This window comes from Bidens hawaiensis, unplaced genomic scaffold (genome assembly GCF_021521415.1).
Source record: "Bidens hawaiensis isolate Kalapana, Puna unplaced genomic scaffold, B.hawaiensis_p1.1 tig00013629_1, whole genome shotgun sequence".
Taxonomy (NCBI): Eukaryota; Viridiplantae; Streptophyta; class Magnoliopsida; order Asterales; family Asteraceae; genus Bidens; species Bidens hawaiensis.
The window spans coordinates 228,357-372,535 of record NW_027492158.1 but is presented as its reverse complement, the minus strand read 5'-3'; the positions used below and the strand labels follow the sequence as shown (position 1 = coordinate 372,535).

Genomic DNA, 144,179 nt, shown 5'->3' with positions numbered 1-144,179 from the left:
CAAAATCGATGTTACATCGATGGTGGCATCTTCATTTGAGTGATCATCTTCTTGAGACACAAAAACCTATCCCATCTTTTGGTTTTCAGAAATGACGAAACTTAAATCAAGGAACGACAAGTTTGACCCATTTGACCTCTCTAAAAACATAACTATCTATGCTATATATAATATAGGAGTCATGGGCAAATTAAGACAATGAATTTTAAAGGATTTACAAGTGTTTAAACATATTGTACAACTTAAAATAAGGGTAAAGGGGTTATTCGTGTTTTCATTTTTCTTTAAAATAATTACAAACTTTCCCCCTCAACTTTAACCAACTTTTTTAAATTTAAAGAATAATTATAATTTTGGTCATTCATCTTTTCATCGTTTATTCTTTATAATTTCATTTTAACCCAAATACCCCACAATTTTTAAACGAACATAACCTTTTCGTACGTTAATATATTTTTTAAAAAAATGAACCATACAAACGAGCATTTAATTATCTTTAATTTGAGTATGATATTGTCATAGTTTTTTTCAGTTAAAAAAATAAAATTTTACGTATAGGCGTTTGCCGTCCGGTTTTGATGGTTTTAAATTAAATCACGAGCTAAACCATTAATAACAGTTTTTGGTCACCGAAAACTGAAACTAGATCTTTGAAAATTGAAACCCAACAAACCAAACCATTAACAATGGTTAGGTTCTGTTTTCGTTTTTACTTCGATATTAAATTGTGTTTAAAATAAGAACTGTGAATCTACTTATCCCAATAAATAGTTTTACGGTTACAAACGAAACAAGAAGCATCCATAAATCTATAATGTTATTACCAAGGTTCGTTTCCGCTGCATCGCGCGGGCACCCGTCTAGTATGAAAAGAAAGAACACATATTATATAACTACTAAAATGCAACCGGCCGTTGTCTCACATTTCAGCTGTAGATAAATGGTACATATCTTTTTGCTGTTAGTACAAGTCCTTTGTGGTCTAATTTGTTGCCACGTAGCAGCAACATAACTAACCTAACGCCTACGTTTACATGTGTTGGCCTGCTATCTTCCATTAATATTGGCTAGCAATTTACCAACTCCTCACCACAGAAACCCTGTTTTTTGTGTCTCCAATATTCGGTTTTCGGTAGACCAACAGATGGCTATCTCGAGGGTGATCGATGGTGCCGTTAGATGACTCTTCAAGATAATATATAAATATTTACTATTAATATGCACGAACATAAAGTAACATGAAGAAACAAACATAAACGAATGTTTACGAACATAAATTAATGAACGAAACATGTGTTCGTGTTCGGTCGTTTAATTAAATGAACACAATTTTTTTGTTCATGTTCGTTCATTTTATTAAATAAACAAACATAAACGAACTTCCCGTCGAACGATTCACCAAGCGTTCAGTTTGTTATAACCTCATTTTGGAAGAAAGATGAAGACAGTTGAGACTTGAGACACGTGGACCCGAACACAACCCGCATATTTGCGAGTTCACCTAAACAAGACCTTTTTAACCCGTTGTGTTTCTGTTAGATGTGCTAATTTCTACGTCATATTTTAAGTAAATATCGAAAGCGAAATTTGAAACCTGTCGACCTATTTATATAGGCAGGGATTAATGACCCATTGTTAAATTTAAAATTTTATAAATAGTTAGGTTGGCCTTAAGCCCATTTGTTTCTGATTATACCGACAAATAGGTACTTATGGCATCAAAAACGTTTTTTGTAGGTGTGAAGATATACACATTCGTTAGCAATATTCTGGACTTCATCTTTGTTAATGGATTTACGGTGTCTTTATGGATAACTATGCCACAGTGTTTTAAAAATCGGTATGAACCGGCCAGTTCAACTGGTATTACCGGATTTTGTATGGATGCCCGGTATTTTATGCCCGGTTTTATTGGGCGGTTTACTAGATCTTTGAACCGCCGGTTTTTTCCAAAATACCGGTTTGAACCATCAAACCGGTTTTAGCCCAATATTTTTTAGCTGCTGTGTTGCGGGCTTGCGGCCCATTTTTTTTTTAACTGTTAACCTAGCCAACATAAGGATTATAGTCAGAAAAGTAAACAACGATTCCATCTCCCATTACAATCAACTGATAGAGCAAAATCCAAGGTAAAATTCTAAATCCTTGTTTAATAATTATATTTGTATGCTTGATCGATCAATTATAGAGCATTACAATTGAGATTCCATCATTTCCATTATAATAATTTTGTATGCTTGATCGTTGATCAATAACAAGAAAAACTGATTTATTAATAGTCTATAATTAAGATACTCATGCTCAATAAAGATATTTATTAATGGTTTATTCATGATTTATTATGAACATATGATGCTCTTGTGATGATGCTACTCTTCTAGATGGAAAAAACATCATTTAGAGTCTAAGTATTTTGAGTTATTTAACATATATGCATACAACATTTTGATGCCATAAATCTATTGCGTACCTTTATTTTAAAAGAACTTTGTTTCAAAAACAAGTATTTTTGTATTATTTTAGAATATGGATTAATTCTTGGATTATATTTTTATAATGAAATCGTATATTTTTGGGTTATATTTGAGTTAAAGTTGCATTTATATAAAATTATAGGGTAAACTATACAACCCGGTTGAACCTTCCGGTACAACCCGGTTCAATCGGTTGTATCATTTTTTAGTCAAATCCGGTACGCATAAAATACCGGTTTTTAAAACATTACTATGCCATGTAAAACTGTCTAACCATTTAAACTGTACTGTGTTAAATTTGATCTAGCTCAATGAGCATTAGTACTGTTCTATGAATACCCGCCGCAAAGCACGGGTAATAATACTAGTTATTCCACAGAAAAGAGATTAACAACATATTAAGCCCAATAACATCAGCCCGTTTAGGCCTAATTCCTAAATGTCCGAACCATTTGATTTCCCACAGCTGATCAATCAACTGTAAATTAATGGAGGTAATCCGGCGGCTATCGCACCGTTTGTCTTCAATGCCACTCGCCGTCAAGCTTCCATTTCTTCAATCCAAAACCCTAATTACCCGATCCCAACATAAACCCATCTTAACCCCTCTATTCATTCCCGCCATTATTATTAATAAAGGCTTCAGTTCTTCTACCGCTCCAACTCCGGCGAGCTGGTTATCCGGGTTGGGTAAAAAGAAGAAGATAATGCATTTGCCGAGTATTGTGCAAGCCGGTGACCCGGTTCTTCACGAACCCGCTAAGGAAGTCCCGGTTCAAGAAATCGGGTCGGATCGGATCCAGAAGATTATTGATGATATGGTGCAGGTTATGAGACGACGACCCGGTGTCGGATTGGCTGCTCCCCAAATTGGAATTCCTTTAAAAGTAAAGTTTTTTAATTTTTTAATTAATCACAAATTAATGAAGATTATTGATTTAATTGGGTCATTGTGTTATTGAGTTGCAGATTATTGTGTTGGAGGATACTAAAGAATATATATCACATGCACCAGAGGAAGAGAATAAAGAACAAGACAGAAGACCTTTTGATCTTTTGGTATGCAAAATTATTGATGTCAGTTTGTGATTTTGAAGCTTTCTAATTGGATTCTTGAAATTGCAGGTTATTTTGAACCCGAAACTCAAAAAGAAGGGCAATAAATCAGCATTCTTTTTCGAAGGCTGCTTAAGGTGTGTTCACCGGCCTTCAGTCTAATTAATAAATTTAAACATATTGATAATATATTTTGACTGCAAGTCTGCAACTTGTATATAGTCTGAATGTTTGATTACGCGCTCCATTTATTGAGGAAAACTCAAATGGGTCGAGAAAGTAAAGATTTGAGAATTGAGTTAACTCGTTGTGACAATTTCAGCCCATTTACTAAGGAATGAGAAGGAATAGGGTTGTGCTATAGGTCAAACGCTTTAAACGTTAAGTGCGCCGAAAGTGTATGTTTAAGTTATGATCCATGCAGTTTTCAAAATCTTTTAATTCAAGATTTAAATTATTAATTTATTATTGTTGTAATATAGTTTTTGTATTCGTATAGTACGTTATTTCTACTTCATTGGCTCATTTAGTACCAATTTAGATCAATTTTAAGTGAGGAAGTTATGTAAGCCTGACCTGCTTTGACCCGTTGTATAGTTTGGGTTGACCCGAATGAAACCATATGCAAATCAACCTATTGCTTGAGGGATGGGTTATTATTTCCACCCCTAGTACATAAGTTACTTTGGATTTAAGGGTAAAACGGGAATTGGATTTTGATAATTGTTGAGATAGTTATTGACTTGCCAATTATGTATTTATCGAATATTGATTACATGTACTTTAGTCACAACAATATCGTCTTAACATTGTTTTCACACATGGATTGAGACGGTAATGGTCTAATGATTCTTTGTTGGTGTGATTTCTGCAGTGTTGATGGATATAGAGCATTGGTGGAAAGGTCCCTAGAGGTTGAGGTTAACGGGCTGGGCCGAGACGGGAAGCCCATAAAGGTGGATGCCTGTGGGTGGCAGGCTCGTATTTTACAGCACGAGTGTGATCATTTAGATGGAACTTTGTATGTTGATAAGATGGTGAAACGGACATTTAGAACCATTGACAACGTGGACTTACCACTTGCTAATGGGTGTCCTAAGCAGGGCGTTCGGTGACAATAAAGTTTAAAGATGATTTCAAACCAGTTACGATTTTTTGGTCCCTCAAATGTCAGAGCTTGAATATTAAAGAAAATAAGAGTCGTCCAAAAATTAGATCATCAGAGTTGTAACCCGTTTGATTAAGGCTTTGGTTGTCTGTTAATTGATGACTCATGGGTGATGCAACCCATTGATATGAAATTTTGAATGAAAGGTGTGTTTGGTTTGAGGGTTTTTGGAATGGTGGAATTGGTATGAAAGTAATTCAAGGCACACACTCTTAAAATGGTCTACAAGTTCTAATTGAAAATGCTGCTCTTTGATTTAGCTGTATGTAAACTTGGTGAAAATGTGTTTGATAAGTTGGAATGATGGGTGCATTTAATGTAGTAATATTTTTGGATGCGCTATGTTAGATATTTTAATGTAATTTGATTGACTTGGACCAATGTAAATTATAATATACGCTAAATAGGTTAAGAGATGCCGGGTGCACAATTATTCAAGTTTATTATGATGTTGTCCCTAACCTAATGAATGGGGTTTCAAAATTTCTCCGTTAGTTTTTAGTTTTGTTTTTGCGTGCGTGACATGTTTTTGCTGATGTGGAAAAAACAATAAGTTAAAGCAAGTAGGTTAAAGTAGAGGGGCTGAGACGTAAGTTTAATGTTTATACCTACCTGATTCTCATTCCGGTCGGTCTGTAGATCTCTCCGGTCAAATTACATACAGTGTACGTGTCTCTGCCGTTACCTGTATATAACCTTGATTATTGCACCTAAAATCATCATCATCATTATTATTATTATTAGGGCACACGTTCTAGTTTGTTTTGTTATCCTCTAATGATCTGATCGATGCTCTTCTTCTTTGCCTCGTTGGTATTAGTTAGGTTTTTTTATTTATTTATGAAATTAAGATGTAGGTAAGGTATCCCTGGACCTTAGATTAGACTGTAACACTAGATTTTGTCATTTCACTTTGTTAAGCTTTGATTTAATTATTAGGTGCTGAAGTTTGCATTTGATTTGAGAGATAAAATCTAGATAACTTCCTGAATGAATGAATATGATTGCTTTGATTTCAAAATGTCTTTCATCATAGGCAAATATCTCCCCAAAATTGGTTCTCTATTGAATATTTGAATTGAATGTATATATGTAACACTTGGTCCGCCATCTTATCATCTTGTTGCAGATATGCATAAAATCACTCACTTGTTTAGTGGACCAAAATGGCTAGCACAGCATGCTTTATGATCGTTAGCAGAAATGATATTCCTATATATGAGGCCGAAGTTGGGACTGCTCCTAAAGTATGACTATGGTTTTCTTTTATTAACTCACTTGTCAATTTTACCAGTCAGTTACTATATGTTAGATTATATAAAACTAGTTTTCTTTTTTCATAAATCTTAACCTATTCAACCATGTTTGAAGTTTTGAACTTGTAAATTCACATGTTTTGCTAAAATAACAGATATAAAGATTTTTTAAGTACCCTTATTATTTAAAATATATTGCAATGACATTGCAGAAAGAAGAAGCTGCACACCAGCATCAGTTTATCCTTCATGCAGCTTTGGATGTTGTACAGGATCTTGCATGGACAACAAGTGCTATGTAACACTCATAATTATCTCGTTCTAACAATCATAATGATAATAAAATATTTATTTCAACTTATTGTGTTTCCAGGTTTTTAAAATCGATTGACAGGTTCAATGATTTGGTGGTGTCGGTTTACGTGACAGCTGGCCATATCCTTCTTGCTTATTTAATTTTTTTTGTTTTGTTTTTCGAAAGTATTAGTTGTGATTTTTTTTCTATGTAAATATTTTTCTTGACTCGAGCTTTACATACGCGATTGATGCTGCTTCATGACTCCCGTAATGATGATGGAATTAAGAGCTTCTTTCAAGAGGTCCATGAGCTTTATATAAAGGCAAGTTTACCTTATCAAGTGTTCAAAGATTTTATTAGTTTAAATTTGGATTAAATTTGATGACATGGCAGTGCCCCGACTCCCGTATCCCCATTTTACTTGCTACAGAAGGCTACCTGTATCACCGAATGCAATAGCAACACAAATTTTTCTTAGAATGGCAAAAAAGTGAAACATAGTTACATTTTGGTTATAAACTTTTAATAAACATATAAGTTAACGATATTCTTTAATTTAGTCACTTTTAACGTCTTGCAGACTCTTCTGAATCCTCTCTACCTACCAGGATCTCGTGTTACATCTTCACATTTTGATACAAAGGTCCGAGCCCTTGCAAGAAGATACCTATGAGGGCAAAAAGGGTAATAAAATAACTTCACATTTTCTGCTTTTTTCGGTTTTTAAAAGTTATTGATATCCATTGGGTTATATAGAAGTGTGCTGTTTTTGTATTCTGATAGATTATGCAATGTTTAAGTTTGAATTTGTTGTAAAATTTGTATTGATTAGCATCAAATGCCAGGACTTCATGATGAAAGCTATCTCTATATTAAGCATGTTTTGTTCAAGTTGACTGTTTAACATGTTCACATTTCATGTTTAGGTTGACATTTTTAACTTGTTTAATTAAGTATGTTGGGTGCAGACCTCTTAATCCATTATCCACTTCCACTTAATTAAGTATACTGGCCCATCACATGTTTAATTAAGCATGCCAACCGACAACCCATTTGCGCCCCCAGTGCACCCGTTTGACTCATTTAGATTGATGAATTAAGTTGTCGTATTTGGATTAGTAGATTTTAAAAGCACTCACGGTTAAGGTTGCCTTCTGGCACAGTTAATCTAAATATACGGCAGCTAACATGAAATTTTAGTGAATTCGTGCTTGTCAATACTCAAACTAACTACAAATTTTATCTAGAGATTGATTTTGATCCATTTAGCGGTTAAACTAAGAAAAGTTCCCTGGAAAAGAAACTGTCAGCCTGGTGTGAAGTGGTACTGGTACTATACCTTTTAATTTATCAAACATTCTAATTATTTTATGCAAAAACTACATTATTATCAAAATCAAAATATATTTCGGTAAAATTATCTTATGATATTTTAAGTATTTGACTCGACATTTGTTTTGATCGGTACAATTGCTCAACTCGCATTGTCACCTTTATTCATACAAATGATTATTAATTTGAGATACGAGTGAAGAAAAAACTCCTTTGATCGGGTAATTTCGACCTTTCTAACTACTTACCCGATTAGAACCTTCAATCAAATCTCATACCCGTTCATTTTCATAATCTTCATCGCTTCTCCACAGCATCATGCCCAGACCATTTTCCTTGTAAATCTGTTTCAGTCCACTTGCCACCCTCTCCTAGATCCCAGACCGCCACATCTCCACCATGAGTCCAGCCAACAATCACTAACTTTCCTTCATGTCTGGCTAGGGGCGGTGAACACAACTATTCTTAGTCCATTATATTGTATACACGGACTGAGGTCATCCAGTATAGGACCCCATATTTGAGTACACACTCTCATTTGGAGTCCATACCGTAAGCCTCACGACAAACTCAACTGGCTGGACCCTATGACCCTAGTTGAAAACATGTGTTAAAGACGCATTGAACTCATTCTTACATCAGATGATGTAAGAACACTTTTTGCATGATTACATGATGATCCTTGGTTGAAAAATGTGTCAACCCATCGGATTCATTAGCTAGGTTAATGGTCAAACTTGCTCAATCTGGCATTAGAGGCTCTTAATAATCACATGCAGAACAGAACAGAGAAATTAGTGCATTAGCATTTCATGTACTACTTATACTAGAAATGTTGATACTACTCATGAAGTCATCATTATAGAGATAAACTCTTCTACTTAAACTACTGCCTACGTGGAACTATATGGTATGCGACACAAGTGGCATGTCATCAATCCAATCAGCATAAACTCCACTAATCTTCTCATTGTTTTGCCACTTGACTTTCAACTGTTTCCTCTCCATTTTCTTATCAACCAATTTGCACAGTCCACCTCCTGCATAATTGAGTCCTTGATTTTGCAATTCTGTGAATGCCAAAACCAAGAATTAGTAAGCCAAGTAACGGATTTGGTGCCATTTTCATGGCAGAATTTGGGCATTAGAACAGTTATCAGCATATGGAAATACAGAGACATCTTTATACATCAAGAACATAATCAAACTTTAAAAACTTAAGCTATAATAATCAACATGAAGAAACAGTTATGGGTTCCATATGCAGATGGAAATGATTTACATTATGGAATTATCCAGAAAAGGTCGATCACATGTTATGAGTAATCACAGTTTATGATCATCAGTTTTGAGTGTTTGACGAATATGATTGTTACTTTTTAACAATTTTGTTCATGTCAAATCATATGGGCCGCATGATTTTATACGACCCATTTCAATTTTTGCAGACCATAGATCCGTCACATCATACGCACTGTATTAGTATAACTTTTGACACAACACAACATTGTCACATCAGTCAGCTTCAGTAAAGTTACACATGCTCGTATTAACAGATTTTCTTTGTTATACGGACCCAAAAATCACATCATGCACCTGTATAAGCCAACAATCACATCACACATACCGTATAACTTTTGAAACAACACACCACTGTCATGTAAGTTAATTTCAATAAAAGTTACACGGATCCATATGACAACTCACATAACACCTTTTCTTTTTCATTTTCATACAAGCCTATATAACCTTTGCATACAAGCGTACAAGTTGTATAAGTGGCATGAGTCGTACAACTTTTGACACAACATACCACTGTCACATCAGTCAGTTTCAGTAAAGTTATACGAGCGCGCACAACTGCTCGCTTAACACCTTTTTCTTATATTCAAAATAATCACAAAATGTAGAGTAAGTTGCGTTAAACCTAATCGTCAATTGAATTTAGGGAAATCAGAATCTAAGCACCTAATTAATTATCCAATTCCTATTCTCAATAACCATCACTAAATCCTTACCTGATACTCCATGAGCATAGCAACAATTGCGGCCAAACTTACAAACACCAGTGGCTATCCACCTGATACACAGCTTCTTCCTCCACGGAAGCTGCTTCCGCTGGTGCTCACCAACTTGGTGAATATTCACATGAATGAAATGACACTTGTCCCCATACTGACACTCATCCCCGTTCATGTACCTCCAGCAAAACCGAGTTTTCAGATCTTGCGGCCGTGTCTCCACAGCGGAATGAGCGAAGCAACAACCGCAACTACCTCTTTGGAACTTCAAGCATGGTTCGTTCCTCTGTTGAGTTCTCCGATTCGGTGAGGGTTCGTATAATCTCGGGCGTTTGGGGAAGTGGTTTTCCATCAGGTTTTGATGAATGCTGGTTTCTAGGGTTTATCTGTGAGTATCGTTTTCGATCATGATGAAGGGAGGTTTAGCCTTTTATGAATTTATTTGATGCAGCACCAATTACCATTATCATTTCGTGGTGTACGGCTTTTAGTTGGGGAAAATTACCAAAATGTCCTTGTGAGATTTTAAATTTTTTCAACTAAATAAAAGAATGCATATTTCACAACATGTTTAATCTCAACGCGTCTTGCACGACTTGTTTAGCCACCAAACATCTTTTTCACGACCTGCTAGCCACCAACGTATCTTTCACAATATGTTTGGCCTTTTGATTGTTTTTCTTGTGTTTTTAATATTGTATTATTATAATTAATTTTACTAGTATTTTTTTTAAATAATTTTTAATGTATAAAGTTTTATAAAGTTCCAAATATATAGTTGAGAATTGTTTATTTTTATCTACGTGTTGGCATAAACTTTACTTAAAACTAAGCTTGGTCAAATTTTGTTAATCATTTATTGAACATTTCGATATAAATTTGGCGCGGCTCGGTTTTGAGCATAATTTTTGACATGTAGATAAAAATAAACACGAATCAACATCATATTTGAAATTATTATATATAGCTTTATATTAAAAGTTATAAAAGAAAAACCAAATGTGAGTAAAATTTGTTATAATAATGTAATATTAAAAAAAATAAAAACAAAATAGGTCAAATACATCGTGAAAGACGCGTTGAGACCAAACATGTCGTCAAAGATATGTTTACAGGGGACATTTATGGAAAAAAATATTTAAGAGAACAAAAATGAATATCTTTCCATTAATAAGACACTTTGAGAATTTTCCCCGTTAGAATTAATAGACACCTTACACGTCTTATAAGGTGACTCTCAATACTGTTTGTTTTAAAAGAATAAAGAAACACAACCATAGGAGTGTTGGGTGACATCAAGAGCCGTCTTGTTTACATTGCAACCTTAGGAATGTTGTGTTTATTAATTTAGACTATAATGGCTTGAGCCTCAAATGAAGATTGTTTAGTTATTGAGCACGAGCTCAAGTATTATATGGAAAGGTTTATTGAGCAGTAAACTTTAAAGGTCTTTGGGGATTTTCTAAAGTGCCATTCCTTAAGCCACTATAGTTCTATAAATACAACATTTACATTGTAAACAAGGTCTGAAGGGACATTCAACTACTATGACTAAACCGATATCTTCTCTTCAGACATTCTAATCATAAACACATACTTATTCTCACGTCTGAGCTTGTCAGAAACATCTCTCATGTGACGAGGCTGATCATGAGTTCGTTAAGTGTTTGGTTCGGCGGAGATCTTGCGATTGAGTTGAAGTGCCACAAAATAAGAGCCCCTCACACCCTGAACACCAGCATGCTTCAACAACACCTTTAAGGCTTTAACTAAACTTATTTAAATGCTCAATCAAATGCACATACATACACTGAAATCTCTATAAAATAATCTCATGTCAATAGCTTATCAAGAGATTCAAATGTGTAGGAAAACATAAATATACAACCTTTGACATAACATTATATTTTTCATACAATCAAGTAATGATATTTTCATATAATATTAAAATGTTTTACTTATTCTTGTTAGCTTATAATTAAAAATAAAATATAATTTAGATAACAACTTCGTAACATATATATTTTGGAAGGTGCGTCAAGCTTTCGTATCAAATCAAGCAACTTGAGTTACTATTCTATGAGTTTTAGTTACTCCCAGTAACGTTCTTCACGGCGCCAGTCGCACCTTCGGCTACGCTGCCTATGCCTGATGCCGCTCCTTGTGCCGTGCTCTTAACGGCTCCAGCTACACCTTCAGCTACGTTGGCCACACCCGATGCCGCACCTTGTGCTACACTCGCCACACCATTTGCCGCCCCGCTAGCTATGTTCGCCGCACCCTGTGTCACCTGCAAACACCAAATATTCAATCTACTACTTTTCATTATTAAAAACTTCCAAATCGATGATTGGTTTTGAAGCAACTCGTAACAATTTGTTCTGTTGGTGATTAAAGTGTCATCTAGCTATTCGTGTGTAGTTGAGTGCACACTTGTTTGAGAATATTATGACTTCAAACACTTTAAGACACCTTGGTAGTTTAAGGGGATGAACCCACAGAACAACAGGGGTCCTAGATAGCGTCCCGATAGCGGGGTCCATGGGGTATCAACCCCTTGTTTTGTTATATATGAAAAGTTGCTTTTGAAGATAAAGGTTGCATAAAATTGATCTTCGGTAGTAACTGAAGTAGTAAAATTGGCATTCGGTAGTTAAAATGAAGGCCAATATAAACTTTGATGTTCGGTAGTAATTGGTGCATTAGTAGTAATTTGACTTCAATAGTAACTTTTTTACCATTGTTGACGGTCTATAGGTCGTTAGGAACTCTGTTTCTGCTGATGGAATTACTACTCATGTAACTACTAACATTATACAGTTATGGCAGTCATAACCGCTAACTTTCATGCCTTTTTAAGAAGGATTGCAATGATTAATTCCATTCGTTCACCCCATAAAATTAGAAATTTATTTGGTCAGATTTGGGTAAGATGAGATTTCATATTCGTTCGTGATTTATCTCTTACAATTATCCATTGAATATTCGCGAGTGCCAACGTAATTATTCAATCTGAAAGTGTTCACACACGATTTTCTTTTCAGAGATATTTCAGTTATCACGAATAACAAAACCGGCACATTATTGTTGCGATTAAAATTGCCATAAACATAAAAATATGAAGAAATTCGGCATTTACATTTACATGTATACCGGCATACACATATGTTTCCGAATACAATTTAGAACACAATTCACAACATTGAATCTTAGACTGATTTTGAAAAGACTTGGAGGCTATAAGCCAATACTCAATTTGATTGTTGAGATTAAGATCCCGATAAATATACGCATTTAAGAAATTATGCATGGAGATATACATACATATCCGTTTGCAAACATAATTAAGATCACAACATTGAATCTCTGATAAATTACAATACCTGATTTACAACACCAGTATTATTTTGGGTCGCCATGTTTATCTTTCTCGTTGGTTTGCTTTCTCTTGAAGGGTTCGTTACGGAAAGAAAATAAATTTATATAAATTTATGAAGAAAATATTGTTGCTAGAGTTGCGAATTCGGAAGCCAAAAAATATGGCTTCGTTTACACGTGGGTGACATTTCATGAGATTAGCCACTCGTTACTTGTTCTTCAAATTACAAATAAACCTATTTTAGTAACTTATTATTAATTAATTAAAGCGTAAATGTAACTCACTTGGATAATACAACATAAAGGGGTCGTTCATTTGCTAATATAAATTTACAAGCAATTTCTTAGATTTGTTATTTTCATTTCTTATATATTTCTTATATATATATGTATGGTTAATCCTAATGGTTAACAGGTGAAAAGGCTAAATGATTAAACCGAGAAAGAAGAGAGCTAAAGACTAAAAGTTGATGATAAAAAGAGAATAGATAATTGATGGAGTTTAAGTATAAAAAGATGGTTTAGGGCCATTATTTTGGTGTGGTTTTGATCTTAATATAAAAGAGTCTTGTCCCGAGTTGGGTCACAAATCCTGGTTTTTAATATTATTAACAACAAGCATTTGTGACCCAGCTCTGGACAAGACTATTTTATATTCTATTATATTTCTAACAATAGATTGGCAGTTTAATATTGTGTATTTGATAGTTGTATAATTATATATTGTTACTAGTTTGTTGTTTGAGATGATAATAACATCGAAAATCTTCAAACCTTAAAAGAAAAAAGAGACAACTCACAAAAAAAAATAGCTAACTGCAGTTGAACACGAGATATGTTGACTTGAGCCGGCTTAGCTCGTATCATTATTGGCTCAAGCGCAAGTTAATAGTAGTTAACATGTGCTCATTCGTAAACCTAGGATATACATTTAAACATATTTGTTTTAACTTCTAGCTATTTTTTTACCGGCAAGCACACACGCTCTCTACTCTACGCTCCTGAAATCACCACACCTGCCTACCACTTTATGACCACGATGTCCCCCCAGGGGATTTTAACTTCTAGTTATTACAATGTTTGTTTGTTTTATGTTTTATTAGTACTAATATACTAAATATATTTGTTTCAGTTTAGTGACACTTGTATGCTTCTTCTATCTTTATGGGTTGCAAGTTTTCTTTGTGTAGCTTCATTCATAAATATTGCATCATTATATGCTCCTTTATAAACAACAAAAGGTAATTTCATAACTCCATAACATTACAACAATAATATCCCAAATTCCCAATACTCAAATAGTCAAACAACAAATTGTCATCTATGAATCAATGCTCCCGACACCCGAAAATCCTTATTTTATAACAAACAAACATATAAAACAACATTTATATATGTATACCATCCGATCTCCACCAAAATGCCTCTATAATCCGTGTAAGTTTCCTCTCATTCTTATTTTTTTTTACCCAAACACGAGTTAATTTAATTAAGCCATTAATTTGTCAAGCTCCAAGCCTTGTGTTTAGCCATTGACATACTTCTTCCATCTCTTGAGGAACCGTGTAATGACCAAGCCTGAAAGATGAAAGATCACAACAAGAATCTTGATTATATTTAATTTCTTTTAGGGCCGGTTTTGATCCAAATGAAGTTATGATATTGATTTCATACCCTTGATAGCCTTTGAATGTAACATAACGAAAACCAGCTGAACTCATCATCTGAGAAGACCTCTCTCCATATTTATATGGTACTACTTCGTCACCTGTAACGTATGGCATGCATCGGTTACAAGAATCAGTATTAGATGTGACAATTGTAACTTTATTTCTAGTATGTCACATAGGCACCAAAAAAAAAATTAGTTAAAAACGGGTATAAAGACTCCCGAAGTGTATACTTAGAGGGGTTGGCTAAACATATACCACCCGCTAAATTCATATTAATAGTTTTTTTTCTTCTTCTGTTTAGTCAGTATTACACAAGTGAAGGGGGGGGGGGGGGGGGGGGCAATAAAGACCCTAGACTTTCATTTAATCTACAACTAAATCCCTGGGCTTTACTTTTTCATCATTAATTCCTTTTAAATTTTAGAACTTAACAATGAAGTCCCTAGGCCTTGATTTTTATTAAAAGAGAAGTTTGTTGAACAACTGAATCTTTTAACTTTTAACAACTATACAAAAAGGCCCTTATATTTTAATCTAGTCATTAAAGTTTACAAAAGGACCTTTATTCAGCATAAAAAGTCAAGGATTTAATCATGTAGAAATAAAATCCAAGTAAATAATGTAAGAACTATTACAAAAACATTAGCCTTTGCAGGTTGATACTTGACACTAACTACTTACAGTAAAAAAAATGTAACAAAAAATTTTCGGGTCAACCCAATTCTGACCAACCTATTTTTACCCGAATCCATTTTGACCCAACCGTTTTTTACCTCTTATCAGTATAATCAGTTACTATTTTACTGGTAATATAGGAATCTGCGTCATATTTGAAATACTTACACTGTCCATGACATAACAAAATGGGCAATGAAGCAGCGCGTCTTGCAGCATCATTTGATCCTATTTTGTTCCTTAAATTCCTGTATGTGAATTCAACCACATCAAACTATTATTCCTAATAAAAAATTTGAGAAATAAAAATTTTTATTAGTGAAATTTACCGTGCACCCGGAAGCCATCCGCTTAATCCGACTACAGCTTTCAGGTTAATCGGGTACGGGTTTCCATTTCCATATTTTCCTTGAGCAAAACAAGCTGCAGAGTATAGTGCACATGCAGCACCCATACTGAAGCCACCAATACCAAGTTGTACTGTTTATAGAAACAAATTTGCATGTTTTATAACAAATAAATAAATAACTAAGTAAGTTAATATAAAAAAACGTCAAATACCATCAGAGGGCTCGGTTGATAACAAGTTTGCTATGTGAGCTACCGAGGCATCTAAACCTTCAACATCATTTGGACCGTCTTCTGAAAGCTCGCCTTCATCAAACCCTATAACAAACCCGAAAATGTTACTAATTATTTATCATAACTTTATTAGAATTAAAGAATATTTTAAGCTTTTTAATGTATCATATATTATTACATGCAGTACAAGGGAATCCGCCTAGCGCGGTCACGGGGCGTGTAGGAGCAGTGGGGCATATCCATTTAACCTGCAACATGTAACATGTAACATGTTAATGTGTCATTAAATGCCATTATGTAATTTTAATGAAAACTGAATAACCAAAAGAAATATGCTTACATTTGGAAGAGGAAGGTTGTCCAGAACTTGTGACCAGCTGCAATAGTAAAAAGGTTATAATAAAATAAATAAAATAAACAATGTAACAACTTATAATATTATCCGTTACCTTGAACCGTTATCGCCTAGACCATGCAACCAGACTATGGTGGCTTGGTGCTTAGCTTTAGGCCTCACAACATATGTCCTCCCGAATTCAACGGTTCGCCTAGCGGTTCTGCTACCAGAGCTCATTGAAGCACTTGGATAACTCATCTTAGACATGTGAAATATTTATATTTGTTTGTATGAGTGGCAATATGAATATGAGGAAACAGGTGTTTTGTGGAGGTGTGAATTTATAAAGGAAATGAGGGAATAGAATAAAAGAAGTGAATATTCAGAGACTATGTGAACCAGCTGCACATTGCATCTAAAAGCAATAAATCTTTTTCAGGAATGAGATTAAGGGCTCAAAAACATCTGAGATGGAGGGAATTTATGCTTGATGGAGCAGTGGACATATAATAATAATAATAATAATAATAATAATAATAATAATAATAATAATAATAATCCAATTGGGTTGGTTTATTTCTTTCAATTCATCAATCATTTGTTTATACACGGTTTGATAGATGATTGATGGACACACATTAGCGTCTGATTTATCATGATTACCATCTGTGACTTAAAAAGGTTTATGTTTCATTAAGCGCCTCAAATTCAGGGTAAAACAGAGACATAATAAAATAAAATGAGACATCTTCAACCTGTTTGTTTAGCTTTTTAAGTTTTAAATTTCAGAATCTCGTTGATATTATTATTACTGCACTGCACGACTGTCATATCCTTTCTGCCTGTTTTCGGGTACATTCCCCGTGCCCATGTTTTGGACCTACTCCAAAATGAGTCATTATATTTTCCTTTTATTTAGTTTTAATTAATACTTTTAATAAGGTATTTCTTCTTATTCATTTAAACCCCTAAGGTATTTTTTCCGAATGCATCTTTCTGAGACAGAATATCAACCGTTCACACTTATTTTGGCGTTTTTGGCCCGACTCATTCAGGAACACCATCAAGGAGGAAACCATCATTATGGTAAAACTCTCTTGATTCAGATTTCGAACTTGAAACTATAAGATCTGAAGTGTTAACCATCACTCATAGTCACATGTTATTAAACATTAATTGGCCATCGCCACCACCGCCACCAATCCACCATTGTCATTCCTCTATATTGGTAAATTTTCTTTGTTATGAGGCAGCGGTATTTTCGTCATTTGTATTTCATTTCTTCGTCTTTTTTACAAACCAAACAATACAAATTAGTTATTCATTTCATTAACATAAGCTAACCAAACAAGGCAATGAAATAACTTGAGTTAACGCTAAAAGCTAGCAGTCAATAGTCTAAAGGACAGCATCTATTACAAAAATTAAAGATAAAAGGATGGTCAGCGTGCTTTTTGAACATTGAGAAAGAAATCTGAAAGTTCTTTTAAACGTAAAAGACGTTTATGTAGTTTTGCCTTTGATATGTAAGTAATAAAAAATAGTAAATGTTTTAATCTATATAAGCGATATGTACATGGATAATTAAATCAATAACCAATATGTTGTTACGTTTTACGTTAGTTTAATTCATTAATGAGAAAATGTATAATACACGGGTATATCAAAGAAGTCGACAAAAGTTTTATTACCTATTAAAAGAAGAAAATAAATAAAGTAAACCGAGCTCAAAGTCAAAGTTTTGGGCTATGGATGAAAAAGTGGACCTTTGATTTGAAACACGGTTAATCTTTCTAAGGTTGCATGATAATTAGTTGATAATCTTTGTAGATTACCTCGGATTAGTAGTGGATTCATGTTTTTGGTTAGATAATGTTTTGACTTTATCATATTAGTAATGATAAATTTGTACCTTTTTAATATTTTAGCATTATATGATATTACAATGAAGATTTTATGATATGCATGTTCACATTTAGTGGGAGGGAGAGGTCCACCGTTGCTCAAGAGCCATGAAGACATCTATATTAATGGAAGGAAGGTTTGGAAAGAAGTAGGGTGTTTATGAGTTCGGTGTGTCTATTCAAGATTCCTGAATTTGAATTCGGTTTGGATAGGAACTCAGTTCAAATAACCCAAATTTTAATTTAAACTCGTTATTCGAATTCAGTTCAATTAGAATTTCAGGAGTTTCTAATCCAAAATCGAATGATATACGCATTTAGAAGCAAGTTAGTAGTATCGATTTGTTATGGCTCATATCTACTAATGTAGAATGAGTTTTATAACTAGAATCACATATACGATTTACTACAAATCATAATTCTCTTGTATTTTAACAAGAGCATGTAATTATTAGTTTATGATATCACTTTACGTGTTATACTTCTGATTTAGAAATGATGGGTTGAGGGATGCTTTTATGAGTTCAGAATGTGTCCTGTTTTTCCAAAATAAATTAAAGTTATACGGTTCACTTCGAGCGTCACAAACCATCTTTTGTGTTCAACTTCTATTGGGCTATTACATTTAGCATTTTTTAAATCCAATACTCTTTAAAACCATTTTCCTGGATTTTCTATTGGAATATGAATATATACGAAAGCTGTTTTTTAAGCATATAGCTGTTTGTAATTGTGATACGTAAGATGGTTACGTCATCACTTAATTCACTCTTTTTCTAACTTTCATTATATATATCAATCACTACCTAGAGACTACAACGCATCATGTGATTATCATATTTTTAACTTGGAAACGGTTATGTATTAAATGCCACCATATTGATATATTTATGTTTAGTTCTCACTAGGAAATTAATTTCAGTTTAAAAGTATTAATTTTGAATTGTAATAGTTATATATTTTTATTTATTTAGATATATTAGCCATAAAAAATAGTGTGTGCATCAAACATAAGACAAATAGGCAACAAGCTGCGTCACAAATTTTTTTTTTAATTAGTGTTTCTCACTTAATTTTAACTAATCCACATTAACTTAACATCTAAATCATTTTTCATTAATATTATAAATATTAATTGACTAATAAATAATATTTTTTGTTAATTTATGTCAACCAATGGTATTGTTTTGACTTCATAGAATCATTTGCGGATTTTACTTTCAATAAACAACTATTATCAGCAACAAGCTGCGTCACAAGTTTTTTTTTAAATTAGTGTTTCTCACTTAATTTTAACTAATCCACATTAACTTAACATCTAAATCATTTTTCATTAATATTATAAATATTATTTGACTAATAAATAATATTTTTGTTAATTTATGTAAAATCAACCAATGGTATTGTTTTGACTTCATAGAATCATTTGCGGATTTTACTTTCAATAAACAACTATTATCAATGTTAATGCTTGTTCCATTATGCATAAATTATAGTTACTTTTTACACTTGATAAACTAACTAAATTTAAATACCGTTTTCAAAATATTAGTTTTTCTAAACCCGTAGTCAGAAAAGAACTATAGTGTGAGTTAGGGTGTATGTTGGCGGGTTAACATGTTTGACGTGTTAAATTGATGAACTTAAATATGTTATTCATGTTAGTGATGTTAACTTTAATCCACTAGCTTAAACTAGCTACCTTAAACACATCTTGTATAATTTGTTTATCTAAACAACGAGTCAAACGGATTGCAATCAACATGTTAATGAGTTGTATTTTGATAAACTTATAAAGTATATTTATAACGTTTATTTCTTAACCCTCCTCAAATTTCAAATATGACCCACTTAATATGTTTGTGAACTAAACCCGATTACACCCCATTTTAAAACCCGATTATTTATTAATTTCTTATCATATATGAAATTTCTATGAAGTTAATGAGCATGTAGAGAATTCAGTTTGTATCAAAACAAAAGCTTGGCTTTTTCTTTTTTTTTTTAATTGTTATTTAATTTAATATTCCTTATTATTTATATGTATTTATGTATTTAGTTTGTAATAAAATAAAATTTTTGACGGTGCTACTTTTCCCTCATTTGGGGTGGACTTTATTTGAAAGTAAAGATTAGAGCCTTTAAATGTTCGTTGTTAGGTTTATTCTTTTTTAAACAAAAGACAACATATGCTGTTGCCACTAACTTTATCAACTACAATTATAGTAATTAGTTTCCATACTAAAAAAAGCCCCAAATATAGCATCTTTGTTGTAGCAAGTGAAAATTATGGGCTATTTTGTTCATGTCAATATGCTAAGGGATGAGAAATGTAACTTAGTTTTTTTCTTGGAACGGCAAATGTAACTTAGTTATCTCATGTAAGAACAACCTAGTAAAATAGTTTCCGATTCTTCTCTCGGCGCATGGTAAAACCGTTTAGTAACTTGGAAGGCTCATAACCTGGTCATAGGATCAAGCCCTGTCTTAGCAATAGCGATCTAGCTTTTCAAGTGCGATTTTTATGTTATATATGGTCATGCCTAGGAACACATCGGTTGTAGAATTTCAAATGGTCTCTTGCCCTAGCGGCGTTGGTGTTTTTACCACCACCAATGTCATGTAGCCATGTAGGTTTAAGTCTTATACTAGGGGGATTTTAAGAGTAGAATTTAAGATTGTCTGTTTGTCATTAAAAAAATGTAGAAATATGTGTACCCGTGTGAATTTATTATAGTGCGCGAATTTCACGGGTTTATGCTTAGACTCAATAAATTTAGATCAGTTTCCGGCCGAACATGCAAACCCTATTATCGATGAACAGTGTAACAAACAATTCTAGAGTAAGCTGTGCTAAATTGTAGCATTCGCGCCTTATTTTACACTAATAAATATTCATCTACTCGTGTTATTTTCTAGAATTAAAAAAAACATATATTCGATATAAATTCGAAATTTAATGTTTGAAAAAAGAAAAAATAAATGGCCAACGATCGAGACGTAATAATATCAATTTGTACGCTACTTTCTTCCAATAACCTAATAAAAATAATATAAAATGGGAGTTTAGCTTTACTTTAAAAAGATTATTTTTAACTTTTTCTTATTCGCCATTTTCGTACTATAATACTCATTTAAATACACATTAATTAGTTGTTGAAATAAATATAAATTAATTAACAATGAGTTACAAAGTATTAAATGAAGCGGGAAACAAGCTGCGCCGCTACCCCATTTTGAATTACAGAACCCAATGTTTTAAAAACTACATTTGCAAAAACTCGGGCATGTGACAAAATTATGAGCTCAACTTTTGTTATGGATCCGAATGTATAGGTGCCACTCAAGGTGAATTTTTTCGGGTGGAAGTAGAAATCGGTAAATTTTTATGGAGCTACATAAAAGAGGAGTCATATAGGGAATCAACATATGCCCTTTATGTGAAGATGCAACGGAGTCGGTGCAACACATTTTTGATATCATGCTACGTAGCCTCGGTTACCAGGCGATTCGCAAGCAGCTGGTGTGGTATACCTCCAGTCTATGCCTTTACGATTGGAGATCTTCTAAAGGTTCATACAAATGTACGGGCCAAGATGGGAAAAGAAAACAATTCAATCAATTATTTTCATGGCTTGTTGGTATTTGTGAAAGATGAGAGATGATAATTTGTTCAACAAAACACGAGTGTCAGACTAAAAGAGACATCAAGAGATTCTCGTACTTATAGGTGAAGAAACTGAGGGTCTCGAATAGGTAAACTGGTGTAGTTTTTCATTTTGTTAAATTTGGTGTATGCAACTATGTGGGAACTAGTTACTTGCTAGTCTCCCTTTTGAATAAAATTATCGGTCGTTTAAAAAAAAGTGACGGTCTTTTTATACGCGGAACAGGGGATTATTGACATGCAACATCAGTAACATAACGTGTAATATTATATTATACCCTAATCTGTATAATATAAAATACATATGATCGATAACTTTATTATTTATCTTAAATAAAAAGTTTATGAGAATGTCGCCTTGGCAAGCCATATCTTACATGTCGTCTGATTCATGTAAAAATGTTATTATGTTTTATGTATCATTTTACGGGTTTTGTTAGCATATAATTAGACCATCTACATGATGTTTTATTCACCTAAGAATGTGTCATTTCAACACATAAGCAACATTCTTGACCTCTCATCCTTCACCTAAGAATTTTTCTTTCAGACTATTCTTATTATCATTTAGCCTTTCACCTTCTAAATGTATTTACAAAATTATTTATTAATAAGACTATTTTGTTTTTCAGAGGTTTAAATATTACATAAAAAAGACATACAATAAAATATGTTTTAAGTATTATATGCAAATTGCTTATACTTTACAAAATCTTAAAACTTTAGTAAACATTTAAAAGTTCACAAACTTTTACAAGTACATAAAATTTACAAATTTTTTAAAAGTTTAAACATAATTATAATTATAAGAAAAACAAAAGGAGCCACGCATTTCCATACGTGGGTCCGTCCCATCGTCCCCACTGTTGGCACAATTATTGTTTGGCCCAAGTATAAATCCTAGTCCAAGGGTTATTAGGGTTTTATATATTTTGTAATGTTTTGGCTAGCAAGTTTGGTTAGTCTATATAAGTCGAGTTATGGTTAGACATTAGAAAAGGGAAGTTGGTGTAACCGAGTTAGGGTTCATCAAGAGTTAAACCAAGTTAGGGTTTGAGAGTTTGTAATCAGTTTTTTGAGTGAGAGTTTCTGATTATTATAAACGAGAGTTATTCGTTTACTTGGTGTTTGATTATCGATCTGGGACTTGAATTGGTATCAGAGTCAAGTTCAAGAAATCGATAATCGACTCCGCCGCCGCCGTCGAGACTAAGCCACCGTGACCGATAATCAACTTCATAAAGTCAGCATCACCGAGGTTCTCGTCATCAGTCGATTGAACAAGGAGCTTGGTTCGGTCGTAATATAGTTGTTGGTAATTTGGGCGGTTCCGAAAATTGTTTGTGGTTTTTGTGTGCGCACCGGAGAAAAGGACTTCTCGTGGTTTGGTTACAAAAGTCAAAGGTGTTAGATATTTCTACTGCATAGGGGACGAAGAAAAAAAAAAGAAGGAATAAACAAGGTGTTTCAAATCTTTTTGTTTTTCCTGATTCAAACAAGGCTGAGTTTTTTTTATTGTTGGAATAATTTGGTTTTCAACCATTATTGTTAGTTTTATTTGGGTTGAATAAGACGGTTTAATTCAGAGTTCGTATTTATTGGGTTAAACGAGTTAGGTTTTAACCAGGATTTGATACGAGCAAGTTGGCTTGGTTTCGAAAAGTTGTTCAGGACTGAGCTGTTTGTATTTGTTTCAATGAAGTGGAGAAAAAGGGTTCTACGTCAATGGCAGGTGATGAAGAAAGACCGGTAATCCAACCCAAAGCAAGTGGGGGGATTTCGTTACAGGTTACAAAGTTGAATAAAACAAGAGTTATGGGATGTTGTTCAACCTGAAGAGGATGCGATTATTGATGCGAAGAAGAATAAAACGGCAAGATCGTTTTTGTTTCAAGTAGTGGATGGTGATATTTTTCTTCAGATTTCTCAATACGAGAATGCCCGAGATATATGGACGGTTTTGAAGGAACGGTATGTTGGGGCCGAGCGAGTTCAAAAGGCTCGACTGCTAACGTTGAAAAGTGAATTTGAGAAACTCAAGATGGCGGAAAACGAGACTGTTGACGAATTTGCGGGAAAAATGACGAGTATGGTTTCAAAGGCAGCGAGTCTAGGTCACGTGTTCGAGCAAGATGTCTTGGTGAAGAAGTTGCTGGATGCGGTTCCAGATAAGTACTTTCAACTCGTAGCCTCAATCGAGCAAAGTGTTGATCTTGATAGTTTGATGTTTGAAGACGCTATTGGAAGACTTAAGGCGTTTGAGGAACATCTACGAGGGAGAGAGCGTGCTTCAAATTCGCAAGGTCAGTTACTTTTCAATCGATCGAAATTAGTTACAAAGGCAAGTCAAATGATCAGTCCGGTAGCCGAGGTAAGGTGTAACACCCCGACCAAAGGCGGATTATACATCGGGGCGCCATGTCACACCCCGACCAAAGGCGGATTATACATCGGGGCGTCACATATTGTTTCATTACCCGTGACACTATTGGTGTCAATATTTATTAATACACATTTTATCGCGCACGCGCAGCGAGGAAAACAAAGAACATAAATCATTATATTATAAAGCAAAGTATTCGATCAACATAAACTTGTCTTGATACATTTTAATCTAGGTCCAAAATAAAAGAAAACTTCCTACGTGTCCACAAGCTCCAAAACAGCTACTGCAAACCTGAACATGTGTTAAAATAAACGTCAAACACTTGCGTGTTGGTGAGAAATCAAGTTTAATGCAATACAGTAAATCTGCGCGCAACACGTGTATGTCTAGAGTTTAACAAGGGTGTAATCAGATTGTGATCAAGCCTAAGATAGATCATAGCTCATAGTTCAATCCGTGCTCCCAATTGAGCACAAAAACGAGAAAACATACAGTGCAAGTGTAAACAAAGAAAACCGTAAACGATAGGTCTCCCGTGTTCATCCAATGGATCCATGAAAACTTCGGAATAGGCCGAACAAAGCGGTTAATGATACACACATACAAATAACAGCCAAGTAAACATCCTCAACACATGGGACACTGCGCGACTAAAGTTCATAAACAGTTTAAGACTCTAAGTATGTATAAACACATGAACATCCCAAAACATTAAAAATAAAAAGGGATTAGATACGAGATAACTCACTTGATAAACGGTGCGATGAAGATAAATAAAGCAAGAACCAAACAAGCAAGTTAACCTATAAGTAAAGATTATCGGTTTAACGATTGGTTTTAGTGTCTAGATTATAACTAACCATAGGTAATATGCATCGAGTTACTTAAACAAATTATAAACATTTACTAACCGAGATCTGGGCAGAAAAGAAAAGAAAGAAAAACAGAGGCAAGGAGAGCTGGAGTTATGTTGACGGCTACGCTGCGAAGGTCTTCAGCAGGGAGAAGGAGAAGAGATTAAGTGTCTGTATGTGAAATGTTAAAGAAAAGGCTGGGTATAAATAGGCAAACCCTAGGGAACACAATCCTGGAAAAAGGGGAAAAATATCACACCAAATCTAAGCAAAAGATATGGCAGCAGGAAAAAGGGGGAAAAAGCTGTCAGGTTACTGTTCACAGCACATGGGATATGTCAGGCAAACACTGTTCAAGGTAAGGAAAAGAAGATCTCAAAAGATATTGTCAGTCACCTTTTTCTGTCAACCAATAGGATTGATGCGCATGCTGCGCCGAAAGCAACTTTTCAGACAAAGCAAGTTAGGTCAACAGCACAAAAGATACGATATCACCAAAGGTAAACGGCTGGATAAATCAAGATAAGACACAAGACTTAGCGCGAGAAAGCTGAGTGCGTGAGCGCGAAGGCACACACAGAAGGCTGTCACAGACAAACCTTAGCGTGCTGCGGGAAGAACCACAAATCCTTAGCGCGTCGCGGAACGAACTGAAATCCTTAGCGCGTCGCGGGAAGAACATAAATCCTTAGCGCGTCGCGGGAAGAATTACAATTCTTAGCGCGCTGCGAGAACTACAAATTTACAGCGTGTCGCGGGAAGAATTACAATTCTTAGCGCGCTGCGAGAACTACAAATTTACAGCGTGTCGCGGGAGGATCTACAATTCCTAGCGCGTCGCGCGGAGAAGTATCATTCTTAGCGCGCCGCGGGAAGAACTATAGTTCCTAGCGCGTAGCGCCGGAACAGTCAATCTTCACGCAGGCTTCCTTTTAGCGCGTGGAGCTGCGCAGACATCCTTAGGCGGGAAGAGCCAAAAGACAAGCAAGGAGTTAAGAGAAAAAGGGGTTCATGGCTCAAGGGTTAAACAAAAAAAGGGGGGGGGGAAGGCAAGAGAAAAGGAGGCGGGACGGCGGAAAGAAAAGAGAAGAAGAGGAAGGAGAGGCGGAAGAAACATTTTAAATATATATATACATAAAGATTTATTAAAGGTTAGATTTATAAAGATTATAATTAATTTTTAAATCATAAAAAGAATCGGATCAGAAAACGGGTATCTGGGTCGGGTCGGATTCGGGCAGATGTTACAGTCTCCCCTACTTTAAGAAATTTCGTCCCGAAATTTATCTCTAAGTAGGATGCGCAAAGAAAAGGTACGGGGATAAGGTCGATCAAAATCGTTTTCATTAAGATTAAGCGTGCAGTTCATGATTATAAAGTTTATTAAAATAGTTTCGCCATTAGCCAATTCAACAAGTTTTCCTTAAGCAAAGTGCGCGGTCGCGCGAGCTTCTGCTCAAACGCGCGAGAAATAAAACTATCGGCACCAGTAACAAAAAGTATAGATGCATAAAAAAAAAAAAAAAAAAAAATGTACCATTAACTACGTCAATAAATCGCTTGCGCTCGGTGCGCGGTTATAAGTTTGTTAGCGCGTCACTTGGTTCAAAATTTGGTTCACCGGATTCGCTTGAGTAATCTGGACTTGTAGCCTCGGGCACGCGTTCCGGAAATGACTGGGATCACCGCAGTTAAAGCACGATCTTGGTTGGGGATTCTGGTATGTTGGTTGTGGGTTCTGCGGGTAGGTTGGTGGTGTTTGCACAATTGGGTTGGCGGGAGGGACTCTACAGTACTCAGCAGAGTGACCAGCGCGGCCACATTGGTTACATTGCCTACACGGGGCTTGAGTTGGGTGATGAAATTTACAGGTTGGGCAGAAGGGCTGATTTCCTGTGTAAGGTTTCTTAGTTGGCGGGGTAGGGAGTGCAGGATTAGTTAGGGCATAGTTATGGACTACAGGGGGAGTTGGGTAGGTAGACAGTGGGTTAGGCGCATAAACTGGAGGTTGGTAAAGGGGTTGCTGGACGAGTGGGTTAGCAAGCGCGTAAGCTTGATGATTGGTTTTGCGCCTTCGTTTATGGTTTGAGGGTTCTGGCTTGGTTTCTGTTGGTTCTGGGTCAGTCTTGGTGGGTTTGGTCTCTTCAGTTCCCCGCAGGAACAGGGTTCCTGCTCTGACATGGTTGTCGCTGAGCACAGCGGCCAACTCGATGGCGTCAGAGAGGGTTACTGGGTTTCTCGCCCATACCGAATCTTGAATTTCCATGGGAAGACCCCCAAGAAATTTTTCGATGGCTCGGCGGGAAGGGGTAACAAGGTGAGGGACAAGCAAACTTAGTTCGTGGAAGCGCGTCGCGTACTCGCGCGCTTCGCCACTGTACTGCTTCAAGTTCCAGAATTCCTCTTCGAGGCGCTTGACTTCGTTGGGAGGGCAGAATTCTCGCGTCAGAAGTTCCTTGAATTCCTCCCAGAGCATGCTAGAAGCAACCTCTGCGCCACGCGCATGAGCTACTCCGTTCCACCAAGTAAGCGCTCTAGATTCCAGGACACTTGAGGCGTATAAGGTTCGCTGGTTTGGAGGGCAATGGGTATGGAGAAAAGTGTTTTCAATTTTCTCGAGCCACTGGAGCATTATGGTGGCTCCTTCAAGTCCTGTGAACTTTGGAGGTTTACCCGCATGAAAGGATTTAATATTGTAACCAGAGCGGTTGATATTGTTTTGGTTTAAGGCTTGTGCTATCGCGGCGGCCATTTCCTGGGAACGTTGCTGCCTACGTCTGCGCGCGGCTTCTCTCCTCTGATGACGAGCTGATAGTGGAGGCATTCTATAAAAGTTCTAGTTTTAGTTTATCATGTTGAGAAACCGTTTTAGCGCAAAGTATAACCTTGTTAAAGCTTGTTTCGCGAAGCTAGTTGCTAACAAAAGTTAAGGTAAAGTAAATGACTTTATATGCAGACTTAATAAAGGTAATAAATTCGAATCGAGAATCGACCATTCATGTATCACCATGACCTTCCGAATTCTCAATTTAAACAAAATATACGAGCAAACGGGTATTGGAGATTGACGATTCATGTATCACCATGACTTTTCAATCCTCAATATAAAATATAAGTAAATAAGCATTGGAGATTGACAATTCATGTATCACCATGACCTTTCAATCTTCAACTTAAAAATATAAAGTAAATGGGAATTGAAAGTCAACTATTCATGTATCACCATGACTTCTCGGATTTTCAATTCCAACAAACGAACATAAACAAAAATCGAAAGATCGCGGAATAAAACATAAAATCATATACTGCGCAGGCGCGAGCATATTTATAAATAACGAGTAATTAACAATAAGCGCGCAAACACGAGATTTCTCTCATGCGCGAGAGGGGACTTAAGTTTTCTAGGTCGTTACGTCTAACCACCTATCCTAAAGTCAACCTGGCTCTGATACCAATCTGTCACACCCCGACCAAAGGCGGATTATACATCGGGGCGTCACATATTGTTTCATTACCCGTGACACTATTGGTGTCAATATTTATTAATACACATTTTATCGCGCACGCGCAGCGAGGAAAACAAAGAACATAAATCATTATATTATAAAGCAAAGTATTCGATCAACATAAACTTGTCTTGATACATTTTAATCTAGGTCCAAAATAAAAGAAAACTTCCTACGTGTCCACAAGCTCCAAAACAGCTACTGCAAACCTGAACATGTGTTAAAATAAACGTCAAACACTTGCGTGTTGGTGAGAAATCAAGTTTAATGCAATACAGTAAATCTGCGCGCAACACGTGTATGTCTAGAGTTTAACAAGGGTGTAATCAGATTGTGATCAAGCCTAAGATAGATCATAGCTCATAGTTCAATCCGTGCTCCCAATTGAGCACAAAAACGAGAAAACATACAGTGCAAGTGTAAACAAAGAAAACCGTAAACGATAGGTCTCCCGTGTTCATCCAATGGATCCATGAAAACTTCGGAATAGGCCGAACAAAGCGGTTAATGATACACACATACAAATAACAGCCAAGTAAACATCCTCAACACATGGGACACTGCGCGACTAAAGTTCATAAACAGTTTAAGACTCTAAGTATGTATAAACACATGAACATCCCAAAACATTAAAAATAAAAAGGGATTAGATACGAGATAACTCACTTGATAAACGGTGCGATGAAGATAAATAAAGCAAGAACCAAACAAGCAAGTTAACCTATAAGTAAAGATTATCGGTTTAACGATTGGTTTTAGTGTCTAGATTATAACTAACCATAGGTAATATGCATCGAGTTACTTAAACAAATTATAAACATTTACTAACCGAGATCTGGGCAGAAAAGAAAAGAAAGAAAAACAGAGGCAAGGAGAGCTGGAGTTATGTTGACGGCTACGCTGCGAAGGTCTTCAGCAGGGAGAAGGAGAAGAGATTAAGTGTCTGTATGTGAAATGTTAAAGAAAAGGCTGGGTATAAATAGGCAAACCCTAGGGAACACAATCCTGGAAAAAGGGGAAAAATATCACACCAAATCTAAGCAAAAGATATGGCAGCAGGAAAAAGGGGGAAAAAGCTGTCAGGTTACTGTTCACAGCACATGGGATATGTCAGGCAAACACTGTTCAAGGTAAGGAAAAGAAGATCTCAAAAGATATTGTCAGTCACCTTTTTCTGTCAACCAATAGGATTGATGCGCATGCTGCGCCGAAAGCAACTTTTCAGACAAAGCAAGTTAGGTCAACAGCACAAAAGATACGATATCACCAAAGGTAAACGGCTGGATAAATCAAGATAAGACACAAGACTTAGCGCGAGAAAGCTGAGTGCGTGAGCGCGAAGGCACACACAGAAGGCTGTCACAGACAAACCTTAGCGTGCTGCGGGAAGAACCACAAATCCTTAGCGCGTCGCGGAACGAACTGAAATCCTTAGCGCGTCGCGGGAAGAACATAAATCCTTAGCGCGTCGCGGGAAGAATTACAATTCTTAGCGCGCTGCGAGAACTACAAATTTACAGCGTGTCGCGGGAAGAATTACAATTCTTAGCGCGCTGCGAGAACTACAAATTTACAGCGTGTCGCGGGAGGATCTACAATTCCTAGCGCGTCGCGCGGAGAAGTATCATTCTTAGCGCGCCGCGGGAAGAACTATAGTTCCTAGCGCGTAGCGCCGGAACAGTCAATCTTCACGCAGGCTTCCTTTTAGCGCGTGGAGCTGCGCAGACATCCTTAGGCGGGAAGAGCCAAAAGACAAGCAAGGAGTTAAGAGAAAAAGGGGTTCATGGCTCAAGGGTTAAACAAAAAAAGGGGGGGGGAAGGCAAGAGAAAAGGAGGCGGGACGGCGGAAAGAAAAGAGAAGAAGAGGAAGGAGAGGCGGAAGAAACATTTTAAATATATATATACATAAAGATTTATTAAAGGTTAGATTTATAAAGATTATAATTAATTTTTAAATCATAAAAAGAATCGGATCAGAAAACGGGTATCTGGGTCGGGTCGGATTCGGGCAGATGTTACACGCCACATATTGTTTCATTACTCGTGACACTATTGGGTGTCAATATTTAATAAATATATTCATTCGCGCACGCGCAAAGTAAACACAAGATAACATAAATCATCATAAATCAATATATTATAATCATAATATTCGAACAGCAATAACTTGTCTTGATACATTTTAATCTAGGTCCGAAATAAAGAACTTCCTACGTGTCCTCAAGCTCCAAAACAGCTACTGCAAACCTGAACATGTGTTAAAATAAACGTCAAACACTTGCGTGTTGGTGAGAAATCAAGTTTAATACAATACATAGATAACAATAAATCTGCGCGCAACATGTGTATGTCTGGTTTTCAACAAGGGTGTAATCCGATCGGGACCAACTCTAAGATTCATACTCATAGACTGCCAGTGCTCACAATTGAGCTCACAAACAAGAAAGACTGTGCAAGTGTAAACAAAAGAGAAAATCATAAACGATAGTTCTCCCGTGTTCATCTAATGGTACCATGAGAACTGCGGAATAGACCGACAAGACGGTTAATGATCCACACATACAAATAAACAGCCAAGTCTACGTCCTCAACACATGGGATACTGCGCGACTAAAGCTCATAAACAGTTATGACTCTAAGTTTGTATGAACACATGAACATCCCAAAACATTAAAAGCAAAAAGGAATTAGGTACGAGATTACTCACTTGATAATCGGTGTGAAGAAAGACAAAGCAAGAACCAAACTCTTAGCAAGCAAGGTTAACCTATATTTAAAGATTATCGTTTTAATGATTGGTTTTTAGTCTTGATTACAAGTTAGCATAATTAGTAAGTAAATTATTATATATAATATATATTACCGGAAAAGCAGGGCAGAACAGGGAGGAAGACGGAGGCAGAGAGGAAGACGGCAGAGAGAGCAAGGAGGAGGTTAAATTAAGTGTTTGTGTGTGATGTGTTAGGAAAAATAACATTATTACTTATAGAGAAACCCTAGGGAACACAATCCCTAGAAAAGAGGAAAAGATCTCCAAAAAGTAAAAGATTCCAAAAGCAAAAGATATCAAAAGATATGGCAGATGCAGGGGACAAAGGAAAGCTGACAGGTAACAGAGTAAAGTATGGGAGGGTCAGATAAAGGTACCGAAAAGCAGATCTCAAAAGATAATGTCAGTCACTTTTTCTGCCAACCAATGGGGTGGGTGCGCATGCTGCGCCGAAAGTAACTCTTCAGACATAAAGCAGATTAGGTCAACGGCTCAAAAGATAAGATATCGCAAAAAGGTAAACGGCAGGATAAAACAGGAGAAAGATATAAGGCTAGCGCGAGAAAGCTGCGCGCGCGAGAGGCTGCGCACTCGGGAAGGTTGAGCGCGCGAGGGCGAAGGCAGACAGGATAACCTTAGCGCGCGCCGCGGGAAGAACTACAAATTCTTAGCGCGCCGCGGGAAGAACTACAGTCCCTAGCGCGTAACGCAGGAACAGTCAATCTTCACGCAGGCTTCCACGCAAGGAGTCTGGCGCGTGGGGTTGCGCAGACATCCTTAGGCGGGAAGAACCAAAGGACAAGCAAAGAGTTAGGAGAAAAAGAGGGAAACAAGGCTGAGGGGTTAAACAGGAGGGCGGGACGGCGACAAGAGAAAAGGAAGGCGGAAAGAAAAGAGGAAGAAGGAAGAGGGACGGGACGGCGGGAAGGAAAATTTATTATTATTAAGTAAATTATATATAAATAAATATAAAGTCATAACAGAAAGAGATCGGGTCAGAGAAACGGGTACCTGGGTCGGGTCGGATCGGGGCAGATGTCACATAAGGGTTGGCCGAGTTCACAGGGGCGTGGAAAAGGCCGTGAAACCGGAGGTCAAGACAGAGATGATGAGGACCAAGATGGTTGCGAAAACCGAGGTGGTCAAGATGGTGGGTCAAGTCATAAGGGACAATGAAGAACCAATGATTGTCAAAGGGGAAGAAAGGATAGATCACATGTTCAGTGTTACCGTTGTGATGAGTTTGGTCACTTTGCGACTATGTGCCCGGAACGTATGAAGAAAAAGGAAGAATCTAATTTGAACAAAGTTGATGATTTTGATCTATCTTTATTTATGATTAAAGGTGATCAAAAGACAGTTTTACTGAATGAAGACGGTGTGATTCCAAAGCGTTTCGAAACCGAGCCGATGGAGAAAGATGTTTGGTATCTTGACAACAGAGTATCGAATCACATGACGGGTAATAAAGCGTACTTTTATGAATTGAATGAGCAAGAAACGGGAACGGTAAAGTTCGGAGATGAATCTTGTATTGATATTCGGGGAAAAGGATCGGTCTTAATTGATTCAAGACCAAAGGAAGGTGTCTAATGATCAAACGAGGCAAGTGTTACTTCAAGCTAAGTTGAGCCCAAAGAACATTGCAAGAGATCAAGAAAAACCTTGAGAGAATCAAGAGAATGATGACAAGCGTGAAGTTGAAGACCCGTCTAGTTCAAGTCGAAAATTAGGGGGTGAGTTGGGTGAGTCGGATACAACAATTGGAAGGGGGGGGGGGAGGGGATTGTTGGCACAATTGTTGTTTGGCCCAAGTGTAAAGCCCAGCCCAAGAGTTATTAGGGTTTTATATATTTGGTAATGTCTTGGCTAGCAAGTTTAGTTAGTTTATATAAGCCGAGTTATGGTTAGACATTAGAAAAGAGAAGTTGGTGTAACCGAGTTAGGGTTCATCAAGAGTTAAACCAAGTTAGTGTTTGAGAGTTTGTAATCAGTTTTTTGAGTGAGAGTTTCTGATTATTATAAACGAGAGTTATTCGTTTACTTGGTGTTTGATTATCGATCAGGGACTTGACCCACAAACATCCACCGCGTAGCTTGACAATACAATGCCAGCGGACCTTCCACTCGTGGTTTACTAATGTAGTGTTCGATCATGACTGTACATCCGACCCGCAATGTACGAGCTCTAAAGGAGACATGTTGGAGTCACTTATTGAAAGCTATGGTAGTGTTATATATTAAGAGACAATAATGCCAAGAAAAATTGAAGACATGAATGCGATGCCACTTGCAACTTGAATACAGGTGTGCTTAGTTTTGAAAAGAAGGGTCATATTCTTTCTTCATGGAATAAGTTTTGGTTGGCAATATGTCCAAACTATATATGCACCATGCTACTGTAACTATCAAGAATATTTTGCGCGCGTTTACGTATTTGCGACGGCGTGTGTGATTATGGCTGCATGCTCGTGTTTTCGTGTGTTTAGCACCTAAGAAAGATATGACAAAAGTTGTGAATTTGTTCCAGAATTTGAATGATCTAAACTCACATCAATTAAGTTGATATGCTTAGAATATGCATGGCAAATCAAGGATGTGAGCCAACAGATCTCTTAGAAGGTATTATTAGAAGATCATCAATTCCTAATGAAATGGATACGGTGAGAATTAATGGTATTTACTGAGAGAAGTAATACGAGGAGCTAGAATGTTGTCGTCTGATACGTGTTTAAATTTAAATTTAGCCTCCACTATTTTTCTGTATTAACCCTTTTGAAGGCATCTTATCTCAGCCAACCGAGTATTTTCAGGGTCTCATGATTTTTCTGGCATTAGGTTCTCACGCTTATAAAAGAAAAATCAAGGAACTCAAATAAAATTCTTAGGTGGAATATATTCTTTTAATTTATGAAATAGTATGATTGGATGGAGATGAGGAGATACGTTAACATGTCATACAATCATAGTCCCTTTCATACAACGTATACATCATATCAAAATTAATCCTTAGACTAACAATGTTATAACGCAACTTATCATACTTGTACACATCATCATCATCATCGTACTCAGTAAATCCCACCAATAGCAAAGCTATGGTAGAGTCTGAGGAGGGTAAGATGTAGACAACATTACCTCTACTTCATAGGAATAGAGAGGCTGCTTCCAATGAGACCCCCGGCTCGATAGTGACTTTGCATCAAACCATGGACATAAGGCACGTAACACTCAACCATCAAGACCCCAGTCAATTGGTGCATGTACCATTGTCTATAATTCACTAATTCAACTCAAGCAAAATTAGGGTTGCTCTAGATATTACAATTCTACATGGGATCATACGATCCTATTCAAGGTCGATTTATTTTCGCTAATCAAAATGATACGATTTTAAGATCAAGTTTGAAATCTTAGCGATGATAATTCACATGCTTGAAGTTGACAAGATATGCTTCAAATTAATAGGGCCAAAATGCTTGTGGGGTAACCAAAACAAAACACGACAAAACCTATTGAATCCTGAGGCTGCAGAATATACTGTACGTGTCATGTAATGTCACCAGATTCTTATTCTGTAGTTAATGATGATGTTCACCTTCATCACCATGGCCATATTGAGGTCCACCTAGGCCCACCACTCCCAACAGTGCAATTGTGCAAATACATCAACGTGACACTATCACCTGCTCATATTATCAACATGGAACCTTTGCCTATGGTGTTAGTACTTTATTATCGGGAAATCACGAAAACATTTAGAAAAATAGCCTTTGAAATTATTTTTTTAACGATTCCATCTAATGAAAACTTGACACGCGGTCCAATTATAATCGAATTGTATCATGTTTGAGACAATTATCATCGTACTAATGAATTTTGTTTATATATGTATATTTCTATATTAAGGGTCTTTTTATTGTCGAACACGACCTCCAAAATCTAGACAAATCCTGAAGCCATCTAATCCTATGAAAAGTGAAAACTTGTCATGTCATCACCTTTAGTCTTCAGCGTGGATCATCAAAACTTTTACGCAATAGAGTGCAAACCAATGAGAGTTAGACACGTGTCTAGCTATCATCGGTTTTCATTCAAATAAATTTTAAAAATAGATTTTAAAATTGGATAATTTTATTAATGAGAAGTTGATAGCTATTTTCTCAATTTTTTGGTCAACGAGATTGTTATCATGATTTTTCCTTTGTTTTGCTAACCTGTACAAAACGAAAGATAGAGCATAAGCCGGAAGCTGATGCAGCTACCATTCACCAGCATTTTTCAGATTTTATTTTGTTTCCCATGTTTTTCGTATCGTTTAAAACTCGTTGACCAAAATTTTCAGATCAACCCGACCGACCCATTTTGACCCAATATCTAAAGTCCTAAACTACCCAATTTAACCATTATCCAACCCTCCCATTACCCATATCATCCAACCCTCCTATGATGGTGGAATGAAAATTAGGCAGTTGAACTAGATAAAATATAGCCACATAAAACACAAAGTTTTAGAAATGCATGATTTAACAGAAAAGATTAGGTACATTAACTACAAAATGTTGTGAGCACACTGGGCACTCATGCGGTGCACCTTTAGAACCAAACAACATCATGTTCATCCTCTTTTTCGAAAAGATTGAAATGACCAGATGATCACATTATTAATGGCAGTTATATGTAAAAAAAAAAATCCTTTTAAAAGGCACAGCCATACTTTGAAATAGAAATCAAAGTTGAAACCTAAAGGCCGAATAAAATGTAATCCTACAAACAAAATACCAAATTAGCAAGCACCTGATTTGAAAAATGTTTATACAAAATTTTCTTTTAATTAACAAACGCAATGATGTCCAAAAGAAAACCATAAAGTTAGGTATAGTTTAGCATGATCCGATATCACCAAACAAGTTAAAAGTTCGACAAAAAAAAAACCAAGTCATAATAACCATTTACTTCACTATAAGATTCACCGCCATAAAAGTACATAAATGATGGCATTTGCATGTGTTGTCTTCTTTCTTTAATCAATTATCATTTTTGTTTTGTTTTACTAATAATGTTTTAGTCTTACTGTCTGTTACTATATACCGAGATGTTTTTAGGCAACCAGGGGTAGACGGCCCTATGGGCCGTTGGCCCAATGGATCCGGTAGCACTTACCTGTGAAAAAAAGTGTGTACTGTGTACATCCGGTTAGAGGTGCATAAATCTGGTTTTCTAATACCCGGTTTCAGGCACGGAATCGGGTTCGAGTATGAGCGGATATTAGAAAATCGGGTATTGAAAATACCCGGATCAGGTTCTGTTCCGGGTACTGTCTATAAAAACTATATCCTATGCATCGGGTTCGGGTCGGGTAGAGAATCGGGTATTCTAAAACTGGGTATTTGAATACCCTATTTTCGGGTATTTAAATAAACCTATTTTCGAATTTTTATTTGAATACCATATTTTCGGGTATTAAAAAAAACTCTATTTTCGGTTTTTTTTAGCTTTTCTCGGGGTATTTTTTGGGTATAGGTTGGGTTTTTAAGGGGTTGCACTTTTTAAGATCGGGTATTTGAAATACCTGGTTTCGGGTGTTGGAGAATGCGGTTTTGGGTATTGGAAAGCCCGGTCCCGGGTGGGTAGGAAACCGGTTCAGGTTTTCGGGTATCATAAGGTACAAATCGGGTTTGGTTTTGGAACTAAAATGCATACCATATCCGTATCCTACTGGTAGGGTTGGGTAGACCGGTTTAGGTTTTCGGGTATCATAAGGTACAAATCGGGTACGAGTTTTAATACTAAAATGCATATCGTATTCGTACCCTACTGGTAGGTTGGGTACGGGTTCGGGTATAAAAAACCTGGGTTTAAAAAAGCCCGGTTGTGGATTCGGGTTTTTTACCTCTACATGCAGTTTTGTATGCAAGCCCACTAGGCCACTAGTCCAAAAATTTTGAGTCCATTTCAAGTTGAAATTCACCCTGAACCAGAATTATAAGGCCCGACCTACATTCAGCCCTCCCAAATACCATTATATATATATATATATATTTATTTATAGATGGTACTTTACTCACAACAAACAACTATTCAACAGAAAATCCAATCAGATTACGATTCAATTTGACCAAATTAACAGTACGTGCCATCATTTTGGAGTTCCTGTGAACAACCACAAGTCCTCTCTACTTCACCATCTCCCTCTCGCTCCACCCCAAGATTATCACGGTCGCTAACTTAGACGCCGCCAGTTACCACCGCCTGAACAAACGAAACCCTAGATCTGATTCTTTTACTGCCACCGCCGTGATACGTTTGGTGGCTGTGGTTGTGTGAAACGACGGAGTTAAAGCAGGTATCACATCCTTTGTCTTTGAATTTCAAATCCACTAACAAATGAAACTACCGCCTAAGCTAAGCTATTCAGTTATCTCCATCTGTAAACAGATAGAAATTAACACCTACTTTTACCTTATTTAGTTGGTGAATTTCTTTGATTGCAGTGTCCATGAGGTTTCTGGGTGTGCATACTTTTATGAAAAATTGATATAACAACTATTGCTATGATTTTATACATTCCTGCAGTTTAAGTGTTGTTGTTATTGAGTCCATATGGATACTTTTAGTTGTAAGTTATAACAGTTCACTGAAATTTCTCCATAATCGAGTCATTGCCTATCAAATTTGAATCTTAACTTTTTTTATTTGACACTTCAAACTTAAATGCAAGTTACTTAGGTTTAACTTTTCTGATATTATGGCATGTTTTCAATTTGTTTGCGTGCGTAGAACTGAAATATTGAATCAGTCATAAAATCGACTTGCTTTTCAATTCAGGGTTTTGGAGTTGTTTCTGAACTAATCACCCCAATTTCAACAGAACGTATTAACATCATTAATCTTAAATTCCTTTGTTGATCAATTCACTCCACTCAAAGAAGACGCCGCTGTCAGGTGAGTAAATTGACCCGTTCTGGAATGCAGCCTAGGTGTTTGCTAAAATGTTTCAATGAATTTAGCCATTTCATTTTTTAAAACAAATGTTATTTTGGATATGAGTAAGTGAATAAAGCATATTCTTACATTAGTCAAAACAACAGCTCTCCGTCAGGTGTTATTTGGATGTTGTAAGCTATAAAAATTAAGGGAACCGGGGATTCTTGAACACGTTGTACTTGGTTTTGCTATTTTTTGAGGATTTACATCGCTGAGTACGTTAATTCTTCTTTTTCTCATATTTGGTACTTTAGCCCTTGGGTTGCAATGATCATTTACCGGCTTTGCGTTGTTGTTTGGTTGTATTGATATAAAAAAACAAATGTTTAATTACCCGTGTATATTTTTAGGTAGGCATTTGTTTTGAAGAGTCTTAGAGCTAGCATTGTGGCAAGAGCAATAGATGATAGTTAAATTAATATTGATATAACATAACAGTTTTGAAGGATTTTTCAAACTTTTCTAATTCTAGAAATGTTTTTCTAAAAGTTTTGATTTATCAACAAAAGAGACAATTTTGCAGTTCAACTTGATCAAAGAAATAGCCTTTTTGAATAAAGTTGATACAACACTATCTGTGCAAGCAAAATTTGATGTAGGTATGGTGATCGAAATGCTTGGTCTGATTTAAAAGTGCATATTCACAATTTGGCTTACAGTTAGTCAAAGCCTGCAGTTTAAGTTTGATTTGCTGATATGGATGTACCAAACACTTGGTTGTAGGTTTGGTGTTTTAGAAGGGATCGGATTTGATTTTGGGTTCAATTATTCTTATGGAACAACGAGCATACGGGTTGAAAGGACTGCAAGTTGCAAGCACGTAGAAAATTTCATTCGGTTGTGTCAAAATTTTATCTTAGGAATTTACATTAGGAGGGTGTTTTTGATACGGTTTCATTTCATATATAAAGTTTCAAATGTTTTGGACGTTAGTTTCTTTTTTCCCCATTTCATTCGGTGTAAAGAATCTCGATTTTGTATTGTATTCTATTGCTAGCAGCTCGGATTCCAACTTGCAACTAATATTCTATTGGTAACGGTCGGATTACGACTTACTTTTCGTTGGTAATAAATGTAATGCATTTAACGTGCCCCGCCGCAACGCACGGGTACGAATACTAGTTTCCTTTTCAAATGCATTAGCCATTAACTTGATGGCCTGTTGAATTATAAAAGAGGCTGCTCTACAGCTGAGTTACCGAGGTCGAGGAGAGGCACAAGACAGGAAATCTCAATCAACACACACTTTTTTCATTTATTAGTTGTAAGTCTGTAACCAGCTAGAGATGTTCAACGAAACCGGTTCCTGGAACCGAACCGGTGGACCCGAACCGGTTCCTACCCGTTTTTTGTAGGAACCGGACCCTATCTGATTCAACCCGATGATCCGTGACCGGTTCTTGCATTTCTGAGTGGGGGCGGGTAGGAACCAGAACCGAACCGGAACCGGTTCTGGAACCGAACCATCCGGAACCGGTTCCTAACCGGTTCTAGCCGTTGGATCGAATATAGCCGTTGGAAATCGTTTTTTTTTGCCGTTTTTTGACCGTTGGGGTCAAAAATAGCCGTTTTTGGCTCCCCCAAGCACCCCACTACTAGTATAAATAGGTATTTGGTGTCATGGGTTCATCACAACACTCAAAACGCAAACCCGAACGCAAAAAAATACAAAAAAACGCTATTACAACGTTTTGAGTTCTCTAATCTCTTGTTTTCTCTTCTTCTATATTCATATTTGTTGTTATGGCTGCCTCACAATCATCAGTTGGTCAAGGTTCCAACGCCGAACCAAGTTTCGTTCGTATTGTACCTCATAATCGTAATCAAGAGATTTGGTGCAATTGGGATTTGGTTGAATTGAGTGATGACCATTCATTGAAGGCTCGGTGCAAGTTTTGTGGGATTTATTTTTCATGTTATACAAATACGAATCGTAGTTTAGAATCCAAATCGCAAACGAAAAACGAAAAAAAAAATAAATTTTACACTGTAACCGGTTGGAACCGGTTACGGTACAGGAACCGGGTTAGGAACCGGTTAGATAGGTTAGGGGTCCGAGGGTGGGAGAATCGGTTCGGTTCCCTAACCGGTTCGAGCCTGGAACCGGTTTAAAAGGGGGTTTTGAATATAGGAACCGGTTAGGAACCGGTTCCGGTTCCTAGTCCCAAACCGTTTTGAACATGCCTATAACCAGCTGTTACCTGGACTGGTGCCTCTCCCAAATAGTCATAACACATACCTGTCTTTCCTTACTCAAGCTTAATCCTTGTAATAGTTGGGGGTTCTCCCCCTTTTAAAAACATACACTTGTTGAATTCGAATCTGGGAGGCAAAACCCTGACCACCCGGATGAATTTGGGAGGCAAAACACTGAACAACCAGTATTACTAGGCCTGTTAAAAAAATGGTTGATATGTATTATTATTATTATTATTATTATTGTTATTAGCATCTTTATCTATATATAGTAAAAGTGAAACTTGGTGTTACAACTTGGTTTTTGTTGGATTTCTATTTTGGAACTTTTTTTTTGATAAATGCATACATAAAGGCATGGTGGTGAGTTGGTTGGTGTGCTTTTGTTAAGCTTCCAAGTCCTCCAATGCAGGTTTGAATCCCCTGCTTCCATTGATATTTTGCCTTTCAATGTGTTTTTGTTGTTTTAATTTATTCTAGTATCATATCAAATGTAGCGGAGACCGACCGATTTCGCGTGAGGTCAGTGCCTCAATGCTCGGGCTTTACCAATACCCGACTTTTACTGACCGACACCACTCCGTTGGCCTACCTCAATTTTTATATATTTTTTGTTTTAGTTCTGATAACGTAACAAACATTACCGATACTGACCGAATTTGTGTCGACTCGTCGTCGTACTGCTTATGTTTTACCAATGCAAAGGTTTTACCAACACCTGAGTTTCGACGCTCAGGTTTTGCCAATGTGCGGGCTTTACCGACCGAATAAACATCATGACGTATACTTTGTTGTTTATTTTTTTATTATTAGTATATTTATTTTCAGGTTTATGGTCGGTGCCCGTAACAAACGTAACGAATACCGACCAAATTTGCGACAACTCGCCACTGCAATGCCCGAGTTTGACTGACTGAATTAACCGCGCAAGGTGCGGGTAAATAACTAGTTATTATTACGTGGTCTATCTTTCAACGAGGGTGACCTAAAACAGAGATAATTTCCAAAATAATTCATTTAATGAGAGGGATTCTCAAAATAGTTCCTTTATAATCCTCATTTGTTGAATAGTCCCAAAAAGTTCATGCGAAATACGTCTAAAGCGAAGCCTTTGTAAACGAGGTGACATATTTCAACAACCAATGAAAATATGCCAACTAAATTTAATAATGGGGTCCCAAACCATTTTGAACCAAAATTTGGGGTTGTCAATGAAACTTCTACAAACTAACTTATTTGTGTTTTTAATATTTTATTATTATAATTAATTTTGCTCATATTTTGTGTTTCTTTTACAACTTTTAAAAAATAAAGTTTTATAAAATTTTGAATATACCATTGAGATGTACTTATTTTTATCTATGTACCAACATAAATTTTATTCAAAACCGAGTCGGGTCAATTTTTTATTGAATGTTTCGACATAAATTTGACTCGACTCGGTTTTAAGTAAAATTTATATCTGCACGTAGATAAAAACAAGCTCCTCTCAACGGTGTATTCAAAATTTTATAAAACTTTATGTTTTAAAAGTTATAAAAGAAAAATAAATATGAGTAAAATTAATTATAATTATAAAATATTAAAAGAAAAACAAATTTTCAAGGTTGTCGAATTTCAAGAAAACACGTTTTTCAAAAACCATGTATTTGTTTCAAAATTATTGAAGCATGTGGATTTGATCAAAAAGTTATCTGAGTGGATGGGTATGGTTTAAAAGTTGTTTGAAGACACATTTGGTTCAAAATTCGTCGGCTAAGATGGATTTGGTTTAAAAATTGTCTCCGTCAATGGTTTTGAGTGGACGTTTTTGAATCTACAAAAAAGCATGACTATTTTTAGAATATCATTTATCAAATAGACTATTTTAAAAATCTCTATAGAGGTAGGGTAGTGAAAGCTACCCACGGATCCATAATCCATTTCGCGGATCCCCACTTAACCCGCAGATCGTCAATAAACATACGCGAAGGGAGCGCATGGACAAGTACTTGCAGTCAATATGAGACTAGTCAAGGATCCATAGTTCCAGAAACATGCTTCGCGGGTATCCATCACAACCCGCGGATTACCAATGAGCATCCGTAGAAGGAACCAGCAAGCAACGCAAGGGACTCACCACACACGTGATCCCCACGTGATATGGAAGAGCAGTTGCAACAAACTATTTCTAGAAGATTCCTCCATAACAACTTGATATCGACATCGACCAATGGAAAGATGACATCTGGACACGTAGTGGACGTCCCATATCATGCTCAGATAGTGGACAGATCCATGCTGTCCATCCAATAGTGGCTCGACACGTGTCCATTCAGTTGAGAAAGGAATATTCCGATAGTGACAACTTCACCAATCACCTTCCCCCACCTCCGGCTATAAATACCAATACACCGCTTATAGGTATTCATTCACTTACACACTCTCAAGCCTTACGCAATACACTTGTACTCTCTTTGATTATTCCGATAAGGACTGTACTTATTCTCACGCCGGATAGTGGTTACGGGAAGAACCCCCATCTTGTCCTTTCCGTAACGAGACTCACGGTGGTCTGTTTTGCAGGCTGGAAGATTGGATCTGACGTCATTGTTGCTCAGTAGACTCACATCTGGGGTAAACTCAAGTTCGGACTATCCAGTTCGGACACGTGTTTCTTCAATCTCTCTCGTTAAATGGAGAGATATTTGATATGACGGAAAGAAGGAAGAGGTTATAAACGACGCCACGTTGGTGGTCTGCTTCCGTAAAATCCAAAAAAAAATGTAAACCAATCTATATTTGACTCACAAGTGGCCCAATAAAATAAAAAATGACCCCATCACAAGGATGGTTCAATAATATTATCAGCCTCTTCCAACTCCATGTCACTGGTCGTGTAACTCCTAGCAGCTTACCGGTCCATAATCATGACTTGTAATCAATTACATATGAATTATTACGTCAAGTACTTTCACTTCCGAATGATTGTTATGTAGCATAATTTTAACTTAAATTCCACTGTTTTGGTGTTTGATTTTACTGGTTTGGGGAAGAAGGTTAACGTAGGGATTGACGGTAATGAATTCACATATCAATTATCGTCTCCGTTGTAGCCGACTCACCTGTGTTTTCCTTGTAATTACTGATCAGGTTTTAGACGTTTTGTATCTGGATTCACTCGTCAGAGACGAGTTCCGAATGCTCCGCCAGAGGTCATTTTCATCTATTTCTATCATCATGATTGCTTTATAGACAAAAACTGTATATGAACATTTTAGCTGGTAGCTTAAAATCCTTTTGTTGATTTCATTTGAGATGCATGTGTGTATTGAATTTTGTGTTTCAACCAATATGGAAAGACATTTGGCCCTAGTATTAAGCAGGTTTGAATGTTAAAAGTTTTATTATTAATTAGTATATTAATTAATATGCAGACAGGTAATTCTTGTAATTATGCATGCTTTTTTCTAGCTCTAATGATCTGAACTTGAGGATCATGTTTTGAAAGACTAATAATAGAGAAATTGATGAATGATATTTTCTTTACAACCAAATAGTTATGAAAGTAAATGTAGAAACATAATAGTAATGCAATCATATCCAAATGGACCAAATATATTTCTAATATATGCTTATTTTATCTTTGTTGTTTCTTGACGCGTTATTTATTTATAATTTTATATCAGTAATTTTGCTTAATAATTCTTTTTCTTTGACATACAGGATCATCAGCCGTCTACATACTTTGTTTCCAAACAAGGTCAAGATGGATCCGGATCCGGTGCATTAAGAATGTTTGCCCTTTTGGGTGCAGGAATTTCGGGATTTTTAGGATTTTCAACAGTAACGTACGCTGCTGACGAGGCAGAGCACGGCTTAGAGTGTGCTAGCTACCCTTGGCCCCACCAAGGCATTCTCAGTTCATACGATCATGCCTCGTAAGTAAATAACAAGTAAATAATTGAATAAAAATAGCCAACAATGGCCTAATGTGAACGTTTGTGTGCAGGATCCGAAGAGGGCACCAGGTGTACCAACAAGTTTGTGCATCATGTCACTCAATGTCTCTAATATCTTATGGAGATCTTGTTGGTGTTGCATACACTGAGGAAGAAACGAAAGCTATGGCTGCAGAAATCGAAGTAGTTGATGGGCCTAATGATGAGGGTGAGATGTTTACAAGGCCCGGTAAGCTAAGTGATCGCTTTCCTCAACCATATGAAAATGAACAAGCGGCTAGGCTTGCTAATGGCGGGGCCTCCCCACCCGATCTTAGTCTCATTACTAAAGTAAGTTACTATTTTACCTTCAAATCTAAACTGCGAAACCAAGAACCTCGTTAATAATGTACACATTGGCCACCAGGATATTCAAAAGTTCTGATTAAGCTCGTTCAACTATTAAAACAAGTTTAGAGATCATTCAAGTATCATTTTCGTTCGTTTTTGTTGATTTCAAAAACGCTTTTCTCGCTTTTAGTATTAAAATAATACAAATATTCCCATGTATCTTAATCAAGTATACAAGTGGAATAAAGGGTATTTTTGTCATTTTAAAACTTAGGGTGTGCAAGTTTTTCATTGAAGGGCATTTTATCGTTAACAGTTTTGTGGGAAGTTTTCTTTTGGCGGATTTTTCTTAAAATATACGTGGATTCAAGGGTGCTTTTGTCATTTTACGACTTGCTTTTTTTATTCCTATCAGCATTATTTGTATTCTTTTAGGCCCGTCATAATGGTCAAAACTATGTATTTGCCCTTGTTACCGGCTATCGTGACCCTCCTGCTGGTGTTACAGTAATTTCTTTGGACCTATTTCTACCAAATTAATAAAAAAATTAATTTCTCACCTTGCTTTTTAATAATATTTTTCTTATTTGTGTTAGATAAGAGAGGGACTGCATTATAATCCTTGCTTTCCTGGTGAAGCAATTGCTATGCCAAAAATGCTTAATGATGGAGCTGTTGAATATGAAGATGGAACACCTGCAACAGAGGCACAAGTAAAGAACCCTCTTTTAACACATAGTTTCCTGATGCAATTACTAATGGCTCAGATGGGAAAAGACGTTGTGAGCTTTTTGGCATGGGCCGCTGAGCCCGAAATGGAAGAAAGAAAATTGGTAACTTCTGCATCTCATCACTTCTAATCCAAATATTAAACCATTGATTTGATCCGAATACCTTTTTTTTGGTTTTGTTCTTTTCGTTATGATATAAGTTATAAATTCTGACATTTGAGCCAAAACAAGGTACACCTTAGTACGTATTTACCGATTAAGCAAATAAACGCCTTTTGCGTAACAAGCGAACGATTAACCGAACGGGTCGGGTTATGACCCAGATATCTCGGGGGGCCATCTATAAGTGATATACGATCTATACAAGCTAAAATATTAGAAATATGGTCTTAGTTTGATAGCAAACAAGTTAAACGAAAATATGCTCGTTTAACTACCCGCTATAGATTTAAACGCGAAAGATAGTTACAAACCAAGCATTGTATCATCCGTTAAGCCGAAAAAGACTTACCAAACACTTACTTGAAATGTTTTAAGCGATCCGTGAAAATATTTTTGATTTTTACAAACATATAGTATGTTTTTATAATTTTACACAAAACTAGCCGAAAAACACTCGTTTTCGCGCTGTTTAACGCACCCGATAAGTTTTTCGCGCCAAAAACCGAACCCGAAATAAATTTGGACTTGGGTTTTCATGTTTGGGCTGTAAATTCCGAAAATTGAGCCAAAATGGGCCCAAAATGGGCCCAAGAAAATGGTCCGGTCGCTAAAAGGGCGTGCCCACCTCAAATTTGGTATAACTTCTTGAATAAGCAATTTATATATGTCATTTTCACACACCTCCAGCTTCCAAGCAGCAGAAAACCCAGTTCTACTAATTCCTTTCAAAACACTAGGTAAAGTTTGATTTTAATCATGTTTTTCAAGTTATTAATCATAGTTAATATCATATAAACATAGTTTAATTGCCAAAAATCATTCTTAACCGTGTAAAAATCCTAAAAATGGTCCATAAACATGTTTTGATCATAAACACGGTAAGGAACTTGTTTTGATAGTTTTTTTGGCCATAAACACGTATTAAAGGGTTGAAACGACGTTTTTACGGTTCAAAAGTTCGTTTTTGTACACTAGCCGAAACCCTAAGTTAAGGGCTGTTATGTTGATGAAAAATTTCTTGGTTTGTGATATAGGACTTGTATACCTAGCTTGCTTAGAAGCACAAGAACCTGAAAACTTGATTAAAAAGTCGGAAACAAGTCAAACCCGCTAAGGTAATGCCGAAACACTCGCTTACGGGCTATTTAGGTTAAAGTTGTGATGTGCATATTGTTAGGCCTTGAAATTTTTCAGGGACATCAGGGACCATGTCAATGAGTCCCTGTTCAAATTTGGTAATTTTTCGACCATCCGAGAATATTTGGCGAATTTATTACCGAATTGGGACGTTTATTTGGGAAAAATAGCTAAAATACTTCAAAAATTATGAAAATTTTCTGGGAACTCAGATTTGATGTATTTTGATCACATATGAATTTTGGGATCATTTGGAGAAGTTTAAAGGTGTTTTTTTTTATTTGCGTTCGTGTGAATTTTTATAGCCGAATTTGGGCCGAAAAGAATATCGCACGAACTTTTTACATTTTGAAATTGATACAGGTTGATTTGGGACATGATTTGAGCATTCAGGAATTTTTGTGGAGTTTTTGGAAATTGTTTGGGGTAAACGAACGATTTTCAGGCGAAATATAGCTGATAAAATGAATTTTTATAAATTAATAAATCAGTAAATAAATTCCAGAAATATTTTTATAAAAATATACATATTTTAATTGATAAGTGGTTAAATTTTCATAATTTAATGATTAACGGTTAATTAATTATGCTAATCTGAATATTAGACAAATTCAATTTTTATAAAAACCGGCAAGTTTGCGACTAACGAACCTGCGGGAATATCAAAACACCAAGAGTGATCAAAAATCATATTTTTGGACTAATTAAGTGAAAATGAACTTTTCTATGAGAAACCTGGACAATCCGGGTGGATTGTGCGCGTTTCTTCTTAAATCAAACTAAATAAACGGAAACGGGCCCCGTGGCTAATCCGGGACCCTAATAGGTGATCATTCTTTATAACTTAATCATTTTATTAATCAATACATTTACCCAAGCTTATTTTCCCATAACTATTTTCTGAACGCGTAAACGAACAACTTGGCCCAGCTGGGAAAACGGGAATCTGAGCCAAGTTCAGTTTTAAGTATTAGACATTGAACATCACAACCTAAGCCTATTGTCACTTTCTGGGCGTTCCAGCTACACCCAGATTAGTTATACAGCCCAGTTTAGTATTGAGATTATAATAATATTAAAATATTAATATTATTATAATATTGATTATTGGAACTACTGATAAGCGGACTGAACAAACCACGAGCGGATACAGTACTGAATATCTACTAAACCGTGAGTTTCATGACCCCACTTTTAAACTGTTTTACGAACTTTTGGGGGTGAAAAGCATGTTTGCTTATATCTATATACATACCTAAAACATGTACTGATGTGAATTATCTAAGTGCTAACACACGAAAAGTCCCCACGATCACAGTGATTAACTTCGAGCCGGTGGCTTGTGAATAGTACTATTGGTTTGACAAACCCAAGCGGGGCCAGCACGGTTGCTGAGACATTATCCCGTTTGCACATGTCCATAAATTTTATGAACCAGCTATGTAGTGTTAGACATAGCTACCGGGGCATGTTGTGGGCTGAAAGGGACCACAGTGGTTGATTGAGCGTGGGAAATGGAGGCACGCAGCACGAACAGTCCAGGCTTCACTGTAGCTTAGCATAATTACATCACATACATCATTTACATACATACATACTTATTTCATGATTACAAGTGTTGACTTGTGAATACTCATTACTGATCTCTTGAAACTCGTGAAACTCACCAACTCTAGTAGTTGACCGTTTTAAACTGCTTTTCAGGTATACCTAAATCGGAATGATTTGGTGATCTGTTATTTGTACAAGGTGTGCGGTTGATGCTATGTGAATAGAGGCAAGGATGTTAGTAGTAAGAACGTATAGTTAACGAACCAGTTTTGTTTGTAACGCCTAGATTGTAAAACAATGATAGAACAAAGAAAGTAATATATTGTAAATTAGTTTGTAATGTTTCTTTATACACAATGTGTTGATACCAGAGGTGTCTGTTACATTCCCGTTTTACGCTTCCGCATCGTGCTAGTCGGGGTGTGACATAAATAATTAATATACTACTTATGATCATAAAAACCATCTTACAGTTAAAGGTTATGGTTGTTTGGTGATTGTAGATGGGATTCAAATGGATATTTGTATTGTCACTTGCACTTTTACAAGTTGGTTACTATAGACGCTTGAAATGGTCGATTTTCTAGTCTCGTAAGCTTGTGCTTGATGTGGTCAACTGATCTACATGTTGACTTTTGTGTATGCATATCACTATATCAGAGGGAGGTAAATGTCAAATCAACTTTGTAATGGTCAAATGCTCTATTTGGTTGTTACATATGTTAAAGTTGGCTACATGTTTGTTAAAATGGCATACGGAAATGGAAACTATATGTGGGTAGACTTCTTGTGTATATAGTAGTATACCTGTTATTTAAAAATAATGACTTGGTTGGACTCTCATGTTGAACCGAACGAATCATCTTTATCGCTCAGACAAATATTTGTCTGTTAGGTAGCAAGTTACAAATTATATGTATCGTCATTGCTATCAAGTATTATGACATATTGACATATGATCTTTTTTTTTTTTTTGAAAATATGGATTAAATTACCCGGTTGAAGCATAATGATCTCATATATGTAATCCATTGATTATTCCCTTGAATGGGTGACTTGAAAGTGGTAGCGCGCAGCACCCCCTACACACGACTTTCATAGATTATGTATTTCTGCATAATTCTATATGTATCTATGAGTTCGAGTAGGAATTCAGCTTACTTAATTAAGCATTTGTTTCCCTCCTATTACCTATAGGGTTAAGACTGAAAATTCGGAATTTCACATACCAAAGGAATTGGCTTATTCGAAAAACCGTATTCTTTGTAAGATCTATCTCGTATAACGTATCTACTGAAGCATGGCCCAAATTGGACATTTAACCTCGTTTGTACTGGTGCTATCACTCTCCTCTTAACAGTGAATCGAACTTGAATGCTTCTAGTAATATTACATCTGGATCATATTTTAACATTTGAAGTTGATCTTATGAAGTTAAAAGGAAAAATATATAGCGTTTCCGTTTTTAGATTTTTATAATTGATCTGTTTGTAATACAAACAATTTTGTTACCTCAACGTCAGTTAATTCCGTTAACCATTAGCTTTTAGCATTGCTAGATTCAAGTTAATTCGGTTAACCAATAGCTCTTTAATTTGTAAAGTAAGAGTGCTTAGAAATGTAAATGTTATTTGTACAAAATCATAATGTTAATCAACTACGATTAGATTAATGACACATAATCAAAACGTACAAAAACCAAAGAATTGACATATTTGTAATCTTGTCTAAAGATCAAACCGGGTAGATCCGGTCAAAGCAGATCTAAGTTTCCAACGGTATGCCCACACAAGATTCAAAAGCTGTGTGCTTGAGCATCAAACCGAATACAATAATAATAAAACAAACGCTCCGATGTCCTATTACAAATAAATTTTGGCCGGATAATTTATCGACATGATCTCCAATTTTATTAGTAGTATAATAATATTATGAGTTGCTTCAAACTCCTGGATCTAAATATAAACCATCAGCATACTGTAACATTTATCGATAATAACAATAGCATTACGAGATCTGTTAAAATTAGATCTATGATGAACTATTGCACTGAACATAATATAAATCATCGTGCAAAGCTTCACTATTGCAAATCAACTCACTAAAACAGATTTATTCAACAATTTAGAGACTAAAATCAAACGTGTAACTAGTAGATCCAGGCAGCAGTAACCGTCAACGATCATAACCGCCGGAGATATCGGACGCAAGGCGTGACGCGATGGCGGAGTGGTACATGACGTCATGGAAGTTAGCCGTTTCAACGGTCTTCATCCGCAGCTGTTTCGCTTTCTCCTCCGTGAAGCATCCTGGAGCGAATCGCGGTTTGCCGGTATCCGGATCCAGGTTTCCGGTTGCCGGATTGTGAATGTAGTCCGGATCTGGTGACAGGCCGAAGAGTGGGGTCCACCACTTGGAATTGGAAGTGGCTGCCGGTGGCTTGATACGGTTGGTGGAATGAGATGGTGATTGGGTGGAAATAAGGAGAGAGTGAAGTCGCCATTGATCAATGATGATGTTGATGCCAAAAGGTAGATGATGAAGTGAAAACAATGAGCGAATATATATATGGATGACTTGTGTGGATAAGGATGTCTACGTGGCGCCACGCGCTTAAAAAAGAAAAGGTAAAAACCAGAATTACGGCCGTCTTAAGGTACTGTACCCTTAGGCTTCTATTTTTCACTTAATACATTCATGTTAAGTTTATATATTACTAGAAAACCTGCCTAAAAAATAAGTGTTCGTGTAACTGTAAGAAAAACAAATGTGCTATGGCCTATGTGTATTCCCTCTCCATTTGTTTTCTAGGAAAACTGAATAAAATCTGAACCTGAATTTATTCGTAACTAGAAATAGCCTAAGTAAATTATGAATTTGATTTTTGATTTTCACAGATCTAGCTTATTTGGATATCCGGACCACATTCAATCACACGAACTGAATAATAATTGGGTTAATCGGATAAGCAAACCAAATAAACTGGTTGTACTCGTTTTGGTTATACATATTTCTAGTTTGATCAGTTTGGTTTTCAGTTAGGCCAAAAAGGCTCAAAAGCGAACGAACCAATAAACAAGCCTAACACTCTACCATTCCTTTTACATGTTTGAAAATTAGAAAATAATAATAATAATAATAATAATAATAATAATAATGACCATTGTGTAATGGTTATTAAATCAGAGGTTCTCTATTTAATAGCATCTATGAGTGGTTTTCTCTTGCACTAGATTAAAGTTTCTGCGTAGGAACTTGGCTTTGAAGAGGATGAACATGGCACGGCCACTGACACTAACTTTCAGGATCCAAGGTTTTTTTGTGAGAATGGAGTATGCATTTTTGTCATAAGATACAAATAGAGTATGATGTGATGTGGAAACTGGATTGCCATCGTTGTGTTTGCTGCTCTTATAGTCACATTCTTGTCAAACTGTGATTTTGTTTGGAGAAAACATCGTGCTTTCTTCTCAAAAACGATCTTAAAACCTAAACAATGTATGGTATTGCAGAAGCAACAACATGTTTGTTGTCTCTGTCACCAAGTATTCGACCATCAATGGTCCAAGTTACAAATGCTAATAATTTCAACTAAAAATACATGTTTAATCCAAGAAGATTATTTCTAGTAACTTATATCATAAAACAATTGAATAAATCTTAATTAATCCAAAACTAGAAATAAAATTACTAGAAATATTTGTTCTAGCCGTATATGAAAACAATAAATTTTATCTCCTACTTTATGTATGTGATTATAAGATGGTTTGATAACTTACTGATGCATTTTCATCACTTCAAGTGGTTAAAAAAGGGTAACAAATGAATGTAAAAAAGAAAAGATCTAACAAGCAACACAAGTAGCATCTATTTATTTTAAAGGATATGGTGACAACATTAGACTTCAAAATTAGGTAGAACAAACACATATGTATGCATGTATGTTTCTAGTTAACAACCAACCCCTAATTAAACTTTCAAATCTTCCACTTTTGTGCCAATTTCGTCACTTGCCACAGGCCCATTTGGAACAGAGCTTTCTTTCTCCATTGGATTCAAAGACCCTGTTTGCCATATTCTTATGGTTCCGTCTTCCGACCCTGATGCATATGATTCACCTCCAGGTGAAAACCGCACACAATGGACCGGACCGTGGTGACCCTTGTTGCACCCTACAGCAATATCCACTTTATTATTATTATCAGATAAGATTGAACACATGGTCCTTGTGGTTTGTCCATTTTGCAAGTCTGGTTTCCATATTTTATAAATTGCAAACTTAGTCCAAACACTTGTGAGAGGGTTGCACATTTGCTCCCCAACTTTAACCCCAGTTAGTTTTTTCTAACAATAAAGTGATGGCATGTGCCTGTGAAGTTGTGTTTTTCTAAATTTGAAACCCAAATAAAATATTCTTTCAACTCCGGAACTACTAATGTCAGACTTCATCACCTTCACTTTTTAAACCGAACCTTCAATTTTATTAGGGTTTCAAATAAAATGACATTAACCTACATGAAAGACTATATTGTTCAATTTTATCTTATCATTATTATTATTATTATTATTTGCAAAATCCATACCAATTTCTTCACCAGTGTTGAAATCAAATAAGCGAATCCACATATCTTCCCCTCCAGCAATAAACTTATCACCAAATTTCGGTTCCAATGATGCTGATTCCACATTGCAGGGCATATCATAACTTTTCACCAATCCAAAACTATAAAACATAAAAATAAATAAAAGAGATTAGAATATATGCAGCATAAACTTATAAAGTGGATAATAACAGTTAAAAGCATACTGATTTGCATCCCAGAATTTAACAGACGATCCATCTGCAGTGGTTATATAACGACCATCCTTGCTGACCTCGGCACTAGTCACTGGTGATTTAGTTTCAAGGGTATGAACCATTTTCCCGCTTCTCACGTCCCATAGCCTGCCAATAGAATAATAATAATAATAATAATAATAATAATAAAGTAAATTACACATTCAGTCCTATATAGCAAATTTCAAATCTCGCCCTTAAACTACCCTAGATTATATGCTCTCTCTTCTCTTTTGTTCCCAAACAAATTCGAGTGCCAAATGATAGAAAAAACATACTAAACAGCAAATCAGTAATAAAAAACAGTTATTACAACAATTTTGAATCGTTTTATGTTTTTAAAGAAACTCCCATAATTTTGCACATTTGTCAAAGCACACTGTTACACAGTTATATAGTTGTTTACATATATAAATATATATATATATATATATATATATACACATACATACCTTACTCCTCCAGAATCCGAGCAAGAACTTAATATTGTTTGGTCACTATGGAGCCATAAAACGGTCCTGATAGAACCTGGAGAATGCTCAATTTCTCTTGGAGATGCATCAGGTCGATTTAGATCAAATACGCGAAGTATTTTCTCAAAACCACCAGTCAACAGAAAATGTGTATCCTGTAGAATAATGTAAAAATTAACAAGTTCATCACTTTGGAACTCATTATTACAAAATAAATATATTACGTCATAAAAACACATCCATCATTTATTACCAAAGCTGACAATAATATAAAGAAAGAGAAGCCACCTCAGAAAAGGAGCATGCTCGGACAATATGTTTGTGGTCAAATGAGTGTAGCACATCACCAGTTAATGCATCCCACAGTTTACTGAAAATTCAACACATACAGAAAAAAAATGAGATTCTATAAACATAAAAGATAATGTGTTTGTTACACCAAAAGAGTTGCATACAATGGTGCAAAGTTGGAATGATATTACATACTATGAAAAAATTACAATTTTTTTCCAAGATACCATGACAGAAAGGTAAAAGAGTGTTGCATTTTGGTGTAATTAAGTCAAGATAATACTAACAAAGCAAAGAAATTCATTTTTGTCATTATATGTAGAAAACAAGGTCACATTTTATGTAACATGCTATCAATCTTTAACCACCATATGTAAGTAAAATGGTGATGTGGCACGTCACACCATCGATTTATAGAACTTTCCTTGTGTGAAATTTTGAAAGTAAAAAGTGGGAACTATATTACAGGTTGGTATAATTAACCTAAGATGATATAAGGGCTTCTAAATAAGAACAAATAATAATATCGACCACATACGCTGTAAAATCAGCAGACGCTGATGCAGCACGCAGAGCATTCGCATCTAGACAGCAACTCCAAACTGCACCTTTATGCCCCTCAAAGGTTCCTATCCAATCTCCAGTTTCTCCATTCCGGAGCATAGGAGTTGAATCTAAATCATAAATCTATAGCTATAAGTAACACTTCATGATAATAATATCATCACTTAAATCTCTTTTATTAACAGCACATTCATAATTGAATAATATAAAATAATGAAAAGTCAACGGAGGGAAAGTCAAAATCCCTAATTGGAACCAACCTTTGCTGGCACTGATTAGAAAATATCCGTCTGGAGTGATCGGACTGTAGAACAAATCCACCACCGGCTGGCACACGAGAGGAACAGTCACCTTCTTCTTATCCATAATCACACAAAAACCCTAATAATTCGAAATTGGCAATCGATCCAATAGATTGTATGTGTAATGAGGAGAATGGCGGCAATCAACCCAAGATATGATATATGCGAAGAACAGATGAACTAGAAATCAAAAAATAATAATAAAACTAAAAGTAAGATAATATTATTGTTATTGTTATTGTTATTGTTATGGACTACTGCGTGCAGGGCTAAGCGCAAGGAAGCCATTGATGCGTTTTCTTTATTTTATTAGGTTGATGTATGTCTTCTTGATGGTGGTCCCTCGTGTTTCTTAATGTTTTTGTTTTCACCCCTAAGGTTGTGGAATATTCGGCAAGATGCCCTTTTGATAGGAAAACACCGGTATAAAGGAGTTTTGCTGATTAGGGTGAACGGGTCACTCAACACGTCCCCATCCAAATTCAAGCGAGTTTTCTAGCACATCACCCCTCTTGTTAGAGTGGTGAATGCGAGCTTTGTTTATGGGTTGTAGTGCTCGAAAGGGAGTGAGGGTGGCGGTGCGTCTACTCCCCCTCCCCCAATGCAAGTTTAGCGAGCTTCCTAGCACACTGCCCCGTGTGTAAGATTTGCGAGCTCTACTGCTTGAAAGAAATACTGTGAGGGTGTGGAGGCAAACGAGTATGGGAATGGGTTGTCGTGGTTCAAGGAGAAGTTCCTCCAACGAGAAGGGTGGACGAGGCAAAAAGTTGAGCGAGTACGGGAAATGGGTTGTTGTGAACACGGGGCACAATATTATTTGGTAGAGTGGTCCCCCTACTCTTAGTGCATAATATGTTTTAAAAAGCTCTGTGTACTTATCTTAACAATTAGAACTTCCAACTGACATCTGGTTATATTTTTTTGGAATAACGAATTTTATGAAAACAAAAAAAAGGCTATTTATCAATTTTACAATCTTCACTTTACCTATTTATCAATTTTGGTTAGATTTGTGTGATAATTTCTTCAATATTTGTTGCTTGTAATATAAGCCTACTTGTCACTTTGTCAGTTATGTAACCAATATAACTATACAAACCCATCCAAACACATGTATACATTGCAAACCTAAACAGTAAAACACTTATGTATTGCCTATCTGCCCAGCCGAAGCATTCCGACATAAAAACATTAGCATATTGCAGCCCAGATAGACGCAACCCACTTGGATAACTAGACTGGCCCAAACCAAATTATGAACGGACCGACCATGTAACCCGGTTTCCAGTTCGGTCTGAAGGCCGTGAACAGCCTGATAGTATGAGCATCTACCTATATTATTAAAGCAATACTATTTTAATATTTTTTCACATGTCATTACCCTCCACATAGGTTGCCTAAGTGTACAAGTTTCTATTTTTACAATTTCCCCTTTATGAATAATAAAATAAAAAATATGTTGTTGGTGGGAATCAAACTTTAAACCTTGATTTTAAAATGTTTATGGTTTACCAACTCAACTAAGATGAATAAATGTTAGCATTCTCTTTTTCTTGATTGGTATAGATTCACAACCTTCTATTTTGATTCTTTTAATATACAAATTAATTTTACTAATCTATGTGTTTTATGAAAAATAACTTATGAATCTATAAGATATGTTATTATGTATATTATTAAATTTAACATTTTTGTTTTATTTTTTAACTATCCGTGTATCAAACGGGCTCTATCCTAATCAATACATTATACTTCAAGAGAGAGAGAGAGATGGCTAATCATCTTCTGTTTCTAGTGAGATTGCAAATATGGTTTGTTAAATGATATTATTAATCTTCACAACTCTATCTCGGGCTGGAAAAAAAAAAGAAACTCATAGAAAGCAATACAAGGGTGGCGCGTTGGAGCATATGAAATATCCGAATAACAAGGACACAACTATACACACAATTATCGAAGATACAAAAGCATTGGTTTATTTATGGATGGAAAGTAGAGTAAAGGATTTCGTTATTATTTGGCAAAGGCGAGGTACGTAATTCTTAGGTTTCTAAAAACTTTATGTGAGCTTGTAAGTTGTATATTTTTTTTAGAATGTTTTTTTTATCTTTGGCTATTGCGATGTTAAATATGCAAAGTTGTCTTTCGTAATAAAAAATAAAAAAGGTTTAAAAACATAAGTTTTGTTTTGTCTCCTTTTTCTTGATGGTTTGTTTTCGGGTTGGTTGGCTACTTGCTATGCCGTTTGGCGGTTAATCAAATTTTATTTGGTTGTTAAAAAAAATGTTTCATAAACATATATTTCACAAAAGATGAAAAATCTTTAGAATCATAAACATAAGTTTCACATAAGATGAGAAAAGCTTTAAAAAAATAAACATGCGTGTCACAAAAAATGAAAAAAGCTCTAACACGCTCCTTCCTTTGTAGTTGTCGGCTGCCTATCCACCGCCACCTTAGTACATAACCTGTCATCTAACTCATGAGATTGACGACCCATCTCCATACATTCTTTCTATATATAGACCCTCTCTATCTCTCTCTCTCTCTCTCTTTCTACACCCCCCCCCCCCCAACAATTCTCTCTCCCTCTCTCTCATGTTGATCACTATCTATCTATCTTTAGTTTAAATCAACCAAATTCAAGTAAAACTCTATGAGGTGGAAAAGCCAAAAATGATTTTTTGAGTTACGTATGTTGAACAGAGTAATGAAGATCCACAACAAGTTGAAGTGGTAACACCCAAGTGGGACCTACAATAAAATACATCTAGCAATAACTATTGGCAGATCCAAGTTTCGTTTCCAATAGAGTCACTATTTTTAAATTCTATTGTAAAGCCGAACATCAAAATTTCTGATGATTCGGTTCATGTCAACTTGGAGAAACCGCCTAAAAATTTTATATTTATAGATTCTGGAATTCAAGTTTCTCCTAAAAAGTCCTAAACCTTGATACTGATTATCCATAAAAATAGGAATCAAACAAACAAACAATACTCAACTAATAATCCTAATTCCTAGACTTAAAAAATCCTAAATAAATCACATATGACATAACAATATTTATATTTTATTGAGAATGAGTTTATAGAGTTTCTTCAATTCCAATAGGTTTTTATTTTATATTTTATCATAACCTTGGAGATGTATAAATTGAAACCATTTTGAGTTGAGAAAACATGTGAAAACCCCATATAACATCATTTTTAAACATACGCAATATATGTTACATTTAATACAAAATATTGAAAAATTAAAAAAAATTATATTTCGCAATGTTTTTTCAATTTTTTTTAATTTTTAACTTTTAAACACATTTTTCAGAAGAGAAAAAATGTAACTTTACCTTTACATTTTTTATAAACTTTATTTATGAATCACAAGATTCTGAACTTTAACTAAAAACCTGTGCTTGAAAATGAGTTTCTAGGATTTCTTCAACTCAATTAGGTTTTTATTTTATCATAACCCTATATATAATAACTTTAAACACAATTGACAATTCACAATAAAATTAATGATTCGTTAAAGATTGGCAACTGAATACCCGAGATGATTAAGAACCTCGATCTGATTTCTTAAAATTCAAACAATCAAACCATACCCCTTGTGTTGAATGTTCAATCACTGTCTGATGATGACCTGGTCAAGTTTTGTAGTCCCTGTGGTTCAATTTAAAAACTTATGGTCTTCCTAGGTTTCGTATTTTATTTTATTTTTTAATACGATAATAGGTTTGGGAGTTAGTCAATTGGGTATGTATTACTACTGAGCTTATAAGTTATAAGTGTTTAATGAAGATTAGATTTATTACTCGTAATTGTTTAATGGGAATTGGGCTTAATGACATGTTACTTACAAGTGTTTAATGATAATTGATCATTTTAAAAAATGAGTCACTTGAAAAAACTGTAAATACAACTCTATATGGCATCGAAAGAACACTATATTCCCGTGACTTTGGTCATACCTATATAAACATGCAATTGGCAACAAGCCCACAAAGACCACAACCACCTTCGGAGCTAAGACTTTGGAACCCTGCAACCATATATGAAACCTTATAACCATCTTCGAATGAGGACTTGTAATAGTCCATAAGGCTCTAACCTGAAAATTCATGATCGTGACATGAGCTCCTGCTCTAGATGTAGACACCAATGGAACTCGGGTTTCTAAACAAAACATCATCGGAAATACGACACGATATGACAACATGCATACAGGTAGTGATTTTACATGATATGACTCAACACATCTCACCCCTAAGTCTTGACAAGATATAGTAGTGCATCGCACACGATTCAAGACCAGAAGCTCTAGGTTATTGTCATCCCTAAATCCGGTCAAGTGTGCCATGTCATGTGGTACAAAAGTCCAAACCAAAGGCGAGTATAATCACACATCTTCTCCACTAAAATCAGTTATGCTATCTTCGTTATTGTTAATATCATATACAAATACTTGTCCTCGCATGGGACTTGCTCCTAGTGAGGCATCCATGTTTACGATAACAAGACTTATAGTTTGCTACTTGTGAAATCATTCTCCTAGGCATTGAAACTCATTTGTGTTAAAATAAGCATACTGCCTTAAGAAGCAAAATAAACACACAAATAGCAAATCGTCATTCTAAAATGCAATTTGTACTCTCTTTTTCTTTTTGATAGGATATTTTGATTTAAAAAATCAAAGAAGATGAATATTAAAATAGTTAATGAATAAGACAAAAGATAGGGATGGTATAGGTTAAAAAGCAATGAGGAGAGTACAAAAAGATGTGTGGTGGATTGAGAAAGAGACCAATGTGCAATCATTCCTCTGAATGTGATGACGACGGCGATAGGAATCTCCTCGTTATTTACTTGCAACCTTGTAGGCTTTCTCCTTGTTCAACTGGCCCTTACCCAATTTTGTAACGTTCATCCAAGGTCTTGCATACAATGGCCAAATCGGTTTCAAAAGAAAACTGGGGCCGTTGATTTAATTGATTATTTCTTTGTTCTCTCTTTTTGTATCATTTTGATGTGGGACCGTGGGAGGATGCTTCAACTACGTGTATACCTTTTATTTTCTAATAGCTTAAATTAAAATACGGGATTTGAACCCTCGCAACCTACAACATAAAAAGATCAAATATTATCCAACAATTTAATACTACCAGGCCAAATGCCATTAGTGAACTACTTGTATACTACTTTGCCTAAAGGAGGGGATATAAAATAGGGATGTAACTTAATTACGAGTTATGTTGAGTTGAAAATTAGCTTGTTTAACTTACGAGAGCTCGATAGTGACAGACGTCACAGACCTAGCTTTTATTTTTGCCGCCAATAAAATACCTGTTTGATTGAAAAGTAACTTCATGTTTGTAAAAAATTTTACCTATTTTTTATCTCAATTAAATTGTTTGAAATGACACAATTGGAAGTTAGAGCAAAAGCACTTATTTTTTCGTCAAAGTGCGATTTTTCTTATTAACGAAAGTGAAAATTATAAAGGTCATTGGTCAAATTACAACATCGATTATTACTAGACAACAAGTTATCGTTGAAACATTGAATTATTAAATTCAATTTGCCATTGGTTTATTAATAATTTACATACTTTAATAACTAATTTACACAATTTGATCGTAACTTGGTAAGTGACATAAGGGATCCGTTCGTTTACTAAACAAACTTAATTTTAAGCTCGAATACATGTTAATTTTTTACCAAATTGATCTTGAGGGCCTGATAGTGGACCCCTCGTACACCCCTATTAATACAAACAAAAAGTAAATAAAATTGAAAATTCAACATTCTTGAATATGAATTTATCATACATATTCACAAAAAGGTTTTTTCCTTTGATACGAAATATGTGGCCCATGTTCGTTTATATATCCACATGTGACATGTAACTATATTGTAAAAAGGACATAACATGATAACAGTATAACATGGTCATCAAGTTACTCCAACTCCAACTCCAACACCACCACCACTAGAATCATGGACCACCTACCGTTGCCCGACTCCTCCTCCGGCCGACCGCCACCCGTCGCCGCCAAATCATGGCTCGACGAAGCCTGCATTGCCGAAATCGACTATTTCGTCAAAACCCTTTCGGGCATCAAAACCAAAGGCGTCCGACCCGACCTTATCGGGTCCATTATCATGCATTACGCGTGTAAATGGATCCCCGAACTCTTGGGCGACCCACCATCCGGTATCAACAGTACTGTTGATACCGACCACCACTTTTCGTCAGGAAGCGCTACTGTTTCCTGGCTTAAAAAAAGATTTTTTATCGAGACAATCGTCTCGGTTCTCCCACCCGAAAAAGAAACTGTCCCGTGCAGCTTTCTTCTTCGGCTGCTAAAAAACGCGAATTTGGTCGGTGTCGGTTCTAATTACCGCGAGGAGATTGAGAAAAGGGTGGCATGGCGGTTGGACCAAGCGACAATGGCGGAGCTTATGATACCGTGTTTTAGTCACGTGAAAGGCACGTTGTTTGACGTGGAACTGATGGTCCGGTTGGTGAAGAGGTTTGTGGAAATGAACCTTGATGGTTTGAGAAGTGGGGCCGGATTGTTTAAGGTTGCTAAGCTTGTGGATGCTTATCTGGCAGAAGCTGCTGTGGATGCTGAGCTGGAGTTGCCAGCTCAGGCCCGTGCAACGGACGATGGGTTGTACCGTGCCATTGATACTTATTTAAAAGTAAGATTTTTCAGCATTTAATTACATTATTAAATAGTATAGTATAATAGTCTAATAGATATCTTTCAAAATAAGATATTTTATTTTTTAAACGTCAAAAACACACAACCCAAAACATTTTGGTGAGGATAAATGCGTGATGATACTGAGGTAAGAGACCATAAACAAATAATATATTCCCCCATTTGTGATCTGGTGGTAAGAGATTTGGGTTCTTTCGTGAATATTCAAGTTTGAATCCTACTTATGTCATATTTAGGTGGATATTTGCAATGATGGATTTGAGCTAGGCCTTTTGTAAAGATTGTCAGTTCGAATTAGAGATGGCCAAAAAAACCGGTTGGGGAACCGATTTAAACCGGAAACCGGTTTTTACAAAAACCGGTTTTTTAAAAACCGGTTTGACCGGTTTACAAACCGTCGGTTCGTCTTTCGGTTACAAGTTCTAGATCCAAAACCGGTTAACGAACCGGTTAATGGAAAAACCGGTTAACCGGTTTATAAAAAAACCGGTTTTTGACCGTTGTGGAAAAACCGGTTAACCGGTTTCTCCATAACCGGTTAACCGGTTAAAAACCGGTTTTTGAACGTTGTATAACGGCTATATGGCCGTTTTTTTTTTTGACCGTTTTTTTTTTTACCATTTTACCCCCACAAACATCTATATATAGTTTAGGTTGGGTATTGGTTAGATCACACTCGATTATACAACTCCAAACGCTCTAAACGTTTATTTCATACGCGATTATTTTGTTATCTCACGCTCAATTATACCGCATTACCACTCCATACGCTCTTATTTCGTAGTCGTTTATTTCATACTCGAGTATACCACTCTTATTTCGTAGTCGATTATCATGGCCTCCCAAAGTGCTGCTTCATCCGTCAACATGGGTGCCTCGAACACGGGAAAAACGGTCGTTCGGGTCATCCCCACGAAACGAAACCATGATGTTTGGCAACATTTCGACCTATGCGAAATGTCTAACGGTAGCCAAAAAGCTCGATGCAAACATTGTTTGAAGTTTTATGGCAAAGATGCAAACTCCACTTTAAAAGCGCATGTACAAAGGCCCTTTTGCAAGGCCTTGAAGGACGAATCGGGAAGTAGTTCGCAGCCGGAGATGACGAATCAAGGAGCGGTATTTACGTACGACGTTGAAGCGGTACGTCAACAGTTTTCAAACTTTGTGATTCAACAAACACTTCCTTTCAACCACTTCGACAACCCTCAATTCACGGAGATGATGCAAAACTATGTTCAACCACGCTACCAACACGTAAGTCGTTCGACCCTTAGAATAGATTGTCTTAAAGCATGGAAAAACGCTAAATCCGAACTAATTTCATACTTTTCAAACTTACAAACTGGTGTAAACTTAACAACGGATGTGTGGTCGGTACCTCATGGTTCGCCCGACTCATACATTTGTGTGACGGCTCATTGGGTTGACCCCGAGTCGTGGCAAATGATGAAACGAACCGTTGCGTTTCAATTGTTTGATTACCCGCACACGGGTAGAAATATTTTTCAAATCTTGGATAAAGTCATTCGACAATACAAGATTGCACATAAAATCTTTTCAATTTCGTTTGATAACGCGTCCAACAATACGGCCGCGGTTGGCCATTTAAAATTAAAGTATAAACCTATTTGTGATGGAGCGTTTTTTCATAGCCGATGCATTGCACATATTATCAACTTGGCCGTGCAAGATGGGTTAAACGTGATCGAAACGCAAAGAAACAATTTTAAAAGAATGTTACAGAAACAGCAAACATGGAGGCAAATCATGAGTAAGAAACAGCAAGTTGTTCATGTAATCGTGTCTAAGCATTCTTTTTCCTAATATGTGCTCTTATTTACTTGTTGATTTGGATTTTTCTAATTTAGTTAAAGAAACAGCAAACATGGAGGCAAATCATGAACAAACTGCGATTGGAAACAACAGGAGCATCTGCTAGTTCACGATTTAATGTTTGTATTTTTGTGTTAAATCATGAACAACAGTTCTTGGCAGAGATTTCTTCAGTGTTAATGATTTAATGTTTGTATTTTTGAGTTACGAATATGCGATAACGATTTAATGTTTGTATTTTTAATGTAAAAACTATAAATGAAAGTTATGTGTTTTTAATCTTTGGTTTGTTGAAAACACATTCACCAACACACACTCATACTCATCTTTCAAGCAAAGAACCCTAACAACGAAAGCAAATAATGGCTTCGGTCAGTCCGTTTTGCCTTGTAGTTACCGTTTTGCCTTGTAGTTACCGGTTTGTTTATATTGTGAAAAAATAATGGTCTTCATTAAGTACAAAATATAAAAAACAAATATTCGTATTTGAAACCGCGAAATTTAAAAAAAAAAAAAAAAAAAAAAAACGGTTAATAAAAAAAACCGGTTTAAAAAAACCGGTTAATAAAAAAACCGGTTTATTAACCGGTTCTAACCGGTTTCTAAACCGGTCCTAACCGGTTAGACCGGTTAGGGTTTTGACAGCAAAAAACCGGTTATTAACCGAAGCGGTTTTTTTCCGGGCCAAAAAAAACAGTCCGGTTAATAACCGAGCCGGTTTTTTTAAAAAAACCGGTTTGTGCACCTCTAGTTCGAATCCTGAGCCCACCCGGCTTTTCCTCTCACCGTGTGTTACGCCAGAGAATTCTACTCTTGCGGTGGCATAACGACTGTCAAGTGGTAGTCAGCGGTATGGTTTCCTGGGGAAACACCCAAGCTAAACTTTGAAGTCAGCTTGGGTCCTGTTAAAACAACAAAAATAGTTTGGCCAGAGTGAGGCATCGGGGCTCTCCAAATTTAGAGGGTGCGGTAGACTAAATATAAGAAAGTCGCCGTTCTAAAAAAATAAACAAATAGTATAATTAGCAGCTTATATTTTTGGCAAAACAAATAATTATTGTGAGTCATTCACCTCATGGTTCACTCGATTTACATTCTTTAAAAGTGTTAGCATGATTTATGTATACTATTTATTGATTTTTTTTTCATATTTGCTTAATATAGGTGGTAATAGTTAATGTAATTAGTTAATCGTAACCAACATTCAAATATGTTTCGCTTATGCCACTTAATAACGTAAATTACATGTCTTAGAAAATTAAACATTGAAAATCTAGTAAAAATTAAGTGGCTTTAGATGAAAAAAAAAATTAATGACTTTAGTAAAATTACTAAAATACTTTAAAGCGAAAGTCTTTTGATAAACGTTTCAACCAAATCTACTTTTGGCTTAAACATATATATTACTGATGAATTTCAAGTCATGAAGTATTACTTTGTAATTCTGTTATAAAGATGTTTTGAGATATTCAAAGAGAATTAAATATGCTTGTGTTGTCATATGTGATCACTAATATTGTTAAAACTAGACCTATCGGATATATCAGTCAAAAGGGGAACCCAACCTTAACCAATGCGGTTGACATGGTTCGAACAGATACTGATTGGACTCTTATATGAGGAGTGATAGTTAAGTTGAACCAATTCAATAATTGCACAACTTTTTTTTAGTGAATTTCTTTGCTTTTATGTATTTCTTTCTTTAATTTATAAGATTTGAACTTAAACACTCACACAGTCACACATATATTAATGTCTTTACCAAGTGATTTAAAAAGATGTTGATGCTTATTTTGAACAGTTTATTAAATAATCTCATTAAAAACACATCTTTACCATTTTGTTTTGAGAATGGGAGAGCACTCCCCGCCCTTCACGCCTCCAACTACCAGGAGGCGGAATGGTTCAAGGTTTCCCGGATCCAGTCTCCGGTTTACCGCTTTGCGGAGTCCGGGATGGTGATGCTCGGGATGAGCCGGGTGTGGAAGGAGGCGTCACAGATTCTCATCGTCCTTGAATACGGTTAGAACTCTGTCCCTTACGGTATGCTTCATATTATCCGTTAATTTAAGGTTTTTGTTCTAACCGTTTTTTCTTTTTGATTACAGAGGGAAACGACTTGCAGTCTCTCCTGCAGCCGCGGGAGAGTGATGGTCCCGCTCGGATGGGTACTCGTGCTCTAGATGAGAACGAGTTGCCCATCCTTGAGCAAACGGCGGATCGGTTCGTGGAGGTCTACCCGCCAGGCCACGAGATCCTGAGCGCCAGGCGGCCAGGTAAAGAACTTTTTGACCCTCGCCCTCTCAATGCTCAAACCTCTGCGGGAATTCCTCTAATTTTGTCATCTTCTGATTAGGAATCCGCAGATGGTCCTTTATTGGCGAGGAAGAAGGCTGCCGGCGGGAAGGGGAAGGCGAAGGTTGCCTCCACTGCCGATCCGGTGAATCGGTCTGACTCGGAAACCGAAAGCGAGGAGGTGGCGGGGAACCCTGGTGGTGATGAGACCATTGCTCCGGAGGTTGAGACAGCTGTCACCTCCGGGCAGACCAGTACCGCGACGGTGACCGGCGTAAAGAGGCCGGTTCCATCGGGTTCGTCCCCGCCTGTTCGTACCTTCAAGCTCAAGAGGACTTGCAAGTACAAACTTCCTTTACTTTTAACTTCATATCTTTCCGCCATTATACTAATATATCTTGTCTTTATGCAGGCGTGAATGCTACGGCATTCCAGAGTGGAGCGGGAGGGAGCAGATCTGGACCCATGAAGGTAGGTTTGGTCAACCTACCCGAGGCGATGACCCAGGCGGCTACGCCTGCTTCAGTTGGTTCAGTTGCTCACTCAGTTGAGGCAACTGTTCCAACTGTGACGACATCGCCGGTTGTCAGTGGATTTTCACATAATCCATCACTGAGCCGGCGGTGATTTCTCTTGCGGGCTCTTCCGCAGCCGCGACCACGGTTGTGAGTTCACCTCCGGTGAGTTCACCTCCGTTGGTTTCCACTGCGGCAACCTCCACCATGCCTCCTCCGGCGCCTGCGACAATGGCCAGTCCTTCAGGTACGTTTGGGGTTGGGGCGTCTAGCCAATCCTTGCCTCCTTCCCGTCTCCTTGACCTTTTGGATGGATATCCCTTAGGTTCAGGTGATGGGTTTGGTGGTTATCGGCCTGTTGTCGACCCTACAGGTGCGTAGGGTTATTTTGGCCTTTTTATTATTTTATTTTATATATATATTTTTTATCATATTTTCCTAACTGCTTTTCGCTTTTGCAGTGTCGGATTCCAATGAAGTGTATGTTCCCCGATGGAACATCCGCCGAGGAACAACCCTTCGGACGCCTGTAGAATTTTCTAAGTGTTTTATAAGTTAACCGTTCGACGCGCGGTTGTCAAAAGGTTAGTTCGGTTTCCTCTATCATGATTTGTGCGGTTAGGACCGGCACTTTCATTTAGTGGGATCACCAAACTTTACCTTTAACTGACCTGCGTGAAGGTTGTCTTCATCTGTTTTTTGTGCTTACGAGGGTTTTTGCCGCTGTCCACACGCAACGATTTCTTTACACATGCGGTGAAAACCGGCATCAGCGTTTTGAATAAATTAACCGTTCGACGCGCGGTTGTCAATAAGTTCGGTTTCCTCTATCATGGTTTGTGCGGGTAAGACCGTCACTTTCATTTAGTGGGATGACCAAACTTAACCTATGACTGACCTGCGTGAAGGTTTGCCGTTTTTTGTGTTTATGCGGGTTTTGCCGCCTTCCACACGCAACGACTTCTTTACACATGCGGTGAAAACCGGCATCAGCGTTTTGAATAAATTAACCGTTCGACGCGCGGTTGTTAATAGGTTAATTCGGTTTCCTCTATCATGATTTGTGCGGGTAAGACCGTCACTTTCATTTAGTGGGATGACCAAACTTTACCTATGACTGACCTGCGTGAAGGTTTGCCGTTTTTTGTGTTTATGTGGGTTTTGCCGCCTTCCACACGCAACAACTTACTTCCCCACTTATGTATGCGGTGAAGACCGGCATATCAGTGTAGCAAGTTCATAAGTATAAATGTAAGACCATCAGCGTCAATGTGATAAGGAGAATCATTTCCATTAGAAGTGGCTCTGGGCCTTTTCTTTTACAAGTTTGGAATTGATCTACATGCAGACTGTGTAATTGAGCTCCCTTCCATGTTCTTGGGAGTGTCATCGAGCCTTTCGAGCCGATATGCACTTGGTTCGGAATCTCGTTGTTTACGCAGTATGTAGTCTCCGACATTGAAGCTGCAGTTTTACTCGTTTTCCCCAACTGGGGTTCTACACGCATTAGTCTGCTAAGCGTCCATTACGCCACGAGGTGCGTGAGCGTCCCATCTCTGACAAATGCTTCGACGATGTCCTTCAAGTCTACGCATTCCTCGGTGTTGTGGCCTTTTGTCCTGTGGAAATCACAGAATTTGCTCTGATCAGCGTTGTGACGCTCTCGGATTATTGGAGCCTTTGGCCATGGGAGTCTCTCGGTGTCGAATATCTCGGTGACGCTTTTGGTGAGTGGCGTCCATCTGGAGTTCCGGTTTGACGACGGCATGTTATCCTTTCCGCCTAACCGAGGGTGCGAGCCGGATGAGGTGTCAAAGTTTACCCTTGACTGGCAAATGCCTAGCTTCCTCTTTTTGTTTAGTCGGGCGGTAAGGACATTGTTTTCTCTTGTTTTCCGGGTGTAGAGGTTTGTGCTTTGGGGAAGATCTCTACCCAGTTGCTTTTCTGTTTCCGCGAAGAGTTTAGCTGCTGTCATGATGGCATACCATGTGGATGGCATGCCATCTTTACCCGTTAAGGTGCGGATGAGCTCTGGGTCTTTTGCGCCCTGGATGAAAGCAGCGCGAACAAGATCTTCGCTAATATTACCCAGACTTAGCTTCTTTGAGTTGAAAGGAGTGATGAAGTCTAGCAAAGATTCATCTTCCTCTCGAATGCAATTGAGGATTGTCCATTGCTCTTCGGTATACTTTCTTTGTTGGCTGAAGTGTTGGCTAAACTTCTGTTGGAAGTCTGCCCAATCGTAGATGTGGTGGACCGGTAGGCGGTCGAACCACGCTCTGGCTGCTCCAACCAGCGTCATCTGGAACATATAACACCACGTGGGTTCCGTCCAGTTGCTGACGGTTGCCCCCGCTATGAATCTGTTCAAATGATCGTCTGGGTCAGATATACCATCATAGGTGCCGATGTTTGACATATGTTTGGCATTTTTTGGGGCGATTGCTTCCGCAATGTCCCTTGCAAACTTGGAGGTTCCCGCATTTGCAGCGGTTGGTCTGAAGGTTTTAGAGAAGTCACGTGGGTTTCCACCCGCGTTTTTTGGTTTGAAAGTTTCTCCAAAATTCCTTCTCGGTTGGAAGTCCGTTTCCTTACGTTTCCCTTTCGCCCTATGGCGAGGGTTTGCGTCGGTGTCGGATTCTTCCTGATCATCATCCGAGTACTCGCACTCACTGCTCATGTTGAGCCGTTGTCGAGTGCTTCTAAATTCGTCAGCCTATTGGATGGAACGTAAGCGTTCGTCCAACTCAGCTTGGAATTCCTTCTGGCGTGCTTCCGCCCACGCTTTAACTTGTTCAAGGGTTTGGCGGGGGAGCCTCGTCTGTTGTCTCTCCAACTGGGCATCGGTGAATCCCAGTGAAAGATTATTTACTGCACTCGCCCCAGCTCGGGTAACTGGGGTAGTGTTCGTAAAATTTACTGCACTTGCCCCGGCTTGGGTAACCGGGGTAGTGTTAGTAAAAACTGTGTAGTCGCCGGTATTCCCCCCAGTAGCTGGGGTTTTGGTTACCGGGGTTTCTTGGTCACTCGTTGGTTTTGGGACCGGAGTAACTTTAACCATCTTTCCAGAAGTTTTGAGAAAACTGAAAAAGAATTAAGTTCTAGCTTTTATGCACGGATGACGCCAATGAAGAAACACTAAGTGACCCCGGGCAGATTACGGATAATCTGAGGGTTAAGTAGATGTTTCCCACGAGGGTTAGGTCCGGCAAAGATGGTTCTTCTGATAACCTGCAAAACAGACACCGTGAGCTCGTCACTGAGAAGGGGGGGTACCTCCTTGTGACCATCCTCCGGCATGAGAATCAGACTAGATTGCTCTTGAATATAAGTGTATATTAAGAGAATGACTAGAGCAGATATCAGGTAATATATCAAGATATGAGATATGAGATAAGATATAAGATAATGATACCGTTCCAAGGTGTTGGAGTATTTATAGCCGAAGGTAGGTTTCCAAGCAGGTACAGCCGGCTGAATAGTGTTCCTGTTCTGCCAACTGTGGGCTACGCACATGCCATGCTGGTGGTTGGTGGGTAGGCAGCGGCTGATAGTGACCAGGCCGGCTGTGTACTATTCCTGTTCCACCAACTGCAGGCTATGCACGTCCTCCGACAGGTTGGTGAGTAGGCAGCGGCTATTAGTGACATACAGTACAAGAGTGTGCTGCTCGGCATACTGTTGTCAGTGAGCTGTCGTATCTTTGGTCAGATCTTTTGTCCATACCTCGTCAGGTACAGTACAAAAGATCCTCCAGTATCGTACGGACTGGCTCATTTGGGCGGGAGTTTTCCCGGCTTTGTGCGGGAGTGTTCCCGGCTTGCTCACTCCTTCTTCAGGTGACATTGCTGAATTATTTAAGAGTTAAGTGCCTTGTGCGTGTAGCCTTGCTGCGCGGGTAGCCTTCCCTGATGGCTTGTATTCGCAGCTGCGGGAACAGGCGGGGTACTTCACCATTGGGAGGCTTTTCCTGCGGGAACAGCTTGCGTACTGCGCGTAAGGACGTCACGTCTCTGAGCATGGTGGGTCCTGCGGATCCAGTTGGTTTCTGCGCAGACGTCCCTCTTCAAGGTGAGTTCTGCGAGTTTAGCCTTTGCGCAGACGTCCCTGTTGAATGTGAGTCTTGCGGGTTCAACTACGCAGGCTTCCCTCTTTTGAGGTGAGTCTTGCGGGTCCAACTGGGCTCTGCTGGGAGCTACCTCTTCACTTGTGTTGTCATATGTGATCACTAACATTGTTAAAACTAGACCTAACGGATGGATCAGTCAAAAGGGAAACCCAACCTTAACCAATGCGGTTGACATGGTTCGAACAGATACTGATTGGACTCTTATATGAGGAGTGATAGTTAAGTTGAACCAATTCAATAATTGCACAACTTTTTTTTTAGTGAATTTCTTTGCTTTTATGTATTTCTTTCTTTAATTTATAAGATTTGAAGTTAAACACTCACACAGTCACACCTATATTAATGTCTTTACCAAGTGATTTAAAAAGATGTTGATGCTTATTTTGAACAGTTTATCAAATAATCTCATTAAAAACACATCTTTACCATTTTGTTTTGTTTAATATAATACGTGTTTTCTATTCTTTTAAATATAAACACATAAGAGCATAGCTATTTGATATCAATTTTCTTTATTTAGATGTGTCAAAAATTGGGTTCCAATATGTAGAAACATAGATATTACATCAATATAGCAGGTAGGCGGGCAACAAGCTGCGCCGCCACCGCTTTCTGAATTGCAAACCCTAACCTGCTAAAGACATACCCCTGCCCATTTGGAGTCGACACATTGCTATGCACAACCTGTTGGACCCTGGTTAGAAAACGGATAGCTTCCGGTGCCAAGGAGCCAAATGTATCAAAAGCCAGAGGGACAAAAACATGTTGGTTCTCTTCGCAGGCTTTAGCATGTTTCTCCACCTTCTTCGTTTCAGCCCTTTTCATTGCTTGCCCAGCTACAAACCCATTATCCCTCAAACCAGCTAAGGGAGATACCCCTGTGAGGTCAACACAAGCGTGTTTTCCCCCGGCCCAACCAAAGACGAGCAAATCTGCCGGTCGTAGAGTGGATCTCCCTTCCGTGGGGTCTGTAAGGAAGTTTACGAGGGCTTCCTTTTTAGCTGATATCCCAGCTCGCCTTAAGATGTCCCAAAGAACGTCCCGCACCTAATCATGTCGGTATTTGAACCCATGCATCTCCTTGCAATGAACCGTATGCTCTCCGAATTTATCCAGGCAGGCCTTACGGCAGATCGGACATGTTTCGTCTTCTGGGTACATTGGGACCATCAAACGGTACTTAAGAATGACCCTATACTCGACCGCAGACATGCTTTGGCCCAAGCCATCAATCGGGATAACGGTCAGAAAATCTTGGGCATGAGGACCTTGTAAGCATTCAAAAACCGCCTTCTGTCGGGGGGACAATCCAAAAACTTCTCCCAGGCTCTGAGCGATTTTTCCAAAAAAGGCATTCGCCAAAGTTTTTTGAGGCTTTGGTGGGGCGATGTCCATATTAGAGAAACCCCAATGTTAAAGTCTGGGAGAGCGCCATTTAGGCGTTCCAGGGCCTGCACGTATTCTGGGTCCAGGTTGACAACTCCGCTATTCCTTAAGATGTGATTCTGTAGCTTCCAAGACTGAGCCCTCGACGCTACAAAAGCGTAAACCCCAACATCATGAGCCGAAAGAAGGCCTAAACCCCCTAAGCGCATCGGTAAAGATGCAAGTCGCCACTGAAGATCACCAAAGAACGGGCCTCCACATACAACTATGTCTTCGATGGCTTCTCGTAGCCCCTTATCAAGTCGCTATTTGATTTATCTAATATAATATTTTTTAATATTAACTACAAATGGTGGTATCTAGAAGTTCAATAAGATTTCCTTTCCAATAAGACGTGGGTTCAAGTTTCGCCTGTAAGCTAGGGTTGTGTATGGTTCGGTTCGGTTTTTAGGTGAAGCCGAAACCAAAGTTATCGGTTTTTTAATATACAAACCGTTTGGTTTCGTTTTATTCGGTTTTTCAGTTTTCGGTTATTTTTTGTTTCGGTTCGGTTATAGTCGATTATTTTCGGTTATGTGTAAACACTGCCAAAAAAAATTAAAAATGAAGATGCTAATTTTAAGCTTGTAAGAGTATATTTGAGTACCACAAATATATTGAATACAAAAAACAAAAATAGACGCATGTTACATGGAACCATACGAATACAAAGTTGTTAAAGTAATAAAGTTTTAAAATTCAACGAAGTTTTTAATCAAAATAACACCAAAAAGCTTAATTCTAATCTTCATTCATCATCTTGTTCATCTTCAAAGTTTAGTCTCTGTCTTTATCATCTTCATAATCTTCATCAATATTACTTGGTTCGGTTCGATTTTTTTTAATTAAAAACCGAACTGAAACCGAAAATTCGGTTTTTCAGTTAAACTAAAAAAATTAACCGTCGATTAATGCTTCGGTTCAATTAATTTGGTTTTCTACTCATCCCTAACATGTTCATAAAAATACGAGTTTCTCTCTATTTTTACTCTCTCCATCACATAGACCACACAGAGACGTCTCCATATGAGATGCTCTTAAGATATTTTCCGATTTTCTCACAACCAAATGATTTGAATAAAGAAGATAAAAGTGATGGCACATTGGAATTACCACTTGTTCTTTTCTTTAGCATCCCGTGATGAATGTGACTGACTTGGTCATATGCACTTGGATTTTCATAGTCCCACATTATTATTATATAATTTATAGTACATATTCATTTAATCTCACGACAAATATTATTCATACAGACACATGCGAACGTTACAAAAGAAGAAAAAAAGACTCTATGCAAATTAATCGACAGTCAAAAGTTATCAATCGAAGCATCTCTTCATGCCGCCCAAAACGAACGTTTACCAGTCAGATCGGTTATCCAAGTGCTTTTCTCGGAACAAGCCAAGCTCCAATCTCATATCAACTGGAGTCGACCGATCAGCAATCCCAAGAGCCCGAATGGAAGTTCGGACCCACTCGAACGATGCCATTCATCACGAGATATTATGACTCTTCAACAAATAGAGATGAAGCGGCTAAAAGAACATGTGACTAAACTCGAGAGGCAATGCCAGTTGATGCAATCACAAATTGACAAGTTGCTAGAGAAGAAAAAAGGGTTTTTTAGTTGGAGGAAAACTGGAATGTCAACGACACTCGGGACTATGAGCGTTGAAGTGGCCGGTGAGAGAGTTGGAAAAGCGTATGATTCAGGTAGTATCGGAAAGCAAACTCCGGTTAAGGTGAAACAAGGGAGAAGTAAGACTCCGAAACCATGGAGGCAATCAACATCTTAAGATGTGTCATTAGATGTTGTTACTTAAATTTGGTCTTACCATTTGTGTTATATATAAATTACAATAATATTACAATATCTATTTGTATACTTTCATTGATTATTCAATAGTTGGGTTGTAGTAAGTTATACACATATTTTAAATTTTGCATTTCCCCTTTGTAATATATTACTATCACTCAAATGTTGTTAAAAGTTAAGCTATAAACATATTTTAAGATAGTTGTCTTGAGCACCGTCCAGTAACGTTCAAGTCGGTCTAATTAAAAAACACAAATCACTGCATTCTCGAGTTTAAAATACAAGGAAAAGAAATGATAAGATTGGATAGGGGAAGAAAGGAAAATAAATTATATATTTAAAAGACATTCTCAAGTTAAAATAAAAGAATAGAAAAGAAAGTATTAACTACATTATTGAGTTAGATATAAAGGAAAAGATAGGAAAAAAATTATAACATTACAATTATGTCCTCATTATTGAGTTAGATAGGAAGGAAAAGATAGAGTAAATTAGTAATATTATATATGATGATTATAAATTTTCTTTCAGAATCATACCATATTTTGTTAAGTTTTGAAAAAAAAAAACTTTAACTTTTCTTTCCATTATCTTTCTTTTCTTTTAATGAAAAAACTCAAGAATAAAAAAATGAAATTTTTTTTATCTTTTCTTTTTCAAACCCTTAAATAAAAAACTCAAGAATGCAATGAAAATGTATAGCATGATAGTAAATATTGGGGCATAAAAAAAACTTGTATTTTCTTGACAAATATGAAATTTATTAATTTTTGTCCTATCCAAATTTAACTTGTTTTTTGAAATTGAGAAAGTACAAATGGGCCGGGTGAAAATGCATTCGAATAATGGCATAGACAATTATAAGTTAATAAAAAGGACTACCTGTGACAATAAAAAAAATTGTTATACGAAAATAAAAACAAAACTGTACAGTATTAACTCCTCTAAATAATATTTTAAGATATAACGGTTAAAAGAGTAGAAGAGGGCGTTAGGCCTAGAGGTATCAACATATTGGGTAGAGATTTTTTCTCACAAATTGTGAATGTTCAAGTCATGAGATTGACATAAGACTATAAATTTAAGAGTAGCTTAGATAATGCGTGAGTCTGTTGTCCTAAAAATTAAAAGAAAAAAAGCGCAACCAAAAATTAATAAAAAGGAGCATCATCGAAAAGCTTTTTCATATTCATTTAAGAGGCCAAAGCCATGAGGCAAAGATATATATATGTTTTTTTTTACTTAAATATGTTATTTAAATGTGGGAATAAATAAATATAAAATCAAAATTTATTTTTCTAACTTTTGATGTTTTTCTATGAACCAATTATGAAATTTGATATTGGAAGGCCGCTCCAAAGAGAATATACATCCCACTAATATTAGATTCCGGCAAACCAAAACTGGAGCCTTGACGTTTCTGTGTTTTCAACTCTTTCATGAATCAAGATTGTTGCCTGTCCGAATCTTCTGACGTTTCTGTGTTTTTATGATCTCGATTCATGAAACTTTAGTTGAAACTTTGTACCATCAATAAAACACTGCATAAGTCAAAAGTGTTGTCTAGATGTTTTTGTATTTGAAAGGCTAAAAGCATTAACCAGATGCAGAGGCCGCTAATTTAGTATATGAACTGTGATTTGCTTGATAGTCAACCATATTTTAAAAAGGTGTGTAAATTTATAAATCGTTTTTTAAACTAGTTAGGGTATTAGTCATGGAAGGCTGTTTAGGATACTGTTGTTGAAGATGCTTTTGAAGCTGAAGAGTTTACTGAGGTGGAACCGAAACGGTACGAGTAAGGTGTTGAAATTATTGTTAGAGGTTAAACACTACTCTCGTGTTCTAGTAAGGTGAGTTTGGATTGGTTGATTCGGGTTACATTTGACAAATCGGTCACTTATAAATGTTATATGCATGCTGAGGCTTGCTATAACAGTATAGGTCTTGGACAAAGTATTTCATTTCACCCTACTGACCTAAACTATAAATTACTTTATTTGACCTATATCTTGTTGCCCCAGTCCAATTGAACTAATTAATAAAATTGTTGCATCTTGTTTTTTCATACTAGTTTTAAGGAGCTAATCATGCAATATGGACATTTAAAGCGGTTTTTTTAATTACTTTTTAAGTTTTGGTAAAATATGAAGACCATTTTTTTTCTGTGGCTAATTTAGTGAAAGTCATAATTGGCATGCCAGGCAAGTTGTGTAACAAGAAAAACGGGTTGAAACCAAAACTCACAGTTTTTTACTGTTAGGGTTGGATTAACTTGAAATACTTTATCATTCCTAATGGATTCTCTAAATTATATGAGGGAATTATTCATTTTTTAAAGATGGTTAAAAGTGATTGTGAGAGGAGGAGAGAGAAGATGTAACTGTTTATGGTTAAATTTGAAGAAACGCACTATTCATCTCTATAATTCTTTTATGTTTTTGAAAGTGGCTGTGAGTGAATGAGAGAGAAAAGGTAATGATAAAAGTATAAAAAAAGTATTATTTAATTAAAAATGAGAGTGAAAATATGGTGTTTTTAGTGTAATTATAATGATGAGATAGAGAATGAAATGAGAATGCTCTCTATTTTTAATTTTACATAAAAGAGTTGATATAATTACGACACATAATTATCTCAATGGTACCTTAACTTGTTGAAAGAGGACTTAGAAATATTTACATCTTATAAGTACCCTTTGGACATGTTTGACACATCTAACCCGAATCTTTCAATCCAAAAGTAAATGGGTCAAACTAGTTAACCTTGTTGAGTTTTTGACTATAACCGTCAATACTTTAGAAAATCTTTGGAGACCAGGTGTAATCATATGATAAAGCTTTTAATGCTTAGTTGCCACTTTAGCAACATACACAGCCATCCCTGATTAAGTTGAGAGATTTTTAATTTATTTTGTTATACAATTTACCTAAAAAGCAACTTCCTCTAAATTAAGCTTACATGCTTATCAAATATGTGCTTGATAACATGTAGTGCGTATTCTATTTCAACTTCAGTTAACTGCATGGGAGCCAAGGACTGTAACAGATTTGAACTAACATACAAGAACATGATAATAAACCAATATGAAAGAAAAACAGGTAGACATAGCAAATTAGGATAACCATTTGAGAATAAATTGGTTGATGGGGAACTCGGGTTGCATTTTAGTTTATAATGAAACGGGACAAAGGGGGATACAAGACGCATAAGGTAAGGTTAGTTAACTTTACTTATTTTGGCTTAAACCCATTTTTCTTTTTACTCGACCCGACCTGCGTGACTTGCTAGCTTTCTGTTTCTACTAAAGTCATTAATTTGCCTATCGTTATGTAATAATTCTTTTTTTAGTTCGATTTGGGTTGCCACTGTCTGTGGCTCGGCATTGGTTGAGTAATGGGCTGGGATAATCTACAGTCTTTTTTAATTCCTTTATTTTTGAATATTGGCACACTTGTTTCATCCCGCTTGACCGATTTTGATTGTAGTTTAGCTTAATCTATTTGACCTACTAGATGTAAGGCCAGTATGAGTTGAAAATGTCACATTACCAATTTATGTGTATGGCTAACTAATATGATTCAACTATGGTTGGAAATGGTTCAGTTGTTTAAGCTGAGAAAAGATGTTAATATGAGAAACTGGTTCGAAGAATTATGCCAACCCAAAAGCACTTTATTAAATAGTGTTAGGAAATTCTTTTCTTATCGAGACTTAGGAAATTCCAACACAAACAATTCAGTATCAAAGCTCCAAAACTCAAATATACCTTTCCAAAGGATGATCCAAGAATCTATAAAGCAATTCCTGTAAAATGAAAACACCGTGAGTCTCATTACAGGAAGGAAAGAGCTCTAGTACCAAGTTTTTTTCTTTGAAGGAAATAGTATTAAGAGCATTCCTATTCAATTCTCCATCTCTATAATTACACTAAAAACAGTATATTTTCTCTCTCATTTTCAATTAAATTATACTTTTTTATACTTTTATCATTAGCTTTTCTATCTCATTCACTCACAACCACTTTCAAAAACTTTAAAAAATTATAGAGATGAACAGTGCGTTTCTCCAAATTTAACCATGAACAGTAACATTTTTTCTCTCCTACTCTTACAACCATTTTTAACTATATCTAAAAAATGAAGAACCCCCTCACATAATTAGGGAATCCATTAAAAATATTCTAAGTATGAGAGAGTGAAATATTCCTTTTGTCCCTATTATTTGTAATGACCATAACATTAACAGTAACACTTTTTATTCTTATTGGCCGATTGAAATATTTCTTTCGTCCCATTGAGGAAAATGTGATTTAAAGGCTAGCATCATCCAGGTTAATCTTTTGCTAGCCTGCCCATTCCTCTTGAGAGACCATTGTGTTGGTTCTCCCGACCATCCCAAAGGGAAACAAAGATTTTTTTCAAATATTCTCGCCTTTATTAATGTTATCTAGTAAACATCAGAATATTAATTTAAATTACGTAGTGATTTGTTACACGTTATGAAAATATTGCCACAAAATATAAAGATCAGATGGAATGTCACATCCTAAGTTATGGACTTAGCTTGGTTAACAACTCAATTCCAATATCGTGACCCCTGAGGCAACCAAACACACGGCTACCCGAGTCCCATGCTCTCATAAATCCCCTTATCCCAACAGCAATACGTCTCTTGATGCAATCCAAAAGCTGTGTTTATGTGCATCTCTTTTCTACATTTAATTTCTATTCCACCCCTTCATCTTTATACCAAAGCAAAACAAAGACCCAAACACATCAAATGGATAATAAAATATAGGTTGAGTCACAAATGATGATTTATTATAAAACGATTCCGTATAAAACACACCTCACCAGTTTATAAATTATTTCAATAATCATTTTAACTTTATTAAATACTATATTAACAAAATAACAATAAAACAATAAAATAGTTATCAATCTATACAAACTCTAATAGGATACAACTTAGAATTTTGAAGGTTTTATACTAGAACACCGAACATGCATTTTAACTTTGTTAAAAGAAACAAATCAGATTTATCTGTTTATTAAGTAACGTTGTGTTCCCAAGTTTAAATTAATGAGAGAAGAGAAAAGAGGGGAAATTAAGATAGAAAAGAAAGGAAAGAAAAGAAAATGATATCGTGTTCCCGAGTTTAATGAAAAGAAGAGAAAAGGAAAGAATATTAATCATTTTATGTGTTCCCGAGCAGAGAGGAATAGAAAAGAAAGTTACAGTTTTACCAATTTTGTGGGTTATCTCTTCTCTCCTCTCCATATCTTTCCAATTTGGAAAGAAATATAAATACACTAAAAACCTCTTCTCTTCATTTCTCTTCTTTTCTCTTCTTTTCATTAAAAAAACTTTGGAACACCAATTTTGTTTATTTCTCTCCAAATCTTTTCTCTCCTCTCGTTAAATTAAACTCTGGAACACAGCGTAAATGTCTTGAACCAGAAGTAACCAAGTGGTCTTTTGGTTTAACGTGTGTATAAACTAACACCAGATATCCAATACTGTTCCTCACGCCAAAGGACGGTTACAGAAATCCGCCTTCCTGTAACGAGAATGATCTTAAAATGCGGTAACTAAAAATAGAAGTCACGGGTTACAATTGTGATTTCAAAACTAAAGGGACTAAAACAAATAAAAGAATATTCCAAGGATCAATTCCATTAATAATATTAATATATATCCCCACTAATCCAGCATCGTAACAAACAGCCACCAGCAACCACCATGGATGAAGAATCATCAACCACACCACTCCTCCACAACCGCCGTCACTGGTGGCGCCAAATCCCATCCAACGCCATAACCTCCCTCCAACTCCACAAAACCACCTTATGGTCCGAACTCGGCGGCTTAGTCGGCGACCTCGGCACCTACATCCCGATTGTCCTAGCCTTAACCCTAGTCTCCAAACTCGACCTCGGCACCACCTTAATCTTCACCGCCTTATACAACATCGCCACCGGACTCCTCTTCGGCATCCCCATGCCCGTCCAACCCATGAAATCCATCGCCTCCGTCGCCATTTCCGAACAACCCCTCCTCACTCTCTCAGAAATCGCCGCCGCCGGAATCGGCACCGCCGCCGTCCTCCTCTTCCTCGGCGCCACCGGACTCATGTCGTTCCTGTACCGCTTCATCCCGCTTCCGGTTGTCCGTGGCGTTCAGCTTTCTCAAGGGCTTTCGTTTGCTTTCACTGCGATTAAATACGTCCGGTATGAACAGGACTTTGCCGCGAATAAACAGGGTGGTGTACGGCCGTGGATTGGACTTGATGGGTTGATTGTTGCTATCTCAGCGATTGTGTTTTTGATAATTACAACTGGGTCTGGTGAAACTTATGAGAATAATCAACGGTTTGCCGGTAACGGAAAACGTAACGTTCGCCGGAGACTGCAGATACTGTCGTCAATTCCCGGTGCCTTAATTGTGTTTCTGATAGGTATAATATTATGTTTATTATTGATCCTTCGATTTTTAGCAGTTTACAGTTAGGTCCTTCCAAGTTTCATGTTTTGAAGATCACATGGGACGATTTCAAAACCGGGTTTCTCCGGGGATCCGTCCCGCAAATCCCGCTTTCGATATTGAATTCAGTTATCGCGGTTTGTAAGTTATCCGACGACTTGTTTCCGGACCATGAGGCGTCGGTGACTGCGGTGTCGGTTAGCGTGGGAATAATGAATTTGGTGGGGTGTTGGCTTGGGGCAATGCCGGTGTGTCACGGGGCGGGTGGGTTAGCGGGTCAGTACCGGTTTGGTGGGAGAACCGGGGCTTCGGTTTTACTGTTGGGAGTGGGGAAATTGGTGTTGGGGCTCTTGTTTGGGAACTCGTTTGTGAGGATATTGAATCGGTTTCCGGTCGGGATTTTGGGGGCGTTGCTTTTGTTTGCGGGGGTAGAGTTGGCGATGGCTTCGAGGGATATGAATACGAAAGAAGAGTCGTTTGTGATGTTGGTCTGTGCAGCGGTTTCACTCACTGGGTCAAGTGCGGCTTTGGGGTTTGTGTGCGGGGTTGTGTTGTTTTTGTTGTTGAAGCTTAGGGAGGTAGATTGTGGTTCTGATGACGGCGATGAGTAAATAGCTAAGAAATGGGTTCAATGTTTATAAATTTAGGAGTAGCATGGGTGACTTTGTCATTAAAAAAGATATCTGACTACTTAAATTTTTCAAAATCTGAGTTGCTCAACTCCGCATCCGTTCTTTTTTCATTTGCTATCCCTAATATTAAATGCTGGTGAACCCGAACATGACATATAAATATGAAATTAAAATACTCGCTATGAATAACTGGACACAAAAAATTAGGCATGCATACTACATATTATTAAGAGACCTTACCCGATTCCAATCTGATACATTATAACCAAAATTAGACCTAATCAGAAAATAATAAGTTGCAATCAAAGAGGATTACGAACCTGAAATTTATGAAGAGGCAAAATCATCGCCCGCAATCAAAGTACAAAGCTACAATTTACAATTAAAACAATCAACAATCAGCAATATAATTACAATTGATTCAATTCAATTGGTATGTTATCACTAATTACTATTGACTCTATGCGACTTACCCAAAACGCTAGTGATGCATTCAATCGCTTAGGGGAGATGGCATTCAATATCAATATCGGTTATCAGCAATCAATTGATGGTCACCGGTGAAGGTTAATTAATATAACGGCGTCTTATAGATAGATAATTTAGGAGATGAAAGGACGATTATCTCTATTATAATGTAATATAGATATAGATATCTGTTACTTGAAAAATGTTTGTAAACAATCTATTTTTATATGCTTCGCCTTGTGTAATAGAGCAAACATTAAGTCGCTTTTTTACCTTTTTAATTTTAGTTTCCTTTCTCATATAAATTGCATAAAAGTTAAACTAGTTAAGAGTGTAAGCTTAGAATTTCAACATGTGATTTTCGGTATACTGATGAACCGATGAGCACACCTAATAGGCAACACAAGGTGTATGAATATGATTGACAGCTTTCGAATCAAATACGAGACTAAAAATAAAAATACACGTCCCAAATTATAATAACTGTTTAGGAGTTAACACTTAGGTAGCGTTTGGTATGCCTGAATGATAGGGGGAATGGAATGATTCATTACGTAGGAATGAAAAAAATGGTGTTTGGTTGCTCAATTGAATGGAATCATCCGTTACACATGGAATCTTATTCCATCAAAACCATTCCTTCCTACCCCTTCTTTTTTTTCATTTCATTCCTCCTTCACCCTACTTTCTCAACAACACCATCACCACCTAACAACAACTACCACTACCATCACCATCACCATCACCGGCACCATCACTGCCACCACCACCACCACCTTACCACCAGCGCAACCACCGCCACCGCCGTTGCCGCCATCGTCGCTGTAGCCACCGAAAACATTGTCACCGCCGTCGTCTGACCATCATCGCCATCACTACCAATACTACCACCGCTTGACCACCGCCACCCCACTTCCACCGTCGCCACTGCCACCACCATTTTCGTCGCCGGAGCTAACACCACCACCATCGCCATTGCGATTTTTTCTTTGTAAAAAAAATGATTTTGAGATAGGAGTGTTTTTATTATTTCTATTTCAATCATACAATTTTTTAGGATACCAAACAACATAAAGTAATAATTTATTTTATTCTCATAGGTTAACCAAACAAGACAAATGAATGGAATGATCAATTTCATTCCATTGTCCATTCCATTCCTTCTTCTATTCCATTCCTCCTTCATTCCATTACTTCAAACCAAACATACCCTTAACATTGTATAATGATCGCTTTTGGGTTGGGTCATGACTAGGCCCAAAAAGTCCATAACCAAGGTCCAAGTAACCAACTATACTTTGGGCCATTGTTTTATAAATTAAAACTACGTATTTAAATACCTTATTTTAGGGTATTAAAAAAAACCTATTTTCAGGTTTTTCTCGGGTGTAGATTGTTTTTTAAGGGGCTGCACGCTGTTGGGGTATTTTTCATGTAATTTTGGGTATATCTCGGGTATTTGAAAAACCTGGTTTCGGTTTTCAGGTATTACAATGTACAAATTAGGTCCCGCTATATGGGTAGGGTTTTAATACTAAAATACATAGCAGTGCAGGGAATGGGCTCCGAGTTGTTTTTGCGGTCCTGTTCAGGGTTCATTTTTTTTTCTTGTCACCTCAGCCCCTACGATTACTAAACCGGCCGGCTCGTATGTCAGGAAGTACCTGGATCAAAAATTTTATGCTCGGAAATGGAAGCCGGCGATGAAATAAAAATAAAAACCCTAGAAGACGACGGGATCAATTGGAGAACTCGAGTTCTCTATCCTACTCTCCTCGGAGGTTTTACCCAAACTTATCACTTTCAATATTGCTTTTGCACTCAATTTGTAGTAGAATAGAATATCAAGTAGTAGCAGTAGTTAACATTTAGTCTTTTAGCTTCTAGCTTGTAAAATTTGTTTGAATTGGAATAAAAAAACTGCTCTATAACATGACATGTGTTTATGATGCGTGACTATGTTTTGATTGTTTATGGATTAGGAATCGTGGGAGGCGGAATCGGATGGAAGGTTTACGACCGTGCGTTAATGTCTACTTACGCCACCAATCTCGCCATTGTCACCGGTTGCTATTGTGGTAAACTATCATTCTCTCCTTTTGGTTTATTGTATCAGTTGTTGTAAGAAAACTTATAGCTTTCAGATTCATAGTTTACTATGAATAAGTTAAATGTGATGTTGGATTATTGGGTTTACTTTGTGAAAGTGAATGGTGTAATAATATGCAGCCTATTGAGTTTCGTGTGTTTTCTTTGATGACAGGTGCTCGAGAGTTTGTAAGAGTTAGCAGGCATTCTGAGTCTGATAATCTGTTTGACTCTGCAATTGCGGGATTTGGTACTGGTGCTATTCTAGGCAGATTGCAAGGTTAGTTACTAGTGGTTTACGAGCATCAATTAATCTTCAGTATATATAATACTGTTTTCTTATATAAGTAGTGAATATTCATTTGTTAAGGCAACTATTAGGTGAACATTGTAAATCTCAGTGATTGGTTATTTGCGATCGCTCATATTTGGCTTGAATTTTGACTGCAACAATGCTAGATATCAAGGACCCATTGGTCCCTATTTTCTGAAATATCTAAATTTAGTAATATTAAACATATAAGAACCACATGAAAACAACTATACATGGCAAAATGGGCAGGGCAGTTCGGGCATGATAACGGGCTAGATTAGAATGAGTTTTTGTTAGGATGGGTTGTTTTAAAAATGGTCATATTGGTTCGGTTCAAGGTGTTGTCAAAAATGCGTACGGGTCAAAAGGGCTGTTTTAGAAAAAAATGGTCAATTTAAGAAAAACAAAAGATATATTCTATCTTGTATGCCATATATCGTATAGGATCTCCAATCAATCGTTGTAAAATATGATTTATCTCCTGAACTAAAAGAGATGTAATAACATAAACAGCTTTTCTCACTTTTCGTCTCACAGCTGCTAGCCCTTTTAACCAAATTCCACATCTCGAGTCAAAACATTCACATGCACGGTTAACCACAAGCTTATGCCTTAATTTAAGCTCATGTTTATCATTAAAAACTGGGTTTGTGCTTCAATTGATTAAAGAGATGGTTCACAATCATGCTGGTCCTGTTTGAGGTTAAGTTCTCAAACATTGACTCAATATTGGAAAGTATGTCCTTCACATAACTTTGTTCTGACTTGGTGCCAGATGACTTGGTGTCAACCTTTGCTGTTGTTGACCCTGTGAGAAAACTGCACCGGTTTTTTTCACCTTGTGTTCATTTAGTTGCCCTGATTCTACTGGCCTAGTAGAAGACGTTTTTTTTATATGAAATTGAACCGAAAAGGGTCCAACAAGAGGTATTTTTGATGCATCAACGCTCATGTGTTAATCATCTTTCTCAATTTCAACATTCAGAATGCAAACGTCAAATAAAACTATGACACAAGACATATTGGAACTTTATTTGTTGACAAACTTTTATATTCACAGCTTGATGTTTTATAAGCAGCTGCATCTTGGATCCTTCATAGCAATCTTCTCACAAATGTCCCAACATATTATTGAATCAAAAGGGAATTACTACAGATAATTAAAACTAACCAAATCACACACAAAATCAAACATATCCCAATTAAAAATAGATCGAATTTGCAACAAGAACGCCCAACATACATGACAAATTCAACCCAGTTTATAGCCACTTGAACTTTTTAGTTCCAAAATAAGACAACTTAAGTGTTTGGGCAAAGATCGCCATACAACCCATACCTAAGAAAACCTAAAGCAAAACATCATCAACAATCTGTTGGTCACTTTAAGATTCTTTTTCTTCAGAATGTTGGTTGTTTAGGCTAATATTCTGTTTATTAAAGCAAAACATAATAGTATAATACTTTTTCTTCTGTCTGCTTGCTATTATTTTGTTTATTAAGTTCAAAAGTTTCATAATTTGCAAGATTAAGAATGGAATAAGGATATACCAACTACGTGTTAAATGCAGTTATTTCATTATTTGAATCTTAATATTTAGCGCATATGATAAAATTTCCTAACTGAAATCTTGACTTCATTTCCGTTACTAGTTGTAGAGTTTGCCAATTGTCACGTGATTAGAACAAATAATTTGTTAAGTTGCGTAATCACACAAACAATAGCAATTGCTTGCATCTATGGTTGTTACCAGGATTCATATAATCTTTTATGATGAATTCATAGTATGATATAGAAATAATGGCATTTTTTTAAGGAATATTGGTTTTAAATAATCCCAACTATGGCCTATTGGTAAATATCAGTCCCAACTTTACACTTGCCTGTTGACCGTCCCAACTATTGATGTATGTGTTTTTAACGGGCTGCGACTAACGGATGTTAACTCCGTTAGTTATTTGCTGACGTGGACCTTCTTCTCCGGCTGGAAACTTGCCGAAAACCTGCAACTCGCCTCCATTCTCCCTAATATCGTTACACCATCTCTCTCTATCTTTCCCCTCATTCGAAACCTAACTGACGTGCCGCCGTTGTTGTCTCCGGCGAAGTCCACCCTCGTCAATCGTGCACCATTTGAGGTAATTGACACATCATTCGACTCGTTTTTATCCTCTTAACAAAAGCCCTATGCTTATTTTGTAAATTGTGTAACATTGATTTCAAATTTTTGAAAATAAAATCGGGTTTGGTATATAGGGATTGGCCATGAAAGAAGATGAAATCTACTTCATTTATAATTTCCGATGTCTTTTGAAGAGGGAGGGAGACGGTGTGACGATATTAGAGAGAATGGAGGCAAGTTGCAGGTTTCCGGCCGGAGAAGAAGGTCCACGTCATCAAATCACTAACGGAGTTAACATCCGTTAGTCGCGGCCCGTTAAAAACAAGTACATCAATAGTTGGGACGGTCAGCAGGCAAGTGTAAAGTTGGGACGGTCAGCAGGCAAGTGTAAAGTTGGGACTGATATTTAGCAATAGGCCATAGTTGGGATTATTTAAAACCAATATTCCTTTTTAATCATATTTGACACACAATATTTATTGAAAAGTTAAAAAACTCAAGACAGAAAGCGTGTGAATCAGATGAATGGAAATTATTTCTTTATATGATTGATATGGCTACATTCCATGAGGTTGATAAAGTATATATGTTTGCCAATAAACAATTTTTGTAACTCACTTAAACTTCATTAAGTTTGTTAGCCAATGAAACATAAACTGTCATCAAATATTGATATCAGGTGGTGTTCCTGGTGCGATACGTTACTCCATTGGGGTCGCCATTGTCGGAACTGGGGTCGACTTTGCTGCTATCAAATTAAAACCTGTTTTCAAGAACATGTATGAGTCGGTAGTAATTACTGGTGATGACAAGAAAAAGGGCGGGTTCAAGTGGCCCGAATGGTTGCCCATCCAGGTGCTTGATGAGGAAGCTCTTGCGGCAAAGCGGGCTCGAGAGGAAGCATTGCGGGCCCGGATCCGTGATCTGACTAAAGAAGAATCATAGTTTTGGCATTGTTGTATTGTTCAATGTTTCCATTACCTACTAAAGCATAAAGGCAGAACTTTTGGTGGTGGTTATTGATTGATAATACTCCTTTTGTTTTTATTATGCATGGTGTTTGTTTAGATAACATGCCACAGGAGAGTTTGGCTCAAAACGAATTATTTTATTCAAGTCTAAAGATATTTGATCCATCAAATATCTGTTTGCATTGTTGTATTATTGATTATACTCTTTTTGTTTCTATTGTTTTTATAGTTTATTATACATGTGTTGTGTTAAGATCACATGCAGTAGAGAGTTTGGATCAATGATTTATTTTTGACTTTAATGGGTCGTTTGGTATATTTATAAATGGACTTGTAATGCCAAAATATTAAATGGACCAACATACCCTTTACCACTTTCTGTAGCTGCTTCTCCCTTAGTCCCTTGCATACCATTATGTTGACAAATTTCTTTTAAGCCTTGTTTGTGACTATGTAATACTTGAATTCAAGATCTTCTTCTCCCAAACCCAGATGTTTAGAGGTTTTACTTTCATGCTACCTTAATTAAACTTAAATAAATTTTGGTTTCATATATTTATTTTTCATCGATTTTTTATTCTAATTTGGACTTCAAATTTGTCATCATGTTCTACTTTTTTTATTTCCACGTTTCAAATTTCATGCCAATTTTTTAGGTGTTGTTCTAGATGAACGACATGGTTTTGAACTTTTGATTTGGTTATATATGAAAAAGTATGATGGGAATCGACTTTGTTTTTTGAATTTGTTTCTGGATTCGACTTTATTTCCATTTCATCACTTTCATGTTAGAATTGATATATTTTTTTTTTGCCTTTATTTGAATTGTGTTCCCTTATTTTATTCCATTTCATCACTTTTTGGCTCAAATGGGAGTTTAAAGTTTAAACACCTGAGTTTGGGATGGAAGGTCTTGTGTTCAAGTATCACAGACAACAAGTTTAAAGAAATTTGCCGTTAAAAAAGTTGAAAAGAATAGAGAAAAATGTATTACTTTTTAGTGTAATTATATGAATATGAATAGAAAATAGACAGTGAATCCTCTTATTCAACAACCAAACACAATTTTAGATGAAATGTTTTCAATTCAAGTTGTAATTTCAATGGATTCCATAAACCAAATGGCCCTAGTATTCTTAGCTCATGCCCTATAATTATGTAAGTACACAAATACTTTATTTTAAAAAGAATAGACATGAGACACACAAATACTTTATTTTAAAATGAAGATTTTTTACTCAAGTCCCACATGTGACAAACAAATACTTTAAAATGAAGATTTTTTACTCAAGATTTTTCTTATTTATAAAATATTGCGTAATGCTTGTTTTGTAATTCATGTAATTTTAATGTAAAATGTAATTGTATTAATAATATATATGTGTTATTGATTGTATTTTGCTTAATATTTAAATATTATAATTTTTATTACTTCCCCGTGTAATACGCGGGTCTCAAACTAGTGTGTGTGTGTGTATATATATATATATGATTTGTGTGTAGTGGTTGTGGTGGGGCCACTACAAACTCACCTCCCAAACGTTTGAGAATGCAAATGAAACCTAACACAAACGTTTGTCTTCACCCGCCACTTTTCGTTTGTCCCATGTCATATCACCAAAAACCAATGATTTCTCTGCCAATGAGATGCTCTAAGAAAGTTGAAAGAGACCATAGAGCATGGGCATAAAAATATATATCTAGAAATGTATAGCATGATTGAACATTTACGTTTATGCGAATAAGATCATGGTGTTTCCGCTCTCCACTCGATTCATATTTATGCCAATACATACAAAAGGCATGATATTAAATTATAATAAAAAGACATTGGTCTTTAATGGCGGCTTGTTTATTGATGACTTCAATAATCAATATGTCCAATTGTCCAATTATTGTAAATACTGTAAGTGTATAAATCATTGGAAAAATTTTGCTGTCACAAAAAAGTAATAAAATAACTAACTAATTCTGAAAACGAATATAATAAAACAATTCCAAATAATCGAGTAATATTCTTTTTCCCGAATATAATCACTTTCATGAGAGTATAAAACATAATTATAGGAGAAAATAATTCATAATTACAGGTGATGATCAAATAAAAAATTGAGTTGTTTAAATAGGATGAAGACGCCTTGCATTTTATTATGTACTTTTTAAAACTATTTAGTCATATCCAAATTAAAAATATTTAGATTTAGTTAAGCTAGATTAGTTACTAGTTAAATGCCTATGATATCTAATTTAACTGGTTAAGGTGGGACACCTAAATACTTCAATTTAATAAGGGAGAGATATTTAGGTTCAAGTCCTACTTGAGACAAAAATACAAGGGGCTCAAATTGGGCAAGAAAGTTTTCTCACATATAGATGAGTTTCCTCTTAAGAATGGAATAAAGATGATTGGGCGAGTCAGTGGCCCGTAGTAATCCTAATTGACCCTTCAAACAAAGTTTGTTAGTTACCTAACTAGGTTAATGCATAAATGTTCAATTACATGATTACTTAGAAAAGTTAATAAATTAGTATGCATTTATTCATCATAAATATAAATAAAAATAACTAGTATTAATTTAAATTGTCTATTATTTTTCACTGAATAGAAACTACAACTAGTCTTGACACGATTTACCTTTTAATCACATTAAACATATATTCAATATAATTGTTTCGTGTGTGACCCTCATAACATCATATGCCAATATATGGCTAGATTGCTATATATATACGTGTGTGTGTTTTAGACATATATATCCAACAGGCAAGTGCACCACACGAGCCAAAAGTTCAACGCTTGCATTTACTCGAAGTTGTGTTTAATCCCGTGTGTTCCTAATCCTATCTTCATATCCTATAAAAGTGACTCAAACATTAAATAAACGCATGTGCAAGAAGTACTTGCACTCTGTAAGTAACCCACCATTCAAGAATTGCGGGCAAACCCTATTACCATTACCCTTAATTAGTCACTTACCAATGAAATCAGTGATCTATGATCTTAAGCTGAACAAAATTAATGATGCTCAAAAATTCAAAGGCACCATATGACACACGGATGACGAGCCTGCCCATGACTTAGGCTGAAGTACCGATGTTCTAATTTGATTTGGCTAACACAAATATTTGAAAATATGGTAGAGCTTAAATAAAAATATTAGTCTCAAAAACAATCATATGTCTCAAATGTATTTTCTGCCTTTATTAAAGGATGTATCCTTTTGTTAAAAATATTTGTATATGTTCTTGCTTAAAATTTCTTGTCTGAAAGTCCAAAAGTATTATTTGTAAGTCATCACAAAAGTAATTTCGTGCAACTTAAAACGAACAACCAGAATACATTTCTTTTTTCTTTTTAATAAACTTACTAATATGAGAGGCCGCACGCCTTCAAAGATCAGGAGACTTGACCCTCTGAGCCAATTGACTTGGAATAAATTATTTGATCACATGCCATCCAGAAGATAAAACATTTTTTATTTGATCACAATACTTCCCCCTCAACTATATCTAGTATGCTGATGTTAACCCTATACTTTTTTCTAATCCTGATTTAGCTTCACTTCTTTTGATAACGTCAACCAGTCGATTTTTTTTAATGACCAACTAAGAGTTTTTTACTTGATTACAAATTTAAATCACCTAAGAGTTTTTTAGCTGATTACAAAAATAAATCGCGCAAACACTCCCAAGATAAGCTAGACCTCCTTGACCGATTCTTTACCCCAAAATAAACGAAATGTCTTTATTTCCCCCACCACAGTTAATAGCTGCAAACCAACTCGTTTCAACCTTTCCAAATGCTCCAAACCGTTATGAGACAAATCGCATGGAATAACTTTTTTTTAATCCTCGGAAAGCCCGAGTATGCATATAAATCCAACAAATCTCGTACACAAAAAGTGTATATCGAAGGTGATCCACACCACATCGAGATTACTTGCCAAACATCCATGCGAAACAACACGAAATAAGAGTATGCTCCATGGTTTCTTCTTGATCCCCGCAAACCGGTCAATACACATGAGAATTGTGAGGGTCAACAATTCTTTAAATGGATACATTTTTCTTCTTTTGTTATACAAAATCAAAATTAAAATTTAGGCATTATAATTTGTCAATTTTACAAACTTTTTGACACAAGTTATCCATTTGTTCTATACTCATATGAGAAAGTTTATTTAAACAATACAAAAAACATGAGTATCAAGAAACCAATCTTGACTTTTATACCAAAAGGAGAAATAAATGAAGGATCATGATTGAATACTCCCAAAGTTATAAATCACATGTTGACAAACACAAGCACATGGCATAAGTATGTTCACATGTGAATTGTAACGCACTATATTTAAATACGACTGTTTAAAAGTTACGATCATCTATATTTATTTTATCTAAGAACATGGTTTGATTCTCTAAATTTTAAACTTTCTGTGTTTCTCAAGTAAGTTCTCATATATTATTTGTTTAAATTAATGTTTGTTACACAATTTTTAGTTGTTTTTTGTATTACATCATTGGTTCCAAACAAAGTTTTAGCTCATTGTCATATAGTGTTTGAAAAAGAACTTTTGTTTTTATTTTTAATAAACTCGTCTTAAATAAAAGTTTGTAAATGAGTGTGCATAGCAACAATAGTGAAAAACAGATTTTTACTCATAAGAAATTCACTGATGGATAAAACAAAAGATCCAAAAGAGAAAAAAAGAAAATTTTTAAGTTGACGGCGATTGCTAATAAAGAATACCACTAAAAGTAAAGACAAAATTAATATGTAAAGGTTAATGATAGCATGTAAGTGAAGCAACTATAGTTATCCGTCAATATTACCCATGATCGAATTTCTCAAAAGAATTTTATTGACAACTTAGCAACAAAACTTACCGATGATGCAAGTCCATTAATTTAACAATAAAATAGTACATAACAAGTACTTAAAAAACATGACACAAGTGAGTCCACGTTCTCTATCCTTCTATTGTTTTCATGTTTCGATATTTGAAACAATTACAGGAAACATAAATTTACAAAAACATCGAAAATAAGTAGTTGTCAAGGGACTGGTCATGCAACCCACTCTATTTATTGTATATCATTATCACATGCTTCTTGAAAACAGATGATCCATAAAATACTAAAAAAAAAAAAAAAACAGATTGGCCGCCAGGTTAGAGCATCACCCCTCAACAACTTTACAAATTACCAATAAAATTGGTCAACCTTTTCATACTAAAAACTCATGTCTTTCCTATATAAGAACTATATTCTTCATACACCTTTGCTTCAACTTTCAACCTCTCAAAAACAAAACCCACAAACAAAATCACATCTTTTTAGGCAAATTCAAGGTTTCTTGGCCTAAAGAACAAAACCCACAAAGATCGTTGGTTCTTGATCAAGCCTTTGTGTGTTCTGATAGGTGTTTGCACCAATGGATGGAAGTGACATATACAAAGCTGTAAATAGTATAAGGTTAGGGAGTTTAAGAGCAGCCCCTAGTACAAGAGCCCCAAGCTTAAGATCTGGAAGTACTTCTGTATGGAGGAACTCTGGTATGGATGTTTTCTCAAAATCTTCACGTGAAGAAGATGATGAAGAAGCTCTTAAATGGGCTTCTCTTGAAAAGCTACCCACATTCGATAGGCTGCGAAAAGGGTTGCTTTTCGGGTCAACCGGACCGTCTAATGAAGTTGATATTGATAATCTTGGACCGGAGGATAGAAAACATTTGCTTGATAGACTTGTCAAAGTTGCTGATGAAGATAATGAGAGGTTCTTGTTGAAGCTCAGAGATAGACTTGATAGGTACAAAAGTTTTAACTTATGATCTTTTATTATTATTATTATTATTATTATTGTTTTTTTTTTTGAGTTATGATCTTATGATGTATAAGTGGGATTGATTTGAAATATGAAATGTTTATAGGGTTGGGATTGATATGCCAACAATTGAAGTTAAATATGAGCATGTGACAGTGGAGGCTGATGTTAATACCGGAAGCAGAGCTTTACCAAGTTTTATAAATTTTCATATTGAATTTTTTGAGGTAAGAAAAAGGAAAAAAAAGTCAGATCTATAAGTCAGATCTATACATACTTGACTTCGCATCACCGGACTAGCAGCCGCAACAACATAACTTCATAAACCGTCACATCTGATTCACATACTTTTTTCAAAAACATATTGTTTTCTTCACACAAACTCTGTAAAAAAAAATATTAAAATTGTATTTATGTAGATGATATATTTGTGTGTATGTGAGAGTGGGGGCCACATGCTCGTCCGCATAAACAAACTCCAGACAGCAGTTGGTTCGTGTACCATGTCAAGTTTGAATGAGCAAACCTCATACCAGACCAACCACTGTGAGTGCTCTCACATGTTGAACGGGTTTGGTGTGGATCGTTTAAGACTGTCGGTTGTGTTTATTTCTTAAAAAATTGTTTTTAATTAACTTTTTGTACCTTTTATTCTTTTAATTTAAAATACTGTTAAACTTTTTAATCATAAAATTTTAAAACTATAAAATTTTAATTATTTGTTTTAAAATTTTATCTTTCTCCAATTACTTTTTTTTAAACATTTTTATCTAAACCTACAGAATTGTTAATTACTTATTTGAAAAATACATAAAATTTTTATAATTAGTTTTTTCCCCCTCAAAAACGACAACTTTGACAGTGATTTGTCGTTAGTTGAATTGGTCCAACTCGTTACTGATAGTTCAACTGGAGACGGTTTAAAAGTACTTAAAAAAACCGGCTAAATGTTATTTAGTCCAGTTACCAGAACAGTGAATTTTACATTGCTATTGATTTTTGTGAGAATTAAAATTTCTTACCTTTTGTTCATATTTACAGGGGCTATTGAGTTTATTCCGTTTACTCCCAGATTCGAAAAAGCATATAACTATCCTTGATGATGTCAGCGGTGTCATTAAGCCTAAGAGGTGAGAAGAAAGAACATAAACCACAGGCTAATTGTATAAAAACTAACCATTTTTTTAATACAAGTTTTTTAATGTAAGCTTACCTTTTAACATTAACTTGAACATTTGAAAACTGGTTACCTTAGATAACTGTCACAAACTTTCTTGTATTAAAATCCAAATTCTTTGAAACTTTGATAGCTTCACACCAAAAATATCATTAACTTTTTTATTAAATTAGCTACATTAATACATTATTCTTCGCCTGTTTTTCCGATTAATTATACTGATAATCGCGTATGAATGTTTGTAGAATGACACTACTTTTGGGTCCCCCGAGTTCAGGGAAGACAACACTCTTGTTGGCTTTGGCTGGCACACTTGCAAAGGAGCTGAAGGTAAATAATATAGTAACAACCAGATAACTATGAAAGTAAATATATAAATTATAATAATACAATCATATCTAAATATGTCTCTAATAGTAACATAAAGACCCTAAAATGACTTCATACTTTTGTCACACTACTAATAATTGTCATGTGTACATACCTATTTTTATGGTTTTGTGACATGCAACCTTTTGTCAACTTTTTCACAAATTTGTATCTCAAGTCAAAGAAGTCATCAAAAGTGTATACATTGAGCTAAGTTTGTTATCTATTGTTTCTAGAATTTTAAACAGTTTGTTTTCATAAATGCAGTGTTCGGGTAGGGTAACATATAATGGCCATGACTTAAATGAATTCGTACCCGAAAGAACTGCTGCTTATATCAGTCAAAATGATATTCATATTGGAGAAATGACTGTTAGAGAAACATTGGCTTTCTCAGCAAGATGTCAAGGCGTTGGATCACGCTACGGTTAGTTATTTATATTTCATTAGTTATGTTTTTAAAAGTTATAAGTTTTTTGTAACACAACTGATTTTTTTTTTTTTTTTTTTTTTTTTTGCAGATATGTTAGCAGAGTTGTCAAGAAGAGAAAGAGATGCCAACATAAAGCCTGATCCTGATGTTGATGTTTTCATGAAGGTAAGAAATCATCCAACATAAAAAACCATTCTGAATCGTTCATGATCAACATGTAAAATGTTAATAATTGTTTTGTTGTTATGCAGGCTGCTGCAACCAAAGGCCAGGAAGCTAGTGTGGTCACAGATTATACTCTCAAGGTATGATAGAAGTTAATTAGATGTGGCAAAAATGGGTTGGGTTGGTCCTAAACACTTATTGTCCATTTTCTGAACTCTTTTCTGTAAGTTATTTGTGTGTCAAATATGGTTACAAGAATTAGATTTTTTCAGTAATTATCTAATATTTTGAACTGAAATTTTATCAAGTTTTCTACATCAAAAATACATTTTTGGGTGACTTATGACCCTTTTGAATCGACGAATCGTTTTTTTAGAACAGAACAACTTTTGACCTGTTTGACTGATTTGATTAGCTGTCTTTTGAATATAATTTTAGCAGGTTATACTATTCAATATATATTTTTCAGGTGGGTAAATTTTTTTTATGGGCGAGGCAAGTTATATGATTACAAGGATAACATTATTCTGCAGTAGCCTCATTTCTGAAATAAAATGATTTAGCATTAGTAATACACTTTTTGGGCGACGTTCACCTCACTTAACACAGTTGACCTGTTTTCTTTTGAATATAATGTCTCTCGACTTGTTTGACCTGTTTTCTTTTAATGGAATGTTTTAGCTGGTTATATTATTTCTGAATATATTTATTCCATTTGACAACTTAATCAACCCATTTATAATTAGTTTGTCGATCAAATTCGCCACTTGAACTAAAAATAAAATGGTTTCTTGTGCAGCTATTGGGGCTGGACATTTGTGCAGATACCATGGTTGGAGACCAAATGATAAGGGGAATATCTGGTGGACAAAAGAAACGTGTGACAACGGGTGAAATGATAGTGGGCCCATCAAAGGTTCTTCTTATGGATGAGATCTCAACAGGGTTGGACAGTTCTACAACTTATCAGATTGTGAATTCACTTAAACAATTTAATCACATTCTTGAGGGTACTGCTGTCATTTCACTCCTGCAACCTGCACCAGAAACGTACGATTTGTTTGACGACATCATACTACTGACCGATGGCAAGATTGTTTATCAAGGCCCGCGTGAAAATGTGCTCGAGTTTTTTGAATCAATGGGATTCAAATGCCCCGAAAGGAAAGGTGTTGCTGATTTCTTGCAAGAAGTAAGTATTATATCAGGCAATTTTCTTCAAGTTAAAGATTAGTAGCAATTAAAACCAATATTAAACACCAAACATCATTTTTAACTAATTACATCTAATTTAAAGTTGGTCGCCAAATCAGGAATAAGTGTAAAGTTCACTTCTATTTTGTGCATTTTGTCAATAACTGACTTGTGCGTGTCGAATGACTGTCTGATATCCTAAGTGACTAAATGACCATATTAGCCCTCATGATGTAACAATCTTGTTACAGGTCACATCCAAGAAAGATCAAGAACAATACTGGAAGAGGAGAGACGAGCCTTATAGATTCGTGACGTCCAAAGAATTTGCAGAAGCATTCCAATCATTTCACGTTGGAAGAAAACTAGCACACGATGTTGCAACACCATTTGACAAAAGTAAAAGCCACCCAGCTGCCCTCACAACCGAGAAATATGGTTTAGATAGTAAAGATATCTTGAAAGCTTGCACAGATAGAGAAATACTGCTCATGAAAAGAAACTCATTTGTCTATATCTTCAAATTATTCCAAGTAAGTGTGGTGTTAATCTCAAAGTTTTTGATCTTTCATGCTCTTTCTTTCTTTCTTTTTTAAACAAACTGTTGGCTAAAATTGTAAATTGTATCATTCTGCATTGGTTGTTTTCAGCTAACTGTCATGGCTCTCATTGCTTTAACGGTGTTCTTGCGCACTGAGATGCATAAAGATGATCTAGAAGATGGAGGATTGTATACGGGTGCTGTATTTTTTGGTGTTGTCATGCTAATGTTTAATGGAATGTCTGAGATATCAATGACTATAGCAAAGCTTCCTGTTTTCTACAAGCAAAGGAACTTCCTTTTCTACCCCTCGTGGGCGTATGCTATTCCTTCATGGATCATCAAGATTCCTGTTGCATTTATGGAAGCTGCGGTTTGGACTATTCTCACTTACTATGTCATTGGATTTGATCCTAATATATCAAGGTAAATTAGTCTCTAACGTCGTCTGGAATTGTGTTTTGGAACTGATCATCAGATTATAACAATTATCACTTACGAAACTCACATCCAAGCACCTCTGAAATGACTGTAATATGTATCTTTTATACTAACTTTTCCAATATCTTGCAGGTTCTTCAAACAATACTTGATGTTGTTGCTTGTTAACCAAATGGCTTCTGCATTGTTTCGGTTCATTGGAGCTTTGGGTAGGAACATGATTGTTGCAAACACGTTTGGTTCATTTGCACTTCTCTTAGTGTTTGTAATGGGTGGTTTTGTCCTTGTACGAGGTATTATGTGAACTAGTTTTGAAATATATATCCCATTTTTTGCTTCTTTTTTTCAACTAACATATGGGCTTTTCATTCTGAAGATGATATCAAGGGTTGGTGGATATGGGGATATTGGACATCTCCCATGATGTATGCAATGAATGGAATAGCAGTAAATGAGTTTCTTGGTCACAGTTGGAAAACAGTAAGTCACACAAAGCTTTGTTTTTTTAGAGGTGGGAAGACTGGGGAGTTATATAACAGGTCAATCGGGCCGGTTGAGATGAACCGCACATTCTTTTGCCATTTTGAATTTTCCTTAAGTATTTGAGTAAATGTGCTAATTATCAATAAAACACAATATTATTACATTAATAATATGAATCTTTGAACAAACCGATTTGGGACGTTGTATGCATCAAAAGCAGACTTTGGATAACTTTCAACGCGTTTTGACCTATTTGACCCATTCATAAGTAAATGGCTCAAAAATAGCATCTTTAGTTTTAAGTTCACATTTTGAAATGAATGTTTTTGGTGTTATATATAGCCTTTGAACGGTACAACGCTTGGGAAACGGATTATCAAATCAAGAGGGTTCTTTGCAGAAGCTTATTGGTATTGGATTGCAGTTGGGGCCTTACTTGGGTTTATTTTAGTCTTCAATCTCTGCTTCGCTTTGTCTCTCGCCTTCCTAAATCGTGAGTTTTCTATGTTTGTGATATGACAATCTTGTTATAAATTGGGCCATATGACCTCTGAAAGTATATACCAGCTTGCATGTCACGTCATGCATGCCATATGACCTTTTTCACCTTATAACACGGCAGTATGATGTCATATGGGCCGTATGATAGGGTGTAAAAGGTCATACGGGCCTGCATGGATTTGTCAGTGGTCACGTCAGTTATTTGTGACCACCTTTTGCCCTACCATATGGTCAATATGACCACGCGTGTTGTATGGCACGTCAGTGGTGTTTATATAGTGGCGACCTGTAAATCCTGTATTGTCATTTTGTAACCTTTGTTTTCTTGGTTTACAGCTTTTGAAAAAGCTCAAGCCAGTGTCTCAACAGATGATGAAAGTGCTTTGGCGACTGAGTTATCATCCATGAAAAAGGAAGATGAAGGAAGCCATAGTAAGAAGAAAGGAATGATCCTTCCATTTGAACCACACTCAATCACCTTTGATGATATTAAATACTCTGTTGATATGCCACAGGTAATGTTGTTGACCCACACACAAATTTAGTCAACATTTAGTTTGGCATTAAAAATATGTGATTTTTATTGATCGGTCTATGATAATGGTTATAGGAAATGAAAGATCAAGGAGTGGGCGAAGACCGATTGCTGCTACTAAAAGGCGTTAGTGGGGCTTTCAGGCCCGGTATACTCACAGCTCTAATGGGTGTAAGTGGTGCTGGTAAAACTACTCTCATGGACGTGTTAGCAGGTCGAAAAACAGGCGGGTATATTGAAGGCGATGTCAAGATTTCCGGTTACCCCAAAAAACAAGAAACATTTGCTCGAATTTCTGGTTACTGTGAGCAAAACGACATCCATTCACCTCATGTAACAGTTTACGAGTCTTTACTATACTCCGCATGGCTTAGGTTACCATCAGATGTTGATGAACACAAGAGAAAGGTTAGTTATATACCCGTGCTTAACAATCCCATTTTACGGTTTTCAAGAATTTGAATAATGTTTTACACATCTACAGATGTTTGTTGATGAGGTGATGGACCTTGTGGAACTCAACACGATAAAGGATGCATTAGTCGGGTTACCTAGCGTCAATGGGCTATCAACAGAACAAAGAAAAAGGCTAACCATAGCAGTTGAGCTCGTGGCTAACCCGTCTATAATATTTATGGATGAGCCAACCTCTGGGTTAGATGCCAGGGCTGCAGCCATTGTGATGAGAACGGTTAGGAACACTGTGGATACCGGAAGAACAGTTGTTTGCACCATCCATCAACCAAGCATTGACATATTTGAAGCTTTTGATGAGGTATAAAGACAAAAATGCACTTTATTAACATCGATTCGAGTATCTATACAAAAAAAGTGTGATGCATTTAATACCTTGTGGTTTTGTAGTTGTTCTTGATGAAAAGAGGTGGACAGGAGCTATACGTCGGGCCCATAGGTCGCCATTCATGTGAATTAATCAAATACTTCGAGGTACGAAACTACGAATATGAAAGAGGTTACAATTCTGCTCATTTGCTTGATAATTGTCTATTCGAGTAACGTTTCATCAAAAACAGATGCTTGTTAAACGGGCCAGAAGTAGTTCAAATGCCAAACTGTATTAATCAACTTTTCTGGCACCATACATGTTTTAAATGGTCCTATCACACTTGATTTGACATTAACAGAAAGTCAACATTTTTGGCCCGTTTAGTCATACACGGGTCTATTTGGGTTGCTCTACGGGTCAAGCAAATCAAGAGTGTACTTGTAAGCTATGATGCATAAACGCTTAAATATATTTTTTCTGTTAATAGGCTATCGAAGGTATAGCGAAGATAATTAACGGATATAACCCCGCAACATGGATGTTAGAAGTGAGTACTTCCGCACAAGAACTCGCTCTTGGAGTTGACTTCACAGAAATCTATAGGAACTCCGAGCTGTACAAGTGAGTGCATGACAAAAAAACCGCTTATGTGACAATCTTTCGTTTAAAAGTTATCATTTTGTTAACTTTTCTGGTAAAAATTTGCAGGAGAAACAAAGCCTTGATCGCAGAATTGGGCGTACCACGTCCCGGCACTAAAGACTTATTCTTCCCGACTCAATACTCGCAGACGTTCATCGTTCAATGTTTAGCCTGTCTGTGGAAACAACGGTGGTCGTACTGGAGGAACCCACCCTACACGGCTGTACGTTTCGTCTTCACCACATTTATCGGCCTCATCTTCGGTACAATGTTTTGGGATCTTGGCGGTAAAAAGTAAGCATCATCAACTCAATCTTTTTATTAACATAATGCTGTGAACTTGGAACCATTTAGTTATTTATTTATTTATGAATGGGTGATGTATTTATTTCAGGGCAACCCAACAAGATCTAATGAATGCAATGGGCTCTATGTACACTGCGGTTATTTTCTTAGGAATCCAAAATGCATCCACGGTTCAACCCGTTGTGGATGTCGAACGAACCGTGTTTTATCGAGAACGAGCCGCTGGGATGTATTCTGCATTGCCGTATGCTTTTGCTCAGGTTTTGGTTGAGATCCCGTATGTGCTGGCGCAGACCGGGGTGTATGGTGTTATTGTGTACGCCATGATTGGGTTCGAGTGGACTGCTGCTAAATTCTTTTGGTATTTGTTTTTCCAATTATGTTGTTTCCTCTACATGACTTATTATGGTATGATGACCGTCGCCATTACCCCGAATGCCAATATCGCGGCCATTATTGCCGCCTCGTTCTATGGGATCTTCAATCTGTTCTCGGGATTCATTATTCCACGGCCCGTAAGTTTCTCTTAGTGAAAACTCTATTTATAAAGTAGGCGTATAAACAACCTTAACACGTCTCAAAAATAGTCGGGTTTTGGGTTGACATATCTAACCCTTTTAAAAACAGGTTGACCTGTTTAATTAACCGTTTAACCTATTCTTTTAAAATTTACCAACCCAACACATTTGCGACTTGATTATCACTTAGTCAACCTGTTTAAACAAGTCTATATTTTCAAGTTCTAAATCTTGTTATTTTGGAAACACAGAGTATCCCTGTGTGGTGGAGATGGTACTACTGGGGAAACCCGATGGCTTGGACTCTTTACGGGATGGTTGCCTCACAGTTCGGAGACTATGAAGATGTACTCGCCAACGGTGAAACCATTAAAGGTTACTTGGACCGGTACTTTGGTTTCAAGCATGATTTTCTTGGGGCCGTTGCTGGTGTACACATTGGGTTGGTTTTGTTCTTTGCGTTCATCTTTGCTTACTGCATTCGATCCTTCAATTTCCAGAAGAGATAAACTTTGTTTTTCGTGTTTGGTAGATAAAAACATGTCGATTTGTGTAACAAACTTGTGAATTTTGTATTCGATATATGATTTAAGATCCTTGTTTAGTTGTTTTCTGAATACAAGTAATTTTTGTTTTAGTCTTACAGTTTTCCTTTAGCATGCGGCTACTAGTCCGAGTACAGCTAAAATAGGCAGTGGATTTTAACGTGCTATCAACACCGTGTATGTTTTGTGTTGATAACCAACAATTCACGAGCTTGTTACACAAATCGACATGTTTTTATCAACCAAACATGAAATGAACAACATGTTCATGTTCATAGCCACCGACATGTCTTTGTAATATGTCTCACTTTCCTTGCTCAGTTTAGTGTTCCTCAATGTTTCTGGCACTTTGCGTTTGACACAAGTGCTATCTAATCAATCGCATGTCTTCTCGTGACTCCACAGACAATTACAAATGCAAAAATATATGTGGTTTTTGCTGTTAACAAGAGCATTCGCATTACAACTTCCATCTCTATTTACACAATTTACCTAAAAAACATGGTATTCTCTCAATTTTGTTTATTTTTTCAAAACCCTCTCACATCCAACCCTCTATCACTATATTTATCTTACTCACAAACTTTTACCTTATTAATTTTCCTCTCTTCTTTTATACACTAACAACAAAGTATAGAATATTGACTATGATCCTTCAAATATAGAGATTATTTTTCTATAAATTATTCTTTATTATAGAGTATTCAACTAATGATGTTTTTGTTGTTTTCTTAACTTTTTTCTCTACATTATTATTATTATTATATATGGATGGGAAAAGTTAAAATACAAAGGGAGACAAAAATGAGAAGTGTGAGAAGGATTTGTGGCCACACAAAAAACCCCTAAAAAAATTCCAAAAAATTAATAGAAAAATCATAACTCAAAATATAAATAAAAAACGTAAAAGTTTAAAAATCAAAAATGTTTCCCTCGTTTAAAAAAAAAAAATCTGAAAAGACACAATGCAGAGACAAAAGACACAATGACGAAAATGAACAAAAGACACAATTATAACTAAAAAAAGACACAATAAATCGCAAAATATAACACAATGCCGAACAAAATATAACACAATGTTGAGTAATATAACACAATATCAAGAAAAAAAAGATACAATATCAATGAAAAAAGACACAATCAATGACGAAAATAAACACAAAACACAATGATAAACAAAAGGACACAATGACATTTTCACCCAACATTGTATCTTTTTAGAGTTTTTTTTAGAACAACGAAGACGGTGGAAACATTTTTGTGTTTTTACTTTTTTTGTTTTTTTATTAAATTTTGAGTTATGATTTTTTATTTATTTATTTTTAATTTTTTTTGAAAGGTTTTTTTTTGTGTGCCTATAAATCCGTCTCATCATTCTCATTTTTGTCTCCTTTTATAGAATAACTTGACCCATATATGGATATTGATAATTGAGGCTCTTTTTCCTAAATAGATTTAGGGGAAAATTATTACCAAAACGAGTGTTTTTAAAGCTATTTACAAGGGTGATTTTAAGAATCTTGTGTTTTTTTTCACTCATAATGTTATCGGATAAGTTGATTTCTATTTTAAAAAAAGATAGAGCAAAAAATAAACTAAAAAAAAATTTTACTTTCATTTTCGTTTGCATGTTTGATGAGCCTTTTTTTCCCCAACTATTTTTTTCTTTAACTTTATAGTTTAAAGTTTGATGATAGATTGTCAAAGCCTATTATTGTTAATGAATTGTGATAAAGAGATTGAGAAGATAGTTAAATGAATAATTTAGAAGATAGTTCGAACAATAAAACAAAATGCTTAAATTTAGATTTTATATATCATACAATTAAGAGTGTAAATAAGTCAAGTCAAGTACGTGTTTGAGCCCATTTAACTTAAAGCGAGTTTGTGTTTGAGCTCATCTCCTTTTAAGCTCTATTTCAAATACTCAAAACCTAATATCTTATTATTTATTAATTAATTTATTGGTATTTGTAATTAAGTTTGTATATATATTTTATATATAACTTCTAAATAAATTTATTTTATTTTATCTTAATTTATCATATAATTTAATGCATAATAACTACTACTATGCAAATATATATTTAACATATCAAATAAACACTTAATATGTATTTTTAATTTTACTCGAGATGGATTTATTAAAACTTAAAAGTACTAACTGAACCAAGCTTGCATGAAAATGTGCCAAATTTATAAATATACAATTTCGTCTAAAAGTGTGTTAATGTGATTGTAATCATTGCTTAGGTATTGTACCCCCACTCACTCTCTTATGTTTGTTTTTAGAGCCTTTATCCATGTGCTACATACAGTTCTGTGTGTAAAGGCTTATGATCACCTCCGTTCAATAGTTTGATGAACCTGACCGTCTCTTCGTTGGTCACCATGTAATCGTGTTTGGTTGGGCCATCTTCGATTTTTCTCGTCGGCGGAAGACGACTGTAATGCAACTAGGTGGCTCCTCCATCAGTACGTCCTCCTCACAGATCTATTGTTCATGTTGTAATGCAAACTAATTTCAAATAACTTTCCTCTTAAACAAGAACAAGTTTTTTAAAATACAAAACCTTTAAACTATTAAAAGCTTAAAATATTGAAAACAGGACTCGTCAAACATGCAAACTAAAACGACAGGAAATTTATTATTTTTCAATTTATGTATTGGTCAATCACTCAATCTTATTTGAAATTAATCTTATCCGATTTTAACATAAGGCCTTAGGAGTGAGGAAGGAAAGAATTATTATAAAAAATCAACTATTTTGATAAATAATTTTGAAAACATCTATTTTGATAAATAATTATTCCATCAAATTCATTTCGAGAAAAACTCCCAATGTGAACGCGTAAGTCTACACAAAAATTTATACAAAGTACTTTCGAACTTTTTTGTTTGATAATTAGTTTGCACAGAATATCACGCTAAAGTGGTCAATATTTTTATACAAATACTATTATGCCCTATATAAGAATTATAATTATTTTACATCCATTTTCATACACATTAATTGTTCAACTTTCAACCTTTTAAAAAACAAAACCGTCAACAAAGTTTGATCTTTTGGGGGCAAATTCAAGGTTTTCTTGAACCAAAGAACAACACACACTAAGATTTTTGATTCTTGATCAAAATCTTGTGAGCTTTGATTAGTGTTTTGCAACAATGGATGGAAGTGACATATACAAAGCTGCAAATAGTGTAACATTAGGGCGTTTAAGTACTTCTGAAAGTACTTATGTACGGAGGAATTCTAGTAGAGATGTTTTCTCAAAATCTTCACGTGCAGAAGATGATGAAGAAGCTCTAAAATGGGCTTCTCTTGAAAAGCTACCCACATTCGATAGGTTGCGAAAAGGGTTGCTTTTCGGGTCAACCGGACTGTCTAACGAAGTTGATATTGATAATCTTGGACCAGAAGATAGAAAGCATTTGCTTGATAGACTTGTGAAAGTAACTGATGAAGATAATGAGAGGTTCTTGTTGAAGCTTAGAAACAGGCTTGATAGGTACCAAAAGAATTCCATTTTTTCTATATGTTACTTTTTTTTTTCCAGTTTTATGTGTGTGTTTAAATCCTGATCATGGGATGAATAAACGGGTATGATTTAAATTTTGAAATGTTTAAAGGGTTGGGATTCATTTACCAACAACTGAAGTCAAATTTGAGCATGTGACAGTGGAGACTGATGTTAAAAGTGGAAGTAGAGCCTTGCCGAGTTTTGTAAACTTTCACATTGATTTATCTGAGGTAAGAGAAAGAAGCCAAAAGGGTAAATCAATACACACAATACACCATAGCCCGTTCACCATTGTCATGTAACATGTTATATGGATCGTGTATGTGTGCACGTGATGCATTGAAGGTGATTTATCTTTTCTTTTTCGGAAAGTAACTTTCTGATTTTTAAATAGTTTTTCTATATCAAAAACTACAACTTTTTTTAATTCTTTATTCTTTAGAACTATTAGTTATTTAATTTTGAAAAAACTTAAAAAAAATTTATTAGTTTTTTTTTTCAAAAACTACAACTATTTAATTATGTACTTTTAAAATTAAAAAATTGAAAATAAATAATTTCACATTTTGTGTATTGGTCGATAATAATTCCATATTTAAAAGTCATACTCATTACCAACGGTCCAACCTTTCAACTATTTTTTTCACAATAGACCTCCGTTAAAAAACATTGACGTCGTTAAGTTGTGTTTTTCAAGTTTTAAACCGATGTTTTAGGGCTTTTGATCGGATAAATGATACAAGTCGACTGATGTAAAACTTATCTCAAAACGGCGATTTAAATGCTTGATTTTTGTTAATTGGAAATTCAAACACCCGAATTGAAACACTATTTCGTTGTTTGGATCACCGTTTCGAGATATATTAAAGAATAATCTTTTATCATGTGGATAGTCAAGGCAGAGTGTTATGAACAATATCCATTATGTGGTGACTCTTCACATACATAACTAATGTTTTTTAGTTACTTTTGAGTGTATCCTTGTATTTTGTAAAAAATACTCAATGACTCCTCTCATTCATCATTCTTTACTGTCATTCTCTATATTATGCTCTTATGTTTATCTACTACGAGAGTTGGTTGCTAATGGGCCGTTCCTGGCATATCAGGAGTGCATTTTACATTATTATTGATGTTTATGAGAATTAAATTTTCCTACATTTTGTTCATATTTATAGGGGCTATTGAGTTTATTCCATTTACTCCCAAATTTGAAAAAGCATATAACCATCCTTGATGATGTCGGTGGTGTCTTTAAGCCTAGAAGGTGAGAAGAAAGAAAATAAAATCACAGGCTAATTGTATAAAAAGTTAAAAACTAACCAACTTTCATAAAGTTTTTATTTAAGGTAAGCTTACCATTTGACAGCTGGAAGTTGAACATTTGAAAACCAGTTAAGTTTGATAGTTTTACACCTAAATGGTAACCTTTTTATTCAATTAGCCACATGAGTATTTAAATACCATTCTTTGCCAGTTTTTTCGATTACTTGTAATGATTTTCCTGTATAAACGTTTGTAGAATGACACTACTTTTGGGTCCCCCGAGTTCAGGGAAGACAACACTCTTGTTGGCTTTAGCTGGCACACTCGCAAAAGAGCTTAAGGTAACCGATAGAATTCAAAGAAAGAGATTGAAACAACATTGATGAATGATAGTTTTTGTGTATTGAATCGCTCATAAGAATCTCTTTATATATATAGGGACATTGCGAGTGATGAATACATAAAACTTTGGTACGGGAGCAATACGGGTCGATCGTAAACGGATTGGGTAAAAAGAAAATGCCATAATAATAAACCGTTGGATAAAAATAAAAAAATAAACAAAAGTTTATAATGAACAAGTAATAAAAATTAACATAATCAAATTCTTTAATATAAACAATCTGGTTTAATATAAGCAATCAATTATAGAAATAAAATGCTATAAACAATATTGGAATTTGGTATAAACATATATGTTGAGCCAAAGGACATACTTTGAAACAAAATTTGTCAATTAGTCAAAATAAATAAATAAAAAGTTAAACTTGATCTCGGATTTTACTTTTACAGTGATTGTCTTATGTGCTTTACCTGGTGACGCTATAAATCTGCTCCAGCCGATAATTATAAAAGTAAATATATAAATATATATACTAAATACAGTCATATCCATATAGAACATAAATACCCAAAAATGAATTCATACTTTTGTCACACTATTAAAAATGCCATGTGCACACATGTTTAATTTTTCATGGTTTTTGAGAAACATGTACTTTTGCATCTACAAGTAAAAGGAAGTGCAGAATTCAAGATACTATATAAGCATGCCATCGAAAGTGTATACATTTCTAGAATTTTAAATAGTTTATTTTCGTAAATGTAGTGTACGGGTAAGGTAACATACAATGGTCATGAACTACATGAATTTGTACCCGAAAGAACTTCTGCTTATATAAGTCAAAATGATACCCATATTGGAGAAATGACCGTAAGAGAAACATTGGCTTTCTCTGCAAGATGTCAAGGAGTTGGATCGCGATACGGTTCGCTTTTAATTATTTGTATTTCATTAGTTATATTTTTAGAGGTATAGGCTTGTGTGTAACATAATTCATATTAAAATATTTGCAGATATGCTAGCAGAGTTGTTAAGAAGAGAAAGAGATGCCAACATAAAACCTGATCCTGATATTGATATATTCATGAAGGTAAGAAATCATCTTAAAAGAATTCAAAATAACTGAAACAACTGTATTGATGAATAATATTTTTTTTATGTATTATCATATATATATGTATATCATATCTCCTTATCTAAAGAGGTTATAATGAAAAAGCATAATAATAATAATACAGTTAACCAATTCTAATGATAACTAACCAACTAAAAATAATGATAAAATGCCAATAAACATCATATTTCAACTATAGACAAAATAATGACCAACTAGTAAGCTTAAAGATAACTGATAATTTAAATAATAATAACTTAGATAATAAACTCGGCTAACACACCTAACATATAAAAAAGACTGCTATGGATCCTTAATGGTCAAAATTTAAGTTATTAGTTATTGTTTTGTTGTTATGCAGGCTGCTGCAACCAAATCTCAACAAGCTAGTGTGGTCACAGATTATACTCTCAAGGTAGGATAGATAAAAATCATATGTGAATGCATTTGGGTGGCATTCGATCAACTAGACACATTTAACCTGTTTAAAATAGAATGCATTTCGACCTGTTTGACCCAATTTCCGTTCAAAAGAAATTCTGATTATAAACAAAATGGTTACTTGTGCAGATCCTAGGGTTGGACATATGTGCAGACACCAAGGTTGGAGATCAGATGATCCGAGGAATATCTGGTGGACAAAAAAAGCGTGTGACAACAGGTGAAATGATAGTTGGGCCATCAAAGGTTCTTCTTATGGATGAGATATCAACAGGGTTGGATTGCTCTACAACTTATCAGATAGTGCATTCACTTAAACAATTTATTCACATTCTTGAGGGTACGGCTGTCATTTCACTCCTGCAGCCCGCACCGGAAACATACGATCTGTTTGATGACGTCATACTCTTGACTGATGGCAAGATCGTTTATCAAGGCCCGCGTGAAAATGTGCTTGAGTTTTTTGAATCAATGGGATTTAAATGTCTGGAAAGAAAAGGAGTTGCGGATTTGGAAAGAAAAGGAGTTGCGGATTTCTTGCAAGAAGTAAGAATTAGATCATGCCTTCAAGTTAAAGTGTATCATTAAATAAATCCAATGCAAATCATAACAGAGACCAACATTATATAACAAACCTCACTTTTACTGATATGTAAATTGTTCAATGCCAGGACATCAGATACCAAACATGCAAGCTATTTATGTAAAAATATTTATTGTTTTGAAAAAGAAGAAAAAGAAAACTACATTTAAAGTATTTATTAAAATGTCACATCAGATGCCATATGGCGTAAACATATATATACGCTGAAATGAGATCCCATGTTGTTGAAATCTTGTTACAGGTGACATCCAAGAAAGATCAAGAACAATACTGGAGGAGAAGAGACGAGCCTTATAGATTTGTAACAGCCAAGGAATTTGCAGAAGCATTCCAATGTTTTCATGTTGGAAGAAAACTAGCACACGATATTGCAACCCCGTTTGACAAAAGTAAAAGCCACCCGGCTGCCCTCACAACCGAAAAATATGGTGTAGACAGTAAAGAACTCTTGAAAGCTTGCATTGATAGAGAGATGTTGCTCATGAAAAGAAACTCATTCGTCTATATCTTCAAATTTTTCCAAGTAAGTGTAGTGTTACTGTAGAAGTTGTGTTCTTTCATAAATCTTTTAGAAAAATGTTCCAAGTAAGCAATTATTAATCTAGAAGTTTTGATCTTTCATAATCTTTATAACAAATTGTTCCAAGCAAGTATAGTGTTACTCTAAAAGTTTTGATATATCATAATCTTTTAAAATATTGTTCCAAGCACTAGTGCAGTGTTAATATAAAAACTTTTGATATTCCATAATCTTTATAAGATTTTGTTCCAAGTAAGTGTACTGTTTCTCTAGGTGTTCTGATCTTTCATAATCTTTATAACAAAGTTTTTCAAGTAGTAGTGTTACTCTATAAGTTTTGATCTTTCATAATCTTTTTTTAACAATGTTGATCAAATTTGTAATCTGTATCATTCTTCATTGGTTGTTTTCAGCTAACTGTCACGGCTCTCATTGCTTTAACGGTGTTTTTGCGCATTGAGATGCATAAATATGATCTAGAAGACGGAGGATTGTATACGAGTGCTGCATTTTTTGGCGTTGTAATAGTAATGTTTAATGGAATGGGTGAGATATCAATGACGATTGCAAAACTTCCTGTTTTCTACAAGCAACGAAACTTCCGTTTCTATCCCTCGTGAGCGTATGCACTTCCATCATGGATCATCAAGATTCCCGTTTCATTTATGGGATCTGCGATTTGGACTGTTCTCACTTACTATGCCATTGGCTTTGATCCTAACGTCTCGAGGTAAACTCACTTCAAAACACCTCCTAAATGAATGTAATATTTTATACTAACTTTTTCAACATCTTGTAGGTTCTTCAAACAATTCTTGATATTGTTTCTTGTTAACCAAGCGGCTTCTGCATTATTTCGGTTTATTGCAGCGCTAGGTAGGAACATGATCATTGCAAACACGTTTGGTTCATTTGCAATTTTCTTAGTGTTTGTATTGGGCGGTTTTGTCCTTTCACGAGGTATTATGTTAACTAGATTTAAAATATACATCATGCGCTTTTTGTTTCTTTTTTCAACTAAAAAATGGTTTTTGTTTCCGAAGATTATATTAAGAGTTGGTGGTTATGGGGATACTGGTTATCTCCCTTGATGTATGCAATGAATGGAATTGCAGTAAATGAGTTTCTTGGGCCCAGCTGGAAAACAGTAAGTCACACAAAGCTTTGTTTGTTTTAGAGGTGGGAAAACAGTAAATTAATACCTTTAGTTTTAAGTTCACATTTTGAAATGAATGTTTTTGGTGTTATATTAGCCTTTGAACGGTTCAACCCTTGGGAAACAAGTTATCAAATCAAAAGGGTTCTTTGCAGAAGCTTATTGGTATTGGATTGCAGTTGTGGCGTTACTCGGGTTTATTTTAGTCTTCAATTTCTGCTTTGCTTTGTCTCTCGCCTTCCTAAATCGTGAGTTTTGTATGTTTGTGATCCGAAAATCTTATCATAAATGGGGCAATATGACATTTGCAAGTATGCACCAACTCGGTTGTCACATCAACATGCCATATGACTTTTTTCGCCTTGTAAGATGTCATATGTGTCGTATGATAGGATGTAAAAGGTCATACAGGCACGTATGGATTTATCAATGGCACATCAGTTATTTGTTTGATAGTCAAAATATTTGTACGCGTCGCAAGGGATTTTTTTTTTTTCAAAACGGCTCATTTGACCACCTTTTGTCTTACCATACGGCCGGCATGACCATGCGGGTCGTGTGACACATCAGTGGTGTCTGGATAGTATTCCAGTGGTGTTTATATACTGGCGGCCTTTAAATCTTGTGTTGGTCGTTTTGTAACATTTGTTTTATGCGTTTACAGCTTTCGAAAAACCTCAAGCCAATGTATCAACAAAGGACGAAAGCGATTCAGCCACTGAATTATCATCCATGAAGAAGGAAGATGAAGGAAGCCAATATAAGAAGAAAGGAATGATCCTTCCATTTGAACCCCATTCAATCACCTTTGAAGATATTAAATACTCTGTTGATATGCCACAGTAACGTAATCGCTCTGCAAAATGGCATGAAAAGGATTTGATTTTTATTGATGGGTTATAGGAAATGAAAGATCAAGGGGTGGGTGAAGACCGGTTGCTGCTACTTAAAGGCCTTAGCGGGGCTTTTAGGCCTGGTGTTCTCACAGCTCTAATGGGTGTAAGTGGTGCTGGTAAGACTACTCTCATGGACGTGTTAGCAGGTCGAAAAACGGGTGGCCATATTGAAGGTGATGTCAAGATTTCTGGATACCCCAAAAAACAAGAAACATTTGCTCGAATTTCTGGTTATTGCGAGCAAAACGACATCCATTCACCTCATGTAACCGTTTACGAGTCTTTACTATACTCAGCATGGCTCAGGTTAACATCAGATGTTGATGAACACCAGAGAAAGGTTTGTTATATATCCATGGTTAACAAGTCTAATTTAAAAAAAAAAAAAAGATCATCTTTTGCATGGTTAAGAATTTTTAACAATGTTATACAATTCTACAGATGTTTGTTAATGAGGTGATGAATCTTGTGGAACTCAACCCGATAAAGGACGCATTAGTTGGGCTGCCGGGTGTCAATGGGTTATCAACTGAACAAAGAAAAAGGTTAACCATAGCTGTTGAGCTCGTGGCTAACCCGTCCATAATTTTTATGGATGAGCCAACCTCTGGATTAGACGCTAGGGCTGCAGCCATTGTGATGAGAACGGTTAGGAACACCGTGGATACTGGAAGAACAGTTGTTTGCACCATTCATCAACCAAGCATTGACATATTTGAAGCTTTTGATGAGGTACGATCATATAAATGCACTTAATTGCCATTGTTCCGTTTATGCATAAAAGAAAAATACAACAAACAAACATACCTAGTATAATCCCATTAATAGCATAGCTATTGGTAAGGTACGAGGAAATAATTTATCTATAAATAAATGAAATATGTTATTAAATTTGCGGTTTTGTAGTTGTTCTTGATGAAAAGAGGTGGAGAAGAGTTATATGTTGGACCTTTAGGTCGCCATTCATGTGAATTAATCAAATACTTCGAGGTACGCAACTATCAATACGAATGAGGTTGTAATTGTGACCCTTTCATCTCTAACAGGCTAAAGCATATATTGGTCAAGCAGCTTGTAAGGAACCATGTTTATAAAAATAAAGATGTTGGTAAAAAGGTGTTTCGGATCAGCCCATCACAATTGATTTGACTATAACAAAAAGTCTATTGTTTTGAGTCACTAGTCAACCTATCTCTTTTTACCACATTAATAAGTTGTGTCTAGTTTTGACCTGTTTACTTATACACGAGTCTATTTCGTTTACTATTAATGGGCCAAGCGAGTCCAAGGCGTATTTTTAATGCATAAACATCAATGATAAATACTTTTGCACAAGCAGGCTATCGATGGTATAAGAAAGATAAAAGATGGATATAACCCCGCAACATGGATGTTAGAAGTCAGTACTTCCGCACAAGAACTTGCTCCTGGAGTTGACTTCACTGAAATCTACAGGAACTCCGAACTTTACAAGTGAGTACACGATGAATTATCACTTTTTTTTTGAAAAGGGACTGCATTACAAGGATTAATCACTTGGGGGCTGGAAAAATACATTTTTTAAAAGAGGGGTTGCCTCCATTTGTAATGGCGAGGAGTTTTAAAAATATAGAGGTGTCGGAGTTAGTGAGAGAATGTAAGAACTTTTTTGCAGGTACGATGTATTTCCCCTCCATTGTTAATGGCGGGGACTGCAAAGTATCTCCCCACCCTTTATAACGGAGGGGAGTTTGAAAAAGTTATCTCCACTCCGTTTGTAACGGAGGGAGTCTACAAAATGTTTTTTATGCAAAAGTTTTGGGATCAGATGCTATTTTGAAGTTTGAAGTTCTACAAAACTATTTTGTAATATTATATTTAAATTTCAGGCATTAAAATCTTGAATCACCTGCTTTGAAGACAATTATCTCTCATGTATAAACCTCATTTTCGATCTTGTTTCATGCGTTGCAAAGTACTCACGTAAAAGAAATTAGTCAAAAAAAAGTTAGTTAAGAGAATCACATTTGGCGATTAAGGAAATACACACGAAGTTTAAAAAAACTGTTTTCTAATATTGTTTTTAGATTGAACCATGACTTTGTAATCTTACTTTTAAATTGACACTAAAAAAAGTCTCCTCCATCTTTTGTGGACTCCTCGCCATTACAAACGGAGGGGAGATAACTTTTTCAGACTCCCCTCCATTAGAAGCAGGGGGGGATACTTTTGCAGTCCTCGCCATTAACAATGGAGGAGATATGTCTCATACCTGCAAAAGTTCTTACATTCTCTGACTGACTCCGACACCCTTATATTTTTAAAACTCCCCGCCATTACAAACGTAGGCAACACCCCTTTTAAAAAAAAAATGATCCAGCCCCCCAAGTGATTAATCATTATAATTCAACCCCCCTTTCAAAAAAAATTATGAGTTACCGCCTTTGTGGCGGCAATCTTTCCTTTAAAAGTTATCAATTTTATTGACTTTGTTTGTCAAAATTTACAGGAGAAACAAAGCCTTGATCGCCGAATTAGGCGTACCACTTCCCGGCACTAAAGAGTTGTTCTTCCCGACTCAATACTCGCAGAGCTTCATTGTTCAGTGTTTAGCATGTTTGTGGAAACAACGGTGTTCTTACTGGCGGAACTCATCGTACACCGCTGTGCGTTTCGTCTTCACCACGTTTATTGGAATCATGCTCGGTACAATGTTTTGGGATATCGGTGGTAAAAGGTAAGTATCATTGTATCTTTATGGTTTTCCCGCTCGATATGTAAAATCAAGGGCGTTTCATAAAAGAATATTTTCTCTTCAGTATATATCCTAACAAGTAAAAATATGACATGGACCAAACATCAGCGACACACTATCCAAATAGGATTGACTTATAATACTAGCCGTATGACAAAGAGAAAATGGTCATATCGGTAGTATAAGGGGCAAATCATATATTCAACATGATGATTTTGATTGATAAAGAAATAACTTAAGGTCATACGACTCGTATAGTCGTACGATATCTTTTTTTTTTTTTTGCCTATCACATGCTTCGTATAATTTGAAAGTCTCTAGTCTACAGAGTTAATTGATATCATTGGCATGTATGAATTATTTGATCTGTATGACATCATTTAGTCCATATGATGTGACATACATATTGGTGTACACTATTAGGGATGGTGTATTGTGGAGTCACCTCTATTTGCATGATTGCACTCTAAATTTCAAACCATTTATTTATCAATACATGATGTTTTTCAGGACAAACCCACATGATCTAGCGAATGCAATGGGTTCAATGTACTCGGCGGTTCTTTTCTTAGGAAACCAAAACACGTACGCGGTTCAACCGATTGTGACTGTCGAGCGAACTGTGTTTTACAGAGAAAGAGCCGCCGGAATGTATTCTGCTTTGCCGTATGCTTTCGCCCAAGTTTTCGTTGAGTTTCCCTATGTGCTGATGCAGACAGTGGTGTATAGTGTTATCGTGTACTCCATGATTGGGTTTAGTTGGACCGCTGCTAAATTCTTCTGGTTTTTGTACTTCCAATTATGTTGCTTGCTTATCATGACCTATTACGGTATGATGACCGTCGCCATGACCCCCAATGCTAGCATTGCTGCCACCATTGCCGGCTCGTTCTCCGGAGTCTTCAATCTGTTCTCTGGATTCATCATTCCGCAACCTGTAAGTTTCTCTTAATATTTTAAATCCATCAGGTTAGTGGCGGCCCAATCATTTTGGTGGCCTAAAGCGATTAAAAAATCCGAGGCCCTTCTAGAGAAATCTAGGTTTGTGTTTAAGAAAATTTATTCGTTTTGCTTCACATTCAATGATATAAATAAGTTAAATATTAAATAGTTTTATATCTTCTTGGACATTAGTTCATGACAAAATCTATAAATTTAATCTTCTAAACTAGGAATAATTTTTGGCCATATATCAAGTTATTAAATTAGTCTTTATTAAAAAAATAGAAAAAGAAATATACTTGAAGTACTAAAAAGATATTGATAACTTTTTCGAAAAAAAAAAAGATAATTTATTAGGCTACTTGAAAAAATAAATTCTAACTTGAAATTAGGAAAAAAATAATCGAATTTTGTTATCAGTTTTGAGCTGTTGAGTTTAAGTTATTTTAGAATCTAAAAGTATGAAAATAGTCATGAGCATGGGTAGTGGGAATCGATCCCTGGTCAAGGTGAAAAAAATATCCTTCAATTTACCAACGCACCACAACAAATTGTTTAGCAATGCAATCAAATAAAATACTATATATATTAAACATATTATTATTATTTTCTTTTTTTTTTGAAATCAGGGCTTTAAAAATTTGGTGGGCCTAAAGACCTAGCTCTACCTAGTAAAGCATATGGGTCGGCCTTGCATCCAGTTGGTTGTAAAGGTGGAAATTTCTGACACAACTTGAAAAAATGACCAAAGCACGACATGTAATTCTGACACGACCTGAAAAAATGACCAGAGCACGACATGTAAGCCATTAAGTTTGGGTTGGTATATCTAACCCGTTAAAAAATGGGTTGTGTTTCTAGTTAAGATGTATAATTAAACGTGTCGTGTTCAGGTTGACATGGCTAACCCGCTTAACACAAATTTTACAACCTACCAACCGACTAACATGTTTACAACTTAATTATTACCCGCCAACATGTTTGACATGTTTATCTAAATGGGTTATGTTTGGGTTATATGTTTTTAAGTATGTGCAATTTAGGGTTGATGTTTTTGATCGAAATAAATATAAGGGTCGCATTCTGATGAACAATTCAAACCGGCACAATTAACACCCCTAGTTCATTGGCATTGATAGGACCCATAGTCTTTCGGTAAAAGTTCGCGCGGCCACCAAAAGAACCAAGTCCTAAAATGTTTTAATTTTGTGGAAATAACAGAAAATTCCTGCGTGGTGGAGATGGTATTACTGGGCAAACCCATTGGCTTGGACTATATACGGATTTATTTCTTCACAATTCGGGGACTATGATGATGTATTAACAAATGGTGAAACCATTAAAGATTACTTGGATCGACATTTTGGTTTCAAGCATGTTTTCTTGGGGTTGTTGCTGGTGTGCACATTGGGTTGGTTCTGTTCTTCGCATTCATATTTGGTTTTTGCATAAGGTCCTTCAACTTCCAGAAGAGATAATTTTGTTTTCATGTTTGGTAGATAAAAAGACTTGAGTTCGTGTAACAAACTTGTGAATTTCGTATTCTATATATATGATTAAAGATTCTTGTTTTGCCAAAACACATTGTTTCTTGTTTTAGTCCTAATCTAACTATACTATTAAAGCAAGATGTTTTTTTTCACATGACACCATTATAGAGTGTCCACATTATATTCCACATAAACAATTCCCTTACATACATTTTCCTCCTAATTAATATTTAATTAACATTCATTAAAATGTATAACAATTCATTAAATGCATAAAATCCTTTATCCATTATTTTTCATTTAATTACCATTATAAAATTATATTAAGCTATTCATATAAATTTAGAAAGACTAATATTTAACCTTTTATACTTCAATATAAAATTCTTCATTAATTTTATTTTATATTCATTTAAATCAATAACAAAAGTTTGACTATATAAATCAATACAATTGCTAAAATTTTGAAAAATTACTAAATGGTGAAAATCAGGACAAATCTTTTATTTTTTTATATACATGTAATTCAATTTTAATATTTTAAATTATAATTTGATTTAAATGAATATAAAATAAAAGTCATAAATAAAAATTACTATATGAAATAACTGAATTTACGTATTACATAAAATAATTTTTATTTTTATTATAATTTCCACACGTGTGGAACACGGGATCTAACCTAGTAAATATTAATATACGGTAAATACTGATGAGCAAAAATGGGTATAGGCCTTGATGGGCTTCCAACAAAAGATGTGCTTAACAACCTATGGGTCAGCAGCAGTCGATAGCCGTTATTGATCTTTAGATGTGATACAAATCATATAAGATCAAAATTTTCTTGTAATTCAATACGCCGTTAATCATGACACATAAAACTAAACCCATGTTACAAAATTAAAAGTATCTACTCTATATTGTGATTACCGTTGTTAAGTCATGCAAAAACTTAACTTATCCAATTAGCTAAAATAATAAATTAAGAAGGGTATTATATTTTCGAGTAATGTGTGGTTAATTTTACAAGTTTTATTTGAGTATGAGAATTAGAATCCAAAGATATTAATTTTTGAATTGAACTAAAGGTAGACTAATTATTTTGCTAATACCTTAGGAAAGGAGAATCCTAGGACTAGTGGTGGCCACGTGAGCAAAATAAAGGTTAACCAAATATGATGAAACATGAATAAATCTGGGTCGGATCTATGTCAATGTTTTCTGGTCTTCAAGATATACGAACCCGCACCTCGATCTTCTTCTTGTGTTTGCTCTAGATCTGCCATGGGCCAAGAGTTTTCTCTTATTTACAGACACAAAAATTATGGTGGAGGCCAATATTCCCCTAAAATAAGAGGTGAAGACCCTTTATATAGGGAGCTCCATGACCACAATCATAAAACTCTAACCTTAGTGTTAGGGGTTACCTCCACCCCCCCCCCCCCATTGGCTTTGGTTAGTAGACAATAACAATATGACAAACAACAAGTAATATAATTAGTAAAGGTCGTATCGTGAATTTAGGACCCAACCTCCACAAGTCCCCCTAGCCCAGTGTTGCTCTTGGACGTGCAAGCATTTAGATGGAGCTCTGGACTTATTAGGAGTGCTCGGGTGTGAAAACTAACAGTTTTTCCAACCCAATGCTTCCCACATGTGCCATTTTGCATGCATGTCTACTTTGCTTCGGGTTTATGCAAGAGCAACGGTCTTATATTTGTTTTCGGGTTTTAAGAGGTTTTAAATCATGATGGCGAGTTTGGGCGTAGTGGAGCGTGTCTGGCGCGCGGGGATTGTGTTCGTATAGAGCAAATCGTGTCCGGCGCGTAGTGAACGTGTCTGTACTGACCGGAGCATGTCCGTATTGAGCGGATCATGCTCGACGCACGGGGAGTAGAGCGTGTCCGACGCACGGGAACAAAGAGTGTCTTGCGCGCGGGGAGCAGGGCGTGGCCAGTGCGCGGAGAGTGGAGCGTGTCCGTATTGAGAGGAGCTCAAGTTCGAATCTCACTTGTGGCCTAGTTATATGAGGCTTGGGCTCTCCAGTGGAGACGCAAGTTCGAATCTCACTTGTGTCACTTTTGGGTGGATATTGACAATAAAGAATTTGAGCTAGGTATTGTGCAAAGGTTGTCAGCTCGAACCTAGAGCCCACCCGAGGTTTCGTCCTATCGTGTGTCACGCTAGAGAGTTATGCTCTTGTGGTGGCACACGACTGCCAAGTGGCAGTCGACGATATGGTTTATCCCGGGGAAAGCCTAAGCCAAACTCTAAGGCCAGCGTGGGCCCGGTTAAGACAACGTAATCTGGCTAGTGGGACATCAATTTGAAGGTGCGGTAGCCTAAATACAAGAAAGTGCCATTCTATATAAAAATATATAATAACTAGATTTTATCCCCCGTATCACGGGGGTTGTTTTACATTATGTTGATACATGTTTTGTACGTCTTGGTTTTTACCAGGGCATTAATGTAATAAGTCTAAAGTATAGGGGTCTTAATGTAAATATGGCTAAATAGGCCATTCGCTCTAATGTAAGTTACATTCGTTACCCCGTAACGAATGTAACACATTCGTCTAATTGTTATCTCATTCGTTAACCAAATTTAATGAATGAGATAACGAATAAGGGCCATTCGCTATCATTTAAAGTATAACGAATAAGTATGTTTATTCGTTAAAGTATCTGTAATGAATAACACATTCGTTAAGTGTTAACTTAACGAATTTATCATCCCCTATAAATACCCTGTAACTTATCATTAATGTAACAGTTCTGATATTTTGCCATTTTTTCTCTCGTTACTCTGCCGAATTGTTCACTCAACATACACACTACACACACATAACGTATGCAAGCCTAATCGTATAAGAATCAACATGTGTATCGTTGTTATCAAGATCTAGATCCTGTTCAAGCTCTTTCAAGTGGTATCAGAGCCTAGGGATCTGATCTACGATACAATTCGTTGATATAGGTGATATAAGCGTATTCAATTGATGCATTTCATGATGAATTGATTGAGTTCTTAAGGTAATTGGAAATTTGAGAAACAGAGACTGTTTAAACAAGAATTGAACCTGTTTGTTATGAATTTGTGAGTTCGGACTAGGTTAGTGAGGTTCGGATTTGGTTTAAGCTTAGTTTGATCTAAGTTTTAGGTGTTTTCAGTGTGATTCAGACGAGTTTGAAGTTTGAAATTGAAAGTTTGAACTGTTGAAGATTCATTCGTTAAGATGAAGACTCATTCGTTAGGTTGAAGATGATTCGTTAAAGGATAAACCGCCTATTCGTTCATTCGTTAAATCTCAATCTCATTCGTTAAAACCTTATTCACTGACTCCTATTCGCTAAACCTCTTTCGTTAAGCCACATTCGTGTCATATTCACTAAAGTCCATTCGTTAAGTCTTGCTTGCTAGTCTTGATCGGTAGGACTCATTTGTTAAAGTAAACCATCTTTAACGAATATCTCATATCTCATTCGTTAAAGTAATCCACTTTTGACGAATATCTCATTCGTTAAAGTAACTCACCTTTAACGAATAACTCATTCGTTAAAGTAATTCGTTAATCTTCTTTCTCATTCGTTACTGTGTCCATTCGTGTGAACAATAGACGAATAACTTTGAAGATTTGACAACTTTTATCCTTGAAGTTTGAACAGTTGGTTCATTATGGCTGTACAGAACGCGTCTTACTATGCGTTAGCGTCTCAGAACGTATTACTGCAACAAATGCTAACCATGGATAATGAGATCGGAAGTCATAACAAATGTCCCAAGTTGTTAAAACTGTCGGATTTTGCTCGTTGGGAACCGAGGTTCCGTGCTCACTTGGGATCCGTGCATCCTAGTAGTGTCTGGTTTCTCGACGATGTATATTCAGCACCATTGATTGGTAATAACAATGCGGGATGGACTCCGAAACCATTTAAAGAATATGAGACTCAAGAACTTAAGGATTTTGAAAGTGAAACAAAAGCATACTCAACTCTTACCATGGCTTTACAAGAACACATTTTTCATCAATACAGTACTATCAAAGTCTGTGCTTCGTTGTTCACAACGTTGAAAATAAGAAGTTTGGGAAACACTCTTGAAAGCAAAAAGACTCTTGTAAAATTTCAATTTCGAAATTTTATTTTGATGAAAAATGAAACGGTGGAAGAGATGATTAATCGGTTTAGTCATCTGATTGTTGAGATGTCTAGTGTCGATCTTGAGCCAACAGAACAAGATAAGATCGATACACTGAAGAATGCTCTACTCTCTTCTAATTCGACTTTCTTGTTCGTGTTAAAAGAGAACGGTTTCTTTCAGAACTCTGAACTTACAGCTGTGCAATTCATAAACTAGATTGAAGAAAGGGAATTTGATATCAAATGTCAAAATACGTTGAAAAAGAATCAAAACCATCAGTCTTCAACCCAAAACCCTTTACTTTATGGAGGTGCATTGCCAGCAAATAATGCTTCAAGTTCAGTGCCAATCAATGCGTTCTTTGCTCAATCCCAAGAGGATACTAATGTAAACAGTCCACCTAATGCATGTTTTATGGCTAGTGGTGCGACTACAAACTCAAATGCTCATGCATCAAGCTTGCCTAAGGTAAATCTGCAAGAAGCTGAACAACAATTCGCTTTTGTGTGTGCGTTCATGACTTCTTATGAACAGTTGGTAGGAAGCAAGATCGCTACGAGCGACCTCACAGATGAAGATTATGATCAAATCGACCCGGACGATCTTGAGCTAATGGATTTAAAATGGAACATAGCTATGATCGTTCGTAAAGTCAAAAGGTTTATGCAACGAACGGGAAAAGATCTTCCTACGTTGAACAAAAGGGTCGGGTTTGATAAGCTGAAGGTAAAATGTTATAATTGCGGGGAATTTGGCCATTTTGCCAAAGAATGTGACAAGCCGAGGAAAGACTATTCTGGCTCATGCAATTCTGAACGTTCTTTAGGAAAGAATTCCTCTGGTGGGGATAAGAGTAAATCTGCTGTATCTGGTGATCAAGACAAATCCTCTGCTACTCAAGCTTTAGTGGTCAATGAAGTAGTTGATTGGTCTCAACGTTTGTTGGGAAATCAAGCAAACGTGGCTATTGTTGAAACAGTGGAGAAATTTGAAGATGCCAGCAGTGATAATGTATCGGAGGGAAGTGATTCGTCTGACTCTGAGACTGACACTGATCAAAGTCTGTCGTCTCAAACTGAATCAATCTCTGTGAAAGCTGAATCTTATGCTTGTATGGCTAAGATTGATGAGGTATGTCACAAATCTCAATCTAATGTATCTGAACCTTCATCAAAAGTGAATGATTGTGCTGAATGTGCTATATTAAAAACCAAACTTGAAACAGCATTAACTCAGAATAATACACTCACAAAAGATCACTTTATGATCAATGAATGCTACAAACAAAAGACAAAATTGCTAGAGCAATCAACTCTGAAAATTCAAAAACTTTCTGAAAGCAATCATGATTTTAAAACTAAAGTTCATTGTAAAATTATTGAAGTTGATCAACATTTGAAGGAGATTCTTCGACTCCGAACCTGTATTTCCAATCTTGAAAACGAAATAATGGAATTGAATAATAAGCTTGGAAAATTCAGAGACTCTTCATTTCTTTTGAATGAAATAATTGAGGTTAATCATTCACATAAGAAAAATGGAAAAGCATGTTTGGGTTACGTCGAAATTCCACATCCTTTTAAACATGATTACAGTAGCATTCCCGATGTTGAAAAATTTTCAAATATGTCTACTGATAAATTTGAAAGTGTTAATACAACTGGTCCTGCTCGTGAACCAATTCATATCGAAAGTAAAAATATTTTCACCAAAAACGAATTAGATGGTTCAATCGAGGAGTTGTCTGAACTAGATGTGATTGTCAAAAACAAAGATATTCCAATTGACAATCATATTCTGTGTGAACCCAAAGATTTTGAACAAGTTGTGTATGGTTCAAAGACTTCGGGTGTTTCTTCAAACACATCAAACGTTCCTAAGGTAAATCATAAAGTAATTCGTAAGGAAAAATCTAATGTATCTCAATCAGACAAGCCTTCGGTGTCTGATGAGGAGTTGATGCTATTCGTTAATCCTCAACTGAAATAATCAAATGGAAAAGTTTTAAATTAAAGGGTTTGTCAAAAGTGTTTTATGACAAAGAAGTTCCTTTGAATCTTCTTAAACCTAAAATGATTGAAAGTGTATTTCAGGATGACACTTCACAAATGACTGAACTTGAACAAAAATTTTATCAATCAAAAATTGTAAATGTTCAAGAAAAACCAAAAACTAATGTTTTTAAACCTATCACGTTTATAAAATCGTCAGGTTTGGAAAATTCTTCGAATTTAACAAATCTTGAATTCTATAAGAAAAGAAAGGGTTTAAAACATGAAACACCGAAGAAAGTTACATTTGAGAAACCCAAAGATGATGTTCATAAATCTTTGCTATCAAAGACTACATGTACTTTGCCACAAAACACTTTGGACTCTCGATTATGTTTCAAATGTGTTGAACCGGGTCATGTTTCCAAAAAGTGCAAAGCAAAGATTGATGATATCAAAGACTCATTATCAAACTTAAAAGAAAATCAAGTTGATGAGTGTGTTATAATGTATTCGAATATTAATCCGAAGAAGGTTATTCGGATTGATTCGGATAATGAAGCAACCAAATGTGTTGACCGTGTTCAACCAATTTGTTCAAATGTTGATTCGGGAAGAATACGTGATGGATACTTAAAGAAGAAAACTATGAAAACCGTCCCTTATTCTCAAGTTCCGAATGTTAGTGTTAATTTAAAAGTTTCTCCTAAAGTATCAAAGGGAGAGCCCAAGACTAAGGCTTGGGCTGCCTTTTTGAACTAATCATTTTACTTGTTTGTGCAGGGTACATCTCGGTCCGTGTCTAATCACAAATGGATATTGGATAGTGGATGTTCTCAGCATATCACCGGCAACCTGGCTCATCTTAATAACATCAAAGATATTCAAGGGGGTTATGTTGCGTTTGCTGGTAACCAAGGATGAATGATTACGAAAGAGGGAGAAGTTTCAAACGGAAAAGTAATGTTTGAAAAGGTTAATTATTGTGATAAGGTGGATCATAATCTGTTTAGCTTGTCACAGATTTGCGATAAGAAATTTACCGCCATATTTACCGACAAGGAATGTGTTATTCTTCAACCGGGATACACAATTCCTGAAGACATGGTTTTCATGCGATCACCTCGATCAAATGATATTTATGTACTTGACATGAGTTATGATGTACAAGTTTCGCCCTCAGCTACTTGCTTTGTATTCAAAGCAACTGAGAAAGATTCTATTCTTTGGCATAGACGCATGGGACACATCCACTTATGAAAGATGAACTTTCTAATGTCAAATGATTTAGTGGATGGTGTGTCACTTAAGAATTTCAAGTTCAATGATCACTGCGTCGCATGCAAGAAGGGGAAACAAAAGAAGAAATCACATCCAAGCAAATCATTAAACACGATTTTTACTCCTTTGGAACGACTTCATATGGATCTCTTTGGTCCAGTGAACTGTGCCAGTATTGCTGGAGACTTTTATTGTTTAGTAGTGACGGATGATTTCTCACGCTTCTCATGGGTGCTAGTTATGGGATCGAAGGATCAGACTCCTGTTTTAATTCAGAATCTTATCACAAAGATCGAATCACTTTACAAACTGAAAGTGAGACGAATTCGTAGTGACAATGGAACTGAATTCAGGAATAATGTATTGGATTTCTTTTGCATTTAGAAAGGAATTCATTGAGAGTTCAGTGCACCTTATGTTCCTCAACAAAGCGGTGTATCTGAAAGAAAGAATCGTACGCTGATTGAAGCTGCACGTACAATGCTTGCTGATTCAAAGTTACCTGTTCAATTCCTGAACGAAGCTGTGAATACGGCATGCTGAATGTTGTTTCTGAATCTTCCGATGATGCTGATTTTGTGGATTCGTCATCTGTCATGATAGATGAATCTCCTGAGAATACCGAGCCAATTCTAATCAGTGATGATTCAACAACTGTCTCTTTAGACACAACGGAGGATAATATCACCAATTTGGGTGATAATGTATCTGTTCCTACAAATCCTTCTTTAAGGATTCATTCACAGCATCCACAGGATCAGATAATTGGTGATGTGAACGACGGGGTTCGTACAAGGCACCAATTGGCTAATGTATGTGATGATCAGGTTGATTGTAATGTATCTCCTACCGAGGATTCGATAGTTTGTGCTTATGCGGATTTGCACTCTTCGGGTATCCTTAGTATCGCACAATACACCTGCTTCCTATCACAGATAGAACCGATTAGTGTCGCAATGGCACTCAATGAACCGTCATAGGTTGAAGCTATGCAGGAGGAGCTGCAACAGTTTATAACACTGGGTGTATGGGACTTAATAGATAAACCTGATCGCGTAAAGAAGGCGATTCCAACTAAATGGGTCTTTAAGTGCAAAAAGGAAGACCGCGGGGTAATCGTGAGAAACAAAGCACGATTGGTTGTACTTGGATACAATCAACAAGAAGGCATAGATTACACTGAAGTATATGCTTCGGTGGCACGACTGGAGGCTATACGTATATTTCTTGCCTATGCAGCCTACAAAAATTTTAAAGTTTATCAAATGGACGTGAAATCGGCGTTCTTGAATGGAGCTATTCATGAGGAAGTGTATGTGAAGCAGTCACCTGGTTTCGAGGATCCAGACTTTCCCGAGCGTGTTTATCGGTTAAACAAGGCTCTTTATGGTTTACATCAGGCCCCGAGAGCCTGGTACAGCACGTTGTCTGACCATCTAATTGAAAGTGGGTTCAAGAGAGGAACTTTGGATTGTACATTATTCTATAAGAACGTGGTTGATGATCTGCTCCTCGTCCAAATCTACGTAGACGATATTATTTTCGGTTCGACAAATGACAGCTTATGTAAAGACTTTGAGAAGACGATGCAGACAAAATTTGAGATGAGTTCAATGGGAGAGATAAGTTTCTTTTTGGGTTTGCAAGTTCACCAGTCTGACACCGGGATCTTTATCCATCAGACGAAGTATGTGAACGATGTCTTGAGCCAATTCAAGATATCCGATGGCAAAATTCTTTCAACACCTCTTCCCGTGGGTCACAATTTATCACCGGATGAATTGGAGGATATCGTAGATCCAACCCTATATCGAGCTATGATCGGATCACTTATGTATTTGACTGCATCTCGACCTGATATCATGTTTGCTGTTTGTTTGTGTGCTAGGTACCAATCGAGTCCCTGAGTGACTCACCTGGCGGCAGTAAAGCGCATCTTACATTATCTGAGGGGAAATCCTGACATCGGGTTATGGTACCCCAAGGACGATATGTTTGATCTCACCGCCTTTACTGATTCAGACTATGGAGGTTGCAAGATCAACTTCAAATCTACAACAGCAGGATGTCAATATCTTAGGAAACCGGCTTGTTTCCTGGCAGTGTAAGAAGCAGACAACGGTCTCAACTTCAACAGCCGAAGCGGAGTATGTGGCCGCCTCGAGTTGCTGCTCACAGGTTCTCTGGATCCAGCAACACTTGCGGGATTACGGTTTGAAGTTTCTTACTACTCCCATTTATATTGATAATTCTGCTGCAATTTCAATAACCAAAAATCCGGTTCACCATTCGAAAACCAAACATATTGAAATCCGTTCACTTTATACGTGATTGTTTTGAAAAGAAATTAATATCAATTAATAAAATTCATACGAATTTTCAAAAGACTGATCTTTATACTAAGGCATTTGACAAAACACGTTTTCAATATCTGCTAGATATAAATGGTTTAAAAACTTTAAAAGAAATTCAAAAGCTTGGTTAAATCATTTTTTTGATTTTTGTTGTTTTTAGGGGGAGAAAAATATAAAATCCAAAAATATTGTGGTTTCTGTTTGTACAGAGAAAATTTAAAAACTCCAAAAACATTCAAATATTGAAAAATTTCAAAAACATTGAAAAATGCTCCTCAAAATGAGTTTTGAAGAAAAAAAAGGGAAAATGATAGTACATTGACGGGATTGATCTAGTACATGGATAAACTAGATTAAAAATTACCGTAAGGCTAGCAATATGATATGCAAAAATAGGCTTGACAGACTATATAGGAACTGATAAGATATAAAGATAATGAATGCCGAACCTAGTGGAATTACATCTTGAAAGATTGATACTATATCTGATTTAAAGAAAAGTCAAAAGTCAAAATGATTACGGTGTGTGCATACTTTCACTTTTGAAGAAAATTCTGCTTTGTTTTTATTTTATTTTGTAAAGAAATTCAACTTTATTTTTTCTTTATTTTTATTCAAATATTAGATCCTCTCCTGCGCGATAAGATTATCCGACCTGAGGGTTAATATTTGGGTATTCTGCTTTATTTTTCTTGGTGTTTCGTATAAAATCTTGGACTTTCTCTGCGCGATAATACGGGATTATCCGAATTGAGGGTTAAGATTTTATGCAACTTCAACTTATTTTTATCTTTTTATTTTTGTTGAAATGGAACCTTATTTGCGTGTAGTCATACCGACCTTAAGGGAAAATTTTGACCTTCTGCTTTATTTTTTTTTTATTATTTTTGCATGAGTCACAGTTAATCAAAATTTGGAAAATCAAAAGAAAAACGTACATGTGATATTCACTGTACAAGAGATAGAAATGTTATATCTGATTGATGGGGTCCACATATGGTTTCGTACCTAATTGAACCAAATTAAAGCATATCGTAAAGTTTCCGACAAGTCTGTGAAAAGTTTAAGAGGAAAATTATATCTGCAATCATCGTTGGGTTACGCGTATAATAATCATCGAAATTGAAGTGTTACTTAGTGATATTTTCCTCAATATGATTCCCTGCTCAACTCACAAAAATATGTACTGCTTTAATAGTTTAGTCGTTTATTGTTTTCCGTTATTTGTTATTTGAAAAGTTTCGAAAATCCAAAAAGATTTTTTCTTTCTTTTCAATTCTGCTTTAGTTTCGATTTACCAAGCTGGCGAATAAATTCAAAAGAAAAAAATTGATCCCCTAAAAGTTTTAAGTTAATCGTGCTTAATGTATTTACACCTGGTTTAATGTATGCGATCGGGTATTTTAATATATGCGATTAAATCCTAAAATTTGGATTTAATTGATTATTTAATTCATTGTTAAAACCCTAATTGGTTTTAATATTAATTAATTCCTTAAAATAGATTTGAATCTCATTTGCTAAGGAAAATTGAGTGATTCGTTAAAATGTTTAACGAATGTAAAGCCATTCGTTATTTAAAACATAACGAAGGATTTTCTCATTCGTTATAAAGACATTCGCTTCCGTTGTGCATAACGAATGAAGGTCATTCGTTTAAACATTTAACGAATAGAATGTTTAATGTATCATTCGTTAAAGATTAACGAATAACTTCTTTATTCATTAAAATGTTAACGAATAAAAGAATGTAATATAAGATTCGTTAAAATTTTAACGAATGAGAATCTTATTCGTTGAAAGGTTTAACGAATCAGGATTATAATTTTACGAATGAGGTCATTCGTTAGTTCAAAATTTGAACGAATGACCTCGGGCGTTGTGAAATTATTGGGGTTTGTAATCCCAATACAGATGAATGACTCTTCATTCGACTTCTCACTATTTCATCGACTCCATAAACGAAACTCTGTCAAATTTTTTTTAGAATCTTATACCTGCTTTTCAGATAGATTGACTGATATCTTTGTATTCTACAGGTAAAGACGAGATCAATGATCTTAGAATGGTGATATGTTATCGGTTGTTTAGGGTTAATACATTGATTGTTAATGGATTAACAAAATAAACTATTAACAACTTATCAAACTTATATTTTGATGAATATTGGAAATAATGATCATTGATAGATGGTTTAAACATGTTTCGATTATCATCATTGGGTTTAATTGTGAAAATAGCTGGGAATTCAAAGGATTCACGGATGAAACTCGTCGTCATTGACAGTAATGAGTCAAAATTAATTGAATAGTTGACATGATTTTGTCAAATATATCAATTTTAAACTGATTCGTTAGTCACTTAACAAAGGATCAAATCAGATTCGTTATCATTTTAACGAATGATAGTCTAATTTGTTGATTAGTTAACGAATAACTATCAGATTCATTAAGGTAACGAATGGATAAGTTAATTTTTATAACGAATCAGATTTGATTCGTTAAAGGATTTGATAACGAATGGAGTGTAACGAATCTGAGCTGATTCGTTTGAATGTTGAACTTGATTCATTAATTGTAACGAATACGTTAACGATTAAGGGTAATTCGTTACTTGTAACGAATGTACCATTTAACGTATGAATGTCTCATTCGTTTAAACCTTTTAACGAATGAGATTGACATTTGTTAATCAGATTATTATGTTTGAATATTTTACTAATGTTTGCTCGTATTTAACAGATATGGCTGACGAGAATATTCAAAACCCTGTTCCCGAGCAACAACCAGCAAATAATCCTGAGCCACAGCCTGAAATTTAAGCTGAACCTGTTCAAGCTCCCGTCATGCTGTCATGGAACAAGAGCCATAATATTTGTGCCTATATTGAACCAATCTTTGAAGATTCTCCTATATTCGGGGGAATGATTTGTTTTTTGATTCGCTCGAGAATCTACAAGGCCATTTCTACCCGTACAGTTGTTTATCAGAAGATAATACAAGAGTTCTGGAATACTGCTAAGTTCAATGAAGAAGATAATCAAATAGAAGCGGTTATTCAAGAAAAACGGGTGGTGATCGATATTGGCGTGATCAGAGACTCACTGGGATTTAATGACACAATTGATGACAGATGTGAGTTCGATAGAGCATTGATCAGAGGATTATTTGGCCGTGTAAAGTATAATGGTGATTTGGGCAGATCTATGTACAACAAAGCGAACTTGTGTGAACAATACAAGTATCTGCTTCACGTATTGATTCATTGTCTCGGTAGACGTAAGGGTGGATTTGACGAGTGCCGAGTGATGCTTCAATCTGCGTTTGTTGCCCTTGTTCTTAATAAACCATTCAATTTCTCAGAATTGGTTTATTATCATTTGAAAGAAAACATCACCAGCAGACATAAGTTCTTAATGTATCCCAGATTTTTACAAATGATGATAAATGATCTGGTGCCTGACTTGGAAAAAGATCAAGCAGACGTAATGAAGCTCGATCATATGAATGAAGAGACGATGCGACGTTTGAGATCGTACAGAGGTCAGAGTTTGGCAGATCGACCAAAGTTTAAACGTTTGATTGGTCATCTAGCGAATATTGATTATGTCGCACCACCTAATGATCGTTGGGCTCATGATGATTCTGATTCAGAACGTGAAGGTGGTGATGGTGGAGATAATGGTGGTGATGGTGGTCCAGGACCACAAGCCGAGTTAAGTTATGAACAGAAGCGTAAGCGTAAAGGTAAAGAACCGATGACGGAAAAGGGGGAGAAACCCAAGAAACAACGAGTTAGAAGGGGTTCGGGTATTGAGATACCGAGTCAACCGTTTGTGCCTTCTACTGCTGTTTCTACTCCTATGATTTCTTTTACTGCTTCTCCAGTTCCAGTTCCACAGATTCCACGATCTCCTACTCCTACTACAATGACTGATTTTCCTCGTTCTCCAACACCTGTGCATATGCCTACTTTGCCAATACCTCCTACTCTGACTTTGGCTACTACTGTGAGGCCTGATCCTCATTTTGGAGACATATTACATACTGTATTAGCACAGATTCCTACACCACAGCCAACTACTCCTGTTACTCCATCACCGTTGCCGAGGCCTGAGCATTCGTTTATGACATTCAATCGTCCTCAGGATCCAATGCAACCAGTGCATCCTAATTTCTATCACATGGCTCATCATGCTCAATGGTTTCACATGATGATTCTGTTGCATTTACAGCAAAATCAAATGCAAGCATACAGAGCTGCTAATGAGCTAGCACAACGGAATTTACTGAGGCATCTTCTATCGGCTCAATGTGATAATAGGGAACTTCGAGCCCTGATTGCTGCTCAGGGGGGAGAGAGTAGATAAGCAGGATGAGATTATTCTTCAACTGACATGCAAAGAAGATGAATTAAAGAAGTTGAAGAATAATGAAGACGATCAGGATGGTGCAGGGGGTGGGGTAGATTAGCAACCGGGCGGAAGTTCTACACTGTTGGCGGGTAATAAGACTGATGCGAGTGTTGGTGGTGGGTCTAAAGCTAGTAATCTACAGATTGTTGCATATAAAGATTACACGAGAGCCAAGCCAATAGATGTTATACCGGCTAACATGCTTATGTTTGTAGGAATGGATGGGATTGTATACAGTATGGTGAATGCTGATGAGATCAAAGAAGGAGAATTTGTTGATCATTATTTAACGAAAGAACAAATTGTCTTGCTTCTGGATCTAAATGATGATGAGATTGAGGAATTGGGTAAGAACGTGGATGTGGAGATGGAAGATAGTACTGATACAGGTATTCCTCACGGGAATGTACCTGATTTTGAAGAAGTGGAAGTGGAAGATGTTACTGCTGAAGAATATCCAGAGTTTTACACAGATAATAACCATGATTCGGGTATTCCATTTTTCACTACTGAGCACTTTGATGCAGCAGAACGTTGGTTACAAGAAGAATAAGTTTAAAGCTGCTGAATCAAGTCATGTATCCACTACTGATAAAAAGCGGAAACGTGCTTTGGATGGTATGTTTGAACACAATGTTGAGAAAATGAACAAGATGATCGAGACTTTCAGATATCATGAACGTGAAGAAGTGAAAATTGAGAAAGATCGAATGTCAGCATACCAGATGAAGAAGTACAAGCCAGCTAAAGATGTGAGAGGTGATATGGTAGCATGGCAGTATGATTCAGAGCTTAAGGTATATATCGTGAAGTGGGAGCATGGTATTTATTATTTCAAACGCCCACACGATATCTTATCTATGGCCCAGATGGGATGTGAGAACCCTAGCCAATCGACTGTTTGTGAATCATGGGGACGATAAATGGGCTAGTTGGTTCTATAAGCAGTTATTACATGAAACCCGGTTTGGTTTCAAGTTCTTCAAGCCTCAGGTGCCAACTCATAAGTACATTGATGAGATTGATACTCGCACTAGCTGGAGGAAGTTAATTTTACAAGTCAAGCCGCCGAAGACTCTAAAGAGGGTTCCCATGAAGATATTTCCTCAGAGTCTTTTCACCTCGTTTAATTATTTGTACTACGACAGTCTTACAGGTGAAGCGGTTATTACATACGGTCACGGGTCTAACACGAAGACAATACGTGTGATTGATCCAATGTGGCTAGTCAACCTATCTGAGTCTGACAACGATGTGATTTGCTAATGTAAGAGATTATGAACTTGCTATGCAGTTTCAAAAGGTTGTTAGAGTCTGTTATGCATACAAGATTCATAGCTGCGTTGACTGGAAGACAAAGATGTTCCAGTGTTAAAGTAGATAAAGAGCTCGAGACGAGGGGGAGTTTGTTGATACATGTTTTGTACGTCTCGGTCTTTATCAGGGCATTAATGTAATAAGTCTAAAGTATAGGGGTCATAATGTAAATATGGCTAAATAGGCCATTCGCTCTAATGTAAGTTACATTCGTTACCCAGTAACGAATGTAACACATTCGTCTAATTGTTAGCTCATTCGTTAACCAAGTTTAACGAATGAGATAACGAATGATGGTCATTCGCTATCATTTAAAGTATAACGAATAAGTATGTTTATTCGTTAAAGTATCTGTAACGAATGACACATTCGTTAAGTGTTAACTTAAAGAATGTGATCATCCCCTATAAATACCCTGTAACTTATCATTAATGTAACAGTTCTGATATTTTAACATTTTCTCTCTCGTTACTCTACCGAATTGTTCACTCAACATACACACTACACACACATAACGTATGCAAGCCTAATCGTATAAGAATCAACATGTGTATCGTTGTTATCAAGATCTAGATCCTGTTCAAGCTCTTTCACATTATTCGTTTTTAATATTTATATATGTATATCTGGATTTTAATTTTATTTATTGTAAGAAAGTTAATAATTAATATACTTGAGGTTTGATGATTAAATGGTTTCAAAAATAAATGATATGTTATAATCCGGTTTAAAAGTTATCTGGGTTTGGTGATACCCATTACCCGTTTATTTTTTATTATAAAATTGTTTCTTAGTTATAAATATATATTTTAAATAAAATAGAATATTAATTTTTAGTATATCCCTATTTTATAGGATTTTCATATCAAATATTTGATTGGATTAATTTTTAATATAACGAGTTGTTATAATCCGTTTAAGAGCTATTTGGGTTTGGTGAGACCTTTACCCGTGAATTCGGGTTAAATGGGTGATAAGCCTTCATTTACAAATAAAGCAACATGATGCCTTGAGAGAATGATTGTTTTACATTTTTCGTTTTTTAATTTTTGGATTTTAATTTTCTTTATTGTAAGAAAGTTAATAATATACTTAGGGTTTGATGATGAAAATGTTTCATAAATAAATAATATTTTATAACCCGTTTAAAAGCTATCTGGATTTTGTGACCCATGACCCGCTTATGTTTTTTGCTATAAAATTGTTTTTTTATCAACAATATCTTTTTCTTTCATATCAAATAATTGGTAAGATTAATTTTTAATTTAATGAGATGTTATATCCCGTTTAAGAGCTATATGGTTTTGTTATAACCCGTTTAAAAGCTATCTGGATTTGATGACCCATAACCCGATTATGATTTTTACTATAAAATTATTTTTTTTTGAAAGGTAAATTTCTTTGCTGGTAGTGGGACTTGACCTCAAGACCTTGGTGTTAAGAGACTTTGTCTCTACCATCGGGCCACCACCCCAATGACTATAAAATTATTTATTAATTATAAATAATATCCTTTTTTAATTGGATATTAAATTTTAGTATATCCCTATTTTATAAGATTTTCATATCAAATAATTGGTAAGATTAATTTTTAATTTAATGAGATGTTATAACCCGTTTAAGAGCTATCTGGTTTTGTTATAACCTGTTTAAAAGCTATCTGGATTTGATGACCCATGACCCGCTTATGATTTTTACTATAAAATTATTTATTAATTATAAATAATATCTTTTTTTTTTAAATTGGATATTAAATTTTAGTATATCCCTACCTTATAGGATTTTCATATCAAATAATTGGTAAGATTAATTTTTAATTTAATGAGATGTTATAACCCGTTTAAGAGCCACCTGGTTTTGGTAACCCATACCCATGAATTTGGGTTAAATCAATGAGAGACCTCCATTTAAAAATCAAGCAATCTGGTGGCTTCCATAAAAAGGGGAGCGACCACTTGTCGCAGGATTTTAGAATTTTCGTTTATATATATTACTAGCTTTAGAGCCCGTGTCACACACGGGATGATCTAAATTATAAAATTACAAGTAAAGCAAATAATTGCATACGTATATGAAAAAATGTATTACATTTATGCTTGTATCTATACTATGTATACCTAAATTAATTTTACCTATATCACAAAATGATTTTTTTAAATGAACTTAATAAAAAATACACATGCAGAAACGTACTCGAGAACGCTCTTTCTATTGAAAATTTCATTCTCAATGTCGTATATGTATAACTGAAAGAATTTTGGTTATTAACCAATTTCGGGAATAAAACTTCTCATACAATAGTAGTTCTAACCACTCAGCTTAAATACATAATAAATCTTACCTTTATTGATATATTTATTAATTTACCACCCATCGAAGGAAAAGAGAACATTAACTTGTAACGACGGATGTTCTTTAAGAACTATATTTTTCTAAGCTACACCATGAAAAAGATTTTAATAGTTTCAAGGGGCTTCTCGACTTTGTCATAATGACAACATAAAAAATAACATGCTAACCCATTCAATTTTGTGAATATTTTGCTTCATTTAAACATAGTTTTGTTGACATGCTTCCCATACAACGTTCTGATCACCATTGAAGAAAAAGTTAATACTTACACAAATATTTTTAAATATGATAAAAGTTAGAAGCATTGATAGGTCTAGGGTGGCATGTCAAAAATGTTAGCAATCTTTTCTTAAATTTTAGTAGTCGAGAAAAAAATAGTCAATTTGTCAAATTCCAAACCTTTTGATTATTTCCAAAAATGCCCTTGAAAATAATTTTGAAACCCGAATCATGTTTAAAATTCCAACTTTCATCCGTTTGACATTTTCAAGCCAACACTTTGAACCCGTAACAAATTTGATAATAAATCTATTTGCATTCTCAAACTTTTAAAATTACTCAGATTTTTCATTTTTGACCTGTAACAAATTTTGATAAAAATGTAGTTAACTTGTACCAAACAATCTATTTACCAACTTTTGACTCATAAAAATCAAATTTAAGTTCCATAAAAAGCCCGAAACAATCCTTGATAAAAAAAACTAAGAAATTAGATATGATAAACTTTGTTATGTCTGAAAGTGTAACAACCGAATTTTGTGAGATTTATATATATATATATATATATATATATATATATATATATATATATATTCTACAAAAATACATTCCAAAACGAGACATTATTTAACGAGGTAACATAGTCTAACTTTAAACAAAAGGAGATTTTTAGGCCCTGTTCTTGAGTTTTTTTAAAGAAGGGAAAGGAAAGGAAAACTAAGGATAGTTAAAAAATGGGTGTTCTTGAGTTTTTTTTAGGATGGAAAGGAAAGTAGTAGAAGGTTTTAGGAGGGATTAAATTGATGTTTTTTCCCAATAACTTATCCTCTCACAAATGGGCGGATAACTAAGGATAAAAAACCAAATTACAATATTACCAACTAATCTTTTCATCTTCTTCATTACTTTAACCCATTTTCTGCTTCTTTCTCTAGCGCCTTTGATTCTATCAAAATCGCTGCCTTCAAAATCGCTGCTATCAAAATCAAAGGCTCCAGGTTTGTATTCATCTTATTCTTCATTGTTGCTAGATTTCTATCGTAAACAAAGAATTTCATATGTTTGACCCTTTGCAACATTCGGACTTTGATATTTAATAAGTGAACTGCATCAGAGGTTGTAAATATATATCTCCTTTGACTTTCTATGATCCTTTAGTTGAATAGCATCATTAGGTTATTTTTATATGTTATAAAGATTAACCAAATAGAGGTGTGTGTACAGCGAAACATGTGATTGCATCTCAAATAGTCTTTGAGTTTTCAACACATTATCACAAACAAACCAAACAGAGATACATGCTATCATTTTGTATGTGATGGGTTAAGCTTGTTATAAGTATTATAAGTAGTTAATAATGGTTTTTTATGTACTTGTATGATAATGGTTTACATAGAAATATGCTATACTGAAACAGGTTTTGATCTTGTTTTTATAATGGACGATAACCTATTTTTTGCGGTGAGACGACACCATTTAGCTGTCGTTCATTTGGTTTGTCTAGTGGTAGCTCTTATAGCACATCGTACACATCGCAATGGAAATCGTGTTAGGGGAGAAGAGATGTTACATCGACGACGAGTACGTGAAGAGATGTTGCATGAACTTGCAACAGGTGGAAAATGCCGACAAATAATTCGTATGAGTGAGAATGCATTTATGATATTATGTCAAAAGTTAGAAAGTGATGTTGGTCTCCGATCAACTCAACGTATGACTATTGAAGAACAAGTTGCAAGATTTTTGCATATAATTGGAAATGATTTTAGAAATCGTTTCGTCTCTTGGTTTTATTATCGATCTAGGTCAGCAACAAGCGTGCATTTTCATAGAGTCTTAAATGCAATTATATCATTAGAAGACCAGTATCTTATTCAACCTACCGGTGATACTGTGCAAAAACAAATTCAAGAGAAAAGAAGATTTTATCCATTTTTTAAAGATTGTATAGGAGAATTGATGGAACACATATTCGTGTGAAAGTACCTAGTAAAGATGCTCCGAGATATCGAGGTCGGAAAGGATATCCAACTATCAATGTATTAGCTGCTTGCACATTTGATTTGAAGTTCACATATGTTTTAAGTGGCTGGGAAGGCATAGCGTCTGATTCAAGAGTCTTAAAAGATGCACTTACTAGGGAAGATAAATTAAATACTCCATATGGTAAATTTTATTTAGTGGATGGCGGTCTACCACTCAAAAGTACACTCATAGCACCTTATAGAGGTGTTAGGTATCATTTGAATGAATACTCAAAACGTGCACCTCAGAATCCAAGAGAATTGTTTAACCTTCGACATGCATCACTAAGAAACTCTATTGAAAGGGCGTTTGGCGTTTTAAAGAGAAGATTTCCAATAATTAGAAGTACAACCGAGCCGTTCTACTCATGTGAGACACAATCACAAATATTTTTGGCTTGTTGCATTCTTCACAATTATCTACTTGAAGTTGATCGTGATCGAGAACTTGAAGATGAAGTTGCACAAGAGGTGTTAAATGCCACACAATATGCAGAGGATCATGCTCCAAACGCCATGGATGATAGAGGGGAACAAATAAGAGAGTCTATAGCAAATGAAATGTGGAGTCAATATTTGTCGCATCCAAACAATGAAATTAACATGTCTAATTAATTATAAGCTATTTTGGAGTTTTTGGAACTTGAAATTTGTTAATCATAGATATTGTTGGGCCTTTGGAAACTCACTATTATTCAGTTTCTTTATGAAACTGTTAGTGATAATTCAGTTTCTTTATGAGATTTTTATATTTGGCTATTATTAGTATGGAACAAAATTGTTGCAGGGATTACACTAATGACAGAAATGGTAATGGGTATTATTAGCATATGGATTTGCTAGTTGTATACTTTAGCATATATTTGTTTCTTATAATGAGTGTTTATGTTAGACATTTTACTAATAATACATATTTGTGAATAAAACTCTCATATGTTTATGCAGAAATTAGCCATGAGCAAAAAAGATGGAACGTCCACAAGATTTCATTGGACCACTCCAATGGACACCGCATTTTTGCAGGCAATGATTACAAAGAAAGACAACGGTAATAGATTTGATGGCACGTTTACTCCCCAAGCTTACACCAACATGGTGGAGGAACTAAGCAAAGCTTTTGGAATGGACCTCACAAAAGACCATATAAAGAATAGACTAAAACCACTCAAAGATCATTTTTCTAAGTTCTATGATGTTCTTAAAGGGAATTCAATGAGCGGTTTTTCATGGGACCCGAGCACCAAATTACTTGGTGCAGAGGAAGAAGTCTGGGAAAAATTGATCAAGGTAGACCTTGCATATAGTTGGACATTAATTTTTTTAATTATCCTTTATCTGTATTTTTTATGATTTTGTAAACAGGAGAGTCCCGGAGCTGCAAAATGGAGGGATAAACCAATTCTTCATTACCACGAGATGCTAGAGTTGTTTGCCAAAGATAGAGCTACAGATTCTAGAGTAGAAACTGCAAAAGAGAGAAACAAGAGACTGAAAGAAAATGATCATACACCGGAAACAATTGATGAGATTGATCAAATGGTGGAAACCAACGATATTACCTTGGAGAATATCACTAGTGCAGACGATATTCATGTTGTATCAGAGACACCTGATTCGCAAGCCAAGTATCCAAGTTTTTCGAAGAATAAGAAAAGAAAGCTTGAGAAGGATGATGAATTTACAACAACACTTACGAGTTCAATTAACAATGTTGCTGATGCTATTGGTAAAAGCACAAAGGTATTCAATCAAATTTTAATATTACTTTTTTTTTCTAAAATTTATATATTTATCTTCACATGATTTCGTTGCTTAATACATGTTGTTTGTTACTATTTTAGGATTTATGCAAGGTAATGGAAGGTTCTCGTGCACGTGTTTACTCAGAGGAGGAAATCTACAAAGAGTTGGAGATTATGGGCATAGTGTCAGAGGAGGAAATCTTCGATGCGTATCTTTTTTTGGTTGAGCGCCCGGAAAAAGCACAGGCTCTTTTTGGTTGTCCTCTTAACAAGCGGGTGAATATGTTACGTAGAATGATGGGAGCATGAGAATGAGATTTGAAACTTATTTTGAAACTTTTGATTAAACATGTTTTTTTTGGAAACCGAATTGAACTTTTTTGGAACGTTGCATTTCTTGTTAAAACTAGTTGGTCATTTTTTGGAGACGTTATTGCTTATTAAAAGTGTGTGTTTGTTTTTTTTTAATCCATTATGGATGAGGCGTAAAATTGTAAAAGTGTTATTTTCCTTTTCTTTCCATCCAACTTAAGAACATAGTTATCCTTTTCTTTCCTCTAATTTCCTTCCAACTCAAGAACACACCTAATTAAAAAAAATTTCCTTTCCTTCCCTTTCTTATCCTTCCATCTCCTTTCCTTGGTTAAAAAACTCAAGAACAAGACGTTAAAGTTAGGTAAGTATAACTTTATGTGGTGATATATTTTAAAATTATGGAAGTGTGGAGGGACTAAACTTGATTAAATCTAAAGGTTGAGGTAAAAAGAGATATTTGAGGGTTTTTATATAAAAAATAAAAATAAAGGATAAAAGGGAAAATCAGTTTCCCTGGTATCATCGGGAGAGAACCGAGGAAGGGAGGTTGAGATTTCCAAACGATTCGAACGCAAGTTTGTTAATCTCCGTCGATTCTAGGGTTCTTGGTGTGCAATTTACGGTTTTTGTATTAACAAATATGTGGATTTGGTATTCTTGAGTTTGTGGTTTCAAAACCTAAGTAATTGGCGATTTATGGTGCTCGATTTTGGTGTAGAAAACCTTGAGTTGTATACTAAAATGCTTAATTGTAGTTTTTGAGTCTTAGATTCAATTGCATGTTAAGGTTTAGGTTTGAGTTTGATTTCTAAATTGGCAAATTAGTAGGATGGAATGAAAATTAAGCGTGTTTGTGGTCTTGTTGAGTAAATCTGAGTAGAACTCATGAATCCAAAATACGGTGAATCATGATATGGTGAATCTAAATGAATCAATGATGATATGTGTCTAATTAATTGGAATTGACTTGTTCTCAAGATTGGCATGGCACAGCTTGGAAGGCAACGAGTTAAATGAGCAACAAGACCAACAAAACAAAGTAACGAGGTACAAGGTAAGTCATCTATACCTAAATGCCCAAACTAGTCAAATAATGAAAATGTTAAACTAGTGGTTAGATGGTTACGATAAACCTAAATGAATCAATGATGATATGTGTCTAATTAATTGGAATTGACTTGTTCTCAAGATTGGCATGGCACAGCTTGGAAGGCAACGAGTTAAATGAGCAACAAGACCAACAAAACAAAGTAACGAGGTACAAGGTAAGTCATCTATACCTTGGATATAGGACTTAAACCATTTAATAATGTTATGATACTTCAGAGTGCCTCCATGTTTATACTTTGCGAGATTGTTGTATTTACTTTGGTTAAATATTATGTTGCTGTCAACAACGCACATATGCGGGTCTAGGGCTGCTTCGGGTGCTAAAAAGTGTCGGTTTTATATGAAATTTAGTTTCAAGATTCCCGACACATATATGTAGGTCCTACAAAAGGTTTCAAGTCAAATGCGTTTAGTAAAGAGGTCAAAACAAGTTTGTATGACCGAATTATAGTTGCTGTCCGAACCAGGTCAGCCCACCTGCAGACGTCATTTCGGGGCTTTAATCATATTATTTTTGCATGATTTTTGGACAGAAGTTACACATCATCATAAAGGATTTTGTATAATTTTTATAGATTTTTCTGAACTCATTTGATGAGGTTTTGCGAATTATTTCCGAATAAAATAGTGACTTTCAGCAACTGGCCCAGTCTATTGCAGATGATGTTTCGAGCTCCTATACATTTTATTTTGAGATGATTTTTGGTAAGTTACACAACATCATAAAGGATTTTGTATAATTTTTATAGATTTTTCTGAAATCGTTTGATGAGCTTTTATGAATTATTTGTGAATAAAATGGTGATTTTCAGTGAGATGCGTAAAAATCTCATAACGGGTCAAAAGTGTATACATGACTAACCAAATGACAACGGGTCAAAGGGGTGGGCATAAACTCTTTTTAGTATTATTTAGCATGTTATGTTGAATATTATAATGATCATGGCCCGTTAGTTTGTTGTTATCTAATATTATGATTTATTTGGGTTTTTGACCCGTTAGTTGATGCTTATATAAATGGTATAGAAAAGGCTTATGATTTTGAATCTTTTGTGTTCGATCAAGAAGGATTGAACTTTCAAGTGTATGAACTTGAAGACATGAACCTCGTGAAGGTAAACATTTCACAAGACATCTAACTATGACGCGAAAACAAGGTATGAGTTAGTTTATTATTCATCATGAGCGAAAGCATGGGTTGGGCATAACCTATGCCCACATGGGTGTATGCTATGTTGACCCGCATGGCTTACGCGGGTGAACTTTTGTGTTATGCCAGTTTTTTGTACCCTGGTCATGGTTTGAGCTTAAAGTTTGGGAAGCTACAAGTTTCACATTTAGTAAGTTTGTAGGCTTATGATGCTATTAAATACTGATTGGTATGTTACAATGTCTCAGGTGAAGCTCACAAATGAAACTGGGAAGCTGATCAAGTGCTCGGATTTGGACGTCAATACACATCTAAAGTTCAATTTCTATTTTTTTATAAAGGACTAATAACAAGTTTTGATTAATTATTGTCTTTAATCGGAAGATGAGTTGTTTGTAAATGTTATAAGTGGTGTCCAGTTAATAGAATTTAGTTCCTTGTTATTCATATAATAAAGAAAATTTTGGGACCATATTTTCCGCATCAAATTATCTTAAGAATTTATATGTAAATTTTGGGTGTTACAGAAAGTGATTGGTATATACTATCCTTACATTTTAATATATATATATATAGTTTACTAAATCAACCAAAAAATAAATGAATAGATTTAAAACATATATTTATAATTTATAAATTTATATGATAGTTTACAATAATAATAATAAATAAATTGATTGATTTTAAAAAAATGGATCGACCTTTAAGCATATATTTATCATTTAATGATTAAAAAATTACTTTGTAAAATAAAAATATATTCGAGTTTTGTTTTTCTTTACAGTCTTCTACAATATACATAGTACAATATGTTAATGATAACATTTGAAATTATATTCTTTTCATATTTGACAAACATGGTTTGTTGTTGATTTTTGGATTTTACTAAGTATTTTGGAATATATAGTAAAATAATATGTTAAAATTTATTTTTATAAAAATGTATAGATACAATATAAATAGAGTATAAAAAAAAGTGAATAATTGTTGATCTATTACATATGTTATGGGTTAATTAAGATCTTAGTTTTGAATGGAAAATAATGGGATCTATATATAGCTAGGAAGGAGGGTATTTTTGTCTTAACACTTTTATATCAAAACTCACTTACTTTAATCTCAAAACCCACTTAACTTAATTTCAAAAACCCACTTACATCTTCACTCATCTCCTACATCCACCACCACTCCACCGCCCACCGCCACCACACCCGTCACCCACCGCCACCACCTCGCCGAAAAAGTCCGGAAACCACAATGGAAAACACTATGAAAAACACAATGTAAAAAACACAATAGAAAAAAAAAGTATGAAAAAAAAACACAAAGATAAAAACAAAATAAAAAACACAATTGTGTGACACAATGAAAAAACCCAACGGAAAAAACACAATGAAAAATATTATTGTATAACACATTTTGTAAAACATAATTTGGTAAAACACAATTTGTAAAAAACTTATTAATTTTTTTTCAATTTTTATATTACAATATGGTACTCATATTAAAGATAAAAAGACACTCGTTATTATGGTGAATTTGTTTTTCAATAAAAATGTAGTAAAAAAAAGTTATGGACGTTTTAAAATGATGGAAGAATTTGGCATGTGTCTTGCATGTGGAGAGAGAAAGACAAAAAATGTGTCATTCCTTTTATACCCTTCCCCTTATGTTCATACTTGATTTCCTCATAAACTAATTTGAACCCTTTATGTTCAAAATCAATAGACAACGTTACTTCTTATCCTTTTTTAAAAACTATTAACTTAACCCTTATTTTATTTTAATTATCATTAGAGTAGGTAGATTATAGACAGATAATGATAATAATAACAACTTAACAATCCACAATCACCGCATGGCTACAAGCAAACACCATCGTCAGCAACGATTCCGGCAACGTAACGCTCTACAAAATTAGATTTCAAAAGCTAAAATTAGGTCAAGTTGGTGATTGAATGGAGTTCGTATGATCATTTCGACGTGGATCAATTTCAGATTTTAAGTGGTTAATTTGTGGGGATGTATCGATTCAAAAGTAAGGGTTAGGGTTTTGGTTTTGGTTATGGGGGATTCAAAACAAGTACATGTTTAGTTAATTGTTAATGGAGTCAACCGTGTGGGTTTACTGGGTGGTTCCAAGATTAATTGGAATGTACATACTTTGTGGGGAATTCAGTGGTATGATGGGCTGTTTTGACTCTACAATTTGGTTTACTTTAAGATGCTATGATTTGGATTGTGGGATTGCGGATGAATGTATATGTTGTTGTTGCACTGATGATGCACGCCAAGTGTTCGACAAAATGCCTCAAAGAGATGATTTACTGTGGAATGGTTATTTAAAGCATGGGGACTCAAAACATGTTCTTTTATTGTTTAACCAAATGACAAGTTCCAAGACCCGACCAAGGTCGGTGATGTATGGAGTTGGTGTTGGTGTTGGTGTTGGTGTTGGAAGAGTTGTTTAAGGAGGATGATTTGGTTGACGGGTTCGAGCCGAATTAGCAGTTGATGTTGGGAATAGACTAAGCATTGTACTTTATTATTGGCTTTTCTTCAATGGTGGTGTCCGATGGTGGTGTAGAATAGGGGAAAGAAGGGAGGGCGAAAATTGTTAATAACATTAAACCACATGGTTGCAAACTACAGGGGTATAAGGGTCTTTTCACAGAATTTTTAATGCTAAGTACACGGCGGGGTTCCAATTTCAAAAAGGTGCTTACCACGGAGGTGATATCTGCAAAAAAATCACTATCGGGTTGATTCCTGCAAAACGGTGTTCACCACAGAGGTAATTTATGTAATTAACTTGGATTTCAATGTGATATCAACGCCATATGTTTTTTGTTGATAGCCAACCTTTTCTTCTCTTGGTGTTGTTCATTGTCATTATTGTTCTCACACTAGTGAACAACATGGTTATGCTCATCGCCACCGACATGTCTTTGTAATATGTCTCACTCTCCTTGATCAATCTCGTGTTTCTTAACGCTTCTTGCACTTTGCATTTGACACAGCTGCTATCTAATCAATCACATGTTTCTCGTAACTCCACAGACTATTCAATGTAATGATGTTTTTGTTTACTTAACTTTTTTCTCTACATTATATGCAAGGGAAAATTCCCAAAATAGGTATTTTCATAAACAAGTTTCTTGTTTTAGGTATCATTTACAAAGAATTCCACAAATAGGTATTTTAAACTAGTCGTGACGACTAGATTCTTGGTGTACAAAACTGGTTGCGACGACTATTTTAGGCTAAGAAAGTTTCAGGGATGAGTATTGAAGCACTAAACTTGTCGGGACGATTATTTTAGGTAAAAAATAATTTGGGCGAGTTTTTTATGAACTTTTCTGGTACTTTTCTTAATACTATATTATTATTTTTAATATTACTCATAATTAGTTTTCCTTTTATAACTTTCAAAATATAAAGTTTTACTAAAATCCAAATACACCGTTGAGACATGCTTTTTTTTTATATCTGCGCGTCGACATAAATTTTATTCAAAACCGAGTGGGTAAAATAAATTTCGATATAAATTTGGCCCGCTCGGTTTTGAATAAAGTTTATGTCAGCCCCTAGATAAAAAAAAAAGCACATC

General features: G+C 35.7%; 7 protein-coding genes and 4 pseudogenes across 8 annotated transcripts; 8 read left to right on the top strand and 3 right to left on the bottom strand.

The window, feature by feature from the left end:
- Nucleotides 1-2,962: 2,962 nt before the first annotated feature.
- LOC143544593 (peptide deformylase 1A, chloroplastic-like) lies at nt 2,963-4,678 on the top strand. The gene is made up of 4 exons (XM_077036662.1): nt 2,963-3,361; nt 3,444-3,533; nt 3,600-3,667; nt 4,405-4,678. The coding sequence occupies exons 1-4, from the start codon at nt 2,963-2,965 to the stop codon at nt 4,643-4,645; spliced, it is 798 nt and encodes a 265-aa protein (XP_076892777.1). The 3' UTR covers nt 4,646-4,678.
- Nucleotides 4,679-7,856: 3,178 nt separating this feature from the next.
- LOC143544566 (uncharacterized) lies at nt 7,857-8,592 on the bottom strand (annotated as a pseudogene).
- A 5,671-nt stretch (nt 8,593-14,263) lies between these two features.
- LOC143544592 (uncharacterized) lies at nt 14,264-16,517 on the bottom strand. Its single transcript, XM_077036661.1, has 8 exons — nt 16,363-16,517; nt 16,254-16,290; nt 16,092-16,161; nt 15,893-15,997; nt 15,661-15,811; nt 15,500-15,579; nt 14,658-14,751; nt 14,264-14,561 (listed from the first exon to the last, which is right to left on the bottom strand). Exons 1-8 carry the CDS (start codon nt 16,515-16,517, stop codon nt 14,489-14,491), a joined length of 765 nt encoding a protein of 254 aa, XP_076892776.1. The 3' UTR covers nt 14,264-14,488.
- A 27,723-nt stretch (nt 16,518-44,240) lies between these two features.
- Nucleotides 44,241-48,992, top strand: LOC143544591 (cytochrome c1-2, heme protein, mitochondrial-like; annotated as a pseudogene).
- A 3,236-nt stretch (nt 48,993-52,228) lies between these two features.
- On the bottom strand, nt 52,229-54,918 carry LOC143544590 (uncharacterized). Its single transcript, XM_077036659.1, has 7 exons — nt 54,798-54,918; nt 54,512-54,647; nt 53,971-54,052; nt 53,662-53,837; nt 53,180-53,317; nt 52,956-53,095; nt 52,229-52,544 (listed from the first exon to the last, which is right to left on the bottom strand). The coding sequence occupies exons 1-7, from the start codon at nt 54,901-54,903 to the stop codon at nt 52,342-52,344; spliced, it is 981 nt and encodes a 326-aa protein (XP_076892774.1). The 5' UTR covers nt 54,904-54,918; the 3' UTR covers nt 52,229-52,341.
- A 5,901-nt stretch (nt 54,919-60,819) lies between these two features.
- LOC143544564 (root phototropism protein 3-like) lies at nt 60,820-73,565 on the top strand. The gene is made up of 2 exons (XM_077036646.1): nt 60,820-61,546; nt 73,023-73,565. Exons 1-2 carry the CDS (start codon nt 60,839-60,841, stop codon nt 73,563-73,565), a joined length of 1,251 nt encoding a protein of 416 aa, XP_076892761.1. The 5' UTR covers nt 60,820-60,838.
- Nucleotides 73,566-79,330: 5,765 nt separating this feature from the next.
- LOC143544589 (molybdate transporter 2-like) lies at nt 79,331-80,683 on the top strand (annotated as a pseudogene).
- Nucleotides 80,684-82,836: 2,153 nt separating this feature from the next.
- LOC143544588 (uncharacterized) lies at nt 82,837-86,804 on the top strand. Its single transcript, XM_077036658.1, has 4 exons — nt 82,837-82,952; nt 83,154-83,249; nt 83,435-83,539; nt 86,375-86,804. The coding sequence occupies exons 1-4, from the start codon at nt 82,862-82,864 to the stop codon at nt 86,638-86,640; spliced, it is 558 nt and encodes a 185-aa protein (XP_076892773.1). The 5' UTR covers nt 82,837-82,861; the 3' UTR covers nt 86,641-86,804.
- A 5,281-nt stretch (nt 86,805-92,085) lies between these two features.
- Nucleotides 92,086-101,110, top strand: LOC143544609 (pleiotropic drug resistance protein 1-like). Its single transcript, XM_077036674.1, has 21 exons — nt 92,086-92,474; nt 92,596-92,716; nt 93,531-93,619; nt 93,912-93,996; nt 94,303-94,462; nt 94,557-94,633; nt 94,720-94,773; nt 95,433-95,825; nt 96,079-96,360; nt 96,478-96,794; nt 96,942-97,102; nt 97,186-97,289; nt 97,635-97,785; nt 98,130-98,308; nt 98,404-98,736; nt 98,813-99,103; nt 99,193-99,276; nt 99,603-99,736; nt 99,824-100,051; nt 100,152-100,578; nt 100,833-101,110. Exons 1-21 carry the CDS (start codon nt 92,101-92,103, stop codon nt 101,088-101,090), a joined length of 4,302 nt encoding a protein of 1,433 aa, XP_076892789.1. The 5' UTR covers nt 92,086-92,100; the 3' UTR covers nt 101,091-101,110.
- A 3,093-nt stretch (nt 101,111-104,203) lies between these two features.
- Nucleotides 104,204-116,170, top strand: LOC143544611 (pleiotropic drug resistance protein 1-like; annotated as a pseudogene). The gene is made up of 20 exons (XR_013137281.1): nt 104,204-104,639; nt 104,761-104,881; nt 105,830-105,918; nt 106,174-106,258; nt 107,026-107,185; nt 107,274-107,350; nt 107,736-107,789; nt 107,945-108,361; nt 108,661-108,942; nt 109,353-109,669; nt 109,739-109,899; nt 109,983-110,086; nt 110,193-110,343; nt 110,760-111,331; nt 111,433-111,723; nt 111,898-111,981; nt 112,331-112,464; nt 113,480-113,707; nt 114,236-114,662; nt 115,889-116,170. The product of XR_013137281.1 is annotated as a pleiotropic drug resistance protein 1-like (transcript).
- Nucleotides 116,171-130,861: 14,691 nt separating this feature from the next.
- On the top strand, nt 130,862-136,867 carry LOC143544563 (uncharacterized). The gene is made up of 2 exons (XM_077036645.1): nt 130,862-131,137; nt 136,298-136,867. Exons 1-2 carry the CDS (start codon nt 130,862-130,864, stop codon nt 136,865-136,867), a joined length of 846 nt encoding a protein of 281 aa, XP_076892760.1.
- The last annotated feature ends 7,312 nt before the right edge of the window (nt 136,868-144,179 follow it).

Excerpts from the sequence above, each read along its gene's own strand:
- LOC143544593 (XM_077036662.1), top strand. The coding sequence starts at position 2,963 with ATGGAGGTAATCCGGCGGCTATCGCACCGTTTGTCTTCAATGCCACTC. Across the intron at positions 3,534-3,599 it reads GAAGACCTTTTGATCTTTTG|GTTATTTTGAACCCGAAACT; the intron begins GTATGCAAAATT and ends TTGAAATTGCAG. Across the intron at positions 3,668-4,404 it reads TTTTTCGAAGGCTGCTTAAG|TGTTGATGGATATAGAGCAT; the intron begins GTGTGTTCACCG and ends TGATTTCTGCAG.
- LOC143544592 (XM_077036661.1), bottom strand. The coding sequence starts at position 16,517 with ATGTCTAAGATGAGTTATCCAAGTGCTTCAATGAGCTCTGGTAGCAGA. Across the intron at positions 16,162-16,253 it reads ACAACCTTCCTCTTCCAAAT|GTTAAATGGATATGCCCCAC; the intron begins GTAAGCATATTT and ends TACATGTTGCAG. Across the intron at positions 14,562-14,657 it reads ACATTCAAAGGCTATCAAGG|GCTTGGTCATTACACGGTTC; the intron begins GTATGAAATCAA and ends TTCATCTTTCAG.
- LOC143544590 (XM_077036659.1), bottom strand. The coding sequence starts at position 54,903 with ATGGATAAGAAGAAGGTGACTGTTCCTCTCGTGTGCCAGCCGGTGGTG. Across the intron at positions 54,648-54,797 it reads TCTAATCAGTGCCAGCAAAG|ATTCAACTCCTATGCTCCGG; the intron begins GTTGGTTCCAAT and ends TTTATGATTTAG. Across the intron at positions 53,838-53,970 it reads GAGCATGCTCCTTTTCTGAG|GATACACATTTTCTGTTGAC; the intron begins GTGGCTTCTCTT and ends ATTATTCTACAG.
- LOC143544564 (XM_077036646.1), top strand. The coding sequence starts at position 60,839 with ATGGACCACCTACCGTTGCCCGACTCCTCCTCCGGCCGACCGCCACCC. Across the intron at positions 61,547-73,022 it reads CCATTGATACTTATTTAAAA|ACACATGCGAACGTTACAAA; the intron begins GTAAGATTTTTC and ends TTATTCATACAG.
- LOC143544588 (XM_077036658.1), top strand. The coding sequence starts at position 82,862 with ATGGAAGCCGGCGATGAAATAAAAATAAAAACCCTAGAAGACGACGGG. Across the intron at positions 82,953-83,153 it reads CTATCCTACTCTCCTCGGAG|GAATCGTGGGAGGCGGAATC; the intron begins GTTTTACCCAAA and ends TTTATGGATTAG. Across the intron at positions 83,250-83,434 it reads TGTCACCGGTTGCTATTGTG|GTGCTCGAGAGTTTGTAAGA; the intron begins GTAAACTATCAT and ends CTTTGATGACAG.
- LOC143544609 (XM_077036674.1), top strand. The coding sequence starts at position 92,101 with ATGGATGGAAGTGACATATACAAAGCTGTAAATAGTATAAGGTTAGGG. Across the intron at positions 93,620-93,911 it reads GGTGTCATTAAGCCTAAGAG|AATGACACTACTTTTGGGTC; the intron begins GTGAGAAGAAAG and ends GAATGTTTGTAG. Across the intron at positions 94,774-95,432 it reads TCACAGATTATACTCTCAAG|CTATTGGGGCTGGACATTTG; the intron begins GTATGATAGAAG and ends TTTCTTGTGCAG.
- LOC143544563 (XM_077036645.1), top strand. The coding sequence starts at position 130,862 with ATGCAGCAGAACGTTGGTTACAAGAAGAATAAGTTTAAAGCTGCTGAA. Across the intron at positions 131,138-136,297 it reads AGTATGATTCAGAGCTTAAG|TTCACATATGTTTTAAGTGG; the intron begins GTATATATCGTG and ends TTTGATTTGAAG.